Source organism: Danio aesculapii, chromosome 3, assembly GCF_903798145.1.
Source record: "Danio aesculapii chromosome 3, fDanAes4.1, whole genome shotgun sequence".
NCBI classification, from domain to species: Eukaryota; Metazoa; Chordata; class Actinopteri; order Cypriniformes; family Danionidae; genus Danio; species Danio aesculapii.
In genome coordinates, this window is record NC_079437.1 from 26731802 (window position 1) to 26858650 (window position 126849).

At 34.7% G+C, this 126849-nt stretch overlaps 6 protein-coding genes across 10 annotated transcripts; 3 read left to right on the forward strand and 3 right to left on the reverse strand.

Annotated features, from left to right (window-relative positions):
* Nucleotides 1-11109: 11109 nt before the first annotated feature.
* Nucleotides 11110-17255, reverse strand: hapstr1a (HUWE1 associated protein modifying stress responses a). The gene is made up of 4 exons (XM_056453523.1): nucleotides 16808-17255; nucleotides 15538-15618; nucleotides 15167-15442; nucleotides 11110-12693 (listed from the first exon to the last, which is right to left on the reverse strand). Exons 1-4 carry the CDS (start codon nucleotides 17001-17003, stop codon nucleotides 12449-12451), a joined length of 798 nt encoding a protein of 265 aa, XP_056309498.1. The 5' UTR covers nucleotides 17004-17255; the 3' UTR covers nucleotides 11110-12448.
* Nucleotides 17256-22172: 4917 nt separating this feature from the next.
* On the forward strand, nucleotides 22173-57861 carry usp7 (ubiquitin specific peptidase 7 (herpes virus-associated)). Of its 3 annotated transcripts, none has more exons than XM_056453526.1 (31): nucleotides 22173-22603; nucleotides 25881-25985; nucleotides 26089-26287; nucleotides 26476-26614; nucleotides 26697-26785; nucleotides 26877-26985; nucleotides 30365-30495; nucleotides 32408-32462; nucleotides 32580-32660; nucleotides 32745-32835; nucleotides 33067-33149; nucleotides 34840-34949; nucleotides 35379-35556; nucleotides 39012-39156; nucleotides 39355-39485; nucleotides 40134-40268; nucleotides 42676-42777; nucleotides 42871-42976; nucleotides 43100-43192; nucleotides 43329-43396; nucleotides 45149-45249; nucleotides 45327-45480; nucleotides 48648-48715; nucleotides 48811-48919; nucleotides 49028-49105; nucleotides 49232-49332; nucleotides 52879-52978; nucleotides 53145-53264; nucleotides 53393-53464; nucleotides 56165-56255; nucleotides 56341-57861. In XM_056453526.1, exons 1-31 carry the CDS (start codon nucleotides 22522-22524, stop codon nucleotides 56445-56447), a joined length of 3333 nt encoding a protein of 1110 aa, XP_056309501.1. In that variant the 5' UTR covers nucleotides 22173-22521; the 3' UTR covers nucleotides 56448-57861. The 3 variants fall into 3 exon arrangements, with proteins under 3 accessions (XP_056309501.1, XP_056309500.1, XP_056309499.1); XM_056453525.1 differs by having other exon boundaries at nucleotides 22421-22603; nucleotides 35379-35535; XM_056453524.1 differs by lacking the exon at nucleotides 22173-22603 and adding an exon at nucleotides 23654-23755.
* Nucleotides 57862-59646: 1785 nt separating this feature from the next.
* si:ch211-157c3.4 (Lipopolysaccharide-induced tumor necrosis factor-alpha factor homolog-like) lies at nucleotides 59647-65528 on the reverse strand. Of its 2 annotated transcripts, none has more exons than XM_056453527.1 (5): nucleotides 65440-65528; nucleotides 63413-63484; nucleotides 63142-63252; nucleotides 61427-61601; nucleotides 59647-61045 (listed from the first exon to the last, which is right to left on the reverse strand). In XM_056453527.1, exons 2-5 carry the CDS (start codon nucleotides 63456-63458, stop codon nucleotides 60928-60930), a joined length of 450 nt encoding a protein of 149 aa, XP_056309502.1. In that variant the 5' UTR covers nucleotides 63459-63484; nucleotides 65440-65528; the 3' UTR covers nucleotides 59647-60927. The 2 variants fall into 2 exon arrangements, with proteins under 2 accessions (XP_056309502.1, XP_056309503.1); XM_056453528.1 differs by having other exon boundaries at nucleotides 63413-63481; nucleotides 65440-65479.
* Nucleotides 65529-75333: 9805 nt separating this feature from the next.
* Nucleotides 75334-83428, forward strand: LOC130218800 (pentraxin-4). Its single transcript, XM_056451092.1, has 3 exons — nucleotides 75334-75576; nucleotides 77538-78273; nucleotides 80983-83428. Exons 1-3 carry the CDS (start codon nucleotides 75439-75441, stop codon nucleotides 81621-81623), a joined length of 1515 nt encoding a protein of 504 aa, XP_056307067.1. The 5' UTR covers nucleotides 75334-75438; the 3' UTR covers nucleotides 81624-83428.
* A 1330-nt stretch (nucleotides 83429-84758) lies between these two features.
* On the forward strand, nucleotides 84759-116650 carry clcn7 (chloride channel 7). 2 transcript variants are annotated; one of them, XM_056453529.1, is made up of 25 exons: nucleotides 84759-84955; nucleotides 86539-86613; nucleotides 87091-87156; nucleotides 87361-87426; nucleotides 89413-89545; nucleotides 90213-90322; nucleotides 91631-91711; nucleotides 93612-93674; nucleotides 93753-93836; nucleotides 93920-94013; nucleotides 98319-98383; nucleotides 98483-98599; nucleotides 98790-98844; nucleotides 98936-98996; nucleotides 101057-101198; nucleotides 102427-102520; nucleotides 106267-106439; nucleotides 106546-106597; nucleotides 106762-106889; nucleotides 107080-107165; nucleotides 109415-109547; nucleotides 109634-109693; nucleotides 109785-109961; nucleotides 112475-112555; nucleotides 115056-116650. In XM_056453529.1, exons 1-25 carry the CDS (start codon nucleotides 84851-84853, stop codon nucleotides 115140-115142), a joined length of 2388 nt encoding a protein of 795 aa, XP_056309504.1. In that variant the 5' UTR covers nucleotides 84759-84850; the 3' UTR covers nucleotides 115143-116650. The 2 variants fall into 2 exon arrangements, with proteins under 2 accessions (XP_056309504.1, XP_056309505.1); XM_056453530.1 differs by lacking the exon at nucleotides 86539-86613.
* Nucleotides 116651-121880: 5230 nt separating this feature from the next.
* Nucleotides 121881-124174, reverse strand: LOC130220279 (retinal cone rhodopsin-sensitive cGMP 3',5'-cyclic phosphodiesterase subunit gamma). Its single transcript, XM_056452654.1, has 3 exons — nucleotides 124029-124174; nucleotides 122170-122210; nucleotides 121881-122042 (listed from the first exon to the last, which is right to left on the reverse strand). The coding sequence occupies exons 1-3, from the start codon at nucleotides 124172-124174 to the stop codon at nucleotides 121966-121968; spliced, it is 264 nt and encodes an 87-aa protein (XP_056308629.1). The 3' UTR covers nucleotides 121881-121965.
* Nucleotides 124175-126849: the final 2675 nt, after the last annotated feature.

The following is a 126849-nucleotide window of genomic DNA, read 5'->3' on the forward strand; positions in this document are numbered from 1 at the left end:
ATGAAATCACAACACCAACCTCATTTATGGCCGTTCTACACATGATCCTCTTCTGGATAATGATCGTCTGATCGTGCTGCTCTTCTGAAATAATTCACAACTTGATCTTGTCTTGATGGAGAATTTCCTCGAGTAATGAAAATGACTCTTTGTTTACAGGTTTGTAGGTGTGTCAGTAGTTGCTGTCATGCGATGTGCGTTTGACAGGACGGACTGTACCTCGCATTCATTTCACACAGATTACAAAACCAAAAAACTTTTGTTTTCAAGTGTAGTTGGTTCATTTAAAAGTGGAGATTTCAAGCTTTACGTGGATATATTTCTTATGTCTGTGAAGCAAGTATTCGCTGAGATTCCAGTGTGTTTGTTGACCACCAAACTGGTAAAAGCACACGTCTGGTCTGAGCTTCTCCTTCAGTCTGTAGCAATTGATGATTGGCTTCTGTACTAGTAGGCGGGGTTTCATTCGCCATGTTGACCGTTAGACTTTCCTCCATTTAAAACGAGTGAGACGTCTTGTGTTTTGTATGGTCTTTGGCTGCATGCAATGCTTTTAATGTGCACACCTAACCTTACCCCTTGAGCGCTCCATTGAGCTCATTGTGTTTGACAGTCTCAGCTTGCAAATTCAAGTCTGCATCCTGATACTATTGTTTTTTTGGGTGGACTTTGTGCAACGTTGTGCTTATGATCTGTATATGACAAGTCCCACCTTCTCGTGGATGTGTACAAGAAAGACGTGTATTTTAAAAAGAAAACAAAACGTACTCTACGTAACATATTTTAGATTTGCTAAATTGTAGACAGTGCCCTCTAGAGGATTTGTCATCTGAAGCGTGTGATGAAACGTACCCCTAGCAACACATTTTCCATTTTGCAAAAAAAATGTAAGCTGATGCATATTTTTTTCAATGAGCCTAGATTAAATATACAAAACGTCAATAGAAGTGTCTCAGCAAACTGGTATGCTATTATTAATTGTTAAATATTATTACTATTAATTGTATCATTTATACTATTATTACATATTAATGAAAATCAGGGGGAAAATATGAATTCATTAGTCTACTTCATCAATCTTTACCTCATCATTTTATACGATGTCATGTTCGTGTGTTAAATGATTCAGTTGAGTTGATGAATTGATTGATGCTATAATTTCAGATAAGTGATGATCTGATAATGCTTTTCACAAGGGATGCGGCACAACACAAAGCAAGAAACCCAAATTAGCAATTCATCTACTCCAGGCCTGATGTCAGCTCTGAGTCAGACTGTGTTTGTTTGTTTTTTTTTTCTGTTGTTGCATTGACTTGCAGAGACGTCACATTAAATCCTTTATAAGCCTCCTGCTTTGTTTTCATATGCCTTTATTTAGAGGTCGAGCTGCTGGAGATCTATTGCTTTTGGTAGGAGACTGTGCTTATTTGATTTTTTTTATTCTGCTTTATTTGCTTAAACAGCTGTAATTTGACCCTGCATGCTGAAAGGGAAACCAATGTGGCATGCAGATTCTATAGTCGTAGTAGTGTCAAGGTGACGTGCAGATTTTAAATAGAAACCTGATTCCAAAAATGTCAGATGAGGATTTATTGTGTATGTAGCAACAATGACAGAAAATATGAAACTTTTACATTAATATTTTGTCATATTAAAAAAAGTCTGTTTTGCAAAATACATTTATAGCGTTACTTCTTTTATTTGTGAACTTGCTTTAAAAAAACAGAGCAAAAATATTATTTTGTAGTTTTATTATTATTTATTTAATTTTTTAATTGTTGTTTAGATTACTAGTATTATTAGTGCTTTTTCTGGACACTCAAAGCGCTTTACACATATTCGGTGGAATCTCTTCATCCACAACCAATGTACAGCATCCACCTGAATGACCTAGTGGCAGCCATATGGTGAAGAGGAGACAGAGGATGGTTAGGAGGCCATGATGGAGAGACCAGTGAGCAAGTTTGGCCAGGATGCTGGGGTTAAACCCCTACTCTTTTTTTGATGGACATCCTATGATTTTTAATCAGTTTAACGTCTCATCTGAAAGACATCGCTCACTGAGCAGTATACACTACCTGACAAAAATCTTGTCGTTAATCCTAGTTGTAAATGCAAATAGCTTGACTTCTAGTTGATCATTTGGAAAAGTGGCAGAAGGTAGATTATTCTGATGAATCATCTATTGAACTGCATCCCAAAATCATCACAAATACTGCAGAAGACCTACTGGAACCTGCGTGGATGCATGACTCTCACAGAAATCAGTCATGTTTGGGAAGGAAAGATCATGGTTTGGGGTTACATTCAGTATCCGGGCATGTGAGGGATCTGCAGAGTGGATGGCAACATCAACAGCCTGAGGTATCAAGACATTTGTTCTGCCCATTACATTACAAACCACAGGAGAGGGCAAATTCTTCAGCGGGATAGCACTCTTTCTTATACTTCAGTCTCCACATCAGAGTTCCTGAAAGCAAAGAAGGTCAACGTGCTCCAGGATTGGCCAGCCCAGTCACCAAAATTGAACATTATTGAGCATGTCTGGGGTAAAATCAAGGTAGAATGAATCTTTGAAGATGAATCCAAATAATCTTGATGAACTCTGGGAGTCCTGCAAGAACACTCTCTTTGCCATTCCAGATGACTTTATTAATAAAGTTATTTGAGTCATTGCAGAGATGTATGGATGCAGTCCTCCAAGCTCAAGGGAGTCATACACAATAATAAATCTTAATTCTGTTAAGTGACAAGACTTTTTTGTCTAAGCAAAGTCAGACCTTACTGTCCTAATTAAATAATTAAATGTCAAGGCATTATTATGTTTTATTTTGGTAAAATAAGCGTAATCTAGAGGCCTTTGCCTTTCATATAAGCCACTTCTGACACCAAATGATCAACTAGAAGTCAAAGTATTATTTGTTGTTCGTAAAACTTGGATAAGCCACAAGACTTTTGTCAGGTAGTGTAGAGTCCCCATCAAGATACTGGGGCATTTGAACCCACACAGTTTGCAGGTTGAGCGCCCCTGCTGGTCTCACTAACACCACTTCCGACAGCAGCCTAGCTTTCCCATGTGGTCTCCCATTCAGGTACTGACCGGGCGCAGCTCCAATTTTGCAAATAAAATTTTACAGAGAAAATTTGGTTAAAAAAAGTTTATCTCTTTTCATTACAAACTGCATAACTATTTTATTTTGTTTTGTCATTTAAGTAATTTAAATAAACCAATTTGGCTATTGACAAGTGTGAGTTTAGGCTTGATATAGATGTAATGATAAATTTTGTATGTACTGGAACACCTCATATATTCTACATAAATACAGTGGTGATCATGGTAAAAGTAACAGTAGCAATAGTAGCAAAACATTCGTTCATTCACATACACATAACATGGCAAAGACACAGGTTCATAAACCTCTCATAAATGTCACATGCAGAGGATTTGATATATCAGTCCTCATTAAACGACTGCAGGTCATTGTCCCAGTCTGGATCAATAGCAGCTGTGGAATGAGGAAGTTAAATGCGGTTTGTTGGCTGATATTACTTTCTTGTCAGGCTCAGTTTATGGACTTTATAAATGGTTGATGGTCAGTTCCTGGTACATACAGAAGTCTCTCCTATATAGAACAGGAGAAAGGTGCTGTAATTCAGAGAACAATGTGATATTTCATTGACCCTCACTCAGACGGATAGGAGAAACTGCAGGTTTGCCAAAGAGCTGGTGCTGTTATAGAGCAAAGGTTCATCATAGTGGACAAAGCAATGAATAAAAGGTCAAAAGGCAACCAGGTATTTTCAAGTGCACTAGAACCCTAGACTAGAACCCCTAAAAGATAAAGAAGCCTGGTTAAAAAAAACTGTATTGTATTGTATTGTATTGTATTGTATTGTATTGTATTGTATTGTATTGGATTGGATTGTAAATAAAGGAAGTTCTGAAAAGAGCCTATATGGGTTAGATTTCTAGTAAAAGGTACAGTTTTACTTGTAAGTTTACAATTCCTTTTCAAGCAACAATTAATATAGTAACTCATGATGGCTCAGTGATTATCACTGTCGCCTCAAAGCAAGAAGGTTACTGGTTTGAGTCCAGGCTGGGCCAGTTGGGATTTCTGTGTGGAGTTTGCATGATCTCTTCATGTTTGTTTGGGGTCCCTCTAAGTCTGGTTTCCCCCACAGTCCAAAGACATGCAGTACAGGTGAATTGAATAAACTAAATTGGCTGTAGTGTACAGTGTGTATGGGTGTTTCCGAGTACTGGATTGCAGTTGGAGGGGCATCTGCTTCGTAAAACATATACTGGAATTGTTGGTGGTTCATCCTGCTGTAGCGAACCCTGAAATAGAGACTGAGCCGAAAGAAAATGAATGAATTATTTGATAGCAAAAATGACCTATATTTCACAAGACAATGTATTAATCCTTTATTTAGATTACCTCTATAAAAGTCTACATAAAATAATCCAAATAAATGTCAGATGTTGCGCCTCAGGGTGGTAAATTGAATTAAATTAAATTAAAACATTTTTTTAATGATTGTAGACGTTAAACTATTTTAAGCAATTTAAAGACACAAGCCTAAATGTTTATATATAAATTATGCTAATATATATTAAAATATTTTTATTTGGCCTATATATTTTGTATATTTTTAAACTGTGCAAATTATAACTGCAAAAATTAAATTAAATTGCATTTTTAAAAGTTGTAAAATCCTAAATAAAGCTTTTATTTGTTTACTCATGTTTAGTCAAACAATAAATATGATTTTGGAAGACTAAACCTTGTTACTGTAAGGGCTACCAAAAATTGCTATACAAAATACAAAGAGCAAATGAGCCAATGTCTAACAAGGTTGTTTTGGATTTAAATCTTTCGACAAAGGAACTTTGTTGTGCCCCTGAGGGTGACCCTGGAAGGGGACAAATTAACAATCACCATTGTTCTCATATCTAAATGTATTTAACCTCAAGTGAGGGCTGGACAGAATATGCAATTACTGAGACAATGGATAAAAAGCATCTGCTAAATGTCAATTAGCATCTGCAAACATCTGCCTTTTGTCCGCAAATTAAGCTGCTGATTGAATCTAATACACCTTTGGCAGGCAGGCAGTCATATTGGCGCTAAAAAACTAGCTTCCTGCTAGTGTCAACATTGATGGAATTATTTTGTTTTCAGAAGTCTTTGTAATAAGTTGTATAGCCTGCATGCTAAATACAACGAGATCTCTAAACCATGTGGTTTATTCATTTTTATCAATAATAATTTTCAGTTTCATGTCTACTTCTGTTGGATATTTTGCGATATGTACTATAATGGTATGCTAATTATGCTTATGTTATGCTTCTATTGGTTAGTTTCACCTCAGTGACTATTTCAATAGCCTACATTTATCATGAATAGCCTACTAGTTATATGCTACATGCACTTCCTTTACTACTGCGAGATGTTTTTAGTTATGGGAAAGACTGCAGGCTGCTGAATAATATTGGACAGGCTTGAATGCTCTTGATGATTATATTTCATCATTTTTCTGAACTCTGCCGGTAGTCACATTGCTGTGGTAAGACCGCCACCCAGTGCTGAGCATTCATAGTGCAGCCATCCCTTTTTATTTACATTCACATTGCAACCATTAACCAAGGCACTAATCACATTTTTTTTTTTAAATATTGTATAACAATCCGTATATTTATATAACAAATCTATAAGAAATAAACAAAAACCGAGTCATACAAATAACTTTAATGCTTCATATAGAGACACAAGTTTGCTTTATGTTTCAAACCAAAAGGTTTGTTTAAATATGTTTAAATTCTACCATTAGTTCATTTATAAATATAATATTATTTATATTATATTATTATTAGCCCATTTATAAATATAATAGTATTTATATTATTATTATGCCATTTAAAAATATAATATTATTTATTTTATAGTATTATTATCCCATTTATAAATATTATATTATTTATATTATTATTATCCCATTTATAAATGTAATATTTTTTATTTTATTATTATCCCATTTATAATATAATACTATTTATATTATATTATTATTATCCCATTTATAAATATAATATTATTAATATTATTATTATCCCATTTATAAATATAATATTATTTATATTGTTATTATCCCATTTATAAATATAATATTTTTTATTTTATTATTTTTAGCCCATTTATAAATATAATATTATTTATATCATTATTATCCCGTTTATAAATATAATACTATTTATATTATATTATTATTATCCCGTTTATAAATATTATATTATTTTATATTAATATTATCCCATTTATAAATATAATATTATTTAAATCATATTATTATTAGCCCATTCATGAATATAATATTATTTATACTATATTATAATTATCCCATTCATAAATATTTTATTTATATTATATTATTATTAGCCCATTTATAAATATAATATTTTTTATTTTATTATTATCCCATTTATAAATATAACACTATTTATATTGTATTATTATTATTCATTCATTTTCCTTTTTGGCTTAGTCCCTTTATTAATCAGGGGTCGCCACAGCGGAATGAACCACCAACTTATCCAGCACATGTTTTACACAGCGGATGCCCTTCCAGCCGCAACCCATCTCTGGGAAACATCCATACACACTCATACACTATGGACAATTTAGCTTTCCCAATTCACCAGTACCACATGTCTTTGGACTGAGGGGGAATCCAGAGCACCTGGAGGAAACCCACGCAAACGCAGGGAGAACATGTAAACTCCACACAGAAATGCCAACTGACCCAGCCGAGGCTCAAACCAGCGACCTTCTTGCTGTGAGGCGACAGCACTACCTACTGTACCACTGCAACGCCTAAATACTATTTATATTATATTATTATTATCCCATTGATAAATATAATATTATTTATATTATATTATCATTATTATTATCCCATTGATAAATATAATATTATTTATATTATTATTATGCCATTTAAAAATATAATATTATTTATTTTATATTAATATTATCCCATTTATAAATAAAATATTATTTATATTATTATTAGCCCATTTATAAATATAATATTATTTATATTATTATTAGCCCATTTATAAATATAATATTATTTATATTATTATTAGCCCATTTATGAATATAATATTATTTATATTATTATTATTAGCCCATTTATAAATATCATTATTTTTTATTATTATTAGCCCATTTATAAATATAATATTATTTATTTTATATTATTATTAGCCATTTATAAATATAATATTATTTATATTAATATAAGCCCATTTATAAATATAATATTATTTAAAAGATACTAAATTTAGTTTATAGAGATAGTTAGAAAATAATAATTAAGAACTGTTGCTGACAAATGGGAAAGTCAAATCTATCGCAGTTTATATGACAGTGACAATGCATACAGTCTTAAAAAGACAATAAAACATTTTAAAAGTAAATCTGTTAAACTTTTATTGTTTTAATGCTTGGTATTTCAATGCGTTCAAGTTGATGCAAAACATTCAGCTGTTTGATTTTTTTCTCCTTTACACAAATGGCACAGCATTTTTTGTAAAAGTGTTATTTTAATAATGAAGAATTTAAAAAAATGCTTTCGTGCTTTATTAATTAAAGAATATTTTTCTGCCAATGCCATACACCATAATGTATTTATATACACACTGAGTTATATTCCTTATATATTTTTATAGTGATAATAACTTGAATAATGCCAAAAAAGTATGCTTCATTATTCTTCTTATTCACATTTACATCAAGCATGAATTTACTGCCGTCATCAGTCTCAAATCCCATCATGGGACACACACATACTGTATATGACAATGAGCACACGCACACACACACACACGCGCACGCACGCACACGCACACGTACGCACACGCGCACACACACACACACACACACACACACACACACAGAGTCATACTGCTGGCGTACAGTAGGAAAAAAAAGAGCTGCTGTCAGTGTCTTCTAATTCACACAAAGCACCTGAGGACTGTTCATTGTAAATGTATGGGGTCACTTGAAAATCAAAGGAAGCAAATGTGCTGTGCTGTGTCATTTAATGGACTGAATATTACAATTTTATTACATTCCTGAAATAATGACCCTCTACTTTCATGTGAATTATTAAAACATTTCAATCTGCTGACTTCTGAAATAGAGGTCACTGTGAACATTGCATGATCCTGTCAAACGGCATCAATAATGGTATATTTAAGCATCAATGAAGTTGTTGCTTTCATTTGCATCACAATGTAGAGTCGTCACAATGTCATTTCTATCCAGATTATGATTATTATTCTTTTCTGTTTTACTTTTCTGGAGTCTATTTCTATTTGTTTTCACATCATTTTTTTCCTGAACACTGTTTAAAAGATCTATACATTTTTAGTAATTAAAAAGTCTGTTGAATTAAATTAAGTTGAATCATGAAACTTGCACAATTTAACATTTAAAAAGTACAAATATGTACAATAACTTAAAACACATGTATAAGGTTTACAATTACATTTTCAGAAAGACAATATTTTATTCTGAAATTCTGATAATCCATTTTGATCATGTTAAAATAGTCCTTTAAAAAGGTTTTCATCAATTATTATGTTTTTGCAGAAATTATGTATGTGTGGACAGGCCCGTAGCCAAAGACCCACCCCTCACTGACAAAGGTCTAGATTTTGTCCCCTACATGAGCTCATTTGACCTATTTAGATTGCCATGCCATCATAAATAGTGAAAATAACCCATTGAAAAAAAGCTTTAAGACCAATCCGAATTCTCTGTTTGGTGTTGCTTCAGTGTGACTTCAGATAATCAGTTTTGGCCAGTGCACACAATTATTTTCCATGAGTCCAATATCTAGCTGTGCAAGAAAACATACAGTCTGACATAAGAGAAGTCTTCTTTGTATTGTTTTCGAATAGACAATACATTGATTTTACAAGTAACTTTTATTCTAAATCTCTTATTCTTGAAGCAAAGAATGTCAGATTAAAAAGCTGTGAAGCATCAAAAGCAGTCCATATTAAAATTAAACTGAATACTAATTTGGCTATTGTTGTTATCCATGAGTTTTCAAATGAAAAGAGGCTATAAAAAATATTATTATTATTATTATTGTTGTTGTTGTTGTTGTTTTAATTTTTTATTATTTAAATAGCCAAATTCCGACTGAGGACAATTGAATGTGCTGGCCAGTTTGTGATTTGCCTAATAAATGACAATAGGCTACAGTTTTTAATTTAAAATTTTAACAGATTCCTATATGATGTAATGAATTTGTATTTTAAAAATAAGCATTTAATCATATTTAATATGGAAATAAGCATTTTTTCATATTTAAGTAATATAGGAAATATTTTGGTATACTGTGGTTATGTTGACCACCCGACAAGCTAATCCAGCTAAAAATAGTGCTTAAAATGCCACTAAAATGCAGTATTCAAATCTCATAATTAAATAGAAAATAAGGTGAATAACCGCAAAAAGGTCCACATTTTGAGTAAAAATAACCACCCCTTTCAGCTGGCTACGGGCCTTGTGTAAATGTCAGCCTTCATGTGAATTAATGTATTTGCATCTGTTTGTGTCTTTTAACACCTCAAGATGAACAAGACAGCATTTTCCACAAAAAGGGCATAGTGTAAGGCCTGAAACGCTCTCAAATATATGCAAGTCAGAATTATTAGCCCCCCTTTGATTTTTTTTTCTTTTTAAATATTTCCCAAATTATGTTTAACAGAGCAAGAATATTTTCAAAGAATGTCTGATAATATTTTTTCTTCTGGAAAAAGTCTTATTTGTTTTATTTCGGTTAGAATAAAAGCAGTTTTAAATTTTTTATGAACCATTTTAAGGTCAAAATTATTGGCCCTCTTTGAGCTATTTTTTTTTTTTTTCGATAGTCTAGAACAAACCATCATTATATAATAACTTGCCTAATTACCCTAACCTGCCTAGTTAACCTTATTAACCTACTTAAGCCTTTAAGTGTCACTCTAAACTGTATAGAAGTGTCCTGAAAAAATCTATTAAAATAGAATTTACTGTCATCATGACAAAGATAAAATAAATCAATTATTAGAAATGAGTTATTAAAACTATTTTGTTTAGAAATGTGTTGAAAAAAATCTACTCTCTGTTAAACAAATTGGGGGAAAGAAAAATAAACAGGGTGGCTAATAATTCTGACTTTAACTGTGTATGTGTATATATATATATATATATATATATATATATATATATATATATATAGATAGATAGATAGATAGATAGATAGATAGATAGATAGATAGATAGATAGATAGATATGAAAAAAATTGTATGTATTTATGATTAGTGATTATTTTCATTTTGCTTAAATATTAGATCCTATTTTCTATTGGCTCGTGTTTTATATATGAATTACCACAAGAGGGCAGCTGAGAGTTACTGGAAAACTTCACAATAAAAAAAACTTCATGCCAGTGACTAACACTGATCAATCATTGTTTTTAAATATGTAGTGTCTATATATTAAGAATATGCATACACATACTAAAAGTGTGAACTATCAAGAAGATTTTGCAATCACTTTAATAGGCATGGGACGATAACCGTTTTCAAGGTATCTGCCTGTTTGGAAAAGTCAAGGTTTTAGAACTGCCAAAATTTTTTGCAATACCATTCCTACGATATTTTTATTTCCCTTTTTTATTGGAAAACAGTATTTCCAGAAAAAAAAGATATCCAGAGATGTTTAAATCGTAAAGAAATCAGTGTTTTTGAAACAAATGAAGACGGCAGAAATCAATGATTCATTTAAATTATTACGGCTGACATGTTTACTGTTCCAAAATATATTAAATGTTTCTCAAAATAAAACATATCGTATTCAATTGTTTTGTTTTTACCCAGACATTTAAAAAGAACTTATTTTGGAGCAGTAATCACAATACTGTGAAACCGTGATATTTTTATCCAAGGTTATCAAACCGTCAGAATATTATACCGGCCCATGCCTTCACTTTGATCTATATCTGTACCTCATTACCAGACGTGACAAATGCAAACAAAACACACATTTAATGTGAACATACAAATGTAACTTTAATAATAACTTAGCCTATAACTTATACAAGTTTTTCAAAAATGGCAACGTTGGTTTCATTACGATGCTCTGAATAATCGATTTTACTTTCCAGAGAAGAGGTCAGCTTTACACTTCCTAACTTTTCAATGAACAGAATGCATCACATGTCAGTTCAATCAGTAATAATCACTTCCTTTTCTTATCAATCAATATTAGAAGCACGTTGTGAAATAAATGTCAAAGTTAATAGCCAATATTCACATTACAGAAACAGATATATCTCTGAAACATGTGTAACTAAATAGACTTGACTGGCATTTGACAGAACGACTTCTTGATTCCCCACAGCTCATCTGATAAACACTCATTCGTCTACAAATATCAATGTGAGGATCACTAATTGCAACAAATAATGACAAGGGCAAAGTGAAACCCCATAATGTTAGATTCAAAGTGATACATGAGATTATCAGCTCCAAAAAAAGACACGTTTTTTTTTTTAATTTCCCAGGAGCTCAAATTGACATATATTTCTAGTTGGAAGCGGGTCAGAGTCCAGCTTGACTTCTATACATCATCATCAGTACATGTGCAGCTCTCCAAATCCTCTGGCCTGGATATGGAAAGCACTTAAAAGGACACTTCAATTTCAAGACGACACAGTTTTTTCCTTTTAGTTCGGGTCCTCTCCTGAGAGAACGCCATTCTTACAGCACAAAGACTCACTAACCCCCTAAACCCAATCACAACAGCCTTGAAATGGAAAATGTCAACAATTGCACCATTGTGTTAAGCCTCAAGAAAACAAACTGAATGCATTAGTGCATAATCATTATTGCAACCATCTCAAGTTCACACAAACATTAAGATCAGCAGCAGTTTCAAGTATGACCAAAATAATGTTGCACATTTCAGAAACGATCACAACAGAACTGCCATTCAGCGAGCGCCATGTAAAACTGAGAGTATGAACTGATGCGGACACCTTTATCTGAAAACATTCTGTTATTAGCTTGGCAATGCTAGGAAGCGCAACTAGGAGATATTGTAAACTAAAGAAAAATCGCATGTTGTAATCTAGTAGTTAATAATTAAAACAAAATTCGGCCACTTGACAGATGGGATTGATTTTATGGTTAGCGCAAAAAGAAACAAGTGGACATGCATGGAGCGGTGTGTTTGTGTGTGTTAGCTTCCACCGTATGGCATACTGTACTCGATACACAAGTGTACTGCCGGACCCTTGTTTCCTTCTGAGGGAACGCAAGTGTTGAGGATTAAGTGGCTTTTTATTTGAAGCAGCACAAAGCATACAGAACAACAGCTGAATTCAGAGCATTCTGTTGCGTTTATGGGTTGGCGAGTCTGTGATGACGTCTGCGCACTGGACCGAGCTCCGCTTCCTGGTGCCTGCGCTACCAAGGTGGAGGGCCATTTCCTCGGATATGAAAGTGTTCAAGTCCACGTCGTGCAGTCCGTTGCGTCTGCGCCCAGCGTTCGAGCTGCCGCTTACGTGAGTAGGGGAGCTGGGAGTGCTTGAGCGGACGCTGATACTGGCCATTGCTCCACTTAGACCTGGAGAGACAAATAAATATATACATCTCATTATTGCATGCACTTTAAAAACGACTGCAACATCTGGTATCTATGAATAATACATTTTAACAAGGCTGTGTTCACTCAAATGGAACGTCGTTTACAAAACAAACAAAACTGTTTCAGCTTGTAGTGTAAGCTTTGCCTAGATGTTTGTTTGTTGCTACATCAGCAACTCATGGCTATTTCATGGCAATATCATTTTAGACTAAAACATATTACATGATAAATTCATAATTCAAGAAATTATACAAAAAATAATAACATAGCTATATAATATATTTATATAAAATTGACATATATTTTTATATAAAAATGACATACATTTATATTTAAAACATTAGATATGTTTTTTCAGTTCAATATATGACAAACAACTTAAAATTCTTCCAGGGGATACATTTCAAAACACATTCATCAAAGTGCTCTCAGTTAAGGATCTTGTCTAATAGTCTTTAAAATGTCACGTTCTAATCAAGTAGATTTTATGGTGAGACAGGCTTCTTTGCATGACAGTGTTGTCAAAGAAATTTCTGCTCACACAGGTTAGTGAATAGTACTGAAGATGCTGCATTACGGATACCAGGTTAATAGTTGGCGATATCACTTTGTGAATAAAGCCCAGGGGCACACCAAATGTCAGCCGTCAATTAACTGGAAGCGACAAAAACAGGTTGTCGCCTTGTGCTGGCTGTGTCTGGAACACATCAATAGGATAGCCGACTGAAACAAGAACACATTCGTTCTGTGCATGCATGAGAGGATGCATTTTTCCATATCTGCAGGTGGCAGTATTGTCATTCCACAAAGGAAAACCAGAACTAGTGCTGCACACGTACAAGTCACATGCAAAGCAGCATTTAAGATCCCTTTTCACAGTAGGCATGGGACAATGACTTTTCCAAACCGCGGTATACCTTGAAAACTGTTAAGATTTTAAAACCGCCAAAATTCAAAATGACGGGTTTTTTTTTCTTCGTTTTTTCTTTACAGCAGCTCCAGCAGAACAGATAGCCAAAGATGCCGTTTTAAATTGTAAAGAAATCAGTGTTTTTTAAACTAGGAAGTCAGCAGAAGTCAATAATTCATTTTAATTATTTAGCCTGACATGTTTACTGTTCCAAAATATATTACATTTTTTTCAAAATCTAAAATATTTTGTGTTCAAATTGGGGGAGGGGGGTTGTTTTTTACCCAGACATTTTAAAATATATCTTAGAGCAGTAATTGCATTCTCACCGAGGGATTTGTTTTTGCAAATATGTCTGATGATCCATATTTTTTGCAAGTATATAAGAAATGTAATGAAATTAAAGCAGGCTTTTTTGTGTTTCCTCTTTACTAGCATCATTTACTTAATTTTGTCAATTCACTTTTTGTTCTCGTGCACTAATGTATAGCTGAACAGCCAATCTGAGGGCTCTATTTCTGTACTGTAACATCAAGTGTATTTGGAAGTATTAAATGTGCATTTATACCAATTTCATTAGGCTATTAAAACTCTTCAAATAAAAGATGCCATTGTTGCAACTCTTGCTAAAAATGAGCAGCATTTGTCCAGGCTGAAGGCAGTCCTGCATTCAGTCCTTGCTGTTGTGGTTGCCGAACACATAATATGCCTGTGCAAGACATTACTATTTTCACATAGCGACATTTTCGCAGTATACACTGTGATAAGTGTCCTGGCCTGGAGACATCTACATAGCAATATTTAACTATGCCGTGTTTCCACTGAGTGGTACAGTTCAGTATGGGTCACACTGATCAGGCTTGGGTTTCCACTACCAAAAGTATGTAGTGTATGCCAAATAATTGTGATTAATGTTATTCTCGCTGGAAGACAGCAGTTCACATAGCACGTCTTTTGCACACTCAAGTTTGTTATTTTAAATGTAGTCATGCGGTAAGCGCATGCAGAAGCAGAAGCAGCACCCTTCAAGTTTAACACACTTTTAGACACATGTGAACAGCCCAGTAGACAACAATAGCATTTTCTGGTCTTGCTTCTTGACATTTAGCTGTTAGTAACAAGAACAGATAATGAAAGAATTGAGCATGTTTCATTGCTGATGCACCGTCATTGTACTATTATTGCTGAGTATTAAAAAAAAAAAAAAAAAAAGAAGAAGCTTTTTTTGTATTTTTGTTCCCATGTCTTGTTGTAAGCACTGGTGACTATTCTCTATAAACCAACAACATTCAGCAGTCTAGCTCCACCCTTTTGATATTGTACTATTGGGCTAGGTACTAGAGAATACATAGTTCTACTGTTTGTAAATGTTTCATTCTATATAGGACTACCAATATTCTTCTTTACATCATTTCTGAATTACAAAAATCTCACTTAAATCAATGCAATTTATTTGTGTAGTGCTGAGACATATGTACCATGATGACACATGCAATAATGTTTAGACGTGTACCTTAACTATGAGATTGCAGTAATATTTACCATGTAGCGCTATGGCCTCACAGAAGGGCTGTAAATCAGTCTCTACAGATGACACTGTGTCTGATGAAGGTGCCCGGTTAGGAGGCATGACAGTCATTTTAGGGGCTGCTCTAGAAGTCCTTGGAGGTGGTGCTTTACCACATAGGAAACTTATCAAATCCTCTCTTCGTATAGTTCTCCTTCGCTTTTTCACCCAGGCCAAAACATCTTTATTTCGACGCTGATGGCCAATCTGAATTCCTAAATCAAAGCTCCTCTTGTGTGCATCAACACTTTCTGTCGGGGAGAACAGATCATGTTCAACATTAATTATATAAGCAATTCATACAACATTGTGGAGAGAGATACATGTAAACACAAATGTTTAATACCTTTGTAAAGATTAGTAACTGCTGTTGCAGCATTTTGAAACGGAGACCACAGTGACGGTCCTTGCTGATGACAGACTCGATCTGCAAGATAGGAATAGAATCAGGGGTGCTTGCATGGCAAAGACAAGAAAGATTATAATAAGAGTCAGAAAAGCATTCACATTGGATCTCTAAAGGCATGTAAAAATGAGGAACTAAATAGTCAAAAATGCACTTTTTAAATATTTTTTCAGTACATTACCATGCCAAGATTTCATAGCATGTCAACACTTAAAGTAAAATGCAATAGAATTTAGACTGAGAAATATTTTAAGATGGTTCTAAAGGACAGAAACTAGTTAAATATTAGTGAATATTCTTTTCCAAATTCACTTCAACTGTATAGACAAGTGCTCATTTTATCAACTTAACTCTTACTAAGGAAAATACTTAGGAGGAAGATAACGTAACAATTTCAGGTATTCAGCTTTATGGTCATGAAAAAATAATTATAGAAATATTCCCTTATAGCCATACAAAATCCTGTTTCTGGAAATTAGGAAGGCAATTAAAGAACGTTAGAGAATAACATACTGTCACTATTCACACTCATTGCATTCCTTCGATAAAATGTCAGACCCTAACCTTTCTATTTGAGTATTTAACTTGAACTAACCATTCCTTTAAATAGTACTTCTTGTGTTTACCAGGCAAACCGTAGAAAGCACATACCTGGAAGGCATATTACAACATATGTGCGTTCAAAGTGCCTGTTACACAAAGGTAGGGTACGTTAGTGAAGTGCACTTGCGTTAGGTTTTAAAACACAGCCACAAAGGGGAACAAGCTGGCTCACTAACCGGCAAGTTGTGTCAAAATCTACTTTTTTAAAAGAATACACAGGGTAAATGTGGTCTGCTTAAATATATGCTGTCCTTTACATATGTAGTTAAACCGAAAAGAAAAATACAAATTGTGTTAATAGGCAAACTAGCCGACATTCAAGCTAGCCGGTTAGCAAGGCCAACAACATAACGAACTAACTGTCAAACACAACCAGATCGGCTCGGCTAAAGCTAATCATCAACCACACGGTCAAAACAACCCTAAATAAGCTTTTTTTATAACTTTAATGGTCAAATTGCGGTATAGGCTATTCAGGTCGAAAAAATGTAGGTCGGTCGAGAAACACCCGGTTTACGCAATACGTTTCTAGAAGCGCACGGTTTTTTAGCCGAGCTGCTGGAAGTCGGAGGGCCGCTAAAGGGGGTCTCTTTCTCCGGTCACAGACCTTTATAAAGTTGCGCCACCGCCGTAGCGGAATTCTGAAAGAGGTGCCACATTTTCTCCTGGTCCTGGTCCACCTCCTCCTCGCTCGGTTCTTCCCTCTCTGCCTCAGCGAGGCACTGGCGCTCCCATTTAGAGAACCAGTGTTCGGGTCCGTGTTCGTGGATCTCCGCTTCACTCTCCTCCTTCTTCTCCTCCATGATGAATACCGAGAAACTTCGGTGAACTTCTGCTCGCTTTCTGAGTGATTTGTTGGTCTTTTGGGTTAGTTAGTGTTCTTGAAACCACACGCAGCCAGCCTGGTGTCGGTTAATATACTTATATCTGGATTCACAGGTCTGATTTAAAACGAAATGAACTGAAACGCTTTGTCTTTTGTGACGCCGAAATCTGATTACCCAGGGTTGTATCCGTCTACCCCGGTTAGAGGGTCGCTTTTGCCCTGCGCAGTTTCAGGCATTCCCTCATGTGGGCGGATCCAGTTTAAATCACGCCCATGTTGTCTGCGCATGCCCACATAACCGCTGCCGCTCTTATCTTAGGATAAAAAGTATCACAGACAACATTGTGTTCTTTTTCATGCTCACATTGACTTTTACCCATTGACCGCTCTACCAAACGGTTGACCATGTTTTGACTGTTTTAAATAATGACTGTTAGAATAATTTAAAGTATGACTGTTTTAAATAATGGCTTACACACACAGCATTGTTGGTTCACAAATAAACAAACAAAATTCTGTTGCATTACTACACTTGATTTTGGTTTTATTGTAAAAAAAAAAAAAAAACAAGAAAGTATGTTAAATGAGAATCTGAAATATTTTATGGAATACTTCAAAAAAAGGTAATTTAGTATTCAAAAATGTTAATACGATAATTAATAGTTAATACTTGATTAAGTTTTTAAATAAATTGGTCTTACATTTCATATTTTTAGATTTTTCATAGTATATGTGTTCATTCCGGTACTTTGACCATAAATCGACATATCAACCGTTTGGTAGAGGCTGATATTTTAGAAATTTTGGGAAGTGTTGAAAAAAATGCGTTGATTGTGTTAACTAGCGACATTAGAAGTTAAGAAACGCAGTCCAAACATTTTTTCTTGGTGGGGTAGTTAAGCAGTTAAAGACAAAAACCAGATTAGTTACGTTTAATTACATTTTTGCATCATTTATTGGTATCAATAAAGGTTAATATAGCTCTTGTCTTGTGTATTTTAAACACAAATAAAGGAACTTTCATTTATTATTTTAATATGAAAGATAGAACTAGAACTATCTAGTGGTGGTGATGTCCACAAAAAAAGATTAGGCAATACATACAGGTAGCAAATAATTAACTTGGCTTATAATTTACATTTTGTTTACTGAAGAAAAAAACATAAATATTTACTATATTTTTTAAAGTAACTGGTTCCAAATATGGGCTGAATTTAAACAAACAAATTTAATTGAGCAAATTTTAGCTCAATTCGTTTATTTAAATTCAGTTCATATTATTGTTTGCAACCAGTTACCTTAAAAAAAAATTGTAAGTTCAATTAATATTGTTTTTTTACACAGTTTTTTTATAGTCCAATAACATTTCACAATTTTACAATTTGTACTGTATTTTTGATTAAATAAATGCAGCCTTAGTGAGAAGGAGAAGCGTTAGTGTACATTATCTATTTTATTTTCATTAATGCATTAAAATGAATTAAAAATTATTTAAATCTAACAGCATAATTTTTGCATAGATAACATTGACCTACATACATGTTCATAAAAATAAAAAGTTTACAGCTTGAAACACTAATAACTGGCAAATCATTTACATCATTTACAAACATTTACAAAGTGTAGCCTATATTTTGCTTAAACATTAAAAATAATGTTTCTGAGCAAGTAATGTGGATGCTTTTGTGAGTAAACCACTTCAGATCTGTAGGATGCAAGTCTGAAGAACTTCAAGTCCGATTCATTTGGAGTAAAAAGTAGCCTATTGCAACCTGTAAGCAATGGTTAAAAAATGTCATTGAAAATCCAATGCTACTTATTTCCAGCACTAGCAATTTTAAGGTCAAGGGTTTAAGTCCAATAAAACACATATAATTATAAATTCCACCACTTAATGCAGTGCACGTTGCTTTATATAAAAGTATGCAAAGAATTTAATTAAAGTCTGTCAGAACTCTTGTTCATTGTGTAAAAAAGTTTGATAGCTGATATAATGATATATATATATATATATATATATATATATATATATATATATATATATATATATATATATATATATATATATATATATATATATACAATATCTTCAGTTAAATAGACTTAAGAATTATTTAATTGTTCAAGCGTAAAACGAGATGAAAGACCATTGTAACCACCAGCTCCGTCAGTAGCAACAGGCTAGCGCAGAAATTCCATTGAAAATACTGGGGTAAAATAGTCATATTTTAAAGACATGGCAGGAGGAAATGGAATTTAATGCAGTGCTTCTCATCCGATCTGAGACCCTATTCATATCGTATATCTAACAGGCAGTGAAGATCGCTGATTTTGAAGAAATCATATCTTAAATGTTACAATTTTGTAATGGAAAGACAGTTCACTGGAAGCCCTTGGGCTGCCTGGCTGAAAATTAAAAGTCAGTGTGCAAATAATATGATACTATTTCATAAGATATTTAAAATTATGCAAAGTTAAGACAGCTGTCATGTACAATTTAGCTACTTCACATATAAACTCTTGTTTTCTCAAGGTTACAGATCTTTTTAAAAATACCCATTTAAATAAACAGATGAATGTTATATGCTATATCACATTTGTAGATGTAACATCTGTTAATTCTGTAATCATTATGCTTTAATGTGGAAAGCAGAATATGTATGTGAAGCCACTGATAACATAAGGGCTCCTGGTGTGACATAGTTTACAAGCTTTGATTATGAAATCAACTAACATTAATAATTGTTCAATATCACAGTATGCAAATATGATGCTATTCAGTTAGATATTTTAAATTATGCAAAATGACGACAGCTGTCATGTACAATTTAGCTATACTCCTTATATACTCTTTTGTTTGCTCAAGGTTACATATGTTTTTATTAAAAATACCTATTTATGTAAACAGATGTAAATAGATGTAACATCTGTTATTCTGTAATTATTTTGCTTTAATGTGGAAAGCAGAATATGTATGCGAATACTAATAACAAAAGAGCTCCTGGTGTGAAACAGTTTACAAGCTTTGATTATGAAAACTGAAAAGGAAATTTCGCACCACGGTGGCGCAGTGGGTAGCACAATCGCCTTACAGCAAGAAGATCGCTAGTTTGAGCCCCGGCTGGGTCAGTTGGCCCATCTGTGTGGCTGTGTTGAGTTTGCATGTTCTCCCCATGTTCGTGTGGGTTTGCTCCGGGTGCTCTGGTTTCCCCCACAGTCCAAAGACATGTGGTATAGGTGAATTGGGTAAGCTAAATTGGCCATAGTGTATATGAGGTTGTGCAAGAGTGTGTGGTGTTTCCCAATGTTGGGTTACGGCTGGAAGGGCATCTGCTGCATAAAAAACTTGTGCTGGATAAGTTGACAGTTTATTGTGCTGTGGCGACCCCTGATTAAGAAAGAGACTAAGAAAAAAAGAAAATGAATGAATGAATATGAAATTTCCTATATGACCTGTACTGTGCAGAAATAAGTGAAAGAATTATGATAAGATTGTGCACTTAAAGTGGTGTCTGTAAAGTGGCTTATAATAAAATAAAGGTTTTGGCTATTTTATTGACCATATCAATGTCATAATGAAGCACACTGTTTTTTAATGAATGTCGCAGTATTCAACAAAATAGCAGAGCACATTAATTCAGTGTATATATTTTTTTTTAAAGCTTGAATGATAATATGCAGACAGGACCCAGCTGTTGGCCTTGCTTGCTAATATTTTTGAGTGATTAAGTCCACCTCCCAAACCCCCCCACACACACACACCTCCCATATGACTTGACAATGTCGTAGACCCGTCAGTCTCAGTGTAGCACAAAAGACATGACTGGACATACTGTATCAACATCATTGTCCTTACAAATAAAATATAAAAAAATCTAATATAAATAATGGCAATTTGAGCAATAAAGAATGAAGAATGAATTGATGTGGTTTCCAAATGATTGTAAGCTCCATCTAATGGTGAAAAATCAATTCATCTTGTGATGGTGATGTATTTTGCATAATAATACATAGACACAGCTGTGAGACATATTGTTAAAATTATTTATATATATTTTTTTACAATTATGTAACATGAAAAAAACCAAAATTAATTAATTTTAATCGATAAAAATGTTTTCTAAATTACCTATTGGTTTTTTATACATATAGGGACAGGTTTTATTTTAAAATTTTATTTTATTTTAATAATTACCTTTTTTTCTTTAAAATTTAGATATTCGTTCCTTTTACGTTTAATACAGGTCGATATGTTCCATTATTTATCGCAAAACTCTGATGAAATAAAGAGAGATTCAAATGCAATACTAATAATTCATTTCAAGATTTAATTCAATTTATAATTATTGTTACTATATTACTTATATTTGAATAAAAATTGTGGTATATGCACAGTTCTTATCTCAAGAGAATTATTAAACGATTGTTCGTAAATAATTGCAATAATTATTTATAAAAACAAATTACAACCCACGTGCTACATAATGTGTAGAGATGCTGGGCTGGCAGCAAAACAAAAAATAACAACAACAACAACGACGACAATAAAAAATAGATTGAAACCACTAAGTTACAATAAAGTCTAGTGTGAGGAAGCATTTTTGTTTATGGCGCTGGCGGTGTGCGCCACTGTTTGGATCTCCATGCGGATGTGACATTTCAGAGAGGAGCGCGACCGCCATTTTGAGTTTTACCTCAAACTGAACATCATAAACCACGGGAGCGGGTGAGAGAGGCTCTGGCCGTGACCGGGCAAAATTATCTTTTCTCCTTTCAACAGCCGTTTGGGATGCAGCTTAAGGGTGCAATTAAGCGTTAGGTGTTCAGGCTAGTTTCTCTTGTGATAACGGCGAGGCGTAACGCGGGCATCTTTGTGAGTTTGAACTTCTAAATTAGTGCGATTTCACATTAGAGTCTGGTTTGAATGGATAGGCTTTTTCTCCGCTCCCCCCCAGAAGAGGGACAATCGGAGGAGCAAACGGACTGGAAATATTGCATGGGAAGTTGTATTTAAAATAATCTCTCGGAGGCGCGTGAGTCGCGCTGTTTCTCGTTTCATCACTTTTGCTAGCTTCAGTTGGGCTATCAGTGTTTTCCCCGGCTGCAGGTTGTTGTGAGTTGTATTCGCCCCGCGCTAGTACGGGGGAAAGCCGGGGTTTCATTCATCGGGCCTTCGCGAAGCAGAAGCCCGAGACCACCGACTATCCTTAACGTTAGCATCCTTTCACCCAGGCGCCGAGATTGGGCGAATAGCGAGCAAATACGTCCGCGTTTCTCTGCCTGCTCCCCCACCGGCCTCCCTTCCTCCATCCCCGGCGCTGACAGCAGACAAGGCCGAGGTCGTCTTAGTGCAGGCCCAGCCGCAAAGGCTCGACCTGTTTACCCAACCTCCGCGTCCTCTGACTCCCAACCAGTCTCTGCCCGCGGAACCGCCACCAGACCGGCCCGAGGGAGACAAAGAGCCCAGGCATCATCTCATCCTTTCAGCCGCCACCATGAACCACCATCACACCCAGCAGCAGCAGCAGAAAGCCGGCGAGCAGCAGCTCAGCGAGCCCGAGGACATGGAGATGGAGGGTACGTCAAGGCCTCGTGCCATAACAAAAGCTCACACGCTTGCATTTAACACCGCAGCCAACATTATCACAACAAAGGCAGATTTTTACTGAGTTAAGTGTTTATTACCAAGCCTTTCTGTCGCATGTTTTGACCCCGATAGCTTGTTAGCCAGCAGCTAATCGTTGCCTCGCTGCATGAGTTTAGCCAGTCAGCAAAAAGTCCATCATTTTCTTTATTTGCATTTCTCTTTTATATTGTTCAATTTCATTCCTGCGTTGTCATTAAAATCCTACAGCGGACGGGTTTAAAAATAATATCTGTATATGTGACTGTTACAAGAATAGGGTTTTGTTTTATTAGCGTTTGGCTAAACGCTGCATGCATTTAACGTGGCGCAGCCCCATCTTTAAGCTCTTGTCTACCAAACTGTGTCAGATTTTCATCTGATTATGTAAGGAGCCCCTCGGCTACACCTGTAGATCCCGTGGGCAACTTTTGAAAAGCATCAAGGGCGCACAAATGCGCTGGTTATTTATCTGGACGAAACCCTGTTTCATGCAGAATGGATAAACGTAAGTCTACGATTATGCTTGTGCCGTAACGTCAAGTCGTGAAACGTTTGCTGTCTGACTGCAGAAGAATTAGAGCAGGTTATCATCCAGTAACTAGTTCAGGATTAATCGCATTTTCAGAGCGTCGTCTTATTTAAAGATTTCTTAAACAAATGACAGCTTCACTCAGTGGCTTTCCTCTGTAGTCAGCAAATCCTAATGTCATGCCACTGTTTTTTTTATGCTGTTGAGTGCTAGTGTAGAGAGATAAACAGCATCAGAGGATGATTGCTGGACAACAGCACCATTTTGATCTATAATACTCTGCTGAACTACGTGCACGAGGAGGACGGGCTTTCTGTGCGACATCTAATCGGTTAGGTTGCATTCAACAGCGTCTTATTAAGATGTTCATTTTATTATTGGATTTTGGATGTGATCCGCATAGGAAGTTGTGCTGCTCGATTAGGGGGAGTGGATGGCAGTTTTTTCCAAGATGGTGGACTGTATTTTGCACCGCTCAGTATCTGCGAGGCCTGCTTGCGTATGTGTTTGTTTATATCTGGGAGACGACGCGGCCCGCGGTGCATGATGGCTCACCAAAGGATCCGAGATCCAAGTAATTTATTTACTCATTAGATCGTGTCGGATGACAAGGTTTGCCAGAAATAAAAGCTCGGTTTTCGGATGGGAACGTTAGCAGCGCGGCTAAATGTGTATGGAGGGGGAGGGGGTAAACGATCGGATCAACTCGGAAACGAGTCATTAATGTAGCCTTATTCTCAGCGACAGCCTTGTTGTTGATGATAATATGAGTGCTGTACTTGCACTGCAAGCTTAAATATAGATTTGACGTGATTTCGACAGTGTGATGACTGCGCCAGGCGGGCGCGTGGGGATCCGACGAGAGCGCGCGGGGATTTTCTGCTTCTTCATTGTATAACGAGTCATGCTGTGGTACCGCTCGCCATTTTTAATGATTACGGCTTGCGTGTCTGTTTTTTGGCAAAGCCCACCAGCGATCTCCATGATAACATTTAAAAGAAAAAAGAACATGGCATTATTTTTTTACACGCTGCATTTCGGACGCAAATTTTGCGCTGCGTTTCATCAAAGTTCTGCAGTGCACGTGTGGGGGCGTTTCTGATGCCGCTGTCCTGAGACCCCCGCACTGAGCCGTTTCAATACATGCACATATCACACCATACGCTATCCAAGGCCTACAAATGCGCAAAAGAAACAGGTTATCAGTATGGAGCATGCGGGTTGGCCTGTTTTTACTGTCACTAGTTCAGGCTTTTCGCTAATCAGACAAATGTTTGGATTACATCTCATCTTCTAGTCAAGAACCACAAGATATTGTCTTAACTTAAAATAATGCAAAAATTGAATGATATCTAGGGACCTTTCTGAGATCTTGAATCGACTCCATATGGGTCGTAATACACACGCAACTTTTAAAGTGAAGTTGAAAATTAACCTGCTATTTACTCACCCTATTTTTTTCTGTTAAATACAAAAGAAGATATTTTGAAATATGTTAGAAATCCGTAACCACTGACTTCCAGAGTAGGATAACAAGTATTGTGGAAGTCAGTGGTTACAGGTTTTCAACTTTCTTCAGAATATCTTTTGTGTATCTTTTAAGCAACTCTTACTGAATCTGGTTGATAATATGTTTACTTTTGTATTTTGGGGGTTATGTGAGATGGGTACCCTCCAGGAAAAACATTACTCTGCATCCCTCACTGGAATTTATGCTGACTTCTAATGCAATAAAATTTCTCACTTCTGAAGTTATTTTGTTTGTCACATTCAGTTACTTCATAAGATTGGCTTGGAATCAATCAGGGAGACCATCAAACTATGTCTTGTGCATTTTCGGAGGAATTTCTATTTAAGTAAAGTTGTTTTGAACTCAATGTCCAATGGAGTTTGAATATAACGTGCCTCATTTCTTGACTGCCTTATAGGCAACAGCATTCATTTAAAAACAGTCATTCATTGATTCTACAGTTTTGTTGTAATTAATAGTATTTTGCTGTATAAAATGCATGTCAAAGTTTCTGATTTAGGAAGTTGAATGGACGATTTTAGGTGCATTCTAATAACTTGCTCTGAACAAGATGGAAATGAGCTTTTTCTTTAAAGACAGCTATTTCTATTTACTACAAATGGATGTGTGATGTTATTAACTCTGCTATTATGGTTGAAATTGAAATCTTGTAGTATTTTGAATGTATAGCTTGGATGACGTTTTATAAAAATAAATTTCATTCATTAAATTTTACCGTAAATGCAGACATTGTATTTGTTTTTACTTTATATTTTCTCACAGGTATTCCCCAGCTCATAAATACTGGTTCAAAGACAATCCATAGTTTCCCACTTGAACATTGTGGTGCATCCAACTCATGATTATGATCTTTCCAACATACATTGTATGCACAGTCTTAACATAGTTTTTTTTTGACTGCCTTGGTTTAAAAACAATGAGAACTCGAGAGGCCTCCAGCTATGCTGCAGAATCATTCATGGTTACAATGCAAATTTTGTTAGTAATTTATACTTGTGGTTTGTCATGGTTTTATAAAATTAAAATGCTGTTGCCATTTGTGCAGCCATGTGCCCTACATTCTGAATGTTATACTCTCACAATAGATTTTCCACAATTAATCTTTGTAAGTTTAAGGAAATTATAAAAAATATAGTAAGGAAATTTAAATGTATGTCTTTTTTCTCAGCTGGGGACCCAGATGATCCTCCAAGAATTCCACAGAATCCAGTCATCAATGGGAACGTGGCTATGGCAGACGGACACAACAACACAGAGGAGGACATGGAGGATGGTAAGGAGCATAATGACGCACAGCACACATTGCATGTTGTTAATCTAAACCTAATTATTTGTAAAGAATTTTGTGTGTTCTGACTTTTTAACCTTCATTGCAGACACAAGCTGGCGTTCTGAAGCCACTTTCCGCTTTGTGGTGGAGCGCTTTAGCAGGCTGAGTGAGTCTGTGCTCAGCCCACCCTGTTTTGTGAGAAATCTGCCCTGGAAGATCATGGTGATGCCCAGGTTTTATCCAGACAGACCTCACCAGAAGAGCGTCGGATTCTTCCTTCAGTGCAATGCTGAGTCAGACTCCACGTAAGCAGTTACTGCCATTACTTTATCTGAAGTAGAGATTTCACTGATGACCTTGAATTAATGGATGAATGAATCTCTTATCCAAAATTAAAATGCTTTTGCTTGGATTTATCGTGGAATATGTCTACCATAAATGTTTTGCTTTAAGCATATCTAATTTATCTAGTCCAATTCCTTCTTGATTGTAGGTCCTGGTCATGTCATGCTCAAGCCATGCTTAAAATAATCAACTACAAAGACGATGAAAAGTCCTTCAGTCGCCGCATAAGTCACCTGTTCTTCCACAAGGAAAATGACTGGGGCTTTTCCAACTTCATGTCATGGAGCGTAAGTTAGCATGTTTTTGTATGAGCGTCTCTGCTAAGCTGGTGTTAAGATAGCTGATGTTGATGTGTTTGTTTGGCTTCAGGATGTGACTGATCCGGAACGGGGCTTTGTAGAGGATGATAAGGTCACTTTTGAGGTCTATGTTCAAGCCGATGCACCTCATGGTGTGGCGTAAGTCTTTTTTTTTATTATATTTTTGTGTGATGTATTCATTGATAACAGGCTTTTGCAACTCTTGCTGATGTGATCGTTTTACTTGCAGCTGGGATTCAAAGAAACACACTGGTTATGTGGGGTTGAAGAATCAAGGAGCCACATGTTACATGAACAGCTTACTGCAGACTCTTTTCTTCACAAACCAGCTTCGGCGGGTAAGAGATTTGCTTTTCGTTATCAAAATCAGAAGATTGTATTGTGTTTCCACAGAATGTACTGTATGTGAAATAAGTAGATGATATTAGCTTTCAGTTGTGCTTCAGTAAATGATTCTAAAAAAATATTATTTCTACTTTGCAAATTGATTTTTCCTTTGCCTGCTCTGAGCTCCAATGAAAAATAGCCGAACTGAAGTGGATGCATGGTTGAGGTGATGAGAGATGATTTAGTGTGCCTTCAGGTGCAGCCAAGTGTGGCGATATTTTGAGTCTTATCGGTGATATTGGTTCTTATTAGAGTCATGCATCTCACCAGATGGGCATCCACTTTACAGTGGAAAGTATTGCGAAGCCACAAAATCTTGCTTATTAGAGCTGATATCAGCTTGTCCGTGTTCTGGCAGGGCACATTTTCTACACCAAAAATCCTGTTATTAACAGGCCAAATCTTTCATTACTTGTTTGTCTAAAAAAGATGCTAAAAGCTTTATCTTTTATGGAATTCTTTTCAGACTGCTTTTATCTGATCAGAAATACAATAAAAATTATTTAAATTACTTTAAATATTTTTTGCACGATTATACTTTAAAATGTAAAATGAAAAATGTATTCTGGTGATGCTGTTTTAGAAATGTCGAATATTTTATCAGTCAAATGCATAGATATTTATGCATAGATGCTACATTTGACTGCTTTAGAGCATCAGCTTGTCTGACGTCTTAGGATGGTTGATGCGTGTCATCTGTCAGTTAAAATCATTGGGTTTGAACACCTTCTGGTGATGACAACCACTACAATTTAATAGGGGTGGATGGTTCAATGAACTGTTTAATTCTTTTGTCATATTTCGAGATGCAGGCGTATTGTTCTGGTCATGTAGCCAAGCTTAGCATCTTTTTGTTTTTTAATAGTTTAGTATGGAAGTGAGTGTTTTGGTTTCTGACTGGGAATGTGTCCTATTAACCAATCAGACTTCATTCACCCCTTCTCTACCTGTACATTCTGTGGGTTTATAAGCACAGGACACATAGCTGATGATGAAAGCTCAAATAAGCTGCAGTCTTCAACTGTTCAACTTTTCAAAAGACAGAGTGAGAAAGACAAGAAAGAGGATACAAGGAAGACCAAAAGAATGTCTATACTGAAATATTTGAGACAGTGCTATGACTTTTCCACAGTATCGATACCTGCCAGCTGCTGAACTCTCTCTGCCACTCACTCAGAGCAGGCACATTTTGGCCATTTGTAGCAGTTTGTTATGATGTGTTACAGTACAACTCTGTATACTCTGCTCCATCACGGTTTTTCATTTATCCTGAGTTAATTTTACAGTAATTGCTGCAAATTTTATGCTTCAGGTTTTACCAGTTTAAAGATTCCAGTGCAAGATACTGCTGAAACTCAATACTCACACTTGTGCACATTACTCTCTCAGCACCCAAATGCTGAAGTTTTGATTTCAGATTTTTTTTAACATGTTTTGTGCTGCAACATAGGCTAAATGCATGTAAAATTATGTCAAAACATCCATCTTTTAGCAAAAGTGAAAGTGAAAACTGTTCTAACAGCACTAAAGTGAAAGTAAACATTTGTGGAAGATTTTTTTTAAATGAGCATACTTATCATTGCCATTAATCAACAAGATTAGATGAGAACTAATATTAAGTAGGGATGCTCTGATCGATTGGCTGGAGATCGGTATCAGCCGATAATCAGTACTCAATCGGTCAATCTGGCCGATCTCATGAACTGATCGCAAGTGTTTGTTTATGAGTTTACCAGCAGAGGAAGAGGTGACGAGAGTGAGAGAACTAGAGAATGGATTGAGAGAGGCTCTAAGCCTGATGTTCTAAGCCAGGGGTGCCCAAACTCGGTCCTGGAGGGCTGGTGTCCTGCAAAGTTTAGTTCCAATGCCAATCAGACACACCTGGACACATCTTACTAGGCTTTCTAGAAACATCCTTGCAGGTGTGTTGAGGCAAGTTGGAGATAAAATCTGCAGGACACCGGCCCTCCAGGATGGAGTTTGGACACCTCTGTTCTAAGCATTACATTGGTTAGGTTACCTTCTTTATACATCAATTATGCTTTCCAAACTTTTTTCATTGAGACATGTTGAATTCTTTATTCATCATTTGCAATGTTTCTAAACTGAATTATTCATTTCTTACCGATTTAAATGTTTGTTTTTTTAATCTGTTTTATCTATTATTTTCTGTGAAACTCCTGACCATGACATGATCACACTAAATGGTTATAATAGACGTTTTTAAGGGGTTATATGCTGCATCCTTAATTTATTCTCTCAGGTAAAGAGAAAAGTTTTTGCATTATAAAGATTGAAGCAATCGGTACTCTGTATCGGCTGATCACCATAAGGAATCAGTACTCCATATCGGCTGCAGAAGTCCTGATCGAAGCATTACTAATATTAAGTATTGTAAAATTTGTCTTGGTCTGTTTTTATAGTGAAATATGTGTGGCCTTATGCTTATCCTTTTTATTTTTGACAGTCAGTGGTTTTGTTTGTAGCTGCAATTTAGGTCTAACATTTGGAAACTTTATATATCTTTTTCCCTCTTGCTGTTTCAGAATCTCAATTTCATTTCACAATGTGTCTATTAAAAAGATCAAACTGCTTTCTTTGTTTTTTGATTACATGACATTGAAAATAACTTTTTTTGAAATATTGATAAAGGTAGATTATAAAGCTATGTTTTTATGTTGATGTATGTTCTTTGTAAATGGCATTTCTGAGCGTTACAATAGGGGAATTTTTATATATATATATATATATATATATATATATATATATATATATATATATATATATATATATATATAGATATATATATATATATATATATAGATATATATATATAGATATATATATATAGATATATATATATATAGATATATATATATAGATATATATATATAGATATATATATATAGATATATATATATATATATATATATATATATATATATATAGATATATATCTATATATATATCTATATATATATATATATATATATATATATATATATATATATATATTATAAATAAATTTTTATGTTTACCGAATCAAAAAAAAAAATCATGCAAACCGAATGGGTGATTATTTTTAATTTATTTATTTTGGTGAATTAATTTATTTGGTGGCCATTTTGGAAGGTCAGACAGCTTGTCCATACAGAAAGCTGCTGAAAGGGCATTTATGTAAAGCTCTGGGTCAGTCCAAATATTACATTTTCATTTATTTATTTTTGTGTGGGTGTGTTCATTGTTGTCTAAAGAAACCTAAGGAGTGTGTGTATACTCGTTGATGCTGGTACACCTGTCAAAGAATATGTCTTGTTGTTTGCTTTCTAGGCGGTTTATATGATGCCCACTGAGGGAGATGATTCCTCTAAAAGTGTCCCCCTCGCCCTGCAGAGGGTGTTCTATGAGCTCCAGCACAGTGATAAGCCTGTTGGGACGAAGAAGCTGACCAAGTCTTTTGGGTAGGCTTTGTTTTCCTGTGTTCAGTTTGCTGGAACGATGAATCAGAAGCTGACACATCTGCCTGTTGACATTCTGGAGCAATGATTTGAAGTGGGAATTTCTTGTTCTCTATCATCGTCCTTCAATGGATTTGGGCTGCATGGTATACTGGTGCCTATATAGTAGTGTTAATCCAACATTTATAACAATTGCAGAGAGATCGCCTCCCGTGTCATTCAAATCACATGTATGAAAGCATTTTGGCTTCCCTGTAAAATATAATGATGACGGACAAAGTTGTGGTGGGACTTAAATGCTTACTTTCTCTGTTAATTTAAGGAGTTTTCTGTCACTGAATACATTAATGCAGGCTAAACAAACAATGAAAAGCTGCACAATTAAACATTAAATAATTGTGATCTCAATTCAAACCTGTGCAACATAAATGATAATGATTTGCATACATTTATTAATCCTTCGAAGCACTGCATTCAAGTCTGCATTTGATCGAGCGAGATTCAGTTTTTACACTTTCAGTTAGTTACAAACAAATAACACAGAAGTAGTGGGAGAACAGTTTATAGTTCAGATATAAACACTGATGTTTATGGGAAAAATTTTAATCGCTGTTTAATGGAACTTGACGCTGGTGACAAACAACTATCAAAATTGTCACTGAATAGGTTTTCAAAAATGACACGCATATAGTGAAACATGAAGTTTTATGTGTGAATTGTTGAATCATTAATTGAAAACCAATATATGTTGTACAAGATGTTTATAGATAGTATTTATACATTTAGGATTGTCACCAACAGAAGCAAAGGTCATTTTTCGTATTAAATATTATCCTTTTTTTCCAGCTGGTTCTTTCTTGATTGTTATTATTATGAAAATTACAGGTCTTAAGTGCTGTCTGTTAAAACCAATGTTTTTTTTTTTTTTTTTTTTTTTGGTGAGATTTAGGATCCGTTACACCACTAGTCAAATAGTGGAGCTTAGAAATGCTGGTGATACTGTTGTATCATCAATACAGTAGTTGAACTTGAACATTTACTTGATCACTTTGTTCATTGTTTATTTGATTTCTTTAAATAATTGCGTTGTAAATACAATACCATATTCTGAATAGCATTAAATTAATGAACTACATTAAAATTATGCTTTAGAGCAGGGGTGGGCAAACTCGGTCCTGGAGGGCTGGTGTCCTGCAAAGTTTAGCTCCAACACTAATCAAACACACCTGAACAAGCTAATCAGTATCTGCAAGATCACTAGAAATCTATAAGCAGGTGTGTTTGATTAGAGTTGGAGCTAAACTGTGCAGGACACCGGCCCTCCAGGACCGAGTTTGCCCACCCCTGCTTTAGAGGAAGTTTCTGTGCCAGTTCTTCAGTATTAGGATGAATTGTTTACATTGATTTCCTGGATAAGTGCAAGTCATTCATTTTCATCAATAAAGTATTCCAAGGACATCTCATCGGTCTCATTTACATGTGTGCAATTATGAAAATTTTGTAGATTTTAAATTATAAATGAACAGTGTGGAAAAGTGTCTCCTCACCACCGGTATAACACTCTAAGGTGTATTTATGGAAACATGGCCACCCTTCAATTCAGTTATTGTAGTTTTTCTAAGTTACAAAGAGTTCTTTATTAAAGATTTGGTTGTCTATTGAGCGTATTTAATAGTTGATGACATTCAAATACTTGATTACAGTTGAATCTTTTGGGAAGATGTATAGTGATTTGTTCTCTTGACCCACTAAAATAATTGAATAAAGTTTTAGTTGGTCTTATTTTGTGCTAGCAGATTTGAACTTCATTAATCATTTATGGTTGCCAGAACCAAACATTCTATTCAAAGTCTTGTGATGTTTTATTTGAATGCCTTTTTGTTTATATATATATATTTTGCATTTGCTTCTTCAGATGGGAAACTTTAGACAGTTTCATGCAGCATGATGTACAGGAACTTTGCAGAGTGGTGAGTAGCCTGTTTTCCCTGCATCCCTTTGGATCCTTTAATTTGTTGATCTATTGAGAGGCTGGGGATGTCAAGATAATTTGAAACCAATCATTGTGTGCTTTTGGTCAATTTTAGCTGTTGGACAATGTGGAGAACAAGATGAAAGGAACTTGTGTGGAGGGCACAATCCCAAAGCTTTTCCGAGGGAAGATGGTGGTAAGTCACCCAGACTCTCCCTGTGGTTTCGTTTTCATTCATTGATTTCAGGCTCACCACATTTGGGTGTTTTCTCCATTTCAGTCTTACATTCAGTGTAAGCATGTGGACTACAGGTCAGAAAGAATAGAGGATTACTATGACATCCAGCTCAGCATAAAAGGAAAGAAAAACAGTAAGTGTGGCTTTCTGATATTCGGTCTTGCTGTCCTCCCTTCGCTTGCAGGATGGTTGTTACTGTAATGTGGTCTGCAAATGCCAGATTTTTTTTTTTCCGACATCTTGAAGCTGAGTTCCAGAATATATATTTGATCTGACAGAATACAGTTCAGGCTTTTTCTGATGCCATTTCAAGAACACTGCTTGTGTGGAGGTGTGATATTAATGCTGCTTCTCTGCCCTGCAGTCTTTGAGTCATTCAAGGATTATGTGGCTGTGGAACAGCTGGATGGGGACAACAAGTATGATGCCGGGGAGCATGGTCTGCAGGTGAGAGCTTTACACGTTAATTCGCTCACACACACACACCAAGCAAACTGAAAGATGCTGAATTAAAGACCTGAATTTGGTGTTTTTAAAATGTTTGTGAATGTGCGAGATTTTCCATTCGTTGGTTGTTACAGGTTAATTATAAGAATGATAACAGTGTGGTAAATGCAATGTCACACAATATCTCTGGTTTTATTTTTATTATAGCTGCAAATTCAGTTAAACACATTCTTGTTGAATGCCCTATTTTTTATTGTTATCAGACAAGATTTTTATCTACAGAGACTTTAAACGAAATGTTTTTTAAATGTGAATCCTTCCAAAATTGAAATTTTAAAGTAAACCTTAAACCATTTTAGATTTAGTTTCTTATATATATATATATTATTATTATAATTATTATTATTATTATTATTATTCATAAATTATCCTATATATTATTTGAAGTTAAAATATTTTTATAATTATAGAAAAGTGATATTTATAGAATGTTGTAAACTTGATCTGTTCTTTTTTGCCATGACCAGGGCCAAACTTAGTATGTTAAAAAATGATACATTTTTAACTTTTTTTTTTTTTAATGTTTACAATGCAAATCCTGTTAGATCCATTTATTTGGCAAACAAAGCAAGTCTCTCATATAATATATCTACCACATATCTATTAAAAGACAGAAAATATTACTTTACAAACTGTATTGTAAGTAAATCATATTAACGTTTTCATATTTTTCAGTAATATTACTGAAAAATGTAAAAACGAAAAAAATTTTTTACACAAATAAATGGACTCAATAGTCTGAAAATCGACAGATTTCTGCGCGCACAGATTCTGTGTGGACTTAGCCATGACATAACCAGAAAAGCGGATATGACAATAAACTCAAAACACTCACTTTCTGCAAATTCAGTTTAAATTTTTCTAATGAAATAGTAGATGGATAAATCTCAATGACATGAATTAGGTGAAGGGTGTGTTCAAAAAAAGAAAAACATTCCTAGATTAACATGTTTTTGATCCTGGAACAACCTTTTTAAAAATATATTTTATTCCTAAAGTCAAAATGATAGTTGAATAAAAAATAGTGTGGAAGCTCCTAACCGTTGTTGTATGTAACTTCAGATCCAGTTGGCTGATTATAACTAGAACAAATGAAATGAATGAAATCACATTCACCCATCTTATGTGTTTCAGTCTGTGCCCTGTAAATATTACTGTGCCACTTTCTTAATTACACAAGAATGAGACTTTTTTTTTAATTATGCAGCTTAATATTTAATGTATTCTTTAGGTGTATAGCTCTATGCATTGTGCATTCAAGCAAAATATCTTAATTCCGTTTCTATGATTGAATTGTTTGCACTACAGAATTTATAAAAGTAAACCATAAACAGTTTTAGATTTTATCTTGTATATTATTTTATTTTTTTAATCTTGTATATTTAATTCTGTTGATGACTTTTAATTGTTGGAATATTTTTATAATGGTAGAAAAGTAGTATTTATAAAATGTAAACATGATCTTTTTTTTGCCATGACATAGCCATGGAAGCCGGTATGGCAATAAACTCAATTCTCTCTCACTACAAAATTTATATGATCAATTTGTCTATAAATGGTGAAACTACTACTACTTTATTTTCATGTTTACCTGGAGTATTGACTATTTTGTGTGTTTTTGGTTTTCCAGGAAGCAGAGAAGGGTGTGAAATTCTTGACCTTTCCTCCCATCTTGCACCTGCAGCTTATGAGGTTCATGTATGATCCTCAGACTGACCAAAACATTAAGATAAACGACAGGTAACAACTCTTTCTCTTTCTATTGCAGTGTAGAACGTGACATAGGTGTAAAAATGTTTTATGACTCTAGGCTATTTTGACAAATGTGAGGTTGTAAATAATGAGCTGGTTATGAAATGAGTAACACTGATTTATTATCACGCTTTTGAAATGCTTTCCGTGATGCCAGGATGAGTTAAGCATGATGATTTATGGGTGGTCAGAATAAATGCAAGTCCTGCTGAGACTTGAGATTACACTCTTAAAATATCCCTGTGAGTGTGACTCATCTAAATGATGGTTCTGTCGACTGAGCACTAACTTTGGATATGGACTGGAGGGTGCTCTATAAGATGCATTCTCCAATAATCTCTCTGCCATAATCTCTTGCTCATTCTCCCATAAGATGCTACAGTAATGGTGGCTAATTCTTGATGTTTTGCCCTGCAGGTTTGAGTTCCCAGAGCAGTTACCTCTGGATGAGTTTCTGCAGAAACCAGACGTGAAAGACCCAGCCAACTACATTCTCCACGCTGTATTGGTACACAGCGGAGACAACCACGGGGGCCACTACGTCGTCTACCTTAATCCTAAAGGAGACGGCAAAGTGAGTGTCACCGCACCAATAGTGAGAACCTTTCATTTCAGGGGTCCCTAAAATTTTTGTTGGTGGTAAATGGGGGAGGGGGGTTGCATGAGAATGTTTGTTTTATAGTAAAATTTGTAAACAATGGAGGGCTCTAGACTCTTGACTATATCTTATTTTGAATTATTCAGAGAGATCAGAGTCAGCTACTTATTATTTTTATAAGACATTAATATTTTCAGCAAGAATCAAGTGATCTGAATTCAAACTTCTAGGTATATTGTTAAATCTTGTTTGTTTAAACTTTCTTATCTTTTTTTTTTTTTTTTTTTTTTTTTCAAAGTACTGTACTCTTAACGTTTCCATAAAAATAATTAAGTAGCCCATCAACATTCAACATTTTGGTTGAACTTTTAGGGTGCTTTCACACCTGCCTCATTTTATTTTGATTGAATTGCGCTTGAGGGAGTTTTTTTCTCCCCTATATGGTTCATTTGGGCAGGGGTGATTGCAGCAATCACACTCAATTGTGCACGAATAATAGACAACAAGTGTACTGAGGCCCTGTTTACACACATACATCTTAGTTTTAAAACGGTGTTTTAGAATGGAAACGATCCACGTCTACTCTGGCGTTTCACCTAGCGTTTCGGAACAGCTTGTTAAAATCAAAATGAAAATTGACAGTTCCTTATATCATGTTGTCATTTTATTGTTAAGATAATGAAACGATGTAGCCAGTGTGATGTGAATAAGGTTATAAAGTACACTGTTCCTGTCGAAGATTCACCTGACGTGTCCACGGCAAGTTTGATATGGAAAACAAACTTGTAAAAAAAGGATGCCAGACTCAACTTTCTGTAGGCTACTTAATATTGAGGAAAAAACCCCAATCAAATGTCGTGACCAAATTTGTCTGAAGCCGCACCCGTTTTCAGATGTCTCCGTTTTCCCCCCCATCCACTCTGACACAGAGCAGCAGCATTTTAAAATGAAAACAGCCTCTTCAACGTTTTCAAAACGCTTCATTTCAGGCGTTTGAAAACTCCGGAGTAGTGTGGACAAAAGGCGTAATCATAGCAAAACTTGAAAACTTATTTGTGTAGATAGGGCCTGAGACCTGCTTGAAGAGGTTTCAAGTGAGCATTGCAGGAGTTTGTTTGTGGTGAGAACATGATCTAAACTCAAACAGACCCATCTGCAAAAAATACTGTCTGTTTTTGGGCTAAACCCCAATTGCTGTAGTAAACTGTGCTCTATTATAGGATGAGGGCAGGTATTTGTTCACAGTGCTTTTACAACAGCTCGCAAGCAAAATTCTGAAGGGATTTGTGATGTGCATTTGCATCGCATTAAACATTTTCAAGTTGCATTTGTGCTTTATTTTTGAAATGTGTATATATTTTTTTAAGTGATGCATACAAACTATAAAATATACTATTACCAGGGATACAGTCCGTCAGCGCAGTCCTCTCACCATAGTAAAAAGCCTTGTGTTGTGCCAGCTTCTCATCTTTTTTTGTTTACTTTAGGGAGTTTGATAGGGATATTTGCTCGTTTAATCTGAGTAGTTGAAAAGCAGTTCAGGAAATGAGTTCAATGATATATCTGGTCAATAAGGGATGTCGATGGTGTCACAATCATTGTTGTGTGCAAACAAACCAGAAATGCAGAAGATAATGCCACAATTTATTATTCGTTGCTCTTTGTAAGCAACACAGATGTGAAACTGCTGCCATCTGCAAGTATCAAACCAAACGTTCTGAAGTTTGACAGAGTACACTGGGCCTGAGTTAGACACGCATATATTGAGCTTGGAAGCACACACACTCTGAACATGGCACAGTGGGTAGCTATTGCTTCCAGTGGAGAGAAATTAGGGGTTGGATGCCTTGCTCAAGGGCACCTCAGCTGTGTCTCGATGATGGAGAGTGAGGTTTATTCATTTGAAGAAATTTCAACACTTGTAACCATTGACTTCCTACAATGAAAGAGAATGGTTATAGATTTTCAGATTCTACAGAAAACCTCAAAACATAAACCACTTGAGGGTGAGTTTTCATTTTTGGATGTACTGTTCCTTTCAAAACTAATCCTGAGTTTAAGCCAACATCATGGTATAGGCATCTGAGATGGTATACAGAAAACATACAAAAACTGCTGAAAATGGTAAATATTATTGTAAGTAATTTTAAAAGGGCTTTCTGTTAAATGACAGTTTTGTCATTGTATGGCAGTGTGGGAATACTTCACATTTGGGTTGGTGGAAATTATAGAAAATGGTATTACATCTTCCTTCAGTTGAAATAAAATAACTCATGCATAGAGTGAAAAAAGAAAGAAATTTGACTCATAATTCGTTTGCTGATAAGTGAACTCAATTGTTTGCAGGGTGCTGGATCAAACTGATTTGCATACTTCTAAATTTGAGTTTAAGGATAAAATCATAAACATTTTAAATAAGCAAACATTTTACAATTGTAATATTACTAATTTTACTTTAAATCAGTGCAGTGGAGGTCAACAAACAAAACGAGGATGAAAACTTTTAAATGGTAGTGTATTAAATATGGTGTGTGTGTGTGACCTGCTGTACACTTGATCAAAAGGCTTTTGTCTTGATTGCTAACAGTTGTAGGCTGTGAAATGACTCCAATCATTTGGTGACGGGAAGTTATGCTAACGTTAACTAGCCTATAGCTTAAATATTGCTGTCTGCAAAAGACAGTAATTTAAACGTACCATATAACTCCCACAAGTGCATACAATTCGACACAACTACACAAACATAGTTTTAACCTTTATAACCGAACGGTACTCTGTCAACAGTCTATTGTCTAAATTACTGCGCTAACAGAGCTGCGTAAACGGAGAGCACCCGATTGCAGACGTCAATAATGCAGCGTAATGGAATAATATCCGATCAAACTCCGCTACAAGTTTCCGCTACTCTGCTTCACCCATAATATTTTTATTGCAGCCTCTTGCGATTTAACTAATCGCAACGTTTCAGATTGCGATTCGATTTCGACTAATCGCACAGCCCTAGTGCAGAGCATCACGTTCTATGTGATCTGGAAATATTTTAGCTGTTCTTGATGTCAAAATAATTGCTGAGATTACTGAAAATAAATGTTCACCAGCCAGTTAGAATCAAACATTCAACAGACTCATAGTAAATGCTTTTAAAAACATTCTTTAAGGTTTGTCTTTAGACTATGGACTGGTTCTTTCATTGCCTTTGCATTGATCTCCGTAAACCTATATTAAATGTATGAAAACCGTAAAAAAAAAAAAGAACCACAATCAAATCAAACCTTTGTAAATGCACCATTGTCATGATTTTGACACAAGTTTTGGAGCCTTCCATTGTATTTTTTAAATACTTGTTCTGTTTGGTCTGCTGCCAAACATTGTTTTAACTTGTTCCATAATTTAATAAAATTGTTACACATGCTTTGATTCTTTCCAGAATGTAATGTTTGTTTGTGTTGCAGTGGTGTAAATTTGACGATGACGTCGTTTCACGGTGCACTAAAGAAGAGGCGACTGAACACAATTACGGTGGTCACGATGACGACTTGTCAGTGCGTCACTGCACCAACGCTTACATGTTGGTGTATATCCGAGAGTCAAAGCTCAGTGAGTGCCATTAACATCCATATGTATCATTAATCATTTTAACTCGAGGTAATTTCACTTCAGCTGTGACCGAATAAGTGGAAACACCAATAAATGAAAACACAATCCAGCCTTTGTTAAAATCGCCCTGTGTTTGTTTGTGTATGTTGATATGCATGCTTATCCATTTGTGCTCATGAGTGCTGTGGTCATGTCCAGGTGAGGTCCTGCAGCCGGTCACAGACATGGACATCCCACAGCAGCTAGTGGAGAGGCTGCAGGAGGAGAAGCGGGTGGAGGCTCAGAAGAGGAAAGAGAGGCAGGAGGCTCACCTTTACATGCAAGTACAGGTATGAGTACGCCAATACAACACACAGAAGCCAGCTTATTGAAATAACCTGGTTTTTTGGTTATTAAGCTCTCCTAGTTTACATGTAAGCCAGTAACCCACCAATGCACATAAATCATGTTTGCAAGGCATATTTTTCTGTAGTGATGTCAGAACGTAACAATGTGTGTGTCAACTTTTGAGTATTTAATTTATTAGCTCAATTTTATTTCTAAAGCACTTTCAACTAACCACAAATTGCTATACTTAACACAAAATGCATATAAACAAGCAAACAGCCCAAATACATAAACTTACAACACGTGTTTTCAGTGACCTTTGAAATGTCTCCAAAGTAGGAGATGTTCTTAAGGAAAATGGAAGATTCAAGATCGATCAAAAGTCTTGGAAATAATTTCAGATGTTGTGTTAAATAATTCATTAAGAGATTTGTAAGAAATTTAGGCTTTTACAGTTTATTATTGACATCTTTTACATATTATTGTGCAGCATTTTGATTGTCACTTCTACTCAAACTACATGAGATGAGAACACATTTATCATTATTTGGGTCTTACTGTTTGCAGTATATTTCTTTCTTGACTCTAAAAACACAAGGCAGCATTAAAGCTCATTCAGACTCTGTATTGTTTACATGCATTTCCTGTAGATGGTGACAGAAGACCAGTTCTGTGGACATCAGGGCAACGACATGTATGATGAGGAAAAAGTCAAATACACAGTGTTCAAGGTTCTGAAGAGCTCCACGCTGGCTGAGTTTGTCCAGAACCTCTCGCAGACCATGGTGAGACTTAATTGATACTTTTTACTAACATTCTTTTCTGTTTTTTGTTTTTTACACTGCACTAGAGAAATGTAGTAAAGTATAAAAAAACTGCATTCAAATTGAGCTTTTTTAGCAAATATCTTACAGAACAGCTCCTATTTGATTTGTTTATGCAATCACAAGCGAACCCCACCAAATACAGGAGTTTTTATGATCATTTTAAGAAATGCTCTGTGTGTGAATGGCCACGAAAGACTAGTTACTTTGACGTGTTGTCAGAAGCTCTTCCATAATTAGGTATTCACACTTTACTGCATTGTTACAAAATGCAGATAAAATTAATTGAATTGTAGTTTCCCAGGGTGTCCGCAGGGTCTTAAAGTCTTAATGTCTTAAATTTCAAAAACAAAATTTTAGGCCTAAAGTCTTAAATTTGCATAAATATTGTGTTGTAGGTCTTAGGGTGTACTCACAATATGTACAGTTGCCTTGAACCGGGCCAAAGCATGCTTGTCCCCCCTCCTGTCTCCCCTGACGGCCCGCACTCACATTACATTCGGGCCTGGGCACGCTTACGTCATCGATGATGCGCTGTTCAGTACGCGCTTTCACTCAGCACAGTGGAGATTTCTTTAGTTATATCGTTTAAGTCGTTTGATATGCAGTGACACACAGTCAAATATTTCGCCGAACAGATCAGCCAATTTTGACGCTCATAAACAATCATAAAGTCCTTGTGCTGCAGGAATTATGTGGTTTGCTGAAGGTGCGCAGCTGTCGTGCAGTGAGGGGTTTGCGTCTTTAATAATCTACGACAGTTTGCGTTCATTGAACAAGAATGAATAATTAATCCATGTGAAACATTCCCTTAAAAGTCACGTCCCGCTTTCAGTTTCGGGCTTAGGCACGTTTTGCACTCACAAGTGTACCGCGCCAAAGCCCAAGTGAACCACGCTCTTTCAACCGGGCCAGGGCCCGCCAAGTGCCTGATCCGTGCCTGAGCCCGATTCAGAGCACTTACACTTCTCAAACCATCCGGGAAACGGGCCTGGGCACGGTTCGAAAAGCATAGTGTGAGTAGGCCCTTAAATAATTTTAAACTGGTCTTAATTTTAAAAGACACCCATCCAATCACCAACAATGCATCTACATTATTTTTTTCTATATAAATATTTAAGGTTTTCAAATTCTCATTGAATTCTCTAATCAGGACTAAAAGCAATTACACAATTCCTCATGATGATAACCAGCATATATTCAATTATGTGATCTTCCTTTTACACAACCTATTTGCACAAGTAAGGGGGATTGGACAAAATATTTATAAATAGGCATGAAACATAAGGTTTTATAACAGAAATACATTCGGTTGTATAGGAGTTATACTCAATTAATTTAGACAAAAAACAAACAAATATATATCTTTGTAATTTTATTCATTATATACTTTTGAATATACTTTTCATAGTGGTCTTAAAAGGGTCTTAAAGTCCCTGCAGAAACCCTGTTTCCATGTGCATCTTTTTCTTTTGCTTGCTTTTTATGCTTGCTTGGTTTGTTCATTCAGTAGTATTGTCCATCACTGCTGGCCATTTGTGATCACATCACTGAAAATTATGCAACTATATTTTTTTAATTACGCTTAAATTAGAGGAGGAGATATGGTTGTCCAACTGAGTCTGGTTTCTCTTAAGGTTTTGGTTTTTTTTTTAACTTCAATTGGTGAAGTTTGTTCCTCACCACTGGCTTGCTTGGTTTGGGACTTGTGGAGCTGCGCGTTGATGTATTTTCTCTTCAGTGTTGTACTTCCAGCAGTAAAAACTACACCACACTGTACTCAACTAAACTGAACTTCAACTCTGAAAACTGGACTGACACCGTTTCAATTTACTAGAACTTCTATGTTAAACTGCTTTGACACAATCTACATTGTAAAAGCGCTATAGAAATAAACATTAAATTATTTCTAATCAAGCAAGCACAGCAAAGTACATTTTAAGCAAGTTTTATTTTACTGGAGTTAAATATAGTTATGGTGGAGTATACAAGAGAAGCATGTTACGATGACACACACCTCAACGTCTATTGTTGAAACCTGAATCGTGCTGACAATCAACAAACCGTGTAAAGATTAGCTCTTAACATCACCACACAGCAAATAACTGGCAACAGTCAGCAAAGAGAGAATCCTGCTATGGTTACCACATCTTTTATTAATGCTTCAGTGCATTCTGGGAGCTTTTAAAGCCTTAAAGCAGCAACATTGTCAATATTGCTAATGGTTAGGCTAGTTTAGACAATGCGTTTCTTGTATGTGGTAAGCCAATCATATTCACATTTATTTAATGTCTGAGATGAGTTGCTGTTCTTTTCTGGTGTGTCCATGAGGATGGTCTGAGGAATTTTTCTCTTTCTCTTCCTCCAGGGTTTCCCACAGGACCAGATGAGACTCTGGCCAATGCAGGCCAGAAGCAATGGCACTAAACGGCCGGCCATGTTGGATTATGAAGCCGATTGCAACAAGTCTGTAAGTCTTTGCACTTTTTTTAATAGACCCATACTGTTTACTATGATTTAGTATGTTGGATGGGAGGATAACTCATTTTAATGCCACAAACAGATGATCGACTTGAGCGATAACGAGAACCCATGGACAATATTTCTGGAAACTGTAGATCCAGAAATGGCTGCCAGTGGTGCAACATTACCCAAGTTCGACAAAGACCGTGAGTTTCAACTTGTATATTTATATTCCAAATATACTCAACCGTTTCAGACTGTAGATATTTGACACTTTTGTTTCCAGTTGGCTTAGGATTAACCTTTTAATCTTGTTTCTTGTTTTTTAGATGACGTTATGTTGTTCTTGAAAATGTATGATCCAAAAACCAGAAGCTTAAATTATTGTGGACATATCTACACACCTATATCCTGTAAAATACGTGAGTAGTCAAAGCTGCTGTGATATAAGATTGTTCATTGTTTTTTTTTTTTTTTGTTTTTTTTTTGTAAAGATGCAATTAAACAGGAGTAAATCCTGTATTACATCTAATCTGTTCTTGTTCATGACCCAAACAGGAGACTTGCTGCCCGTCATGTGTGAAAGAGCAGGGTTTCAGCAGGGAACTAGCCTTATCCTCTATGAGGTAAGCCTGTTTACACTATTGCTGACATTTATTTATTTGTTCATGTGTAATAATTATGGATGGGAGCCATTAAATGACTAAATTCAAAGGGAAATGAAACCCTGTTTTAGCAGTTATTAATTAGAACAGTGTCTTCAGATTGTTTTATTCCATTTCATTGAGTTAAATGCATCTCATGAATGCAAACTACTTTTCACAATTGCTCTGAACAGAATGAACATGTATTCTAGATGGTTTTGAAACCCCATTGATTTAACAGAAACCCCCCACTATAAATACATTCTGCTAGATATTAATGCACTGCAGTCTAGTAAGAGCAGTAAATATCCTCTGAACGCCAGAAACTTCAATTGCCCACAAAGAAAATGCTTAAGAAAGATTTAACTGCTTTCATTAATCACAAGTCTACAGAATCTTCTCACAGAAGGGTTTATTTTAAATACTCATCTGAAGTTATGAAGTTTGGAGTGAAGTATGTCAATAAATATGGTATGCTCGTGTGGATGTGACAGTCATTTTGTGGGGGAAATGCAACAATTAATTTTTATCAGAAAAAAAGCCACAAAATATACTGGGTTATTATTTTTGTCAATATGCAAGTGTACTTTACATAGAAAATCTATATGACCAATGAGATTTGTGGGACAATTTTAGAAAAAGCTCCAACTCATTTTCTCCTACAATTAAAATGCACAAATGATATGATATGCAATGCAAGCACCTGTTAAAATCTCATAAAATTCAGTTTTAACATATTCAAATATAACAAATCTTATTAAAATACAAATAAAAAATGTAGGCATCAAAACATAATGTATTTAAATGGATAATTTTATTATTTTTTTATTTGATTTATTTATTTTATCTGGTTGTGGTTGAGGAGACTCCCCCCAAAATGTATGAAGCGCTTTGAGTGTCCAGAAAAGTGCTATATAAATGTAAGGAATTACTATTATTTAGGGATGCACGAGATATCTGCGGCCATATTGATATCGGCCAATAAATGCTATTTTAATTGTTATCGTTATCGGTCCGGTATCAAAACCAGGCGATTATCTTTAAGCCGGTAGATAGACTTGTTCAGACTTGTCCAATGGAGCTTTCCTCACTTTGTTTATACCTTCAAGTCTGTCCTTTCTTTGCGTGGTATTGCTGTGCGTTAATAACTCAGTAAGTAACCATATTTCTTGTCATTGTAGATATGTTGGATAGTGTCATCGCAAAAAAAGTTGCTTGTTAATTTGCTATGTGAAGAAAAATTTATTTTTGGAGTACTGATTTATGTGAAATCATGAATATATCTATATAATCACCTTGTATTTAGAAATGATTATTATTATTTTTTTGCTTAGTGTGGGCTATTCTAATACTAGTTCAAACTTTTATGAAGTTTTTAAGATAAAATCAGTTGTTCACTGTATAAAAGTATAACATTGTGAAATTTATATTTATCGGCTAATACATTGGTTATCAGCTTCCAAATATTAAGAGTTCTCTGTTATCGATATTGGCCAAAAAATCCATATCTGCATCCATGTTGTTGTTGTTGTTGTTATCTAGCGTTTGAATTAGACGTTTACACACACACACACACACACACACACACACACACACACACACACACACACACACACACACAATGCTGTTCAAATGCTTCAGTTAGATCTTTTTTTTAATTTTCATTTTGCAGGGACACACAAGACAGTTCATACAGTAGCATACTGCTAAAACATGATGTGTTTTGTGTTCTAGGAAGTTAAACCGAATTTAACAGAGAGAATACAAGACTATGATGTCTCCCTGGACAAAGCTCTGGACGAGCTGATGGATGGAGACATAATTGTGTTCCAGAAGTAAGCTTTTACCGTCTAGATCTCAGTTATTTTTGCACCGGCTATCAGATCTTGAAACTGATTGTTGTCTCCACCAGGGATGATCCTGAAAATGACACCAGTGAGCTGCCTACTGCGAAAGACTACTTCAGAGACTTGTACCACCGTGTGGATGTCATCTTCTGTGACAAGACCATTCACAACGACCCAGGATTTGTTGTCACACTGTCAAACCGAATGAACTACTTCCAGGTTGGTGCAAAATCGAATAATGAAGATCGTAATCAGAGGTCAAGTTGGAATTTTTGCATTGTCTGTCATTTTGATGGAGAGGGATGTAGAAATTCCATCATGATCTGTTACCTGTCACTTTATTATTGTTTTAAAATAACCACAGACAATATTTTGTTTCCATTAACAATTTTCTTGGTCGATAAACACCACTTTTATCCATTAATAGCTGTTATTAGGAATATTATAATGTTACATTGATATTAGTTGAAATTTGTGTATAAATGAAAATGGGTGTTTAAAATTAAATGTGCAAATATATGCAGCATACTGAACAATATCTTAATCTGAACAACAGCTTTGATGTGAACGAAGAAAACAATTGTTGTTCACAAATTATTTGTATAAAATGAATTGTTCGCTTCACTTAACACATTAGCAAAACTGAAGAAATAAGTTAAGTATCAGCAAATAAAGCATCATTTTTATAGTGAAATCCACGTTCTCCTAGATTGAGACAGAGCATCCCGTAGGACTTCTTTTTTTTAATGCATTGTAATGAATATTACGGGAAAAAATAACTTAAAATGATTACTTGCACTCATTTGTAAACCCCAAAAATCGTATTTTCAGCTCTGTAAATAGAAAGTGTGATCACCTTTAAAACTAAAATGCTAGAAATTAGGGCTGAACAATATATCGTTTGAGCATCGATATCGCAGTGTTTGTGTGTCTGCAGTAGTCACATTGCAGGATTAGATTATTTATTAAAGATTAAAAGATAAGCATATTATTTATACAATGACAACCATGTTATTTTACATTTGACTGTTCAATTTCTGTACTAGAATAATGTTAGACTCCTTAGAAAGACATAAAGCATTATTGATTTATTTTGCTTGTAATTTATTAGAATTTATCCAGATCTACTGTATAGAACAAGACTTGATCATCCCAGTTGATCTTAACCCTTATGTGCTGTTAGGGCTGGGCGATAAGGGCAAAATATCATATCCCGGTATTTTTAGGAGGAACGATGGTATCCGTTATATATATCCGGTATTTTCCCATAAATGGTTACTCGAGAGTTAAAGCCTTTATTAAAGCTTTGTTAAACGTTTTTTGAGCAAAATAGAATTCAAATACAGGGGTTTCCCTCTCTGTTTACAAATAAAAAGCGGCACAAAATCTTTGATAAATAAATTTCAGTACAGGTTTTTCTCCGGCTTAACTACAAGTTGCAGAACATTTCAAATTATAAACAAAATCTTTGATAGATAAATGCATTACAAGGTTTTTTCCTGCTTAACACTATACACAGCGCCACTGTGCTGTTGTGCAAATAACAAAGTAAACCGAGCCATAGAAAACAGCTACATTGTCAGAGCAAAAAAGAAACGCACTTAAATGGTAACACTACAAAAAAATATTGTATAATAGAAAAGAACCACATTGATGTAAATATGAAACGCACAGTATTTTTTGTCACAATTACAGTGTTATAAGTAATCCTGTATACCACAGTTGAGTGATTTACAAATAACAATTAAATCAGCTGTATATGTTTTTAGTTACACATTTACATGTTTGTATTGTGCACAATTAATAAACAGTGCACATATCGAAGATATCTAGAAGTCTTTCACTCCACGTAAAAAAATCCTACTTTTTTTTTTTTTTTTTTTTTTTTTTTTACTAAACTTGTTTCAATAAATAACAAATGAGATGAAAACAAATAGACTATAGATATGAGAAGTTATGAAATAGTTTCAGAGTACTGTGATGAAATCCTGGTAAAGCATATAAATAAGCATGTAAACAGTCGTTATAATAGACCAAAACGCAGAGCTAAATGTGTTATAACGTAACGTAAAGAAGAGACCGTCGTGTAATAAATATTGAACTTATAATCAGTGAATATGAGTTGGTTTCACTTTCGAAACGCGGTATAGATTCCTCCCATTTTGGCGTTTTTAATTCTTTTGAACACATTCAGGTGCTGCTTGTCAATTTGACAAGGCTTCTGCGTTCGTTCTTTCTGTCAATTGCGGAAGAAATACCAGCATGCAATAGTCCAATTATTATTGAACTGTTTGCGCTGCGAATGTGACGTCATCGCTGGGTTTGCGGAGGTTCGCTTTTGGTGTGCGCGACATGTTTTTGGCTGGCGGAGCTCACGAAATATTTTGAGACTTGAGCGAATAGTTCGCATGACACCGTGTTGATTTGAGTTGAATATGAAACACTTTGAAGAGATTTTGTCTGAAACGGGTACGACTGTACACACATCTTTATGATCTGACCAATAATTCTTGGCTAGAAATTGCAACAGCCGTGAAGTTTGTTCTTGCCATAATAAAAAATATATAATTGTAGAGCAACCCATGTTCTGTTGCCATTAATATTTAACCTTGATTGGTAGAACTGTCCGAGATATGAACAAAAGCAAGTGATGCATCAAAGTTTGATTAAAAAAAATCTTGAATGGTTATAAAAATCTTATAATTATAAAAATAATAAAAAAACAATTAGTTTAAAAATATTCAATGATATTAATGATATGAGCTAGTTCAGGAAACTTTTTACTTTTCTGTTTATCCGTCTGATTTTACTGTCTGTTTCTTTTGACCGCCCCCTGTCATTTAAAAGAATATCTCAATGGCGAAGTATAAATGCCTCGTCCGTTTAGTGAGGTGCGCGATGCGGCGCCAGGCGAAAGTATAAATCAGCCTTAAGATGTTTGTTTGTTTGTTTTTTTTCTGTAGTTTAATGGTGCATCTAATCTGTCTGTAGTACTGTTCAATTTTAATTCATTTTTATTTTACCACCAATTTTTACGACCGTAAAAGAATGTGATTAATGACGAATTCAAAAGTAAAAGCCAACCATTCGTTACAGTTTGACACACTTAACAGTTTAGAATTATTATTATTATTATTATTATTATTATTATTATTATTATTATTATAATACCTTTAATGTTTTCTCTGTAAGAACATTAGTAAAAACAAGGGCACTATGGGGCACCCTTTACTGTAATCTGTCAAAATGACAGACGGATGGCCTTTTTATATAAAAATGGATATGGATTATATGTAACTTAATATTTATTCAATGTCAATTTACGAGTAACTGAAAATCCTAATAGCACAATGAAAATCTTTACATTGCATTTCATTTCTTTTCAGGTGGCAAAGACTGTTGCACAGAGGTTAAATACTGACCCAATGCTCCTACAGTTCTTCAAGTCACAGGGGTACGCCTTAAGATTTCCAGTTTAATGACTCCTCCGACCGTCTTTGTTGTCAGCCATGAATAATAGTAATACTTTTTTATTCTCTGTCCTCTCAGGTACAGAGACGGCCCAGGCAACCCTCTCAGGCACAACTATGAAGGCACTCTCAGAGACCTGCTGCAGTTTTTCAAGCCCCGGCAGCCTAAGAAGCTGTACTACCAGCAGGTAAGACAGGTCTTATCTTAGCTCGGCGCTCCTCTAAAGGAATTTGAGATCTTCTAAGCCGTTACGTTCAGGGCATCTGATTTATTCATGCTCTTTGCCTGCCCACAGCTCAAGATGAAGATCACAGACTTTGAGAACAGGAGGAGTTTCAAAGCCATATGGCTCAACAGTATGTTTCGAGAGGAGGTAAGAACGTGCTGGGAGGATTCTATATCCAATACACCAGCCATTGTTGTGCATTTGCATAATGAGTGCCTTCATGTTCTGCGGACTAATGTGAATTTATTTTTTGTCTTCTCTCCCTCGCATTAGGAGATCACACTATATCCTGACAAGCATGGCTGTGTTCGGGACCTACTGGAGGAATGTAAAAAAGCAGTGGAGCTTTCTGACAAAGGCTCGGAGAAGCTAAGGTATGTGTAGAAAGCACTGAATAATGGAAGAATCAAAGACTGTTAATTTATATCTGCTCTAAGGCACTTCAGGGCTGTTAAAGGGACTTTTCATGAGTGCAAAAAGTGGCGTTTTTCTCTTCAGCAAAGTGTCAGCTGGTATTTATTATAGACCATTTCATGTTCTGTTTTTTGTTACATTGAAAGCTTTGGTTTGCCATTATTATTATTATAATTATTATTGTTGTTGTAAGTGTGTATATTTAGATTGTTGGTTCCGAACTGTTTGTTTCTTGAACAGGTTGATGATAAAATGAAATATCCATACCTTTGAAAATAAAGTTGGATATTCCTGTCCATTTATTGTCCATTTTGTCAAAAGTAACAAAGTAATCACTCACTCACATCCATCATGGTTATCGCTAGAGCATAAATACATCCTCTAGTGGTGTGAAAGAAAATTACAAACAAAACAATGGCTTCTATAGTTGTCATCTGATGCTACTTTCTACTTCAAAAAAATGGGTCAGTAAGATTTTTGCTTGTTTTTGAAGAGTTTAGTAAGCCTATACAGTAAAACAGCCAAACTGTGAAATAATTGCTACAGTTAAACATTTTTAAAAATATTTACTTGATTTTATTTATTAAACTTATCTGTTATGTCAGAGCTGATTTTTAGCATTTGTTATAAAAATATGCTGCACAAGAATCATTTACTTATTATCTGTGTTAAAACGCTTGTGCGGCTTTACATTTATTGCTTATTATCATATTTATAAAGATTCTCTAATAAAATGGTCTTCGTTTGAACAGCACTTAGATTTACTTAAATTGGCCATTATTGTAGTCTGAATGAAAATATCAAGCTTATTTACTTAATTTTTTTTGTACAGATCATGTAACTTTGTTTAGCCAAGCATTTTTTTTAAGCATTTCCAAAATAAACAGCTTAAAACACTGGATTATGCAACTGATGTAAAACATTGGTGCCTTCACACTGTGATGAACAAAAATGGTTTGTTTTAATCAGTGTTTCATTCTATAGGCAATATCCAGTTTGATATACTGTACCGGTCAAAAGTTTGTGGGCAGGTTTTAACATTTTTTTTAAAGAAAAATATTCTGTTCATCAAGGCAGCATTAAATGTATATAAAAAAAGAATTAATTGTTAAAATGTTTATTAATTTTAAATAACGAACTGCTTGTAGTTTAAAATGAAATTATTACTCCAGTCATTAATGCTTTTATTACTGTTACCATTAATAATAATATTATGTGACTCTGAAGACTGGAGTAATGAAGCTGAAAATTCTTCTTTTAAAATTACTGGAATAAATTATTAAATTAACTACTTTTGAACAGTTATTTTATAGTTAAATAACATTTCACAATTTGTACTGTATTTTTGGTGAGCAGGAGAAGCTTATTTTAAAACATTTACTGACTATTACTCTTTTTTTTTTTTTTTTTTTTTTTTTTTTTTTTTTTTTTAACAAGTTTCCTCAAATAAAACTTATTATTTATTTTTTATTTTTTTCCTCCCATCTTATAGACACACTAGTTTCATTGAGTTTGTTGATTGCTAATGTCTTACCGAGTGTAGCTTAGCTTGCTTTGCTTTGCTTTGCTTGAAATTCTATTTTTACTTTAATTTCAGTCATCACTATCAAATTAATTACAAGCTTCATAAATATTAAGTACCACTACCATGAGCACACTGTGTTGGCATCATAGCGAACATATTTCAACAGCCCAATTGTAAGTATTGTTAGTAAGGCATGGGACGATAACCGTTTTCAAGGTATATCGCGGTTTAGAAAAGTCAAGGTCTTAAAACCACCAAAATCTCCTGCTATACGGTTCCTAAGATATATGTATGGTTTTTTTTTATTTACATTTTTTTGTTTTGTTTCAGGACAACAGTATCTCCAGCAGAAAAGATATCCAAAATGCTATTTTAAATTGTAAAGAACTGTGTTTTAGAAACTAATGAAGACAGAAGTCAATGATTGATTTGAACGATTTAGCCAGACATGTTTACTGCTCCAAAATATTTAAAATGTTTCTTAAGTGTTTGAAGGGGGAAAGAGTTTTAGTTTTTTACTCAGACATTTAAAAAGAATATATTTTACAGCAGTAACCACAATACCATGAAACTGTGATATTTTTATCCAAAGTTATCATACAGTCAGAACTTCACCAGACTATACCTAATTGTTTTCCCCTTTTTTTTTTTCTTTTTTTTCATACAGTTCTCAGCGTATTTAAGTACACCCCTCACAAATCTTTTAAATTGGAAGATTTACAATTTTATATTTGTGCATATACATTAGATTAGTCAGTACTGAAGCCAAATCTGGAGCTTATTTAACAAAATTACTTGCGATAACAGTGCAAAAACTAGTACACCCAAATTTATGTTACAGAAAAATATTAAATACAAACGAACGAAGACGAACAAAAAAATTAAAACATTTAGTTGAAATTTTGTAGGTTGTCAGAGATGCCCAAACTAGGGAAGAATTTAAAGATTGTAATTCAATCAAATTTAATGTAACTTTTTATTAGTTTTTTTTTTTTTTGTTAAGCTACAAAAAAGCTTTCTGATGTTAAATATTTCTATTTAAATGGTGGAAGTTCACCAGATTTTGTTAATGTACATGCGACAAATAGAGGATAATGCAGAGACTTTGGTGAGTGAATCAAGGCAAAGGCAGATTCTGCTAAGATTAGTGTATTCAGCATTGAACTCCGCTGTGTTTATAAATGTAATTGTTTGGTATGTGTATCTTTGGCACACGGCTCTCAATGATATTTTGTTTTTGGCCCTTAATACGAAATAGTTTTGGCACCCCTGGTTTAAATGCACCTAAAGACATTGCCTATATTCACTAAGAAATGGATTAAAATCTGTAGGTGTACTTAATTATGCCGAGCACCTTATTTGGCCTCTTTGTTTGGCCTATGTAATGGTTTGCAATCTTATATCAAGACTTATCTAACGCCAATCAAATTAATTGATAGCTCTTTAATTTGAAATCTCTTCCGAAAGCTGAGTATTATCACCACTTGTTTGCTTGATTTGGGACTTGTGGAGTTCTCTTCAGTGTTTAGGTTTTCAGCAGTGACATTTACTGAACTAAATTGAATTTAGCTGTGATAACTTTACTGAAGCAGCTTCAGTTTAATAGAACTTGATATGTTAAGCTGCTTTGACACAATCTACATAATAAAAAGAGCTATAGCAATAATGATGAATTTAAAGAAAGCGGTTTAGAAAACAGGCTATATTAATCCAATATATAATGTATTAATCCAATACATCTAATAGACCGTTCTCACAAACATCGCATATGTGCCACCTAATTGTATTAAAATGTTTTTAAGGAATGAACCTGTTAAATCTTTTTCACAAGAGGATTACATACTGTGCTGTAGAAAATCAGTAATATATCAGCCAGTCATACATTATTAACTGAAATCATGCTGAGTCACTCTGATCATAATTCTGATTCTTCCCTGCTCAATGCTGATATCAGTCTTTTTTTATCGCCCTCTTTTTTTAGGCTGTTAGAAATTGTCAGCTACAAAATTATTGGGGTTCACCAGGAAGACGAATTGCTAGAATGTTTATCTCCAGCAGCCAGTCGAACATTCAGAATAGAGGTAAGAAATAGCTGATGCACGTCAGCCCTCAAAGCCCATCATTCACCGATGCACAACAAAAGATCTGTTCCCTAGTAAAGCCTCTCAAAATGATTTGGCGTCTGAGAACACTTTTATTTGTGGATATCTGTTCCCTTGAAACGAGTTCAATTTCTTTCCTTTACAGGAAATTCCTCTGGACCAGGTGGATCTGGACAAGGAGAACGAAATGCTGATTCCAGTTGCACATTTCCATAAGGAAGTCTTCGGGACATTCGGAATTCCTTTTTTGCTCAAGATTCGTCAGGTGTGTGTTTGAGTGCATGTGTAGGTGGACAGGTGCCATTGGTTTGGTGTGTAGGAGGACACGGCTATTGTGTGTTCGGGATGTGTGTGTTGTGTCCTTTTTTTGAACATCTGCATTTATTTTGGCAGGGGGAACCCTTCAGAGAAGTGATGAAGAGAATTCAGAGCATGCTTGACATTCAGGAGAAAGAATTTGAGAAGGTAAGGCAAACCTGTAACTCTGGAATTTCAAAACATGCTAAATCTTAAAATGAGTAGTTTAACAAAAAGATGAATATTCTGTCATCTTTTGCTGTTTCTCCCCCTTGTTCAAAACCTGTTTGAGTTTCATGCTTCTGGTGAACACAATAGAAGGTATTTCGAAGAATGTAGGAATGCTTCAGCCATTGAATTCCATAGTATTTTTTGGGGTTGTTTCTACTATGGATGAGATTGACTGATGGTTTCCAGCCTTCTTCAGAATATCTTATGTGGTTAACAGAAGAAAGAAGTTCGTAAAAGTTTAGATCCGCTTGCGTGAAAGTGCTATGAATTTAAATTTTTGGGTGAATTTTTTTTTTTGGTTTAACATTGAATGCGATTTGCATATTGCTAGGGCTTGACATATCTGCGGACATTTTTTGCTATTTCTGCTGAGAATTTTTGTAAAGAATCTGTGGATTTATGCGGAATGATTTTGGGAGTATCATAACCTAAAAACTTAATATATGAAATAAAAAATAATAGCTTTTTAACTTTTTATTTAATGTTTACAATGCAAATCCATCTAGATCCACTTATTTGGTAAACAAAGCAAGTCTCTCGTATAATATATCTACTAAAAGACAGAAATATTGCAAACTGTATTGTAAATTAAATCAAATGAACATTTTCATATTAGTCAATAATATTACTAAAATTAATTTAAAAACAGAATAAATATACATTTACACACATTTGCACAAGTAAATAAATAGACCCAACGATGGGCTAAAAATCTGTGGAAATCTGCGAAATTCTGCAAGCGCAGATTCTGTGGTCCTAATTATTGCTTAACCAGCAATGTCTTAACAACATTGGGGGAAATATATAATCATTTATTAGCATCACTTGGAGGATCTAATAACAAAACTGTCAACAAAACAAAATCTATGTATTTTATTGATGAGAAATTTAAATGTTTTTTTTGTTAGTTTTGTTGTTGTTTTTTATATTGCCCAGGACACAGGCACAAAGTTTTAACTACTAAAAGGAATTTCAATTAAATATTAAAGATGTTTTTTCACGGACACATTTGCATAAAGCGATCTGATTGGGGGATGCTGCATTGACACTAGGACTGCACTATTCTGGCTAAAATTTAAAAGTTAATATGAGTAGGCTATTATTGTTATTTCTCAAACATATGGTAAAAAAATTATAATATTATTAGGACATTATTTAGAAATGTATTACCTGTTATTCACAGCTCATGCAGGTTCTGGTGACTAATGTGTCCTCTCTTAAACAGTGCATCAGCTCACGTGTGATTTTGCATGAAGACAGAAATGACACTTGAGTGCATTTTACCTAATAAATACAGTATGCTGACCATTTGGAGGTGTCCACATTGCTGAGCAACATGTATAAAACAATGCGAAGACTTGTGCGACCGCCTTTACGCTTCTCTTCTGACCTTGAAAATATAATTGTCTGAGTCATAGAGATGCTGGATTAATATTGTGCGGGGGTGGAATCGAGATCACAATCTTTTTTTCGATTAATCGCGCAGCCCTTCTTGAATTACCCAGGATCCATAATTAAATTCCCCAATGCTTGACATCATTCACCATCAATGGGGAAGCGTTAACACTGCTGCTGTGTATGAATGGGATGTTAGGATGTGCTATCAGCATGTCACGTTTCTGCGGTGCCAGTAATTCAAATGAATATGATACGATTTCATCTGTAAAATTTAGCTTTTTATTATCAGGCATCTGAAAAAGATTTGGTCATTCCTGTGTGCAGTAATCCTTCATAATAGAGTTCAAATTGACATTCAAATCTTCCTCCAAAACTCATCTTCCAATGATCCATTCACTTCTCAAAGGATGAACTCATAACCTTTTTTCCCCCCACTCATTTTATAAACCGTTTTAATCTGATGTGCAATTTCTACTTTATTATTTTCATGCCGACTTTAAGAACCACTTTTCCTATTTCACAGTCGGTGCTTTGGGTTTCGAAAGACAAAACCAATTTTCAACTTTGCTCTGAACCAGCTTTTGAGTTGCCTTGTTGGAAAAGGGCTATATGGGGTCTTTTGTGGCTGTTAGGCACTGATTTAACCTCATGACCCTTCACACTATGAAAGCAAATCAATTAGTGGTTTTGCTCAACCTCTGGATGTGGTCAACAGTGGACAAGCTTGAACATTTCAGACCCTCTATAAACTCCTATTTTGCCTTGTCCACTAAAATATTGTGATGTAGGTCTTTAATCATTTTAATCAGGTCTTAATTTTTCTATGTCCATGTAAAGTTACCCAATCGGGCTAACACCCATCTAATCACATAGCAATCCATCTACTAAAGTTATAACAAAAGTTTATTTATTAACTCTATTTACCAATAGAATCTTTTTTTATTATTATTATGATTATTATTTTTTTACAATAATATTTGTTTTTAATGTTTTTTTTTTTTTTTTTTTTTTTTTTTGTTAAACTGGGGCATCGGGAAAAAATCCTTAGCGTTTAAGTCTTGTGCAAGTCTGAAATTTAATTAATAATTGTCTTAATAGGTCTTGAAGTCTTAAACTTGATGAAACCTGTAGAAACCCTGGATTGACAAGAATGCACCCACTTCCACATAGATTATCAAATAAATTTACTTGACAACTGACAACCAAATGTTTAAACCATTTGTTTTTATTTTCCATCAGTTCAAGTTTGCAATAGTGATGATGGGCCGGCATCAGTATATCAATGAGGAAGATTACGAGGTGAATCTGAAAGACTTTGAGCCACAGCCTGGTATGTTACACACACCTTTTCTTTATTTTGATAGGCCGTTTACATTTGTGTTATAACCTTACCATGCTGTGCTCTTCTTCCTCAGGGAACATGTCGCACCCAAGGCCTTGGTTAGGGCTCGACCACTTCAACAAAGCTCCAAAGAGAGGTCGCTACACGTATCTGGAAAAAGCGATCAAGATTCACAACTGACAAGCCCCTCACTCTAACCGACCATACTAAAGACTTTAACCAAACCTCTTGTGTGCACCACTTTTAACACCTGCTGTCTGGGTACACAGGCACCATGTATGAAGTCTTCAGCGAATGGAGTGACTGCTGATGCTCCTGTTTTCCTTTTGAGGCTGTTCGATTTGGCTTCTCTAACTATTGACTGCCTATTTGTCTGGAAGAATGAATTGGATTTTAACAAGGGGGAACAGTATGTCCTAGACTTTTTTTTTTTGTTTGTTTGTTTGTTTTGATTTTGATTTTTTATTTTTTTCCTTTTCTTTTCTTTATTTTTTTCTTTTAAGTTGGTTTTTAAAAGATTTGTTACGGCAAAGAAAGCTGCTGCATTGTGAGGTGGAGGCGATGGAAGGTGTTTTTGTCATTTGCAGAAGATTTAAAAAGGAAACATTCATACTTCAAGAAGAAAAAAAACAAACAGAGTAATCCCCACAAAATGGCTGAGGCTTTTTTTTTTTGCTAGTTGCCCTGATGACATGGTTGTCTCATTTTTCTGGTCGCCCTTAGTGCAACTAGACAATTTTCATGTTTACACGATTCTTCTTCTTTCTCACTTAGTTTGGTTGGAGAAATTCAGTTTGTCTTCTCTGGAGATCTTGTATAATAAAGTAAAGAGCCACAGCATTCGTTTTAAAAATAAATAAAAATGAAATAAATTGTCTGTACTTCATCTTGCACGTTGGCACTTAATATCCAAGGGTTTACATTTCTCAGCACTGTTAAATGTAATCTTTGGTTGGAGTTTGATTTGCATATCCCTTTGGTTTCTCCTCCTTTTTATTCTTTCCCCCATGAAGTGTTTCTTTTCCCCTTTCGTTAGTCAGCGGTTGTGGGAATATTCTGATGGGTGGGAAGAGAGTCTATTCGCTCACGGCTCCAAATTCGCTGTTCTGTTTGTTGACACGAGGCCGCGGTCGTGTAGTAGACTGGTTCGGGACGTAGAGAAACCAGCATTAATGAACCAATACTTTTTTTCATTCATTTTTTTTTTCTTTCAGCACAGAAGGAATGCTCCCTAGTGCATAGTTGGCTTTGTAAAAACAATTAAATTGTATATTTAAAGAATGAACATGTACAATTAAAAACACCGATTTGTTGGGTACAGATCAATTCAGATGTTCATATTCATTGTGTGTAGTTTTATTTTGGATCCTGACAGTTTTCATTTGGTCTTTTTTTTCTTTAACTAATTGCAACCGTTTGTCTCGTTTAAGTGCAGTACAAAGATGACCTGCAGATCGCATCTTTTTTGATTTTTGATTTTTTTTTTTTCTCTCCATTCTAATTCCTCCGTGTAGCAGCAGTGTACGACAACTCTTCCTGTATATTGCCTTTTTGCTGGAAAATGTATGTTGAATAAAATTTTCTATAAAAGCTACGGCTATGGTCCATGGAGAATTGACTTGAGCTTGTGTTCAGGTTTTTAGTGCTATAAATTGAATGATTTCTGTATGTAGAAAAACAATGCAGTCTCATCATAGGTAGGTACCTTTATTTCTTTCCCAAAACATTTTTCCTGTACTGGTTGAAAGTCTCTTCACAGACTTATTTGTCATTAAGTTACTACTACAATAAGAGTAGTTTCTGTAGGTCTGTAATACATATAACTGCATACATACACGCGCATATATATATATATATATATATATATATATATATATATATATATATATATACATATATATATACATATATATATACATATATATATATATATATATATACATACCTGACAAAAGTCTTGGTGGAGCAACAAACAATAACGTTACTAGTTGATTATTTGGTATCAGGAGTGGCTTATATGAAAGGCCTCTAGATTGCGCTTATTTTACCAAAATAACATATGATCATGCATTGACTTTTAATTATTTAATTAGGACAGTAAGATCTGACTTTGCTTAGACAAAACTCTTGTCACTTCACATAAATATTGTACAGTATAGAATATACAGCCATGGTGCAGTGGAAAAATTATTATAAGCATCCATACGTCTCTGCAATGACTCCAATAACTTAAAGTCATCTGGAATGGCACAGAAGGCGTTCATGCAGGACACTCAAAGTTCATCAAGATTATTTGGATTCATCTTCAAAGATTCATTCTACCTTGATTTTACCACAGACATGCTCAATAATGTTCATTCTGGGTGACTGGGGTTTAATCACAAATACGATATGATTTGCCTTCCCAGGTCAAACATATCGTGATTTAGGAATCTTTAGGCATTGATCCTGTAAAAACAATACACTTCCCTACTGAAAAAACAGTTTAAACCAGCCTTAGCTGGTTTTAGCTGGTCAACCAGGCTGGTTTTAGAGGGGTTTGGGCCATTTCCAGCCTGGTCCAAGCTGGTCAGGCTGGATTTAGGTGGTTTTAGCTGGTCATTTTCCAGCCTGACCAGCTATGACCACGCTGGAAATGGCCAAAACCCCTCTAAAACCAGGCTGGTCAACCAGCTAAAACCAGCCAAGGTTTGTTTTAGTGGATTTACAGTGGAGTTATAATAAAAAAAAAAAAAAACAATATTATGTATGACGTTATGCCCAGAGTCCAGGCTATTTTTCTATCAAATAAATTAAGTATTGGAGATCAGTACAAAAGTGATAGTCAAACTTCCAAATTTGCAATACAATTTGTTTTGTGCTTATAAATTTAAATATCGATGTTGTGTTACTTTCTAAATATTTTGAAATTTACACGGTACAGAAAGGTGTTAAACTCTTAAAAATAAAATGTTCCTCCAATCATTGCATTCAGTCCTACCTGCCTGTCAAACCAGCCAATAGCGAGAGTCGGAGGCGGGACTACTGTCACTGGATAATAAACCAGAGGATGTTTAGTTGTTGTGGAAAAAGAAACGTGGATTATTCGGTGAAGAAGTGCGAGCCAAAATTCGAAGACTCTAGGATACAGAGGTGAAACAATGTGGCGTTAAACATTGGCATTGTGAATGTTTGAGTCACTATCGATTCCACAAACTCACAGGTTTTCTTCTCGACAGGGTTGAAAGTACCAAGTCATATGTCATAGTATGGTCTTCATTTGTATTGAACTGTTGATATGTTGGCGTTTGGAAGTGTAAACGCAGGTGTTTTTAATTATCACTGGAAAACATGCTATATATTATAGGATTGTTTTGTGCAGAAACTACATATACTCCAGTTTTAGGGTATTGCACAGATATGTTTCAGTTTTATTGTAACAATGGTTGCATTTAGATGCACAAATGGTATTTTAGACATTATTGTAGAGTTCTACAGAGACTTTTTACAGAGGTAAAAATGTGCTTAAAAGAAACAAATGTGCTTTGGCAGTATGGTCATTTAAAATGTAAACATTGAAGTTAATCTTTTTGATTTCTCAAAAATTTCAAAGGCCCCCATTGCTTTCAGTGACTGGTTTGTAATATGTAATGGACTATGATTTTTACATTTAATTTAGATTATAAAACTTGTATTCTTAACGCCCATGGAGTTCATGTAATATCAATGACCTTTCCAGATCTAGAAATAACACTATTAAACAAAGTCACCTCATATTCTGAGGTTATTCCTAAGACAATGGAAATTCTAGTTCTTAAAAAGGGGAGGAAAAAAGGAGAAGAGTGGAAACCTTACTGTAAAGCTAAAACAAACGAACAAACAAACAAAAAATCTAGGTTTCGTTAGTTAATGTATTTACTAACATAAACTAGGAATGAACAAGACTAGTACATCATTTACCAATGCATCATTAAAATCTTAATTCATGCTTATTATCATTAGTTAGATTTTAAGTTGACCCTTTAACAGACATCATAGTCACTTGGTTTATCTTTTATCTATAGGTTATCATTATTATTTTAATGGATTATTACTATTTATCAGAGTTGTGTCAGTATATTATTCAATACAAGATGTGGGCCAAAAACTTTATTTTCAAGTAGTGCATCTTAAAGGGTTAATACAAACTGACAACGACATTACAAATATGACAAAAATACTGTTACAAGTGTATTGTTCATTGTTTGTTCGTGTTAGTAAACACATAAACTATAATACAAAATTGTAAAGTATGACCGGCTATTATAATGCTTGATTTGTTATGATTTTAAGACTGAGGCAACTAGATAAAAACAACTGTATTACATGGTGCAGTTATTAAACAAATGATATATATATTATATTATATTTACATAACATCATGTTATGCATGATGTGTGCACATTTTTGGTTTCATAAAAACCTTGACCCTCTGAACCCCTAACCCTGAGTCCGTTATAGGCTTAAAACCAGATGAACACCAAAAGCTTCATAGTTGCAGAGCATTAGTTTATACAAGTATGTTTGTACTAGATGACATCTGTGTTGGTCTGAAAGTCCAGTCCTTCATATAGATGAGTAAGGTGCCACACAAATGTGAGAAGTGTTAAACTGAGCAGCATCCACTGATGTCTGTTATAGATCAGTGGCAGCATCGCTTCTTTTCGATGTGCAAGATCTTGTTGCATCTTGGGCACGAGTGATAGGCGTCTTTGAAAAACTTCATAAAAAACGGGATCAGACAGCAGCCCAAAACAAACCTGCAAATACGGAAGAGGTTCAGAATCTGGCATTGACGGTGCACACGAGATTAAAATGTTATTATTAGTAGGGCCAGACAGAATCTGCAGAGTTTTTTTTTTCTTTTTCTTTTTTGCTGCTTCTTAAGTTAAGTTTTGCTGACAACTCAGATAAAATTATAAATCTGAACTTTTAATTTTATTTTCTTAAAGGTTTACAATGCATATCCAATTAGGAAGACTTGTTTGGTAAACAAAGCTACAATAGGTCTCTCATCTAATTCATCCACTAAAAGATTCACTTATTCATCCACTAATATTACTTAAGTTATCTTGTACACAAATCCTCTGCGTAATATTTACTAATCATACTTAAATTAAAACATAATGATAGGCTCTTACCCGCAAAAGAATATGAGTATGCACATCAACCAGGCGTAAACTCCCACTTTGTAGGTGACATTGGTTAAGACCTGCTGTTGACAGGACGTGCAGGTGGCCATTGCTGGTTTGCGACCAAGTTCATATGACTCGTAGCTGACATACTTGTTTCTGGCTTCAGTTGATTGAGACTGAACTACAGGGAAAGAAAGAGGTTTTTAGTTTGTGAAAGTGTTTTAGTTTGTGTTTAGTAAAACTTTTTTTTCATTTATCTGGATTGCATTTGCCATTAAGCAACATCACATCTTTAGTAGCCTGCTTTTTATATTTATATACAGTTGAAATCAGAATTATTAAACAAGCTTTGAATTTATTTATTTTTTTTATATTTCCCAAATGATGTTTAACAGAGCAAGGACATTTTCACAGTATGTGTGATAATATTTTTTTTCTTCTAAAGTCTTATTTGCTTTGTTTTGGCTAGAATAGAAGCAGTTTTTAATTTTTAAAAAAAAAATTTAAGGTCAAAATTATTAGCCCCTTTAAACAATATATTTTTTGATAGTCTACAGAACAAACCATCATTATACAATAACTTGCCCAATTACTCTAACCTACCTAGTTAACCTAATTAACCTAGTTAAGCCTTTAATTGTCACTTTAAGCTGTATAGAAGTGTCTTAAAAAATATCTAGTAAAATATTATTTACTGTCATCATGGCAAAGATGAAAAAAATCAATTATTAGAAATGAGGTATTAAAACTATTATGTTTAGAAATGTGTTGGAAAAAGTCTTCTCTCTGTTAAACAGAAATTGGGGAAAAAATAAACGGGGCTAATAATTCAGGGGGGCTAATAATTCTGACTTCAACTGTATTATGTATTTGTCATACACACACATACATGAAACAACATAGATATTTACATTTATGTATAGTTTTTATTCCATGAAGCAAGTTTTTACCTTGAACAAAAGAAACATACAAAAACCTAAAGGCAACATTTTAGCCCCCAATCAAAATTAAATCTATTTTTAACATTTTGAAAATTATTTTGTTGAGATTATATCCTGTAATTTGCACTTTTCTTGGAATTGTGAGTTAATATCATCTATTATTTTGCAATTAGTCACTAGATTGACAACTATTTTATATATGATGATGAGATAGAATAGAATAAATAATAAAATATACAATTATTTAATAATAATAATAATAATAATAATTATTATTATTATTATTATTATGCAGTTTTTTCATTCCCTTGTTAATTTTACATATCTGCATCAGAATAATTTTTTTTTTACTAATATATTTATTAATTCAGATTTTTTTCTTTTTATGTTTTCTTTTTATAGGACATGTTCCCATATTGATAAATAAATTATTTATTTATTATGCATATGCATAGATTATTATAAAAAAATATTGTTATATTATTGTATTTTTTAAAAATTCTTTAAAAAAATATTGACATTATACATACATGCATAAACACTCAAGAATGTGCAGTTTTGTATTTGCAATTGTATATTTTCTCTCTCTCTCTCTCTCTCTCTCTCTCTCTCTCTCTATGTATGTATGGTGTAAATATATAGATTTTATTTCATTTCATAGCAGAAACAGGCTTCCATAAATCTTCCTGTCCCGATTTTTAAACACAAACAAGATGTAATTTTTTTTCCCTATGCGATTTCAGTTTTGCACTGATGTTTGACAGGAACCAGAAGACTCACCAGGTCTGGATGACGCCACCTGGGCATGAGAAGCTCCAATAGTGGAGCTCTGTGGGGTGAATGGAGTGTGCACATGGTAAACCTTCACATTGGAGCCCTTGCCATCCTCTACTGTTGAAAAAAAGAAGAATATTGAGGTAAGACATTACCAACTGCTTTCACATCGATTTTAGGATTTCACATTTGCATACACACACACACTGAATTGTTTTTAGCCTTATTTCATAATTGTGAGTCGTTGAATATAAACAATTATGACTCCTCTAGTTACCTGGTATAGTATACGGAGGGGGAGTCCCAGTTCCGTCAGCACTCATACTGTCTTTGGCTTGGCTTTAAACTGCTGAAGCAAAATAAATGATATGAATTAGACAATAGTCACAATTTTCATATGCTAAAAGGTGGGAAAAACCTAATGCATTCTGGCAACTGAAAGGTTAAACTTCGAAAACAAATCGTAAGGTATTGTAAAACCATTCCATAAGTAAGAATGCATGTTCATTTTTAGGATGGCTTGTTGTTTACAAATTTGCCTGAAGAACTGAAGTCCTCAACCCTGTTGCTGGTGATCTACCTTTCCTCAGTTCAACTCCAATCCTGATCAAACGCAATTAAACCAAATTATTAAGATCTAAAGGATCTTAATGATAATTACACACAGGTGTGTTTGTTCATGGTTGAAACAGATCTCTGCAGGAGGTAGATCTCCAGAAAAAAGGGCTTGAAAACATGCCTTATAATTCACTTAAGCTGTCTGCTGTTTTTGTTAGTAAAAAATGCTGAAATCAGATGATCACCTTAAAATGCCTTGGTGTCTAGATAAAGAAGATTGTCCACTCTTACTTGAAGTCACTTTTTCCTGCTTGATAATCATCAATCTGTCTGTCAAGTCATGCCAATTGTTTGTTTTCGACAATGCAATCCTGTTGCCCAGACTTGTTTTATCAAAATGCAAACTAATTACAAGTCATGTGGCATTTATTTCCATGATGGCATGGTTTGGTAAACGCCTATGTTAACAAAAAGACAGCAGTGTCACAAGCCCAGGCATTGATTGATACAAGCGTCCACCCAAAGACAGAAGAGGAATGTTGCTCGGCCGCATGTCTGACTACAGTACTAATACTTTACATGGAAGACAACAGTCGCTTCTATTCAAACAATATATTGTTTTACATACAGATCAAGAATCACACGAGCTCCAGATTTTGTCTTTGAATGTGTAATTGTGACCAGTACTGTGACTAAAGACTGAGATTTTCGAATGGGACTTTAGCATACAGTATATGTGGGATGTTTGAATTTCTATAGTTTTAGTAAACAAAGATATTACATGAAAACACCCACCTATACCAAAATATAAAATATCCCAGCTGAGTTATTGTAAAATATGTTTAGGGTGTGTGTATCAGTAGGAGGTGAAACCTCAAGCAGCCCAAATGCGTCAACTATTTTGCTATACAGTAAAAGAACACAAAGCACCATTCATCAGACAGGTTAGCTTTGATCAAGGCTTTCGCTATGCTGTCCTATTTATGAAATGGCACATTTTTGCTGTTTGCTATTCAGCCATTATAGAGCTTAGCATTCAGCTAATATAAAGCCACGCAATCTTTCATTTACCTTCAGATATTTGGCTCACATGAACAGGAATGATTGTATAAACAGTAAGAATTCTAATAAAGCTTTAACTTGTCTGGAAAGTTGCTGCTCGAAGCGTATGAAGTAAAACTGAAGTATTTTTTTAGGACTTAAAGCAAATCAGCCTTTAAAACATAATAAATATACATAACCGTACAAAAGTTAGGTGGATTTATATTGTGAACAGAGTTTTATTAGGAATAAAAATCAGGTATATTTTTTTTCATGTATAATTAATATAGTACCGTAAATGTTGTAAATATCTAAATATTAACAAACTGGTAAACGTATACTATTAGAAAATGACTTCACCCAATCCCCCATCACCCAATTTTAAGTAGTAAAGTCAAGTAATATTTTAAGAATACTTCTAAAAAGATCATAAAAGGTAGGCTTAAGTCAACTTGCTTTTAGTTAAAAAGAAGTATACTGCTATCACTCTTTTTATAAGACTACACAACAGCTTTTACCTTTAGGAGTTGTAACTAAATGAACAAACAATTCAGTATAAAATCCTAAAAATTATATATGCAGCCATACCAAACTATTAAATTGGCTTGCTCCTTTTTCAACAATATAAACCTAAACCTATATAAGGTCTTAAATCCAAAAGCACTCCAAAATATGTTCAAGTTCCTAGTCATAGAGCTTTCTTACCTGTCCCGTTGAGACTGTTGCTGATGGTTAGTCTGAAACCAGTTTCTATAGCGTTTAACAAGCTTTTCATAGTCACTCAGCTGCTCCGCCCCTGCCTGTTTAGAATACATTACCATATTCTGTAATCTTTTATGAATGTTCTTTGACATAAACAGGAAAAACTTTGTATTTCCACATCTGTCACTGAAAACGCCTCTGTATAACCAGTTTTGGTGAACATAGTCAATGGCGGTGCATGAATGTAAACACACTACACTCAATAAATGATCTTTGCTGTTTGTTCAAATTACTTATTTAAAAAGAGCTGAAACAACACAATTCTTGAGGCACAACTTAAATTGTTTCATGTTCAATTCACTTAAATTTGTAAAATCTAGTAAGTCGACTTAATTCATGTTGTTTCAACACAAATCGATTGTGTGGAACCCACATTTTTTACAGTGTACTTCTGAATTGAAAATTATTCAGAAATCAGCAAAGTATATTGTGGAAGCAGCTGTCTTTCTTTTTGTTTTCATGTTTTGTATACTATAATGCAAAACTGGCCAGAAAAGTATCCTTTGCTATATCCTATTTTATTCAGTGATGCTTTTACTCCAAGTCTTTTTTTAAAGTATATTTTACTATTTTTGACCATGTATTTTCAAATCCAATATTATCTGTTGATTAAAAACTGAGCTCAGAATTGATTTAACCGAAAATATCGATACATTTTGAAAATCGAAGAATCGATTACTTGAACGCTTTTCCCCCACAACTTTACTTTTAACTTTAATTGACTTAATTCTGTTGTTCTCATTCATTTATTTATTTTATTTATGGCTTAATCCCTTTATTAATCTGGGGTCGCCACAGCAGAATGAACCGACAACTTATCCAGCATATGTTTCCAGCTGCAACCCATCACTAGGAAACACCCATACATTCTCATTCATACACATTCACTACACCCAATTTAGCTTACCCAGTTCACCTATAACGCACGTCTTTGGACTGTGGGAGGAAACCGAAGCACCCCGGAGGACCCACGCAAACACGCAAGAGAACATGCAAACTCCACACAAAAACGTCAACTGGTTTTGGGCTTGAACCAGCGACCTTCTTGCTGTGAGCAGATCGTGCTACCCACTGCACCACTGGGACGCCTGTTGTTTCTCATAAGAACTTTTAAGAAATATATTAACATTAATAATATTGATATAGTAACATTAGTGTCAGTGTGACCCCATAACAGTTCGAGAATTAAAATGCACTCTAGAAATTAAAATGCACTCAAGCTGCTACATTAATCACAAAATTTTAAGATGTGTTAAAGATTAATTGCAATGTATAAAATTAAAACTAAAGTCTTTGAAACGGCAAACAGAAATGGCTTATTTTGGTTACAGTTTACAAGAAGTTTCAACATATTTTACAGCTGTTATATTATGTTTAGGCGTTATGCTTCGGAGTGGGTAGCACAATCGTCTCACAGCAAGAAGGTCGCTGGTTCGAGCCCAGGCTAGGTCAGTTGGCATTTCTGTGTGGAGTTTGCATGTTCTCCCCATGTTGGCGGAGTTTCCTTCGGGTGCTCTGGTTTCCCCTACAAGTCCGAAAACATGCGATATAGGTGAATTAAATAAGCTAAATTGTCCGTAGTGTATGAATGTAAATGCAAGAGTGTATGGGTTTTCCCATTGTTGGGTTGCGTCTGGTAGGGCATCCGCTGCGTAAAACTGATTATCTGCTGGATAAGTTTTCGGTTCATTCCGCTGTGGCAACCATTGATGAATAAAGGGACTAAGCAAAAAAGAAAATAAATGAAAGAAATATATTATGTTTAAGTAAGTACTAATATATTTTGCTAATTTTAATTGTATGAAGTAACATTAGTTTTTTATTTTCACCATTTGCAAATTGACAACAGACTAAAAAGCAGTTAGTTGACTTTATTTTTTTTTTAAAGTGAGTAAAGCCATTAAAAATTAAGTAAATAGACTCTTTAAAGTAAAGTCATCTTGTCGCTTTTAAGGCAACGTAGTGAAGTTTCACAAAATTATTTTGAAAGGAGCTTGTGATCTGATTGATCGCGACAGGTCTCCCATCTGTAATCATTAGTAAGCCAATCAGATTAATCCAAACTCACCATAAATAGCCCGTCGAGTATATTTCCCATATCTCCTTTTTAAAAATTGTTTTTTTTTTTTATATAAAGAATCCCCCCCAGCTCTCAAGAATTACCTGATCTTGCACCCCCCTTACATGCTCATCAACCAGGTGGGAGCCCTGGGCTCCGTTATCTAAGAGCTCAGGTTTCTCTTAAGTTTACTTACATTTACTTGCATTTTTCAGTAAATTAACATATAGATTTTTACAAAAAAAATCTGCTCATTTTGCTGCTTAATATTGCAAACTGTATTACTTACCAAAGTATAGACATGAAAATTAATTAAATGAACTATGTGCATAATTCTAAAAATTAAGTCAGTTCCAAGTTGCAGTGGGTTTACTCACTTCAAGTCAAGTCTGCTTGTTGCTTTTAGGGCAATAGGTTTACTTTAAGTAACTCAATTAATTGTTGCTTACAATGAATCTGCTTGGAAACATCATGTTATTTTGCAGCTTAATATAGCAAACTGTGTTTCTTACCATATGAATTGATTGTATTGTCTTAATTATAAATGCACTGCTCAAAGCACAGTTTTAGTCTTTACTGCACTTTGATGTAATGAATTCGAAGGCCATTCACAGAAGTCAACTCACACATTAAACATGGGATTTTTAAAAACAGAATTGAGTTTTAATCTGCAAATCATTATTAATTCGCCTTTAAAACGTAAAGGAAAACATTTAATCAATGGATGCTCAACATTCATATTATTAACATGTATAATAACTATATTTTCTAATCAAATTTTCTACAACACAACTGACCAATGAACAGCAGTATAAAAAACATTTAACTCACTTAATAAATGCTACAGTAGTCTATCATAATAAGTTCACTATTCTCATTCCATTAATGTTAATAAAGCTGTTTCAATCGAGGACATATAATCAGTTTCATTAAGGTTTAATCTTCTATAGGCTAAAATAATAGTTCATACATGTAAATTTACTCACAATTCACTTTTCTTTCACGTTTCTTTATTCTGTTGAACACAAAAGAAGATATTTTGAAGAAAGCTGAAAACCTGTAATCACTGACTTCCATAGAGTGCAACCAGTTTTCAACTTTCTACAAAATATCTTCTCTTGTGTTTCATCTTTGGGTAAACAATTTCTTTAAAACGAGTGTCTATAGTATTTGTGAAAGTCTCAGCATATCACTATACTCTTCAAAGTGAAGTATGTTTAAAAAAAGGTGTCAAAAATGGCTTTAAGCTCTCAGACTACAAGTATTAAATTGCAAAAATGTTTTCTGTTGTAGAGTCTAAAAGCTCTCTGTCTAATCTGAGGTCAAATCTTTGCAGCACGTTACATGCCATCATCACAGCAGTCCTAAAACGTCTTCATGGACAGATTTACTATGGTGATAATGTTCTGCATGGGGGCTAAGGGTGAAGAAGGGTTTGAGATGAATGGGTGAGGGACTGGATGATCTGTGCAGGCGTGGCAGGGAGTGGAGGACTCAGTGTTGCTGATATCATGAGAGTGGCTTGGTCTTTGTGCGACACTCCTTTTACTGTGGTTCAGCTCGTCCGTCTGCATTCCTTTACCATCACATTCCTTTCTAGAGTTTGTAAACTTTTCGGTGGTTTACAGAAATAACGATTAGAGTACAGATAATGTCATTTTCATTTGGTTTGGTCTGGGTTTGCTTATTACTTTTGGGAGTGCTTTGGAAGAGTGTGATGTTAAATTGGTTGTATTTGCAAGTGTTAAGTTTTACGTTTGCACATTTTGCAGATGCATTTATCCACAGCAACTTACAGTAAATTGGATTGAAGGTACACATTTTATTAGTTCTTGATTGAATTGAAGCCACAGTCTTAGTGCAATATTTGAGCTACTGAAAGGCATTACGCATGATGCACTTGTTCATTTATGTGCAGCACATACACTGCTGTTTATATTGCAAGGATGCATCTAATTAATTAATCAATATATAATCAAGATATAATAAATATATTTACGGAATTATGAGATTGCTGTGTTTTGTTCTTTGTTTTTGGCAATCAAAGAGTCCTGAATAGTTATATTGTGGTGTCCACAAAAATATTCAGCTGCACAAATGTCTTTAGCATTAATAATAATAATAATAATAATAATAATAATAATAATAACAAAGTGTCATTGTGGCTCAGTGGGTAGCACGATCGCCTCACAGCAAGAAGGTTGCTGGTTCGAGCCCCGGCTGGGTCAGTTGGCGTTTTTGTGTTGAGTTTGCATGTTCTCCCCATGTTCGGGTGGATTTCCTCCAGGTGCTCCGGTTTCCCCCACAAGTCCAAAGACATGTGCTATAGGTGAATTGGGTAAGCTAAATTGGCCATAGTGTACGAGTGTGAAAGTGTGTGTATGGGTGTTTCCCAGTGTTGGGTTGCAGCTGGAAGGGCATCCGCTGCGTAAAACATATGCTGTATAAGTTGGCGGTTTATTCCGCTCTGGTGACCCCAGATTAATAAAGACACTAAGCGAAGCGAAAATGAATGAACAATAGTAATAATAATATATTATTTCTGAATAACCACTCTTAAAATGCTGGGTTGTTGTATCCCAGTGTTGGGTCAAATATGAATAAACCCAACAGTTTTTTAGTTAAATTTAAATGACACTTTTTAACCGTTGGGTTTGTTCATTTGACCCAATGTTGGGCTAAAGAAACCCAACATTTTTTATGATTGTGGGACTGGAGTGATTAAAATTTGTCATTTTATTACAGGAATAAATAACCTAAACACAAAAAGAAGAAAAAAAAAAATAAATAAAAAATAATATATATATAAATATATATATATATATATATATATATATATATATATATATATATATATATATATATATATATATATATATATATATATATATATATATATATATATATATATTCTAATTAATTGACTCTTACAATGAATATAAACAGGGGCGACACGGTGGGGTTACCTCACAGTAAAATATATGCTGGATACGTTGGCAGTTCATTCCGCTTTGGCGACCTCTGATGAATAAAGGGACTAAGCCGAAGGAAAATGAAAGAATAAATAAATAATTTCATAATAATTACTCTAAAATGCTGGGTTGTTGTAGCCTAATGTTGGGTCAAGTATGAATAAATCCAACATTGTGAAATTTTTTTTCAGTTAAATTTAAATTACACTTTTTAACCCAACAGTTTGTTCATTTGACCCAACGTTAAGATAAAACAATACAAATTTTTTTTAGTGATCGTGTGACTGGACTGATTCAGATTTGTCATCTCATTACAGGAATAAATTACCTAAAAAACACTTACTGTGACTATAAATGTGCTTGAAAAAAACATGACACCTTTTTTGATGATATAGTTCTACAAATGACAATATAGTTTTGTGTTTTGAGTAAAAGGTCTTTTCTGTTGTATTCTTGTATTCTGTTTTTATATGTGCGTGTGTATGTATGTATGTATGTATGCATGTATGTGTGTATGTATGTGTGTATGTATGTATGTATGTATGTATGTATGTACGTATGTATGTATATATATATATATAAATAAATAAATAAATAAAAGACAACAAATAATGTAATGTTTTAACTTCAGAAGAGTAAAATAATCAATATTTTTGTAATCAAAGAGTCTTTTTTACAATGTTTCTTTTCTGACCATTTGTCTTTTCTTTATTGAAAATAAAAAAACTATAAATAAATGCTCTTAATTACAATACTTTTTTTTAATGAAGGAATGTTATCAGACCTTTACATAAACTTTTCGCTCAATGCCTAGTATGTTTAGAAAAACAGAAGTTTCAAGTGGTCTCTTAGTTTTTTCAGTGTCTTAATAATGTATCACAGTATTATGGTTTTTACTGAATGTATGGTAAGAATATTGACACTTAAAACCATTTAGAGGGAAAATATGAATGATTTCCTTCTAGAACTGCTCTACACATAATAAACAAAAACATTACTCAGAAAAAACATTCAACATGCCACAAAAGGGTTATTGGCATCATGTAAGATGCTTTAAGCAAAATGTTTCCCTTCAACCCTTAAGGCCATTGAATGTAATTTCCGAACATACTCGTGTACTTGATGCAGCGTCATGCTCACGCAATAAAGTCTGATTGGATGAGCTGTTCCAAGCTGACTGATAAAGAACACAACTCGGAACATGCATTCTATAATAAAACTGCCAGTTTATGTGTTGCTTAGCAACCATTATACAGCTTCCAGGAAAAAAATAATGAGCCATTTATCTTAGATATTCTGACCATTGTTCATAATAAATTGAACATTTGCCTCTATTACTGTGCTGCAGATTTATGAAGAAAATGATTAATTAAAGTTTTTCTTTTAATTCTGCAGCAACATGCAATAGCCCACCAAACTGGATTTTCAAGACTGTATTCAAGGCTTGATGGAGTTATTTTGGGAAACTAGATTGAAAGACAGAGAATCACCTAAAATGGTGGCATCTGAGGGCTCATTTTGCATTTAAAAGTAATTTCCTCATGAAACAGATGCCCAGGAGATATTTCCAAGCGATTGTACTGCAACTTTTGGGAGAGTCGTCAGGCATCTCGATGTGGTCCTGCAGGGTGTGGTTGCAGAAACTAGAAGAAACTATGCTAGAAGAAAGAGCCAACACGAAGAAGAGATTAGTGTGTACAGTTCTCATAAAGCTCAGAATGACAGCTAGAGAAACAATGTTTACAAGTGATCTTACAACTTCCAAACTTGCAACCAGGGGTGTTAAAAGATACTCAAGTGAAAGTATGGAATGTGTGTGAACATTTTACTCAAAAAACAAAGCATCTGGCCGTAGATGTACTCCAGTGTAAGTAAAAAATACAGCTTAAAAAGTATTTTCTTAAATTGAGCAAAGATAATAACACAAGAAGAAATTCTTATTAAATTACTAATTATTATTAAACTAATGCAAAGCAAAATAACCAGCATAAAGTAATTTGTCAGACAGACATACAAAGTTTGGTTAAAACAGAAAAACAAAAAAAGGCCAAAAACGTTTATCCCTTGTCCCATTTTATTTTATTTTATTTTATTTTATTTTATAGCTACTAATAGTCAGTAAATAATTTACTTCCAGTACTATCATTCAGCATAACATAGAATGTTGCGTTTAAACTTCTTTTTTTAGATATGTAACATTTCATAAAAACATAGGCATTGTTGTCTAAAATTACTGTAAATATCTGAAAACATTGCAAATAAAATAAGCTATTTTGCAGTTTCTTTTAAATTGGGAAAAAATCTGTTGATAGAATTAAACAAATATCAATCTACCCAAATGCACTATAAATGTGTAAATACAGAAAATGGCTTAAACCAGGGGTGCCCAAACTCGGTCCTTGAAGGCCGGTGTTCTGCATAGTTTAGTTCCAACTTCCTTCCTATACCTAGAAAGACCTTGATTAGCTGGTTCAGGTGTGTCTAATAGGGGTTGGAACTAAATTTTGCAGGACACCAGCCCTCCAGGACTAAGTTTGGACACCACTGGCTCTAACACTGCTGTGTAAGAACACATTGCGTTTACATGCACCAACTACCATAGAAAACAAGTACCGGACAGTATGCTGTTATGTGTACAATGATGAAAATAATGCTTAAAAATGAAGTTCTAGAAATCAATTAGATATTACAGAACAGCAGAATCCACTGCACTGAGGACTGTAAAGAAGTTGTATTGTAATTCTAAACCTGCAAGAAAATGTACATAGTATCAGCATACTACAAACAGATGCGTGTATTGTGCTCATATCAACACTGACCCAGTTCTAATGTCGTTTCTTTGAAATCTCTTTCTTTTCTTTTCCTATCTTTAACACAAACATCCAGCAACAATACAACCAATTGCTAATACCATTCACAAGGGAGGACATCTTACCTAAACCACACTTTAAATAGACAACACTAGGCTATATATTTGTTTTAAAGTAATTTATAACCCAGGACCATTAAATGTTAAGTTTCATAGTTATATTTTTGGAAAAAACCAATGGTTTGGGTCGAAATTATCGATTTTTCTTTCATGCTAAAAATTATTAGAATATTAAATGAACTTCAATGAAGATTTATATATTTATATTCTAGTTAAATATAGCAAAACTCAATTTTTGATTATTAAAATATATTGCTAAACACTTTATTTGCTGGCAATTTTTCTTAATATACTTTTTTTTAAACTCTAATATTCCAGATATTTAAAACAGTTGCATCTAAAATATTTTCCAATCCTACAAAAATACCTAGATGGAAAATGCATTTATTTAGCTTTTAAATAATGTATAAATCTTAATTTTAAATTACAAATAAATTATATTTGTGATCAGGGGGCGGATTTAGTAATTTTGGGGTCCTAAGCAATTCTAGCCATAGGGCAAAAGTCCTGATATGCACCCTTTCTACTTCTTACATTTTTTTTATTTATCTTGCTGTTTTTTTATATCCCTCATCCTTATTTTCGACATTTTAAATGAACAAAATCTCTTCATTTTAAGTGATTTGTTTTCTTAAAATGAATTTTCAATTAAAAATAATATATATTTTTTATAAATTTGACTGCTGGATTGCTCCAAGTTGGATATTTCATTTAGTAATATTATTATTATTATTATTACATAACATTCCATTATATTACATCATAATAAATTTATATTTGATTGTATATGTATACAAAATAATATATAATTTTGTTAAAATTGTATTTGTTTAACAATATTAAAACAATATTATAAATAGTTTATAGGTATAATTTATACTTCTATACTTCCTGGGGCACTAAGTGGCCGCCTACCTCGCTTATTGGTTAAATTCGCCCCTGCATGTGATTGGTTTTGTAGTCCAGATCACAAATAAATTTGCATATTACATGATTACCAGGCCTTCAACACAGTATTGCATGTATAACAACCCAAACAAGTCAGTTATTTATTTGATCATCTATTTTAAATGAAAATGTAATGAAAGGACCCATGCACATCCTGTTGCAGAATTATAATCAACTACAAATTTATTGTCAAAGCAAGATCCGGTTGGTTGGGTAATTCTTCCAGTCTTGGTATTTCACGAAGAGCGCATTATCAAAATCTGAAACATGATGCTTGGCTGGCTGCATTTCCTAGAGCATGAATTATTGAATTATTTTGGCTATAACTAGGCAACTGTTCCACGTTTTAACTGTAGGGGGCGCTGAACCTGTATGTTTGGCTAAAACATGATCGCTTTCATCATTTACATTTTATGAGCTCTTTACCAAAATTGAATTAAACAGACGACTATAAACAATCTCATTTTCATTCGTGTCCAAAAAAAAAAAACTTAAAATTCTATCATAATATGACATGATTATATAAAAGTTAAATCTACAATCATATTAATACTTTAAAATCTGTTTTATTGTTGTATATTAGGAGATCATTATATTCAAGATGATGCACTTAAGATGTGACAAATTTAAGTTCTGATCTATTTTGCATTATAAAATGAATGTATTATCTTTATCCTTTTGCAGGATAAAGATAATAATATATTTATCATATTTATCCTGTCTCCTTTCAGTGTTACTAGTTGTATTCATATTAGTTTTCTCTCCATTCATAATGTGGGTTGCACAAGTATTTATGATGACTCTTTAGCCATGTTTTTGCAAATGTGTGTTTTTTTGCTTGGAGATTTCTTGGGGTCTGTGGAATCCATTTAGACCCGTTTTAGTTTTCCTGTTGCACCAAAAAAAAAAGGGAAATCTTTAGCGGGACGTTCAGGGGTAGGAGGGTGTACGCTTACACAAACTGTTTTAGGATTGAATTTTCAAGCATCTCAGATTCAGTTATTCAGACACTTTCTTAAGGAGGTAAAGTAACCATGATCAGACGGGCTGGAGGAAGTGTTTTTTTCCTGATCACAATCTTCCTGTTGATGCCCATGAGCTGGACACAGAGAGGAGCACCGGCTGACACATTTAAAGCCTTAAACAACAGACTGAGGATGCTGAATCAGCAGGTTTGTTCTTTTAGCATAGTGTCTTTAGACATAATATTCAAGCCATGATTGTGGCAAAATGTGTCTGTGACAACATTGTGTCTGTGCAAAAAATGACATTGATGTGTATTAAGCATGTTTTTCATTAGTTTGAATGTGAAATGTTCAGTGGATGGCTCTAAAAATGTGGTTAATTTCCATAGAAGCAGGTAAACAGTGTAGTTTTACTGTACTTGTCACATTTTTCAACATTTCAGAAATCAAATAGCTGCGGAGTAGCACTGAAACGTGCATTTTGTGATCACCAAAGACCACATTTTCAGCTTAAAACCATATTTAATGTTCCGCTGAAGAAAACAAATGACCTAAACCCTTTATTGGGGGTTCATTCAAGTCTATAAACCCTATAAAGCCTAATTAATCCCACATAAACACTCCAATTTATTAGTATTTCAATGAGTAAATTAATAGCAAACATCACTAAAATACAAAAATACATAAAAACATACAATCTACAACAAAACTTTATCTGACCAACTACTGTTAGAAAAAGTGTAAAACAATGTCCTTTTACATTGTTTTTTTTTGCCTGCTTTTGAGTCCTTTGCTTAACTGTTTAGTTTCAGGAGTGTCCAAAGATCTTGGACGGCCGGTGTCCTGCAAGGTTTAAGCTGCGGTCACACTGGGGTTTGTGTATGTGAAATTCTGTCGTACGGCGCTGCGAAAAGGGGCGGGATTAAACAAGATGATTAGACATTTTAAAAAGTTAGCGATTGCTCCATGTTTTAAATTTCTGTCCAGAGAGGTCCTGTTTTGATCCTCGATTGGTCTCACGCAGTCAAGTGATGCGATTTCGCTGGTCAGAGTTCACCAAGCTTGAACTTTGCACCGCAGCGACATGCGAAACTTGACGCATGACCTTGCGTTTCTGGTCTGACGCATTCGCGTGCATATGAATGGAAGTCTATGGGAGAAAAAGCCCAGTGTGACCGCAGCTTTAGTTTCAACTTTAATTAGACTCACCTGGACTAGCTGATCAAGCTCTTAAGCTGCGGTCACACTGGGCTTTTCCTCCCATAGACTTCCATTCATACGCATGCGAATGCGTCAGACCGAAAGTTCAAGCTTGGTGAACTCTGACCTGCGAAATCGCATCACTTGACTGCGTGAGACCAATCGAGGATCAAAACAGGACCTCTCTGGACAGAAATTTAAAATAAGGACCAATCGGTTGCGTTTTTTAATGTCTAATTATCTTGTTTAATCCTGCCCTTATTCGGAGCGCCGTACGACAGAATTTCGCAAGCTCAATCTCTAGTGTGACCGCAACTTTACTAGGCTTTCTAGAAACATCCTTGCGGGTGTGTTGAGGCATGTTGGAGCTAAAACCTGCAGGACACCGGCCCTCAAGGATGGAGTTTGGGAACCCCTGGTTTAGTACCATTGCAATACTACTTTTTTAACCATGTTCAAAAAGGCTTGAAATGTATTACTTATGAAATCATGTACTGGTAAAAGTTTTTTGAAGTATTGAGTCATATGGTTCAAGACTTATTCATAAGTTTGTATTCTGCAAAAATGTTGCTTTGTGGTGCCACCCAAAACACTCACAATATCACATTTAAGGCTTTTGGTGGAATTTTTAAGGACTTAAGGACTTTTGGTTGGAATTTTGGTGGAGTAATTGTGTCTAAAATGACCTGAGCTGCTGAATCATAGCCATTCCTCTAGCACAAGCTATTTATATTGACTTACTGGGACTTGTCAAAGCACCAACAAATATATTACTCTGTTATAGATTTGATTTGTAAGTTTCAATGGAGTTAAAATGTCTACCAAATAAATAAATATACATGTACATTTAATAATGAATGAGAGTTCTTGTTTTATATGTTCATCAATATTGTGTAAAGGTGCATTTGTTTATGATCTTGGCCAGATCACATTGCATTTATTTGTAACATTTGATTCCTTCAATCTAGTTCAAGAGATTTCAACAGATGACCTCGACTCATCTTCAGAGAATTGGCAAAAACTACAACGTTACAAACAGCGTAGATTTCAAAGTTTTGAGTCAGCAGTTTGAGAGGATCTCCAGGGAGCTGCGTTCATTTAGAGAAACGACAGACCACAGTCTGAATTCCCTCAAATCCTGGACGAAGAGTCTACAGAAAAAGACCAAGAGGCTTGACTCCAGTCTGTCCAACATGACAAGAGCGCTGAGGCAAAACAACCATCTCAACCTCAGAGAAATCCAAAAGCAGAGAACGGCTTTGACTGATCTGTCCCATAAGATCCAGAAACAGCAAAGCCAAATTGACTCATTGGAGTCCTTGAGGGATCAGGTTCAGGACGGGATGCAGGACCTTCACACGTCTCTCAAAAAACACCAGACACGGATAATGAAGTTGGAGAGCCAGATTCAAGAGCTGTTAAAGATCATTTCAACTTCCAAGGCTGAAGATCCTTTTAATTCTATTAGGAAGCAACATGGAGTGCTCATGAGGCATGTTCAGACTCAACCAAAGTCCAAAGAGCGCAGAATGAGAGAGAGGTTGTTAATGCTTGGGTCAACAAAACAACCACAGACTTACAAAATAAGGGAAAGACAACGGCAGAGCACCACACAACCAACAGTTCAGGCTCACGAGGAACTATTTCAACTTCCACTTCGACACAAAATCCCACACGTTCAACCCCCAAAGGAAGAAGCCAGAAGTGAGTATTTATTAAACTCCAGTGGTTTTGTGCCCAAAAGTGAAATTGAAATGCAATTGTACATTTATAACAAATTACGTTTTCATTCGTTTAATAACGGTCTACTATTTTAGAATCAGAATCTCGCCAATTATACAACAATATATAAAAAAAAAAAGATTATATATTAAAATATGTTTAAACTAAACTAAAACCTTCCTGGGGCCGATCACACTCAAAGCGTTTTTTGCTTTGAGAGGCACATCTTTTGAATGATTTACTAATGGCCGTGAGCATTTTGCACGCTGCTTATGCACCCTGTGCGCCTCGTGTTTTAACCACCTGCTGCACCTCGTGTTTTTACCATTGTGCGCTGTGCGATCGCAGTTGAAAAAAGTCAACTCTGATTGGAAAAAGTACATAACGTCAGTCGCGTCTTTTTCATTCTCCAAACAAAGGAAAGCAGTTTCCGTTGAGGCGACAGCAGTGTTTGGTTTTCAAGACGACTATCAAGACTTGAAGATGGAGGAGAGACTAGTGGTTGCTGTTTTGAGTTATCAGGAGCTGTATGACTTCACAAATCTTGAATATCACAATATTATCGTCATTGCCTAGCGACATAAAAAGTGCACCGCACTTCTTTTTACTTGCCAACAAAAAGGCAGTGAGGTTCGTCTCGGGTTTTTGGAACATAAAATCACTTTCGGTGTGATCGGCCCCTAAGTCACTTGGAATAAAAGCAACTGGCTAACATTTCAAAAATATTAGTTGCTGTCTTATATGATTACGTTGAGCCATATTAACTTCAGAAGTAATTTCAACTTAAATTTCTTTAAAATTACTTTAAAATCAAGTTGAGTGTACCAATAACCTAGTGGTCAGTGTGCCGACATATAGCATAACTGCACTGTGGGCATCCCGAATTCAAGTCCTGACTCTTGGGTTGCATTCTAATCCAATTTTTCATCCCCTTCACTTGCTAACTTCCCTCGGATGTACGTCCTTGATTACGTTACACAAGTGTCTACTATTGACTTTAAAATCAAGTTGAGGGAAACTAATAGCCTAGTGGCCAGTCCGCCGACATATAGCTCAGCTGCACTGTGGGCATCCCGAGTCCAAGTCCTGACCCTTGGGTTGCTTTCCAGTCCAATTTTTCACACCCTTCACTCGCTAACTTCCCTCCATCTTGTTTCCTCGGATGTACAACATTGAGTACATTACACAAGTGTCTACTACTGACTTTAAATTCAAGTTCAGTGGCGCTGATAGCCTAGTCGTCAGTTCAATGACATATAGCTCAAATGCACTGTGGGCATCCCGAGTTCAAGTTCAGACACTTGGATGGCACTGCAGTTCAAATTTTCACGCCCTTCACTCGATAACTTCCTCCATCTTGTTCCCTCAGATGTCAGATTACATTACACAAGTATCTATTACTGGCAGAACATCTGAATGGGTTTAATTGCAATGCCCTAAACCACAGGTGTCAAACTCAGTTCCCGGAGAGCCGCAGCTCTGCACAGTTTAGTGCCAACCCTGCTCCAACACACTTACCTGTAGGTTTCAAACAAGCTTGAAGGACTTAATTAGTTTGATCATGTGTGTTTAATCAGGGTTGGATCTAAACTGTGCAGAGCTGCGGCCCTCCAGGAACTTAGTTTGACACCTGTGCCCTAAACTCTTGAGCACTTGAAAGCTACATGGTTGTAGTGTTACAATCGCATTGAATTCTAGAACATAAAGGTGCTGGATTTAGGGATCAAGGGTATGTCCACGTAAGCTTCTCTCATTCACTTGATGAAGTGGAACACCCTTTATAAATGGTGGTGGGGATTTTCCAGAGGGAACCAGGGAAGGGAAGTTCGTAAGTACATATCCGAAAGTTGAGTGGAACGCAGCCTTGGACCTCGCCCGATCCCGTCAAGCCTCTCTCTCCCACTTCCTGTCAATATACTGTCTTTTCATAATAAATACCAAAAATAAACATACTTTTTTATTATTTAGAAAAAACATGAATTTTGTATAGCTTAAAAACCGCAACATGTTCTTAATTTAACCACTTTTATTAAGTGGCATAAAAACGTATGTGATCATGACATATTGATCTTATAATTTTTGTACATTGCATACTGTAAAACCCAAAAAGTTAAGGTAACTCAAACCATTTTAGGAAACCAATTGCTGCAAACTATTTTAAAACTAATCCTAATGAGTACTGTGAACTTAATCCATTTGAGTAAATGAAGCAATTTGAGCACAATAAATAAAGAAAACTCAAACCAACTGAGTACTGTAAAACCCAATAAGTTAAGGCAACCGTTTGAGGAAATCGATTGCAACAAACCATTTCAGTTAAAAAACGAATCTATATGAGTGCTGTGAATTTGCTCCATTTAAGTTGAAGTAATGAGGTATTTAATGAACTCAGTGTTACCTTCAACTCTGAATTCAAAACTTTTTTCAAATGAGTAGAATTAACTTTCAGTAAATTTTGAGGTAACTACACTCATTTTTATTTGATAAAGTTGACTGTTGGGTTTTACAGTGTATAAACTTAAAATTCAGTTAATTAAGAAAATTAATTCTTAAATAGTCTGAGAAAATTAAATAAAGTCTGAGAAAAACTATTTGACACTTTCAAAGACAAAGGTCAGATTGATGTATTTTTATTTTTTCCCAAATGTAAAATGTTGACTAAGTTCTTATTTATTTTTTCCTCATTCAAAGTTTGCAATGTGGGTTCAATGCTTCTGTTTCCATCTACCTCCACTGAAAATTATGCCACCTTCCAGAAGACATTCCAAACTGGAATACATGAACTCTCTATTTGCACTTGGCTGAAAGTAGACGGCAAGTATGTTGGAACAATTCTTTCTTATGCCACGGAAAACAACGACAATATGCTTGTTCTCTATGGTCGCAATTCTGGCAAACTGGGCCTTATGGATTTTGTGATTGGAGATCCAGCTTATCGTGAATTGTCTTTACCAAATATCCTGGATGGCGAGTGGCACCATTTATGCATCACCTGGTCTTCTATTGAAGGCAGGTTTTGGTATTATTTGGACCGTCATCTTATATCTAATGGATCCAAGTTCCAAAAGGGCTTTGAGATCCCTCCTGGAGGCTTTGTGGTTCTGGGGCAGGAGCAGGATTCAGTTGGTGGGGATTTTGATGAAGCTGAAGCATTTGTAGGCAGATTGGCTGGTTTTGCGTTGTGGACTAGGACTCTGAGCCCTGTTGAGGTGTCTGGACTGGCTGATGGAAAAGGAGTCCCACGAGGAACAGTGCTCAGCCTGGATGATGTAGATCAGATGTCTGGTTCTGTTCAGCATATCACCTGTGAGTGTCTGGAACACTGCTTGTAAATGCACAACATAATCTGCCAGAAAGCACCTTTGAATTACACATTGTTTTTGTAGTTACAGTTACATTTACATTTATATAAAACAATGTTTATGTAGTCATGGATCAATCATACTTCACATATTTGGTCTTACTTAACTTTTAACTTGATTTCAACTATAAAGTTTGATTCAAATAATCTTTATTTGGTGTACAGTCTACTTTCAGTTAGCATTGTCATGGTTTAGCTACAGATGTTCAATTGTTCAGATGAGGTTTGCTGTGTCCCCTTTCACCTACACTGTTAAAGAGTTTTGTAAATTACTCTGTATTTAACTGGAATATGAACAAAATTTTAATGTAGGATAGTTCTGCAGTATGCTACCATATTTTAAAGTTGCTTTGTGAAAATTACTGTATATTTTATAGTAACGATAAACAATATTCAACTAAATTCAATTCAAGTTTATTTAAATACTGTAGCCTATTTACAATACAGATTGTGTAAAAGCAGCCTAACTTAGAAGTACTAGTAAAGTCCAGATTTCAGAGTTAAAGTTCAGTTCCCATGTGCGTGGAGCACGCTCATGCATCATACCATTATGCGATGCATTGTGTGAACTATGAGAGTGTGTCTGAGCCTCGGACATGATCAGGAAGGCTATTCCTGAGTTTAGGAGCCATAAATGAGAAGGCTCGACCTCTTTTATTCAGCTTTGCTATTCTAGGTACTACCAGAAGCCCTGAGTTTTGAGATCTTAAAAAGCGGCATGGATTTTAGCGAAACAGAAGTTGTTTGATAAACCAGAGCTAGATTATTTAAAGCTTTATAGGTAAGAAGCAATATTTTATAATCAATATAAAACTGAACAGGCAGCCAGTGTAAAGAGGATAGAATTGGGGTGATATGATCATATTTTCTAGACCTGGTAAGAACTTTGGCAGCTGCATTTTGCACTAGCTGAAGTTTATTAATAGAGGATGCTGGGTTGCCAGCAAACAGAGCATTACAGTAAACCAGCCTAGAAGTCATAAAAACATGAACTAGCTTTTCTGCATCTGAGATGGATAGCATACTTCGTAACTTAGCAATATTTTCCAGATAAAAGAAGGCGGTTTTGTGACGTGGAAGATATGATGTTCAAGAGTTAAATTGCTGTCTAATATGACACCCAGATCTTTTACAGTAGAGCTAATGCTAACTTTGTATCCCTCTAATTGCAGGTTGAGTTGTGAGATCTGCTGTATACAGGATTTAGGTCCAATAAGTAATATACTTCTGTTTTGTCTGAATTTAAGAGAAGAAAATTGTTGTTGATCCAGTCTTTAACATCTTCAATACATTCAGTTAGCTTAGACAGTTCAGACGTCTCGTCAAGTTTTGTTGAAATATATAATTGAGTATCATTTGCATAGCAGTGAAAGCTGATCCCGTGTCTTCTAATAATGTCTCTCATATACAATACTGTAAATGAATATACAGCAAGATAAATGGTGCTGTAAATACAGTATTTTTACTGTAATTGACTTACAGTATATTACTGGCGAATTACTGCCAGTAAGTTACTGTAAATTCTACAGGGAATTGTGACATGTACTTATACTATGACCTGCAAGTATGTATTCTGTGAATAAAAAAATACTTTTGAAGAAAAATAGTGTCAAACTATGTAATATAAACGTTAACATTATTATTTTTAACAGCAATTATTTGGGACTCACTAATTCTAATTTTGAATACTATATTTTGGGGATTATGCGCAATTTGGTAGCCTATGTATTTGTGTGTGATTTCAGGGTTTTACACAAACTAACTTAACCGAAAATTTGACCACCCTGATTGTCAATCATTGAAAAAAATGTCTGCAAAACTGTTGCAAACAATATGTTGAATTAAAAATAACAAATTAAATTCAGTAATTCATTCATTCATTTTCTTTTCGGCTTAGTCCCTTTATCAATCTGGGGTTTCCACAGCGGAATGAACTGCCAACTTATCCAGCATATGTTTTACACAGCGGATGCCCTTCCAAGCGCAACCCAACACTGGGAAACAATCACACACACTCATTCACACACATACACGATGGACAATTTAGCTTACCCAATTCACCTGTACCACATGTCTTTGGACTTGTGAGGGAAACCAGAGCACCCGGAGGAAACCCACGCGAACGCGGGGAGAACATGCAAACTTCACACAGAAATGGCAACTGACCCAACCGAGGCTCGAACCAGCGACCTTCTTGCTGTGAGGCGACAGCTATACCGACTGCGCCACCGCGTCACCCTAAATTTAGTAATGTTCAAATTAATTTGTTTGTTTAAATTCAGCCCAAATAAATTGTTCACAACCACTTAACTTAAAAGAATTGAGTAAATCCAAGGAATCGTCTTTGAATCATTTTTGTCTGTGATGTATTTGCACCATGAGAGTAACTTCAATTAAACAATCAGTGAAGTTTTTGTTTTTTATTTAAGTGAAGTCGCATTATTTTCCTCACAGTTGAATCCACTGAATATTACAAGGCAACTTATCAGAATTAACAGATTAACTTTCAGCAGACCACGAAACCTCAAAAACTCAAAATATCCCTTTCTGCAATAATATTACAGGCATGTTGAACATTTATTTCATGTACAGAAGGGAATAGCTACACAAAGAACATTAACAGGACAAACAAAGCTTAATGAGCTAAAACAGACAAACAAACTGATCCTCAGATATGCTAATTCTTACATCACAGTAAAATACCAAGCACATCTTTATGATGGATTAAAATAAAGCACAAAGACAAACTTTCACCATTTTTGTTGATTATTTCTACCACAAACCTATTATTTACAATTATTTCTTTCAATTCTTATGAATGGAAGTTCCAAAAAACGGAAGTGGAACCCACAACTTGTAGTAGTCACGTTCGGGTAAAGGTGAATAGTAAGAACGTAGGCTATACAATCTCAGACACATTAGTTGTTTTACTGCTATGACGGCTGTAATGACAGTGAAATGTGCTTTTCAGCTTAAATATGATAAAAAATATAAGAAATGACAACAAAATCCCATCTAGACTACAGGACACAACCCTGTGTGAACTGCATTTCCCAGACTTCCGTTTTTTGTTTTGGACTTTCAAGCTTTCCGTACTCTGGTCACGGGATTGCTTATGATTGTTAGTCATGGGGAAGAACTGTACGCAGTAGTTCTCTGCTTAGCAGGTTTGATGTATCTTTATTTACAAAAATAAATATGGCCAACATCTCGAAAAAAGTATCCTGGTCGAGCCGAGGGGATGACCGCGGAGAGAGAACACCGCTGCTGAACGGAGCCGAGGACAGCAAACTCAACAGACAGGTACCAGACAGGCCAGGCATAATGTACCACAAACATAACAGAGCTAACCTTATCTGAATGTGTTTACTTTTGCTCGTATAAATGATCTGCACTGCTGGTTAAATAAAGCATGATTGCTAAGCATGAGAAGCTAGCGTGTTGACGCAGAAAGCATGATGGTCAGTTGCATTAACCTGTCATCACAGTTAGACATGGGCCGGTATAACTTTCTGACGGTATGATAACCTTGGATAAAAATATCACGGTATTATGATAACTGCTCTAAAATGTCTGGGTAAAAAACAACCTTTTACCCAATTGAACACTATATATTTTATTTAAGGAAACATTTATAATATTTTGGAGCAGTAAACATGTCAGGCTAAATAATTCTAATAAATCTTTGTCTTCTGCTGTCTTCATTGGTTTCAAAAACACTGATTTCTTTACAACACATAAAAAACACATTAAAAAAACTTACATATACCTTAGGAACTATATATCAGAAAATTTTAGAGGTTTTAAAACTTTGACTTTACCAAACCGCAGTAAACCTTGAAAGCGGTTATCGTCCCATGCCTAATCACAGTAATAAAATAAATGCAAAACAAAAGTTTTTATACCGGTTATTAGGATGGTCTTGTTTTAACCCTGTGTTTGTGCCTGACGACAATTTGAAGAATGTTTTGCAACTCTGGATATTTAGATTTTTAAACTTCCCATTTCTGTTAACCCTCTTATTCTGCTAAGAAGCTGCAAGCACCCTTTGAATCTTTGACCTACAATACATTCGGTGTGAATTTCTGATTGAATCAATAGCGTATTTAGTAATGATTACACCCTTTGCTGTATCTGCTTAAGGTGCCTTGCTTTGTGGTAGAGTACTACATTTTGAAAAAGCACACAACTGAATTTATAACAATTTCTTAAAGCAAATATATCATAAAATAAATGTTGCACATTAAAAATCGGTTTTCAGGCTTTAAAAACATAAATGTACCCATTAATTGCAGTATATATCTTTTGTTGTTGTTGTTGTTTGCTTCAAAAAGAAGAAATTAATTAATTTTACTGAAGATTTACCATGATTTTCAGAATACCCCCACTAAAATGGCATTCAGTGTTACAGAAAAAAATCTTGTCTGGTATATTTCTAACAAAATCATCGGGAACACTTTATTTTGATTGTCCGTTTGTTGAATTAAGTTACATTGCATCTACATGCCAACTAATTCTCATTAGATTATAAGTAGACTGTTAGGTTGGGGTTAGGGTTAGTGTAAGTTGACATGTACTTGCAATTTTCTTCTAGTCAGTTAAATGTCTGTTGAAGGAGCAGTATCAACAGATATTAAGCAGACAGTCTACTAATACTCAAGTGGACCATCAAAATAAAGTATGACCAAATCATCTGCTGACATTTTAAAAAGACTATTTAAGGATCACATTCCAGCACCAAACAATCATTAACTGTGGTTTTAAATATTTACAAAAAAGACCAATATAGTTATCAATATACTGTTGTGTACAAGATCTGCAACATACTTTTCTCTAAATGTAGAGTAAATTAGACTTGTGATAAGTGTAATGTGTTTGGTTCATAGTTATCCGGGGGAGGTATATTTCATATAGGCAGGATGAGCACTGTGGACCTTGAGGAGGAAATCACACCAGAAGAGGTAAAATCTATTTTACACCAATATATATGTCAAAAGACAAGACTTGATGGGCAACATGTTAGCTTTAAGTCCAGTCCAAAAAGGTGGCTTCAGTTTTTTTCAGATCTGCTGTTTCAGTACTTGTTTTGAGCTGTTTGTGGTTTTCATGATTTGCATATTTTATTAACACACAAGTCTGAACTAAATCTCCTCTAAAATGGGCCATTCTTGGCAAGACACCCAGGAAAAAGGCTGACCCTTTAGTTAGGCCAGCAAGCACTTTGGAGAAAAAGAACTGTATTGGAAAATGCATGCAATGAATGTACTTCATTATTTGTGAGAATATGTTTCCGATTTGTTGGCCTGGGGTCATGTTTGCTCATGGCTGCAAAGAGATGCTGCAGCTAAATAAAGTGGTGTGCTATTTTGACCATGTGAGCACTGAATGACTGTATATTGCTGTTCATTCTCTGTCTGTTTATTTCCTAATTCGCACAGGACATTATAAGAAGTCGACCCAAGGAAATCCCTCACAACGAAAAGCTGCTGTCTCTGAAATATGAGGTAATTGAATCTACTCTTGACATTCAGTTGCCCTCTTTTCATTCAATACACTCTCTGTTAGGGATGCCTTAGAAAAAAATGGTTGTTTTTTTGTAAATTAGCTTAAAAACCACAGTGGAAATACAACATTGTGTGTTTTAATAAATATGAATTATCTTTGAAGAGCTGTGTTGAATCTCACACCTAGCGCTTTCTGTGTTTCAGAGTCTTGACTATGATAACAGTGAGAATCAGTTGTTTCTGGAGGAGGAGAGACGGATGAGTCAAATGGTCAGTAAAGCTCATTAAAGAGATACTCTTGTAGAGGTGGAGATATTCAACTCTTGGTCTGAGTCTTTGGAACAAGCTTAATGGTTAACTTGGATCATGTGCCGATCATAATCTGTGAAAAGTGCGTTCTAAGTTTACAGCCATTACGGTTGACGGAGGCCTTCAGAATGAATGTGTGCTTCATGCTTTTATGCTTACTTTCTCAAAGCTGAGGCAGACTTACAAACTTAAAAAGTGTACTAATATATCATATCTAACAATATTATATACATTTTTTATAGCAATATTATGACTGTTGTTATTAATTAAAACTTAATTTAAATGATAAAATAAGCAGACGAGGGTAAACATATTCCCATTTACAGCTGGTGTTTTCATGCATCTCTATTGTGCACTTTCAACTATGAATGACATTACTGGACCGAACCCTAATTTTTGAAGCACTTGGCCAAAAACTGAAGCCATAACCAAAAGTTTTTTTTTAAATAATTATTTATTAAGTTATTAAGTAATATTAAGATTTTAAAAATATTTTACTCAAACACTTCAATTATATTAATAAAAAAAAACAGAGCAATAAAATAACCAAATTGTATTGACTGTGAACGAATCAAGAGGTGTCACTTTACCAGCATTGTCATGACAGCACCATAACCCTATTTAAAGCAACAGGAACAAAGATATCACATAGAAATCTCCCATCAGCACAATATTTGAGCGAACTTTTCAGATGAGCATGTGCAGTACATGTCACCATTTGCACACCGCAAGCCAATAGCTATGTTTTTATCCAAAGATCCAAATTAAATTTATGCACAAATCTAGAATATCATATATAAAACATGCAAATAAATCACCGTTTCCATCCAATGAGTCAAAAAGAACAAAATCGTCACTTCCAGATAAACTGGCGCCAAATATTAAAAGTAAAAAGTGAATTTACTGCAGTAGGAGAAGCTGCATGTATTTTTTCCTCATTTGATAAATGACTTGCACCTCAGAAGACGATGCTGACACGCAATCAATGTGTGGTAGCGTGTAAAGGTGTCAGATGTGGAGCACAGACATTCTTGACAATTCTGGAGGTAATAAATAATATAAACTAACAGTAATACTGAAATGGTTAATGGTTTTAGAATGTCCAAAACTACATTTCAGATGGTTTACAGTGTGCTCAGCCTTCTAGCTTGTTCATTTACACGCATTTTTACCATCACATGATCTCTTATAACAAAATCACATGATGTTTTTTAATGCTCATACTGGAATTTGTTCAGTAAAAGTGTTTCCATCGTAGTTTATGCGCATCTTTTCTTATCGAATAAAATGTTAATCCTACTCAGTTATACGCATGCAATTTTTCATGCGCATTTTCAAAATTTAAGCACATCTTGGCATTTCCATGAAGGTTTTTTATGCGCAAATCTAAAATGTGCATAAAAATAGGTGGATGGAAACGTAGCTATTGAAATAAATGGATTTCATAGCGCAGCTCATTCCGTGTCCAGTGTGAAAGCCAGATAGTGAAACAAGCTCGCTGTAGCCTGCTGGGCAGTGCTTTTCTCTTTTTCCCAAAAACCAAAACTACTATTTTCGACCATTAATTTAAACCACTTTTTTTAGAGGGTCTACAGGAAGATGAATGCTTGGACTTTTTCTAATCTTTTGATTCGACAATGTGCAATAAACATGCTCAATTTACAAATCAATGCATTCAAAGGCAACAGAAAATTATTCAGGGAGCAGCAGATTTCATTTCAGCTCTGAGAGTCACAAAACTAATGCTGGACATTGTTGTTGTGTCAGAATTAGTATTCACTTAATTCGACATATAAATGTTAAGGCTTATCAGAACTGCACTCACTGATAAGCGGTTTCCATGTGAAGACAGTTTATTCAGCATACTGACAGAACAGGCTCTATTTTTCTTGTTGTGCTGCAGTAATTTGTAGATTAACATTTCATGCTTCTTTATCTTAACCACAGGGCTTCAGATGCCTGGAGATCACACGATGGGTGATCTGCGGTTTGATTGGTTTACTCACTGGTCTCATCGCATGTTTGATAGACATTGCTGTGGAGAACCTTGCAGGACTTAAGTACTTTGCAGTCAAACAGAGTATCCTTCCCTGTACAATCCACTGAAATAATCAATTACTTGCATGAGGGAGTCAAATAGGTATATTTGCTCTTAATTTAATTCAATTGAGCCAATACTCTGCTGTTCTAAAACGGGTTCACAATGTAATTTCATGCATTCCGTTTACATTTTGTTATATGGAATTTTGTCTAATCAATTGTCATTGAGGCTACATGAATAATTTGGCCATAAATCAGACACAAGACGGATCGGAAATGTTTAATCAAATTGAGGTCTTATTTAATGTCATCGGTTCATTTAGTTTATTTCAATTTGCACTCAGCTCAATTAAAATGTTAGTATTTCCTCTTCTTTAAAGTAGCTCAAAGTATTAAAATCGGTAGCTAATGTTATTAAGCCATAAATCATATTCATGATATAATGAAGAAATAAAACTCAGTCATAATAATTTAATACTAGTTTAAAAGTAGATTAGTTTCATTAGATACGCTTTAGATTTTCCACTTTATTTATTTATTTATTTATTTTATTCATTTATTTATTAATTTTTACCAAAGTTACTAAACATGTTAAATTAATTCCCATTTCACAACAGATAAAAGCACAAACATGAGTGTTTTTTTATTTTAATTTTAATGTATGGGGTTTTAATCAATTTTGCAAGTTTCTTTAATCACATGTCTAGACATTGAGAAATTCACAGAGCTCGGAGGCCTGTCCCTGTCTCTAATACTGTGGGCAGTGCTGAACTCGGCTTTCGTGATGGTTGGTGCAATCATTGTTGCTTTTTTTGAGGTGAGTGTTTTCTGCCTGCCTGTCTGAGTCTTGAGTGGCTTCTGCTTTCCTTCTCTTTTTTTATTTATAGTGTTGTCAAAGCAGAAACTGATTGTGTTTGTCTTAGCATGCTAGCGTACCACTCTTAGTGTTTTATTTGACTATTATCTGCTGGATGCTGTATCCTAACCTCCAGTGCCTTGACTTATTTATTGATTTTCTTGTGACATGGAAGAAAAATGAATATACTGTAAGAATAATTGGTAACACTTTAAAATAATGGTTCATTAGTTGATGTTGATGCATTTACTAACATGAACAAATTATGAGCAATGCATTTATTGCAGTATTAATTTGAGCTTTGGTAACATCAGGTAATGAAAATAACGCTGTTCATTTTAGCATGAACTAATGTTAACAAGCACAACTTTGGATTATAATAATACATCAGTAAATGAAAAATCTATATTTTTAATTTATTTATTTATTTTTATATTTGCCAGCTGCAACTTTTTGAAATGTAAGAAATATAAATAAATATCACACACTTCCAAATTTTGTAATTAGTAATTGATTATTATTTATATTAAAGACCTAATACTTTATTCAGCATCAATGCGTTAAATTGATCAAAACTTTCAGTAAAGACATTTCTATTGTTATGAATTTATTAGGTTTCTTTGAACTTTCTATGTGTCTAAAAGTAGTAAAAAAATGTTTCATAGTTTACACACAATGATTATCTCCATTCAGCATTGACAATACAAAGCATTTTGAGCACATAATCAGATTATTAGGATGAATCATGCCACGTTGAAAATGAAAATGAGTTTTCATCAAAGGAAAAAGTACACTTTAAAGTGTCTCTTGCTCTTTCTTTCCCTTTCAAATTAAATAAAAAATCAAACTTGCTTTATTGACATGTCAAATGTTACATAAGTATTGCCAAAGCATTTGTGACGCTTACATGAAAACAAATTGCATAGTAGTATTGATATGAAACCAAAAACAATATTTAATAGCATATTAACCGATCAACATATTAGGATAAAACAATAATAATAATAAATAACAATAAACTGTATATTAAAAAAAAAAATCAACATTTTATTATTCATTTATAACAATTTAGAATTTAGTGTGTGCCGATGTCTTTCTCTCTATATAAATAATGCTCAGCAATTTTGATAGTTTTAGTGAATTTTTGAGCTAAATAAATGACGAGAGATAAGAAATCTCTTTCAAAAAACTCACGGTCGGGTGAGTATATATTTTTATAGTAAATAATGAGGTATTTTACTTTGAACATAATTATTTCTTTTTCCACAGCCCATTGCTGCAGGAAGTGGAATCCCTCAAATAAAATGCTATCTCAATGGAGTAAAGGTTCCTCGTGTAGTTCGGCTAAAGGTGATGTCTTTTATACCATATATGATGTGTGATGGTGAGGTATTTCATATACAGTTGAAGTCAGAATTATCATGTGCGCTCGTAATAATCATTATAAATATGCTGATCAAACTGAATACAATCTTAGATCAGCAACACATGGCAAGCAATAATAAATAATCCTATTAGATTACAAACAACCCAACGAGGTGTTTAGCACGTGTGCATCGCTGCTATTATGTTTACACATGTAATATTTTTCCTGAGGCGATTTATACCAAAATACACAATGACACTCCATCAAACATATCGACAATGATAAGGAACATGGTGACTTACTGAGTTATTAACGCACAGCAATACCACACAAGGAAAGGACAGACTTTGAAGGAATAAACGATGTGAGGAAAGCTCCATTATAGTGCACTGGACAAGTTCGACACATGCATGCGCGAGGCAGGCAGTTCTGTATAATTACATAATCTATTGGCGTAAAGATATCGGCCTAATTTTGACATCGGACAGATAACGATAACATTTAAAAATAGCATTTATCAGCTGATACCGATGTGGCCGCCGATATATGTGCATCCCTATTCTAAACATAGTAGTTTTAATAACTAATTTGTGATAACTGATTTATTTATTTTTTTTAGCTTTACCATGATGACAGTACATAATATTTTACTAGATACATTTCAAGATACTAGTACTCAGCTTAAAGTGACATTTAAAGGCTTAACTAGGTAAGTTAGGGTAATTAGACAAGTCAGTGCAGGGGCATTGCTAGACATAAAGCTCTATTGGGGCACAGCTCCTCCTCCTCCTCCTCAAAAAAAAAAAATAATAATATTCTAAATAAATAACAGAAATTAATCCAAAATGTAGCTGGAAAACAATGTTAAGACACAACTGGAGTGATGCTAAGATAATTTAAGACATCTTTTGCAAAAAAATATACATATAATTTGAATGAAATTCTATAGACTATTCCATATAATACAAAAAGATGTTTTATAGAATTATATGCCGTGTGTTGTCTTAGTCACGACTCTTGGCTGAGAATTAAGTTTATTAAGTCTTACCTCCCTGACTCATCATCCCTCCTTTTTGCTTCATACAAAAAATCTGCCAGGAGGCATGCTTAGTCTAAATAAGGTCACCATCATATTATTTGAACTTTTTGTCGACTTGCAAAATTCACTGCGTGCCGACACCTTTACATAAAAGACTGTTATGCCAGTTTCACAACGCATGAGCAGCATGTGAGCAGCGCAGATATTTTTTTTGGTGTGCATGTTCACAACCAGGACTTACACCGCGAGTTGGAGCGGTGCGTGAGGCACACGGTTATGATTTTTTTCTGCACACATGCTCGGTTTGCTCTTTGATTAAACTACATTGCTTTCACCAACGAGGGTTCGGTTGCACATAGAGAATAAAGTCTGTATTTCGGAATTATCACTCTTAATAAATACACTTGCATATCAAGTAAATCATGTGTCAAAGCATTTATTGGGGCACTAGTGATTTTTACTGGGGCTTGTGCCCCAGTAAATGGGGTCTAGCGATGCCCCTGAGTCTTTGTATAACGATGGTTTCTTCTGTAGACAACTGAAAAAATATATAGCTTAAGGAGGCTAATAATATTAGATTATAATTCAAAACTGCTTTTATTCTAGCCGCTATAAAACAAATAAGACTTTCTTCAGAAGAAAAAATATTATAGGGAATACGGTGAAAAAATCCTTGCTCTGTTAAACATCATTTGGGAAATATGTGAAAAGGAAAAAGATTCACAGGAGAAAAATTTGGACTTCAGCTGTATGTACAAATAGATTTCCTCTATCAAAAAGCAAAGCAGCATGAATTTCACTCATAAAAATGAGATTTCCAATGATTTTCTTGCTGACATCCACAGACTCTGGTGGTAAAGGTTTTTGGAGTGATCTGCTCAGTGGCTGGAGGTCTTGCTGTTGGAAAGGTATAATAGCATCAGTCAGATGCAGTTAATGGGACTTTAAGCTGACGTTTGGACACAACATCTGCTCTCTTTTCATAGGAAGGGCCCATGATTCACTCAGGAGCAGTGGTGGCTGCGGGAGTTTCTCAAGGCAGGAGCACATCCCTGAAAAAAGATTTTAAGGTCAGATGTTTGTACTGCAGTGTTGTGTCTGCTTGAATCTTTTAGTGAACATGGAGTCTGACTGTAAGTCTCTGTTTCTGCAGATGTTTGAGTATTTCCGCAGGGACACGGAGAAGAGAGACTTTGTGTCGGCAGGAGCAGCTGCTGGAGTCTCTGCTGCCTTTGGGGCCCCTGTTGGTGAGATGTGGACACAAACATTTCAGAAAATCTCTGTTTTTACATAGGATAGATGGAAATAAGTTATGCAGAGTCTGTTGTTGTTATAATGAAATCGTCATATTTTATGTAGTGTTTTATAAAACGCATATTGTTTTGAAGCTGATTCAAATAAGAAATAAGAAAATAATAGTACAGCTCTGGAAAAAAATAAGAAGACCAGTTTAAAGTTATCATCCAGTTCATTTGTTTGTTCATTCGTTTGTTCAGTCGTTTGTTCATTCGTTTGTTCATTCACTCATTCACTCAATCCAGCGTTTACCAAAGTGCTAAACATTGAATGGGGTACAGCATTAATAGGTATATGCTTTTATAATGTTGATATGTGTTTTATTTTGCAGAAAATACGCATATATACACATATTTTGTATATAAGCACGTACACATATATACATATTACATTTTTGTTGTTGTTTTACACTATTTAAGATCTGAAAACATGGTATATTTATATTAACCTATATTTATTCTGAAAAATTAATGAGTTGAAGTTTTACAAACTAGTTTTCATTCATTCATTCATTCATTCAATTAACTGTGGCTTATTCCCTTTATTCATGAGGTCTCGTCACAGCGGAATGAACCGTCAACTTATCCAGCATGTGTTTTACACAGCAGTTGCCTTTCCAACTGCAACCCTGTACTGTGAAACACTCATACACAAACACACACTATGGCCAATTTAGCTTATTCAATTTACCTATAGCGCATGTCTTTGGACGGTGGGGAAAACCAGGGTTGTTGCTAGATCGCATATGTTTGCGGCCAGAAGTTAATGAGAATTATTTCTATTATTTATTAAATTTCCCATTTATTGTATTTTATTAACGTCTACCCCCACCCCAACCCTAAACCCAACTGTCAGAGTAAAGTAAAAACAGTTGTTGTACCGAGTATTATTCATGTTACCTATTAAATTACCCAATAAATTGTATTTTTTAACACTTACCCCCAGCCCAATCCTAAACCCAACCATCACAGCACTGTAAAAATATTCATTATTGTTATACAATGTTATTTAAAAAATGCTGCTTTATTAATGTGCATATCGAACTTCGGCCGCATATCCGATCTAGACTTTACTGGAAACCAGAGCACCTGTAGGAAACCCAAATGAACACAGAGCACATGCAAACTCCACACAAATGTCAACTGGCCTAGCCAGGACTCGAACCAGCTACCTTCTTTCTGCGAGGCGACAGTGCTAACCACTGAACCACAGTGTGTCACCCTAACTAGTTTTTAGTTTATATACAATATCACACAAATTAACATTTTACTTAAAAACAAAAACAAACCCAAAGAACCAATTAATACATAGAAATTTTTTTCCCAGAGCTGTTTTAACATTACAGAGTTGTTCTAAGTGGAAACAAGATTCTATTTTATATATTCTATTGTCCACTCAATTTAGTTGATTGTTGATTCAGTTTATTTCAATGATGCAAATGTGGTGGAATGTTTATTAGGTTGTAAAGTGAACTCACTTCAGCTGTAATGCTGCTCTGCGGATGTTTTTATTATTCAGCTCAAGTTAAATCCGTGTTAGTTCAGTTTTATTTTACACTGTACAAAATGCCACACAATTCCTTCATGTTTTCCCAATAAAAATTGAATTGGTTAATTTTAATCATTTTACTAAATTAAGTAGATTGAACATAAAAAATAAGCTGTCCATCGAAAAAACATAAGAATTGTGTCGTTTAAGCTCGTTTTAAATAAGTAGTTTGAACAAGAAACAAAGGTCTCTTTTTGAGTGTAGTTTAATAGTGGCAAGTTTATCAAAACCTTTTTAAGTTTCTTTTGTTTTCTGTTGAACAAAAGAAGATATTTTGAAGAATGTAAGAAACCTGTAATCATTGAATTTCATAGTAGGAAAACCAAATGCCGCTTTGAAAACACACTCATTTTTTTCAACATCCCATAATTTCTAAAATATAAAACTCTACCAAATGGTCGATATGTCGGTTTATAGTAAAAGTAGCAGAATTAATACATATACTATGAAAATCAGATTTAAAAATATATTTATAATAAAAATTTTGAACACTAAATCATCTTTATTTTTTTAAGTATGCCATAAAATATTTCAGATTTTCAAATAACTTTTTTTTTTTGTGCAATAAAACCACAATCAAGTGTAGTAGTGCAACAGGATTATGTTTGTTTGATTTATTTTTAAACCAACAATGATGTGTGTGTGTAAAGCATTATTTAAAACGGTCATTCTTTAAAGAGCCCATATTATACATGAAATAGGGTCATATTTAGGTTGTAAGGGTCTCCAACAACAGTCTAATATGCATGCAAGGTCATAAAACACTTTGATGGTCTTATAACCTGCATTTATTTTTACCTAATTATCCCAACGACTCCCATATGAATCGTTCAGCGATTCATTTGTTCCCAACCCCCTCCTCAGTGCGAAGCTAATCTGCGCTGATTGGACCGATGACAGCCTGCTGCGATTGGTCGACAGTGACAGGCTTCAGCACGAGACAGAGTGAAATGCCCAGCTGGTAATCAACTATATAAAAGTAGTCACAGTGCACACGCGCTTCATAGTGTAAGGCTTTTTTCACACACACACACACAACCCTCCTCAGAAGAACTGGGGAGATCGACGCGAGTCTCTCTCTCTCTCTCTCTCTCTCTCTCTCTCTCCCTCTCCCTCTCCCTCTCCCTCTCACACACACACACACACACACAACGCTCCTCAGAAGAACTAGGGAAAGCGACGCGAGTCTCTCTCTCTCTCTCTCTCTCTCTCTCTCTCTCTCTCTCTCTCTCTCTCTCTCTCTCTCTCTCTCTCTCTCTCTCTCTCTCTCTCTCTCTCTCTCTCACACACACACACACACACAACGCTCCTCAGAAAAACTAGGGAAAGCGACGCGAGTCTCTCTCTCTCTCTCTCACACACACACAACGCTCCTCAGAAGAACTAGGGAAAGCGACGCGAGTCTCTCTCTCTCTCTATCTCTCTCTCTCACACACACACACAACGCTCCTCAGAAGAACTAGGGAAAGTGACACAAGTCTCCTAGCTTACGATCGATCGCCATAGCAACGACAAACGGCAGTGGAACGCGAGCTCACAAAAGCCTTTAACGTTAAATCCGTAAACAAAGCGGCACGCGTCGCGTTTTTAACGTGGCTTACATGTGATAAGAGAATATAAAGAGTAACCGCGTGTACTGTACCAGGTTAACAACTCATCTTTGGGTAGAGACTGTCAATATTATCCATCTGAGCACAGCGTGACTTCATTCGACCGGCGGCGTCTGTGTGTGTGTGTCTAGTGTTTTTTCTGTGTTAGTGGGCGGGGCCGCAGGTTTCAAATCTCCCTGGTTTGCGCGCGTAACTACTGGCGAGGCTTGTGTTTCGTGGCTGCGTCATCGCGAAACACCTAATGACTCGTTATCAAGGCGACTCGTTTGAAGCACTATGAGTCGACTCTTTTATAGATGAATCAATAGTTTTAAACACTGTACACTTACAGATTTAAGCCTTAGCTGGATATTTCACTTCACTTAGAGCTGTGTGACACACTACATGGAAGGGCATTTTCAAAAACCCATAATATGGGCTCTTTAAATGACTTTAACAGTCATTATTTAAAACAGTCAAAACATGGTCAACCGTTTGGTAGAGCAGGCAGTTAAAGTGTTAATGGAGACAGTTTCCAACATTCTTTTGTGTGTGTGTTCAACAGAAAAAGATAAAATCAAACAGTTTTGTGACAAGTAAAAGGTAAATGATGATGACAGGATTTCCATTTTTTGTTGAAGTATTTCTTGCAGTGGTCAGTTTTGTGCCATGCTTTAACATTCAAAATTAGTTTGTTCATTATTTGTTCTTGACATTGGTTATTCTGTGACAGTCATCAAAAAGGAGGAATGCAGAAATAAGACCTCTGAAGGCTGAACATATCGATTACTAAGCCCCATCATGTTTAATTTGTGCTGCTCTTGGTAGATTGTGTTGGTAATTATGGAAATGAGCTGCTGCGTCTGTATTCTTTAATTTGAGCTTCGCAGAACTTTCCACTTCCATCAGTGCTTTTAATGGCCTCACGCTAATTTTCTTTAGTAAATCTGGCCCCAAGCCGCTTTTAAACCACAATAATGCGTATTAAAGTGGCTAATACATAGTTGTAGCTATAAGTCCATGAAAGTCTGTTTTGTTACACTGAATAAAAGTTCCAAGATTGTTAATCTGCCCTGGAATGATTCCTCTTTGATCCACTTCATTTTTTTTTTGGCACAGGTGGGGTTTTGTTCAGTTTAGAGGAAGGAGCGTCTTTCTGGAACCAGTTGTTGACCTGGAGAATTGTAAGTGATTGAGAGCATGGCTTGTTTTTTCATTCAGTTATAGAAGAGCTACCATTTTGAAGAAAAAAACCCCACCATTTTGGTTTGTTTTTGATTTAGTTTTTCGCTTCAATGGTCTCCAGCTTCACTCTGAACTTTTTCCTGAGCATTTACCATCAGAAGCCTGGAGAATTGTCCAGTCCTGGTCTCATTAACTTTGGCCGCTTTGACAGTGATGTAAGTTCTTTCTCTATCTCCTTCAGTTACTCTGACAAGGTTTCTTTCCCATTTTGCTGACGCAAACGTTTCACATTGCAAGGAAAATCAGTTGTTTTTTTTACCCTTGAAGCTTTCTTTCAAACATGTCACTAGAAATTTTCATGAGTCATGAAATTTTATTGTGTGCTTTTTCTGTCCCTTTTTTTAGAGTGTACAATATAATTTATATGAAATTCCTCTCTTCATCATCATGGGAGCTTTAGGTCAGAGGAACATCACTTTTTCCTGGCAAAGAATTTAATAAACACAAGATGGAAATATATCTTTTAAAATGTTTTCTTTTTTATTTTCCAGGAGGAATACTTGGAGCATTGTTCAATGTCCTCAATTACTGGCTAACAATTTTCAGAATAAGGTAAGAACACAAGCTATTGTGCAAAAGAATTTATGGTATGGGCGACGCAGTGGCACAGTAGGTAGTGCTGACGCCTCACAGCAAGAAGGTCGCTGGTTCAAGCCTCGGCTGGGTCAGTTGGCGTTTCTGTGTGGAGTTTGCATATTCTCCATGTGTTCGCGTGGGTTTCCTCTTGGTGCTCCGGATTTCCCCACAGTCCAAAGACATGCGGTATAGGTGAATTGGGTAAGCTAAATTATCCGTAGTGTATGAGAGTGAATGAGTGTGTATGGATGTTTACCAGAGATGGGTTGCAGCTGGAAGGGCATCCGCTGCGTAAAACATGTGCTGGATAAGTTGGCAGTTCATTCCACTGTGGCGACCCCAGATTTATAAAGGGACTAAGCCCAAAAGAAAATGAACGAATGAATGAATTTATGGTATATAACTTATATAATTAAAATAAAATGTTGTTTTATGTAAATCTGGGCTTGTTGCAACCACACAGCACCACTTCCACTATTCTTTAGCCTTTTTTTGGAAGTAAAAACACTTACAGAGGATCCATTCATAAAACAAATGTGACTTTCAAGTCCATAAAAGTGAAGCCAAATCATTTTATGCATTATATCGATAAGCCCCGCCCTCTACTTGTTAACGAATAGGACGTGAGAAGTGGCCGCTTATTTAAATGTGATTTTAACAGTTCATATATTGTTAGTTCCTCACTGATGAGATTAAATTACTTATGGTATACTGGTGATGTTGCAAGTGTGTATAGCTGTGTATTAAATGGTTGGCATGTTTGTCACTAATTGGGTGTAATATTAAGCAGAAGCAGTTGGGATGTGTCTGATGACTTTCACTCATCCATCACTTGTCATGTCGCATTTCTGGGTTACACCCTCGTGACAAATTGAAGCCAGCAAATGCATGAAGACACAAACTTGTTAGCATTTGCTCATCCTTCACTTTTTCCAAACCTGTTTGAGGTTTTGTTCTGTTCATCACAAAAGAAGGTATTTTAAAGAGTTTTGGAAACTGGAAGCCGTTGACTTTTGCAGTCAGTTGACTTCCCTGTCCTTTTAAAAGGTTGGTTCAGTAGGATCATTGGCTGATTTATGAATTTATACTTTTACTCAGCAGGAACTTCTGCAGTTTTTAACAAAGAGTCAAAGCATGTAAAACTGGTGTTATTAAAAGGTGCTGTATGTACGTTTTAGACACTGCTAAAGCATTAAAATAATAATATGTTTGCAGATATTTAAGAAGCATGTTAAGTGAGCATATTTTTCTATAGTGCTGCGGTTAGTTATTCTCCTCTTTTAAAATCTTTTTTTGACAGTGGTCAAAGTTACACAGACCAAAACAGTTTGCCCAATTATATTTCAGCACCCCGGGTTGCCTTGGTAGAAAGCACTGCATATTTCTTTTTAATCTTGAAGGCTGTCTAAATGTATGCAGTCATGGCCAAAAATGCAACCTTTGGAGGACAGTAGCAGCCTCCAAAATGAGTTGCAGGTTCAGTTATAAAAATCCACCCAAAGTCGTTTTTTTTTTTTTTTTTTTTCAAACAATATAATTATTACAAACCTAAACCTCAGCTACAGAGTGTCAGGCATGTTCACTCCTCTTGGTGTCGTCAATCTGGCAACCTGCCTATTTACCTGTTTTGGACCCCAAGTTGACATTGGCCGTTCAGATATTAAAGTCTGTGTGAATCGAAAGTTGCTAAGACTTTTATTCCAGTATGTTGATGTACTTCCACCTGAAGCTGAATATTGAGTAGAAGGCGGAGCTTTCTTTTTTGTGAATCATTCTTACATGGCAGTAAGAGAGGTGTGGTTAAGAAAATTGCTATGGAGGCCATCAAGTTTACGGCAACAGAGAAGGACCGCCACTCCAAACACTGAAACAAATGATCAGACAGTGATTGAAGCTTTTGAATTTTTTATTTTTGATTAACTACAGTAGTTAACTACAATAGAATAATTATTCACCCTAATAATAACAATGTGAGCTAGAAAAATTATTATAAAATTTGATTTCACACTGACTTAACAGCATGCATCATGTCCCAGGTACATCCACCGGCCGTGCTTGCAGGTGATGGAGGCGATGCTCGTTGCTGCTGTCACTGCTACGGTTTCCTTTGCTATGATCTATTTCTCCACTGAATGCCAGCCTTTGGGACCTGACCACACTGAAGAATATCCTCTACAGGTCCTCTTTATATTTATACTTTATATTTTTTACTTATATTAGGACCTTTTCTGAACTGACCATACTAGGGCTGGGTGATTAATCAAAAATAAATGTCAAATTTACAATTGTTATGCACATCTTGTCAGGCAAGGATGGTTGTGAGGTAAACAGTTTCTCCAAGTGTTCCTTTTATATCAATTACAGAGACCAGTGTCTCTTGAGGTCAAAGTAGCAATTATAAATTAAAATGTGTATATTTTCACAGCAAAACAAGAAATGTCCCTAGTACTGCAGGTAACTTTGAGAGAATTAGCTGCTAAATCAGTCATTTTAGGCTCCAATAGTCTGAATTTAAAAAAAAAAAATTGCTGACATTCCATGACAAAAATGAAGAGTTCAGATGCAAAAACCTCTAAATGCCATCTGAAACTTTCTTCTAAAATTAGCATTTTGTTCAGTCTCTCATGTGTAGCTTCATTTTCACTTTCACGTGCAAAATATGTTCTTTTTATACTCTTTAAATAGAAATAACTCGATGTAAACATATTTTTGAGAAAAATTCACATTTTTAGAAGAAAATTTCAGATGGTTTCTGCATCTGATCTCTAAAACCCCCTGACTTTTAATGTCTGGAATACACTGCAAATTGCTTTTCTTATTTTTATCTTGTTTCTAGTCCAAATATCTAAAAATTCTTAAATCAAGAAGCTTTTTCTAGACAAGCAAAACATATTGTCTTGTAGGAAATAATATGCCAAAATTAAGTGCATTTTTCCTTAAAACAAGCAAAATAATCTGCCAATGGGGTAAGCAAAATAATCTTATGTCGAAAGGAAAAGCAAGATTATTTTGCTTATCCCATTGACAGATTGTTTTGCTTGTTTTAAGGAAAAATGCACTTAATTTTGGCATATTATTTCTTAAAAAAGACTATGTTTTGCTTAGAAAATGCTTCTTGATTTAAAATTCTTTAGATATTTGGACTAAACACAAGATAAAAAAATCTAAGTAAGAAAAGCATTTTTTGCAATGCAGCCCTTTTAAAATTCATTGAGATTCTAAAAAATTCTTGAGCCATGGGAACCCTGATCTAAAAGCATGTGCTGGAGGTTTACCAGAATTAGCTTTACTGACAAAACGCATATGAGAATCTTCTTCAATGAATCGCCCAGCCCTAGAGCGTAGATAATATCTCCTTCTGAAATACCAGCGTGAAATGTGACTGGTCAAACTGTTCAATCTGCAGCTCTTCTGCGCTGATGGTGAATATAACGCCATGGCCACGGCTTTCTTCAACACACCTGAGCGGAGCGTCAGGAGCCTCTTCCACAACCCTCCAGGTGTGTCTCTGTGTGGGTGTGTTTAGTTGGGTGTGGATGGTTCGGGGAATGTGTGTGGACTGGACACCTTATCAGACGTGCATTCAGAAACATCATGCCTGATGGCCGTTGCAACACTTCTCAAATTGTTGTGCGGTGTGTCTGCATGCTTGTAGTGTGTGCTTGCATGAGTCTGCCAAGGATTTAAGCTGATTTAGAGTTACAAGCTGGATGTCGGCCAGCTAACAGGCAGCAAAAGTCTTCCTACGCTCTGGAGAACAGCCATCTTTGATTGCTTTCCCAGAGTTCTGTGCAGAACACAACACAGGCACTGGACTGAGCGAAATACAAGTGGTTCATGTTTTTTATTGCAATTTTAGAACACAGAACATACAAGGGCAATAACATAACTTTAAGTTGGCATCAAAATAAATACAATATAAAAAGAAAAGAAAAAAAACTATTATTCAAAGAGAAGATGTAAGGCTTTAAGATATTTTACAGTTCTATTTGCTTTCTGTCCATTCTGTTTCTTTTATCGTACAAAGGTAATGAATTTTGATTTTAAAGAGAGTAAAATTAGTTTTTTTTTCCACTGGCCATTTACATTTATGAATAAAAAAAAAAGTACATATATAATGAATAGATTCACAATATACCAAATTTTGAAGTCAGCAGGATTCTTATAAAAAAAAACATCTTTTTCTTTGAATTCCAATGCAGTATTCGTACTCTGCTTAACAAAAAAGAAAAGATCTCGCCAAAATAATTGTGTATTAACTTAATCATACAGTTGTAGCCTCTCTAAATTATTAGCCTTTGAATTTTTTTCTAGACACTTCTATACAGCTTAAAGTGACATTTAAAGGCTTAAATAGGTTAATTAGGCAAGTTATTTTATAGCAATGGTTTGTTCTGTGGACTATCGAAAAAATATATACCTTAAAGGGGCTAATAATTTTGATCTTAAAATGTTTTGTTGAAATGAAAGGCTGCTTTTATTCTAACCAAAATAAAAGCAAATAAGACTTTCTCCAAAAGAAAAACATATTATCGGACAAACTGTGAAAATTTCCTTGCTGTTTTTAATAATGATTCACACTACATGGCAATGCTGGTTTAAAAAAATCAAACATACAAAATCCTGTTGCACTAATTCTATTGCACTGATTTTATTGTACAAACAAAAATCAGGAAAACTTAAATAAAACTTAAATAAGTTATTGTTTTAATTTTTAAAAATGTTTTATTTGTTCTTTTTTCCTGCATGTTTTTGAAATTGTTTTAGTTCAATGTTTAGTTGTTTCTGTCTTGAAATGTTGCAGTTTTGTACTTCTATTGTTACATTTTTTAGTCCCAAGTTGTTTAGTGGCATTATTTACCACATACAGTGGTAATTACAACATAATTACCACATACAGTGCCCGGCATAATTGAGTGAATATAGGCAATGTATTTTGGTAAATTTAAACAAAACAAATGTATTTATTAAAATAATATTTTAGTCACCAAACATATTTAAAAATGGAAAGAAAATACAATTAAATTCAAGCAAAATATTTAATAAAAATTACAACTTGCAAAATTTCAACAGAATTTTTCCATTTTTTGTTTTTCTTGATTCTTCCTCTTTTTAAATTTGTATTTAATATTTTTCCATAAAATAAATTTGGGTGTACTAGTTTTTGTTAGATAAGCTCCAGATTTGGCTTTAGTACTGACCAATCAAATGTATATGCACAAATATAAATTGTATAGCTTCCTTTTAAAAATATTAAAAATATTAATTTAAAAGATAGACTTGCATTTAAATGTATAATTTAGCACAATGCACTTATGAACATACATGTTTTTACTTCTATTTAAAAATGTGTGTATATATATATATATATATATATATATATATATATATATATATATATATATATATATATATATATATATATGCATATTTCTAAAACATATTTATGTTTTTGCTTTTGATTCCTTTATTTTTTTATTTTTTAAATTTTTTTAGTATTTTGAAGTTTATTTTTTGTTGATGTTTATTTTTTTGTCTAATATTTTGAGTGATTATATTTGTCTTTTTTGTTTAAATGTGTGCCAGTGGTGCATTTTACCGTTAATTTTTGGATCTCAAAAAAAATTATTTATAGTCAGTGTAATAAGTAATACAGTGGTGTTTGTATGGTAGTTTTTAGACCAGCAGCATTTTAAAAAAATGTAAGAATTAACAACTAATATAAATAATGGCTATATGCACAGATAGGGTTTTTCAATGATGAACTTCCAGTGAAAGCTTAATGTGACCATTTTCAATTTCATAAGGTTCCTTTTACAGCATCAATGTTGTAACATAATTAGAATACATTCAGTTAAATAGACTTAAGCATCCGTTTGGTTGTTAAAGTGTAAAAGAAAAGACTGTTTAAATGCAAGTGGCATCATAAGCAGCAGGCCAGCAATGAAATTCTATTAAAAATACTGGGGTAAAATTAATTTCCATATTTTAAAGACATGGCGCAGAAAAAATCATTAATTGCAGTGCTTCTTGTTTGGTCTGATACCCACTTTAAATTGTATCTCAGCCAGGCAGTAAAGATCACTGTTTTATAAAAAAAAAACGCAGCATTTTTTAAATTTATTTTATTTATTTATTTGTTCAATGCGATGACAATTAACCGGAAGCCATGGGGCTATGGGGCTGGCTGACTGAAATTAAAATTACATGTACCCCATTGCAGTACAATATAAACATCAATTTATACAAAGGGGCAGTGCAATTAATTTGTGCAAACAATGCACAAACAGATAATGTACAAACTAAGAAAATACTGCAAAAATTTAAATTATAATACAGTCTTGGGTGTAACGTCTTCAGTGCATTTACACAAATTTGGGGAAGGCGGAAAAAAGGCAATCTAGACAAACCAAAATGATCAGTTGGTAATTCCTTAAAATAGTACTATATTAACAGGATTAATGAAATGGGGTTATATCATTTGCTGACATCATCATTATGTTTTATATAGGGTTAACTTTATATTTAATTTGAATTAAAATGACTTACAGTAATATGTTACTGATATTCCTTCAGTGCTATTGGCCTTGTGCTGCCCTCTAGAGTGGAAGTGCTTGATTTTAAACTAAAGAGAACAGGTGGACAGTTGGTAATAGATTGTGTATGGCTTGTGCATGGCTCTTTGTTTGTTTTTTTTATTTAGAAGATTCTCTCATTCTGAGTGATAAGCCAAGAGTGTTTTAGCATCTCAGATCAGACCATTGTAATTGACCATTGCTTCTGCAAGCACTTCTTTCGTTCTTAGACTGAATTGTTTGTTTTTTTTGTTTAGATTTTACTCGTTGTTTACTTTAATGTTGTTTAGATTGTTTTATTGTCTTTTTAATGTTTCTTTATTGATGTTTAACTTAAGTATTTTGATCATTTTGATTTTCAAAATCTATTTTTTTTGTTTGAATGTTTATTTTATTATTACTTGTGCTGTTTTTTTTTTGTTTAGGTTTGTTTAATAATTAGTTTTGAATATTTTGTATTTAGTTTTTGTTTTGGTTTAGTAATTGTTTGTGCCCTTTGGGATGTTGTTTTTGCTGTTCTTTTCTTTAATTATTGTTTCTGCATTTGGTTGTGTCTCATGTGTTGAGTTTCTGAATTGTGTGTTTGCTTTAATGTTTCATTTGTGTGTTTTTGCTAGATTTGATCTAAAACAAAAACATTGTAAATTTACTAGCAGTCTTTTTTTGCTTAGGAACGTACAACCCCATGACTTTGGGTGTCTTCACCCTGGCGTATTTCCTCCTGGCGGTCTGGACGTATGGTTTAACCGTGTCCGCAGGAGTCTTCATCCCATCTCTACTCATTGGGGCAGCCTGGGGTCGACTCTTTGGGATACTTTTGTCATTCATCACTACCAGTAAATCAGTAAGTACAGCTTTTTTGTTTACATCATTCCTACTATATTATAGCCCTAAATAAGATAAATAAAGAAATAAATTGAGCTGGAATAAACTGTTTTCCAAACTGACAGATCTGGGCAGACCCTGGAAAATATGCTTTGATCGGCGCTGCGGCCCAACTTGGTAAGTTACAGCTGTTTTTTTAGCATCATGTTAATGTCAATTAGATATTCTTTAAAGGAAGTGCAGAAAGAATGTTGTTCTGTGGTTTATTATAGCTCTTTGAAATCCGTGAAGGAAGTAACAGAGTCGACAAATAACAGACTGTTTTTGTGTTATTCTGACAGGTGGCATTGTCCGAATGACCCTCAGTCTCACGGTTATTCTGGTAGAAGCCACTGGGAATGTGACTTATGGCTTTCCCATCATGCTTGTGCTAATGACTGCCAAGATTGTTGGGGATTATTTTGTAGAGGTGAGAGACAAAATATCTGGAATTTATGTTTTTGTAACCATTTGAGTTTCCAGTAGTTTCTGGTGTGTGTGTGTGTGTGTGTTTTAAGGGAATTAAGAAAAAAGCATTAGTCATGTATGAATGTCATTTTGTGTATTTTGAGCATGAAGCACGTGTTTGTTTTTGTTTGACTGGTTTTTATTGTTCACAGGGCCTGTATGACATCCATATTAAGCTGCAGAGTGTTCCTTTCCTCCACTGGGAGGCTCCTCCCACTTCTCATTGGCTGACGGCCAGGTAACCACACCCACGTCATATGACTGACTCTATGCTGACTGGGGTTTTACATGATTCAAGAAATCATGTAGCATAACACTCATTAATAACTCAGAGAAAGGAATTTGAACGTCATAATGTGTTGTTTAACTTGTTTATTGTAATAATCAATTTAGTCACCTGAAGGTTTTTAACCATGCTGTTGATCAATACGAATTTTTCTCATGATGAATCTTGATTTTTAGGCCTGTGTAATATTTATTTTATTAGCATATTTTATTCAGAAAGCAAGACAATGCCATTAATTATGAATACAAAATGATGTTCATAAAAAGTCACTATTGATAGTAATATTTAGAGTAGGTGCCATTTACTAATTAAACCAGAAAAAAAATGTATGTATCTTCTTATTGCGACAGGTTAAAGCTTGATTTGTGGATGTTTGTCAAAGTCTAGGCTTTAATTGTTTAATATCCAAAGAATACAATGTGTTTCTTAATGCAGATAATATGAAAAAATATACCTATAAATGAAATATAATTTAAGCTTTTAAACACATGAGCTTGGCTCAATGCAGATATTAAATAAACTACCAAAAGTCGGGTGATATTATAATGTCTCTGGCAATTTATTGATCATTTACTGCAGTGTTGTTATGGTTAACTAAAAATATTTCATCTAATGAAAATAATTGTAATAAAATATATTAAAAATATATTCATCAATTCATTTTCCTTGAGCTTAGTCCCTTTATTTATCAGGGGTCGCCACAGCAGAATGAACCGCCAACTTATCCAGCACGTTTTACACGGTGGTTGCCCTTCCAGCCGCAGCCCAGTACTGGGAAACACACATTCACAGTCACACACTACGACCAAATAAGCTATTCAATTCAGCTATAGCGCATGTCTTAGGACTGTGGGGAAACCTTCTTGCTGCGAGGCAACAGTGCTAATCACTGAGCCACCGTGCCGCCAAAAAGATATATTGCATAAAATAGTTAAAACGAAGTAAAATGGAATTAAATTAGAAAGCAGCTAACTGAAATACAATAATTTGAAATGAATAAATACATGTTAGAGTTTCTACATAATACCATAATATATAAACCTAATCAAGTGATAAAAACACATAATGATAAAAAAATGTATGAAAATAAATGTGCCTTGATGTACTCAATACCTTAAATCAATGTCAAATTAATTAATAAATACTATATTATTAGACATACTATGGTGCTGAATTTTGTTCGGTTAGTGAACATTCAAAGTTGTGCAGTTATTTTGAGGGAAAAGAATTGTTCCAGGCAGTGTTTGAAAAGTCTTTACAGCCAACAACGGGGAACAAATCAAAACACAAACAAAGACGCTGGGCAAGCAAATTCATTCATTCATTTTCAGCTTAGTCCCTTTATTAATCAGGGGTCGCCACAGAGGAATGAACCGCCAACTTATCCAGCATATGTTTTACACAGCGGATGCCAGTCCAGCTGCAACCCATCTCTGGGAAACACTCATACACACTTATTCACACACATTCACTATGGACAATTTAGCTTACCCAATTCACCTATACCGCATGTCTTAGGACTGTGGGGGAAACCGGCGCATCCGGAGCAAACCCACGTGAACACGGGGAGAACATGCAAACTCCACACAGAAAGGCCAACTAATATGCAAACTGTTGCAAAATGTAATAAATAAAATGGAATCAAACTTTTAAAAAATGAAATGTACTGTATTTGTGAACAAAATGGCAATTTATTACTTATTAAAATTATATTTATTTATTAACAATCAGTACCACTTTGACGACTTCATCAATAAAATAATTGTCTAAATTATAGTTCTCTTTTTTTTAGGTCTCTCACTTTTCCTCTGGTTATGTTTGCTAACCGCAGTATAAGTGAAATAATAAAAAAAAAATAGTGCACATCTGTAATAACATGCACATGAGGTGTTACATGCAAATTCAGTGGCTCAATGCCAACTATTTCTTACATAAATTTTACACTGGTTAAGTGTGTCATGTAGTGCAGTGTTTCTCAACCACATTCCTGGAGGACCACCAGCACTGCATGTTTTGGATGTCTCCTTTGTCTGTCACACCCATTACAAGTCTTTCAGTCTCCACTAATGAGCTGATGATCTGAAACAGGTGTGTTTGATTAAGGAGACATGGTAAATGTGCAGAGCTGGTGGTCCTCCAGGAACGTGGTTTAGAAACACTGATGTAGTGAATGTGATTTCTGTATTGCTGTGTTCTCACAGAGAGGTCATGAGTTCCCCAGTCACCTGCTTCAACCGAATAGAGAAGGTCGGAACCATTGTAGATGTCCTCAGCAACACTTCCACCAATCACAACGGCTTTCCAGTGGTCACCCATGTTACTGAGATTGACGAGGTGACATAATCGGAAAATATGACATCACATCCTGTCATTGCATGTGATTTTAATAATAATTAAACCTGGCAATTGTCTTTCCACAGCCAAGCAAACTCTGTGGGCTTGTTCTCCGCTCTCAGCTCATTGTCCTTCTCAAACATAAGGTTAGAAACATTGAATTTTTATAACATTTTTGGTATTCAATCTCATTTTATTGAATAATCCTAATAATTGAGGCCTCTGTCTGTGCGTCAGGTGTTTGTGGAGAGAGCATCTTCACGTTTCAGCCAAAGGAAGCTACAGCTGAAGGACTTCAGAGACGCGTATCCACGTTTCCCTCCTATTCAGTCCATCCATGTCTCTCAGGATGAAAGAGAGTGCATGATGGACCTGACCGAGTTCATGAACCCAACGCCGTACACTGTTCCTCAGGTCAGTTTAAGATGCTTTCTCAGATACCACTGTTCATGAAACATGTTGTGTGGCTGTTTGTGGGTCATATCATAAACATGGCGCAATACGGAACCAGGCACAATACAGTGTTTTGCGAGTTTCAGCCCAGTGCAGGTATCATTTTCATGTCTTGCACAATGTTGTTTATATCAGGGTATCCGCGGGGTCTTAAAGTCTTAAAATGTCTTATATCTAAAAAGCTTCTCCATTTATTTACTGCTGAGGATACTGACCTGACCTATATTTTTATCATTAAATTATTTTATTGCAAACTAGAGTAATTTACAGCTATGTTTTAGTATATCCTTGGTGAGGGTTATAGGGATTGTAAATGGAAATATTTGAAAATTTATATAAAAAAAAATCAAACAAAATAATTTTTATTGTATTAAATTTTATTAATTTTTTGATAGGACAAGTGAAAATCTTTTCTAACTAGGATATTCGAAAAAGAAATTCTTATAATTTGTCCCTGTATACGTCTAAAATTTCATTCTTAATGGTCCTAAAATGTCTTAAAGAGTCTTAAATTTAATTTAGTGAAACCTGCAGAAATCATGTACATGCAAGTGCATTTATGATCATTTGTGCAGCCATAGACATGCTGATCTGAAAAGGAGGTGTGTTAAGGTGTATTTTGATGCAATGAAAATGAAACGCACCATTGATCATCTAAAATATGGTCTAAAGTCATTTGCTGTCCTTTTCTTTTTTTTTTTTATTTTGCTGTTATTTAAAGTGCATGTTAGTGATAAGCACCTATAGGCAGATCCAAAACACTTTGCCTATTACACTCATGGGGATGCTTAGCAGCGCACAAACATCTTTAAATAGGGCTGGCCGATTAATCGAATTGAAATCGCAAATGTAATTGAGAAAAGCTGCAATTGTCATGTACATCTTCTTAAGGCACAGTATGATTTGAAGTAAATCTAGTCCATAGGCCAGGAGGAGCTTTCGCACAAACTCAAAAACCTGTTTGGGACTTGTGGAGCTGTGCATCGATGGATTTGCTCTTCAATGTTAGGACATTCAACAATTTAAACCACACTAAACGGAACTAAATTAAACTCTGAAAACTGGACTGATAGTTTAATTTACTAGAACTTCTGTTAAACTGCTTTGACCCAATCTACATTGTAAAAGCGCTATAGAAATAAAGATTAATTGAATTGAATTGAACTGTCCAAATACACATGAAGAAACCCAGGAAAATGGTGGGGTAAAGTAAGGGATACAGCTGTGGCCAGAAGTTAATAAGAATTATTTATATTATTGCAAGAATACAATTACTGAACGACAATAATTACTGTTTTTACATCCCTGAGAGGGGTAGCTTTAGGTTTGGGCTGGGGGTAGACTTTAATACAATACATTTAATGGGTAATAATTCAATAAACAATGTAAATAATTCTCATTATGATTATTGTTTAACATTACTCTAAGGCAATGGTCTCAAACTCAATTCCTGGAGGGCCACAGCTCTGCGCTGTTTAGCTCCAACCACCTCCAACTCACACCTGTGTAATAGTCTCTAGTACACCTTAAACACCTTGATTAGGCGAATCAGCTGTCTTTAAGGTTGGAGCAAAACTGCAGAGCTGTGGCCCTCCAGGAATCGAGTTTGAGAACTATGCTCTAAGGAGTAGGTTTAGGCTTGGTGTGGGGGTAGATGTTAATAAAATGCAATTTAATGGGTAATTTAATAGATACTATTACTAATTCTCATGAACTTCTGGCTGCAGCTGTATCCCAACCAAATAGCGGTTGCAAAATAAACAGGAGATTTAACTACTATCATTGATTTGGTGTGACTGAGTACACAACTACAAATCATCTCATTGAAGGATTTATTTCAAACACTCTACTGTGGTTTTGAGGTGAGTTTGGAGTAAAAACATGTGTTGTAAATTCAAGTGCAGCTTTTACTACAACTGTAGTTCATTAAGCGACGCAAGCAGCTGTCATTATTGCAGAACAATTATCTCAATGTCATTATCGACTGATTAAACCGAGTTTAAACCATTTTTCTGTGTCATAAACTCTCCTTCATCTAAAAGCAATGTTGGTTTTACTGACAAAATGTGCATGAAAATTACAAATATGAAAATTTAAGCTATTAAAGTTGGTCCATTACCACCCCAGAGATACCAGCTGAATGACATGTGCAGCAACCAATCATAGCTCTTGTTTTTGCATTCCATTTAGAGCAGGTTTATCTATTTTTAGTAACTAAAATTAAATTGAGGTTGAGACTGGAACCGCTTCAGTTTTCGGCTTATCCAGGTATGAAATTATGTTGTGCCGAGTAATAACCAGATCTCCACTACCACACCCTACTGAAAAAACAGTTCCTTACCGACAATTACATAATGGATTTCTTTCCAAAATTAGCTTCAAGAAAGAGCCACCAGGAAGTGTATTTTAGTTTTCATGAATGTGTGGTTTACGCATGTGCAGCATGAATTGTTGTCTTTCATATTTGCTTTCAGGAGACTTCACTCCCCCGTGTGTTTAAATTGTTTCGGGCTCTAGGACTCCGACATCTGGTGGTGGTTGATAATGAGAACAGGGTGAGTTTCTCTCTTCTTCTCTAGAGTTTCCTCTGTCTCTCTTATACTGTACCTCCTTCATTGCAGTTCAGTTAAATGCTGTTTATGTAAGGGGGCCTTATAATTCATTTAAATTTTTATTTAAAATAATTAAATGAGTGAAGAATTCATTTATTGGATTTAAGGAAATAAGAAAAAGCGTTATTTTTTTATGCTTAGTTTTTATAGATGTTTTTTAGAAACATAAAACCAGTGGGAACAACAAATGAACAATAAAAAACAAATAAACAGTAATAATAATAATAACAATTAATAACAATAATAATAATTAATTAAAAATAATTAAATTAACCTTGTCAAGAAAATAAATAAATAAATAAATAAATAAATAGAATAAGTATAAAATAAAATAAAAGGTTGGCAAACATATTTTCTCAATTATACATAAGCTCTAGAATTATGTGAATGTTAAATTATGGTTAATTATATTGTCATTGTGGAGAAGATCTCTTTTTGTAATCAAAGTCATTTTTTCCATTTCCTCAACTTCTGCTATTATTTTGAACCATTCGTCTTTAGTTGGCGGGTCTTCTTTATACCATTTCCATGTTATAGCTTTTAACTTGTTGCCAATAATATCTTAACTAGATATCTATCCTTCTTTTCAAGTTTTATAGGAAAGTCTCCTAGATAAAGTATATCATATGATCTAGGAATATAAAGATCAAAAATATATAGCGGAGTAAACAGTTTGCCAAAAGGTATGATTTCTTCAGCACTGCCACACTATATGTGCATGATGTGCCTTTTCTACCCCACAGTTCCTCCAACAAGGATGAGGAGTCCCTGATTGCATTTCATAATAAGTTTCATCTATTTTAAACTAATGTTTATACTTTAAAATACAAACAAGTGAGTGTATGTATTAGGGATGTCCCGATCAGGATTTTTTGCCCTCGAGTCAGAGTCATTTTATTTTCAGTATCTACCGATACTGAAACCCAATCCGATACTTCTATAATACATATAAAAAAGAATAAAGAAGAGCGAAGAAACGGATCCAGGATGTTCCTTATTTTTATTTAATTCACCTTATTTTAACATTCAACAACTCTATTAACAAACAGAGCACTTCTGTGAGGTAGCTTGAACAATCAAGTAATAAATAACATCAATTCTTCACTTTTGGACTTCAGTGCAACAGTAAATATAAAAACAAATAGCACCTCAAATACTGCAAGTTTACATATCTCACAGTTTGCTTTGGCAATGTTGTTGTCATTAACTTTATAACACCTCCAGACCGCAAACATACTCGCGCTTTCCGCTTCAAGCTGCTTCCGTGTTCTACTTGTGCCAGCATTTAACCAATAGTGTCACTGCAAAAAAGTGATGTCATGCCGCACATGTTGCTGTTTCTGTTACCGCATAACTTTAGATGTTTAAAAAATAAATAAATATATGATAAAAATAAAAATATATATATGTATGTATGTATGTATGTATGTATGTATGTATGTATGTATGTATGTATGTATGTATGTATGTATGTATGTATGTATGTATGTATGTATATATATATATATGTATATATATATATGTATATATATATATATATGTATATATATATATATATGTATATATATATATATGTATATATATATGTATATATGTATATATATATATATATATATGTATATATATATATATATGTATATATATATATATATGTATATATATATATATATATGTATATATATATATATATATATGTATATATATATATATATATGTATATATATATGTATATGTATATATATATATATATATATGTATATATATATGTATATGTATATATGTATATATATATATATGTATATATGTATATATATATGTATATATATATATGTATATATGTATATATATATGTATATATGTATATATATATGTATATATGTATATATATGTATATATGTATATATATATATATATATATATATATATATATATATATATGTATATATATATATATATATATATATATATATATATATATATATATATATATATATATATATATATGTTTAAGTAAATAATGAAAAAGCATCACTGTAAACAATGTATTTTGTGACACCACGAAATAAACAATAGGGCATAATATGAAACGATAGATTTTTATTATGTCTATACGTTATATAATGTCAAATTTCACAGCCCTATACATGTCTGTGGTAAAATCATTATTGTTTATTACATTTTTAGCTTTTTACATCTTATACTTTTTGCAAAAAGTTTACTTTCTCAAGTGGTTCCAAAGATTTTTGAGTTTCTTTACTTTATTAAACACAAAAGATATTTTAAAGAAAGCTGAAAACTATGTAAAATGGTTACTGTTTATTTTGTCAATTATTTTATAGGCAATTGGTCTTTTTAATGTATTTACTTGTTATAGCACTCCAAAAAACTTGCTTTTACCTGCAAAATGGATTGATTTCTAATCCTCTCTGCTTTGGATGTAAAGGTTGTGGGTCTAGTAACCAGGAAGGATCTTGCAAGATACCACCTGGGTAAAGACGGCCTGGAGGAGCTTCATCTGGCACAGACATGATCAGTCTTCATGTGCACCTTCACCAGCCTTCAGAGCACCAGCTTTTCACCGTAAGAACTCAGGGCTGGTCAGAGTCAAAGATGCCAAACACAAACCTGCAACATGCACAAGTTGTCCAACATTCAGTATTTTAAGGGCTCGATTATTTAAAAAAAACACACACATTTATCACAATCTAAATCTTTATGCATTCATTTTTGCTTGTAGAAATACAGCAAAGTGAGCACATTACGCTAGTATGAGATGTTAGTTTTGCACTATGTGACTGTTTATTTATTACATTTCAAATATTTTAGTGTAGATGATCTTTTTGGGAGCCCTCTGTTTTCATGCCTATCCAAAAAGCAGTATGTCTTTGGTTTATTACATGGTTAGCAAGGCTAGTTACCACTAGTTTTCATGCCTATTGCAAAGTATATTGACAAAAAATGTGTCGGTATGCATTGCGTTTTCCACATTGTTTGCTATTTTTTGTGTTTACAACATTTCCTGCACAATTTAAGTGATCGATACTTGTGTTGACTTGTGGTGTTTAAAAATATTCATGATCAGTGTGCAGGAAGTTTTAAGCAGTTTGCTGATATGGAATACAATGCAATCTACATTTGTAGCATTAAAGCATGGGTCTCAAACTCAATTCCTGGAGGGCCGCAGCTTTGCACAGTTTTGCTCCAATCCTAATAAAACACAGCTGATGCAACTAATCAAGGTGTTTGAGACACTTGATTATTTGAATCAGCTGTGTTTGATTAGTGTTGGAGCAAAACTGTGCAGAGCTGCGGCCCTCCAGGAATTGAGTTTGAGACCCATGCATTAAAGGGATAATTCACCCCCAAAAATGCAAAGAAAGCAAAAAAAATGGGTGTACCGTCCCTTTAAGAAGCCTATTGGTGATACCTTTATGTGCACTTAAAACAGACTACTACATAGTATATTGTTACAAACATGCAAAAATGGTTCATTTTTTTGTTTACTCGGTGTTGTGTAGGATTTTTAAATGTTTCTGTCTAGATTTATAAATTTAATTGCTATCAAAAATAACTGAGGGTAGATCAGGCCCTAAAATGAAAGGCAAAAATTATATTTGTCTCATGCTTCTTGGAATTTGCAAGGTTTGAAGGTACAAATTTGAAAAAAAGAGCTAGTGGTTTTATGTAGAGTTAGTCTCTACAGAATGTGAATTTTTTGCCATGAGCTGCATTTGTTTTCTGTGAAAATCTGTACTTTAAAATGAACCTAAATCACAGTATTTAAAAAATGAAATATGATTATGCTTACACGATTGCCAATCACTGATCAAAAGAAACGTCTTTAAATGAAGCGTGTAAACATTCTGTCCGCTTTAGTCTGCTAAGAAGTCTTGTATAAAGCCTATTTGTTGTTTTTATTGATCAGTGGTCTTTCTCTCTGCTGATCTCTGCTTTTATATGGCTGCTGATTTGAAGTTAAAAATGATTTTATAACAATTTGAACAACTTTGTGAACTAATAAAGCTATGAATGAATAAATGACTGTCAAACCTCTTCAATAGCTCTATCAGATAGTTATGGCTAATTTGGATTAAATCTACAGAGTCATTCATTCATTCGGCTTAGTCCCTTATTTATCAGTGGCTGCCACAGCAGAATGCACCGCCAACTATTCCAGCATATGTTTTACGCAGCAGATGCCCTTACAGCCTCAACACAGTACTGGGAAACACCCATACACTCTCGCATTCACACAAACTCATACACTGCGGGCATTACCCAATTCACTTATAGTGCATATCTTTGGACTGTGGGGGAACCAGAGCACCCAAAGGAAACCCACACGAACATGGGGAGAACATGGAAACTCCACACAGAAATGCTCAGTAGTTGAAAATGTAGAAATGTAGTTGCCCAAAATACAACTGATTATAATGAATGTATACCCAAAAATGAAAATACTATAAAGTCAGTTTCTATTCATTTTCACTGAATATTTTAGAAAATTGCTGTCTGATTTGGTGATGAATGGATAAACTGTTGCTGCAGAAAACATCTATCAAATTATGGCTCTTTACTCACCTCTACTGACGTTTTTACACAATTTGTGTTCAGTCTTTCACAGATGAACGTATTGTTTCCCAATATTGCAGGTATTTGTCCATTTGTAGTTTTAAAGGAAAAGTCATCCTCTCCATATTTCGAACAATAGATAAGATATGATTAGAATTAATACCTTATTAATTGGCAGGTAATAAGCAGCAGTAAATGATGTGAGTTGTTACTTAATCTAAAGTTTTACCAAAATATTTCAACCTACCTCTTGTGCTCTATTGAGTGCATAAAGTGTTCAACATCCACACTTCTTTAAATTAGCTTGATTAAGTGCATCACTCAGGTATTTACAGTGTGAATGCACTAATTATGCTATTTATATACTACAAAATGGCGTAGAATAGTTTGCAAGTATGCGATTTGGGACACAAGATCTTGGGTAACACTTTAGTTTAGGTCACAATTCACACTGTTAACTACTGGCTTATTACCTGCCTATTATTAAGTTATTAACTGTTTATTAGTAGTTATAAAGTGTGATCTTATTCTGCATCCCTGATCCAACCCAACTTCTACCTTAATAACTATTTACAGCTAATTAGTAGTTTATTAAGCTAGTAGTGTTAGTTAATTGTTTGTTAACATCGTGAATTGTGACCTAAACTAAAGTGTTACCAGTACTTTTAGCACTGTACTGGTAAGCAATCTGCTTAATTGGACTGACAGCCCATTAAGATTCTCCACATTAGTCTGTCATCTCATGACTTTGTCTGTCATTTTACTATGACTTTATAGTTGAAATGTGCCATATGTACAACTCACAATCTATTTTAGGAAGCTCAAGCATGCTTGCATTGTTCTAAGTCAACTACTCTACATGACTAAGCCGTCTGTTATTTATTGACACATTCATCCTACATGGACACATTCTTGTGCTGTCTTATAAAGGTGTGTGAAATGGTATTCTGTGACTAATGCGTCAAGGATCTCACTGGTGTTATGAATCACTTGTCGAGCTGTGCTGTTTATTGTAATCATTTGCTTTCTTTGTTAATGCATCGTCATTGTCACTGGATCTTGAACAATTGACCTCTGTCTAATGTCTCAAAATACGGATAGAGTATTATCACATGGACTTCTGATGAAGTAATTGAAAGAAAATGTGGTAACCCTTTACAATATAGTTAGATTAGTTCATGTTAGTTCATGTGTTTACTAACATGAACAATGAACAATATGTTTAATACAGTATTTACCTCTGTGTTAACATTAGTTTAATAGAAATTAAGTTGTTTATGGTTAGTTCATTAACTCACAGTTCTTAACTCATGTTGAGCATGAATTTAGATTTTAATAGCGCATTAGTAAATGATAAACTTTGTTAAATTAGTTAATGCTGTATGAGTATTGATCATTATTAGTTCATGTTAGTAAATGCATTAACTTACATTGTCTAATGGAAGCTACATGAGCAAAAATGTTATGTAAATTTAATGATTATGAATGAATGAACGCATGGATGGATAAATGTGTAGAAATACTCTCACTTCATTATAGGTACACCCTGATCCCACCTTTCTCTTCAGGGCTGTTTTAATTCTTCAGCAAGGTGCTTGAAACATTCCTCAGTGATTTAGGTTGACATTGACTGCAGATTCATTGCCTCCACATTCTCTTTTACTCTTCATTCTCTGTAAACCTCGGAGATGATTGTCTGTGAAAATCCTAGCCATTTCTGAAATACTCAGATCAGCCCGTCTTGAACAAACAACCACATCCAGAATCGCTTAAATCACTTATCTTCCTCATTCTGATGCTCAGTTTGCACTGCTGTTGGATCATCTTGACATGATCACCTATACGTGCTTGAATTAAGTTGCTAATGTGTTACTGGCTTCGATTGTTGTCACTCTATTGAATGGGCATTATCAGTGGTTATCAGCTGATAGATATGGGCCAGTAGGGGACTTCTACGCCTACTGGTAGCCTCAGAAGGCTGTTATCATCCATCAACATGGTTAATCAGCTATACTAATAGAGAAGACTTCAGATCCAGATCTGTTTTTACAGTACTGTGAGGGTTGGGTTCAGGGTTGGGGTAAATGTTAATAAAATACTATTAATGGGAAATTTAATTAATAATATAAATAATTCTTGTTAACTTCTGGCCACAGCCGTATTTGATCTATAGGTGATTCACCATGTGGATGGATGATAACAGCCTTCTGAGCCTACCAGTAGGCACAGAAGAGCCCTACTGGCCCATAAGTAGCTGATAACCACTGGTAGCACCCATTTAATCAAGTGATAACATTGGAAGTGACTGTTATTGGCTGATACTGGCTGTGTCTGAAAGCTTAGGCATCTCACAAAATTGGTTCAAGACAGACTTCTGGGACATAATTTAATCATATACCACAAAGCCTTTGTGATAACTAAGGGGAAAGTTGCTTTCTATTTCTTGCAATGACCTCAATAGTGGGAAAGTTGGTTAAAAACAAATATTTGAACAAAAAGTGACAACCAGGTTGAGTTTCCAGATACTATATTTATTTATTTATTTATTTATTTATTTAGTTGCTTAACCCATCAGAAATGAAATGCGGAGGATTGTGGGGTATCAAATGCAAGGAAGAATACATCCACGCTGCTTTCAAAAATCAATCAGATGACTGTTAATTAGGAGACAGAAGCATGGTTAGGATTTGGACATGAATTGATGGCTTTCTATCTTGTAATGTATCTTCAAAGGCAGCATTTTCATTTGTTAATGAGTGTTTGAACAAGTGTATCTAATTAACTGGCCACTGAGCATTCTGTAAATATATCTTGAATATTGCTGAATGAGGACCGAGTAAGAGTTTATCAGTGTAAGGGAATTTTAATATGGTTTGGAAAGCACAATTTAACTGTGGTTTAGAAGTTTCTAAATGAGAATCATAGTCATTTATTCAGGACGTTTTTCAAACTTGAGTTACTTTTATTTCTGTTGAGCACAAAGGAAATCAGTAGCCAATGACTTCCATGGTGTTGTTTCTTACTATGGAATAAAATGGCTTCTGCTTTCAAACATTTTTAAAAATATCTTCTTTTGTGTTCATCAGAAGATCCCTTAATTTGATCACTCTCTATTAAAAAGAGACAAATCATTTGCTGCAGAGCATTAAATGTGTCCATCTGCAGCACAGGTGGTCAGTGGTTTAGATCGGTGTGTCTTAATCCATTTAGATCAAGTCTCAAATCTGCTTTCCTTGATCCTGTCAGGGCAGTTGGTGCCAAAATACATCTGTGTGGCATCAGGTGCTGTAGAGCATTCAGTTACTGTGTCAGCTCTGTGTCAACATCTAATCTAAGGCTATTGGTATCAAGAATGACTTAAACTGTTTTGGGGAAACTGTCCTGAGGTTTTCTCCGAACTATATTTTTATTAACTGATGTTTTAGCCCCTTTGTTTTTGTTTTGTTTTTTGTTTTTTATTCTCTCCACATAAAGATGCACTTTCTGGTTTAAATATTTTTATCATTAGAAATGTTTGCAGACATTCACTGGTAAATACACTTTACAAAAATCAATACAAACAGAAAACTTACATTTTAGCAATAAGACATTAAAAAAAGAAAAAATGGAAAAAAAACATCAGTAACTAACAAATATGACGTTGGCCTACAACGTTGGCACTGCATTGTATGATATACAGTCAAGCCCAAAATTATTCATACCCCTGGCAAATTCTTTTTAAAATGATAATAAAAGCTAAGAAATGTTTTCTTCCACAATGATGCCACTTGTACATCATCTTATTATTACCTTTTAAAGGAAGCCTGCTTCCTTTTCAGTCAAAAAAAAAAAAAAAACTAAACTTGCTGGTTGAATAAAAGTAAAGAATAAAGTCAGAATTTGCCAGGTGTATGAATAACTTGGGGCTTGACTGTATATAATATGGAATCATTTGAGGCCTGTTTTCACAAACCCATTTTATCTCTCAAGGTGCCTTTTCGTATTCAGTAAACCATCAGCTACTCTTTTTAAAGAGGCCGAATGTAAGAATTTTTGTAAGAAACATAACAAAACATACCCTATTTGCAAAAATGTAGGCAGCGCCCTCTAGTGGATTTGCCATCTAATGTGTGCAGAAAAAGTACCTGGAAAAATGTATTTTTACTTTATGCAGGAATGTAGGAAGAGACACACATTTCCTATGAGCCTGGGCTGAATAATGATGTTTATAACGCAATTAAGTACTGATTGTTTTACCGTTAATATGTGTGGAGGGAAAACAAAGTCATTTAGAAAAATGTGAAATGGGACTGTTTACCAAAACCAATTACAAGACAGCATTTCGATGGCGGAGAATGACCATTGTGAACTTCTAATTATTAAAAAGGTATTTCTATCAGTTGGAGTCATCTGAGGAAACACAACACAGCAATGAACATCTAAGATAGTCATAGCACATATCTTGTTCATGTTTCAAAGCCTTAAGAAAAAAAAACGAAACTATGTCTGCAGCAAATCTTTATTTTCAACATATTAAAATGACAGATTAAGGTATATGTTAAGTAAAACATCTACCTAAACTTGCTAACGGCAAAATTCAATCATACTATAGCTCAGCTAATAAGGCCTCCCCGCTCACGGTATCCTACTAAAAAGAGAGATAAAGCTCCTCTATTTACAGCAGATTATAAAGGCAGTAGTGCAAGTGTCCATTCGCAGCATCCCTCCTTTGGGATATAGAGTTGGAACTAGACTAGTCCACTAAACAGTCCTGATCACACTCCATCTCCAGCTCCTGCTTCTCAAATAATCCCATACTGGGCGATTTGATTCAGCTCCAGATGGCTAAAGGCTTCCCACGGACAGACCACGGTGGTGTCTGTTTGAAAGAAGTTGGCAGATAAAGCACGCCGATGAGCCAGACAATGAGAAAAAGCAGTTCGCAAGAGTAATGAGATTAGCAGTAATTCGATCACTAGAAAAACTGTGCCATGAGTTGTACTCACCAGTGCCAAGACCATCCATTCCTGGGATCTCATCTCCAGACCTAATCAGAGAAGAAAATTGATGATGTTTATTTCCTTAAAAATCGCAATGGGTCTTTTTGCAGCAATGCCAATGAAGATACATTTTTGGCTCCCCAAAGAAACTTTCCAGCAAACAAGCATTTTTTTTTTTAAATGTGAAGAACATTTGAAACATCTAAAGTGGCCAGTTCACACTGCACCAAAAGACACTACCTAGAGCTAGGTGCCAGTAAATCAGTTCTCTGATATTTCACAACCCAACAAACACTGATTCAAAATGTGTGATCTGTACCAATCTACATTATACTCTCAGAAATAAAGGTACGAGATCTGTTACTGGGGTGGTACCTTTTCAAAAGATACACATTTGTACTTAAAGGCTACATATTGGTACTTCGAAAGCATATATTTGTACCTAAAAATGTTAAGAGGTTCACTTTTGTATTTTAAAGGTACTAATATATACCCTTGAGGTATTAATATGATAATTAATATGAAAAGGTACCAGCCCAGTGACAGATCTTGTACCTTAATTTCTAGATGATGCCAAGCCGTTCTTCTTGGCACCAGATTGCAACCTCATCCTTAAAAATAAAGGGTCTTTATTAGCCTATATTGTTCAATGGATATTTAAGTTCTTCATGGAAGCAAGTAATCAATCATGGAATCAATGCCAATTGTCATCTGTAAAAAAAATTTTCATTCTTTATTGGCATCTATGCTGGATGTTTAAGGTTCCTCATGAAATCATTGATGCCAATTAAGAATTGGGATTTTGCCAATGTTTTAAAAGTTCTTCATGAAATCATCCATTTATTGGTTTCTTTGTAGGTTATTTTTTTACACTGTAATAAATTGCCAGATTTTCACATGTTACTGTAAATTTTTACAGTAATTTACATTAGTGTCACATTACAAGATTTAACAGTTAAATATTACGTATTAAGACTTTTATTGTGAAATTAAGGCAAGCATCATGATTACAGCAAATTACTGTAAAATGGCTTTATTTTTTGCACGTTAGTTATAGGAATTCATACACTATTACTATTTTATTCAACATAGAAATTAATACACATGAACTTTTACGCTAGTACCTCACAGTAATTTACTGTGAATTTACATACAGTACCTTACTGTGAAAGTAATGCAATTATTAGCCTGTAAATTTAAAGTCAAATATTTTACAGTGTTGGTATAATACTTTATTTTGATGGTCCATTTGAGTATTAGTAGACTGTCTGCTTAATATCTGTTGATATGCTCCTTCAACAGACATTTAACTGACTATAAGAAACTTGCAAGTACGTGTCAACTTACACTACCCTAACCCAACACAATCTCACGGCAATTCGTAACTTTTTGATTTGGTGGCTAATTCGTACGAATTCGTACAGTCTAATTCGTACAATTTAGTACGATTTGCTCATCCCCCAATGATGGTTGGGTTTAGGAGTGGGGTTAGGTGCCATGCCCCCTTTTTAAAATCGTACAATTTTCATACGACTTGTACGAATTAGCCACTAAACTGACAAAACGTAAAATACTTACATTTTCTGAGATCAGGCTGCCTAACCCCAACCTAACAGTCTACCTATAATCTAATGAGAATTAGTTGGCTTACTTTCAACTTAAATTCAAACTTAAATTCAACAAATGGACCATCAAAATAAAGTATAGCCTTTTTTACTCTCAAAAATGCTTCCTTAGATCATGTTCCTTACATTAATTGTTAGTCTAAACCGTTTACTGAAATGGTTCTCATATTCCATTACTGTCAAAATCCCATTTTAAATCTTAGTTTTTAAAAGAAGCAGATTTCAATGCTGCCTGCTTACCCTCTGACTCCTTTCTTGGGCGTTTTGCTTTTGAATTGTCTTATCGTCCCCTGTTTGAATTCTGGAGGTCCGCTCCTGGGTGTTGTTGTTCCTGCTCTGGCTCGTACCTGTGAGTTGTTGAGACTGTTGCAGTTTCTTGAGTTCATCTTGCTCTTCGTCTCAGTTCTGTTTGTTCCTGTGAGTTCTAGAGTTGCTGGTTGCTTCTCCCTCTTTGCAGTTGAGGACTGCGGTTTAAATACACTCCACAGCTGGCCTGTGTTTGCATCAATGGGTCAACAATAAAACCTGACAGATTGGCGCAGTGTCGTAGCAGCAGTCTGTTACAGGTGAACTCAGGCAAAGGGCAAGGATTACCATCAAGACACAAACTGGCCTTCATTGATGAATCTTTCTGAATGGTCAGCTCACATTCTACAGTACACCAGAAGAGTCTGGCATGGATTAGAGAGAACATATGTTTCATTCATGGCATAAGCAGAGGACATGAATGAAGACTAAATCTTACACATGTGCACTCACCATTAAGTGACTAATTGCAAATACTCAAATTACTGTAATTAAGTAGTATTTTTTTCGTTATTGTACATTACTTAGTAGTTAAAAAATAAAACGTGTACTTGAGCACATTTTTAGTTCTGTATCGATACTTTCATGTATCTCAAAAACAGAAACCCACAGATCCTGCTCCACAGGACCAATATACATGGCTGGGCTGCTATAGCAAAACTTTGGTCACTGCCAAAGACCAAATATCAGTTTCAATGGTGCCAGCAGTGAAAATCTTATGCTGTGGACAATGTGAAACATGTATTGTTCTCTGATAAGTCCACCTTCACTGTCTTTCCCACATCTGGGAGAGTTACTGTGTGGAGAAGCCCCACAGATGCTTACCACCCATACTGTTTCATGCCGAGAGTGAAGCATGGGGGTTGATCGGTGACGGTTTGAACATCACTACCACAGGCTACCAAACCATTCTGGAGGATCGTGTGCACTGTGCAGAATGGATGATAATGCACCAATACACACAGCACAATTGATGACAGAATAGCTTGATGAACATGAAAGTTCATCCATGCTTTTGCTTTTTTCCCCCAACCTGCAGACATTATTTTATACACTACCTGATAAAAGTCTTGTCACCTATCCAAGTTATATAATAACTTGATGTCTAGCTGATCATTTGGTATCAGAAGTGGCTTATATAAAGAGCAAAGGCCTTAGGACAGTAAGGTCTGACTTTGCTTAGACAAAAGTCTTGTCACTTAACAGAAATAATGTACAATATAGAATATAAAGTCCTGATGCAGTGGAAAAAGAATTAATATTGTGTTTAGAGTGAGAGTAAGTGTAACTAAGAGTAAATCAATCAGTACTGAGTCATTATCAATCATTGTTTGAAGACTTTTAGAAGAGCTACTTTTTACTAATACTTTGATTAATTTTAGAACAGATACTTTTACTCTACTAGTGCTGCATTTTATGGCAAGCGATGGTAGTTTTACTTTAGTATGATTTCCTCTTTTCACCACTGGCATTAACACGTGTTGGTCGTGTGTTAATCGCATTACCTCATATGGTGACATAAGCACCTTTGCAGGAAAAAATTAGCATCTTTATAAAGCTAGTTGGCATCAACAATTCTACTCCAAAAAATAACACTGATTATTTAATTGTTATAAAAATATACTTTAAAAAAAACTGTTCAAATTGTAGCATTAGAGTAGAATACAAATAACAATGACACTGGAAATGCAAATGTATATAAAAGTTAATATTATGCTTTAAACTGCTACTGATGAAGTTTTGGCTTTTTATACTATTTATTATCATAATAAATAGAGTTTCTATTAACAGTAATTTTACTCAAATGTCATTTTTATTAATATTTAATGTCTATTTTATTTCATACTGAATAGTATTAATATTATTTTATATTTGTATATATTTAAAATCTTTCTTTTAAATTAAATGAATACAATTAGTTAAATATAATTATTATTATGACCGGGGCGTCACGGTGGCATAGTGGGTAGTGCTGTCGCTTCACAGCAAGAAGGTCGCTGGTTTGAGCCTGAGCGGGGCTAGTTGGTATTTCTGTGTGGAATTTGCATGTTTTCCCCATGTTGGCATGGGTTTCCTCCATGTGCTCCGGTTTCCCCCACAAGTCCAAAGACATGCAGTGTAGGTGAATTGGGTAAGCTAAATTGTCCGCAGTGTATGTGTGTGGATGAGTGTGTGTGGGTGTTTAAAAAAACATATGCTGCATAAGTTACCGGTTCATTCTGCTGTGGCGACCACAGATTAATAAAGGGACTAAGCCGAAAAGAAAATGAATGAATGATTATTATATATTCATTACTTTATAAATAAAACAATTCCATCAGTCAATATCTATCATTTATAGACTGAAATAAGTCATTTTTGAATACTTCCAAATAGTTAAGTTGCCATTTAGTAATTTGTATATAAGTTATCGATGTATTTTTAACTTTTAATAATTGTTAATATTTTATTATTCTTAATTTAATTCATCCATCTATTCCTCATTCATTCATCCATTCAATTAGCTTACTGATATATATGGACCATAAAACAACATATGGGCATTAAAGAGGAAAGACAGCAGCATCATCTGCACTTCGTCTGGAACAGAGTAGCTGACGTTCATTGTGGCATGAACTCTGCCACACACTAATGAACTTAGTTAAATCCCCGACATAGAGATGGTGAGCACTGAGCAGCATTTGAAAGATCATGTCTCGCAGATGTAGATCTGGAAAATGAGTGTCAGACCTCTAATACACTCCAGAAAGAAAGA

What these genes read in the sequence shown, in the direction of transcription:
- hapstr1a (XM_056453523.1), bottom strand. Translation starts at nt 17,003, where the DNA reads ATGGAGGAGAAGAAGGAGGAGAGTGAAGCGGAGATCCACGAACACGGA. An exon ending in AGTTACTAATCTTTACAAAG is followed by an intron (nt 15,443 to 15,537) that starts GTATTAAACATT and finishes TCTCCCCGACAG; the next exon opens with AAAGTGTTGATGCACACAAG. An exon ending in TGAGGCCATAGCGCTACATG is followed by an intron (nt 12,694 to 15,166) that starts GTAAATATTACT and finishes TTGTCTCTCCAG; the next exon opens with GTCTAAGTGGAGCAATGGCC.
- usp7 (XM_056453526.1), top strand. Translation starts at nt 22,522, where the DNA reads ATGAACCACCATCACACCCAGCAGCAGCAGCAGAAAGCCGGCGAGCAG. An exon ending in TCACAAACCAGCTTCGGCGG is followed by an intron (nt 26,986 to 30,364) that starts GTAAGAGATTTG and finishes TTTGCTTTCTAG; the next exon opens with GCGGTTTATATGATGCCCAC. An exon ending in CTAGCCTTATCCTCTATGAG is followed by an intron (nt 43,397 to 45,148) that starts GTAAGCCTGTTT and finishes TTTGTGTTCTAG; the next exon opens with GAAGTTAAACCGAATTTAAC.
- si:ch211-157c3.4 (XM_056453527.1), bottom strand. Translation starts at nt 63,458, where the DNA reads ATGAGTGCTGACGGAACTGGGACTCCCCCTCCGTATACTATACCAG. An exon ending in GGTGGCGTCATCCAGACCTG is followed by an intron (nt 61,602 to 63,141) that starts GTGAGTCTTCTG and finishes CTTTCCCTGTAG; the next exon opens with TTCAGTCTCAATCAACTGAA. An exon ending in ATACTCATATTCTTTTGCGG is followed by an intron (nt 61,046 to 61,426) that starts GTAAGAGCCTAT and finishes CCGTATTTGCAG; the next exon opens with GTTTGTTTTGGGCTGCTGTC.
- LOC130218800 (XM_056451092.1), top strand. Translation starts at nt 75,439, where the DNA reads ATGATCAGACGGGCTGGAGGAAGTGTTTTTTTCCTGATCACAATCTTC. An exon ending in TGAGGATGCTGAATCAGCAG is followed by an intron (nt 75,577 to 77,537) that starts GTTTGTTCTTTT and finishes CCTTCAATCTAG; the next exon opens with TTCAAGAGATTTCAACAGAT. An exon ending in CCCAAAGGAAGAAGCCAGAA is followed by an intron (nt 78,274 to 80,982) that starts GTGAGTATTTAT and finishes CCTCATTCAAAG; the next exon opens with TTTGCAATGTGGGTTCAATG.
- clcn7 (XM_056453529.1), top strand. Translation starts at nt 84,851, where the DNA reads ATGGCCAACATCTCGAAAAAAGTATCCTGGTCGAGCCGAGGGGATGAC. An exon ending in AGAGACGGATGAGTCAAATG is followed by an intron (nt 87,427 to 89,412) that starts GTCAGTAAAGCT and finishes TCTTAACCACAG; the next exon opens with GGCTTCAGATGCCTGGAGAT. An exon ending in TTGGCCGCTTTGACAGTGAT is followed by an intron (nt 98,600 to 98,789) that starts GTAAGTTCTTTC and finishes CCCTTTTTTTAG; the next exon opens with AGTGTACAATATAATTTATA.
- LOC130220279 (XM_056452654.1), bottom strand. Translation starts at nt 124,174, where the DNA reads ATGAACTCAAGAAACTGCAACAGTCTCAACAACTCACAGGTACGAGCC. An exon ending in CCCAAGAAAGGAGTCAGAGG is followed by an intron (nt 122,211 to 124,028) that starts GTAAGCAGGCAG and finishes TTCTCTGATTAG; the next exon opens with GTCTGGAGATGAGATCCCAG. An exon ending in AATGGATGGTCTTGGCACTG is followed by an intron (nt 122,043 to 122,169) that starts GTGAGTACAACT and finishes TCTTTCAAACAG; the next exon opens with ACACCACCGTGGTCTGTCCG.